The 139,114-nt window shown below is 52.6% G+C and overlaps 2 protein-coding genes and 1 pseudogene across 4 annotated transcripts; 1 reads left to right on the forward strand and 2 right to left on the reverse strand.

The window, feature by feature from the left end:
• Positions 1-3,078: 3,078 nt before the first annotated feature.
• KCNH2 (potassium voltage-gated channel subfamily H member 2) lies at positions 3,079-102,115 on the forward strand. Of its 2 annotated transcripts, none has more exons than XM_081834219.1 (15): positions 3,079-3,414; positions 11,882-12,112; positions 37,565-37,729; positions 41,370-41,807; positions 43,170-43,384; positions 73,675-74,100; positions 77,451-77,838; positions 78,640-78,839; positions 79,994-80,246; positions 85,516-85,709; positions 85,836-85,935; positions 86,252-86,527; positions 96,895-97,090; positions 97,947-98,142; positions 99,643-102,115. In XM_081834219.1, the coding sequence occupies exons 1-15, from the start codon at positions 3,339-3,341 to the stop codon at positions 99,832-99,834; spliced, it is 3,546 nt and encodes a 1,181-aa protein (XP_081690345.1). In that variant the 5' UTR covers positions 3,079-3,338; the 3' UTR covers positions 99,835-102,115. The 2 variants fall into 2 exon arrangements, with proteins under 2 accessions (XP_081690345.1, XP_081690344.1); XM_081834218.1 differs by having other exon boundaries at positions 3,084-3,414; positions 85,836-85,943; positions 86,257-86,527.
• Positions 95,574-96,369, reverse strand: LOC309326300 (synaptophysin-like protein 2 pseudogene; annotated as a pseudogene). The gene has a single exon. The product of its transcript is annotated as a synaptophysin-like protein 2 pseudogene (transcript).
• A 2,506-nt stretch (positions 102,116-104,621) lies between the features above and the next one.
• AOC1 (amine oxidase copper containing 1) lies at positions 104,622-112,313 on the reverse strand. Its single transcript, XM_081834922.1, has 5 exons — positions 112,234-112,313; positions 108,752-110,282; positions 107,147-107,435; positions 106,332-106,464; positions 104,622-105,790 (listed from the first exon to the last, which is right to left on the reverse strand). Exons 2-5 carry the CDS (start codon positions 110,274-110,276, stop codon positions 105,512-105,514), a joined length of 2,226 nt encoding a protein of 741 aa, XP_081691048.1. The 5' UTR covers positions 110,277-110,282; positions 112,234-112,313; the 3' UTR covers positions 104,622-105,511.
• Positions 112,314-139,114: the final 26,801 nt, after the last annotated feature.

Consider the following 139,114-nt stretch of genomic DNA (forward strand, 5'->3'; position numbering starts at 1 on the left):
ATCAGGGTCTTTTCCAGGGAGTCTTCTCTTCTCATGAGGTGGCCAAAGTATTGGAGCCTCAGCTTCACGATCTGTCCTTCCAGTGAGCACTCAGGGCTGATTTCCTTCAGAATGGATGCGTTTGATCTTCTTGCAGTCCATGGGACTCTCAAGAGTCTCCTCCAGCACCAGAATTCAAAAGCATCCATTCTTCAGTGATCAGCCTTCTTGATGGTCCAGCTCTCACTTCCATACATCACTACTGGGCAAACCATAGCTTTAACTAGACGTACCTTTGTTGGCAAGGTGATGTCTCTGCTTTATCACAAACCATTTATGGCAAAGTCAACCCATCATTTGAGTCAGTCTGCATCAATGGAGATGCATTCAGAAGCAGAAAGCCCAAGGTGTTGGTGCCCAGATGCTGCCCTGGGCAGAGTGGCAGGCTGGCACCCCCAGAGAAGACCAGAGATGGTGGCCCCAGAGGAGGCGGGGGGGAGCCTTCCAGGTCATCTGGAACTACAACTCCCATCATCCCTGGCAACTGGCCATGTTGCTGGGCTGCTGGGGTTTATAGTTCAGTCACTGAGATAATGCTGATAAAACTGTATAATGTTGTTATACAAATCTATGATGAAACTGCATTTGAATATTGTGTATAATTCTTGTTCACTCACCTAAAACAGGACATTGCGGTTAGAAAAGGTCAAGAAATGGACAACCAAAATGATCAAGGGGTTGAGCGACTCCCCTGTGAAGAAAAGTTGCAGCGTTGGGGACTTTTCAGCTTAGAGAAAGGGAAGGAAGAAGAGACATGACGGAGGTGGATAAAATCAGGCAACGCTCCCAGAAAGTGGCTGGAGAAACTTTTTTCTCCCTCTTTCATGAGACTGGAACTTCCAGTGATGCTTCCCTCCACAGGAGGCAGAGACATCACCTTGCTGACAAATGTCCATATAGTTAAAGCCACGGTTTTCCCAGGAGTGATGTATGGAAGTGAGAGCTGGACCATCAAGAAGGCTGACCACCGAAGAATTGATGCTTTTGAATTCTGGTGCTGGAGAAGACTCTTGAGAGTCCCATGGACTGCAAGAAGATCAAACCTCTCCATTCTGAAGGAAATCAGCCCTGAGTGCTCACTGGAAGGACAGATCCTGAAGCTGAGGCTCCAAGACTTTGGCCACCTCATGAGAAGAGAAGACTCCCTGGAAAAGACCCTGATGTTGGGAAAGATGGAGGACACAAGGAGAAGGGGACGACAGAGGATGAGATGGTGGGACAGTGTTCTGGATGCTACCAGCATGAGTTTGACCAAACTGTGGGAGGCAGTGGAAGACAGGAGTGCCTGGTGTGCTCTGGTCCAGGGGGTCATGAAGAGTCGGACACGACTAAACGACTAAACAACAACAAAAGAGGATTAGACAAATGAATGGAGCAGGAGAAGGCTGTCAACGGCTGCTAGCTATGCTCTGCCTCAACAGTAGGGGGCAGCAATGCTTCTGAGTACCAGTCGCTGGAAACCCCAGGAGGCGAGTTCGGATCCTGATGTGGGTCTTCCTTTAGGGTATCTGGCTGGTCCCTGTGAGGACAGGATGCTGGACTAGGTAGGACCTCTTTGGCCTGATCCAGTCACCCCTTCGATCAATTTTCTTAGCTAAAATGGGAGTGCTTTTTCCTACAATAAATATGTCTGCTGGCTGGTTTATGTGTGTTTGGGGGTTGGGATTCTTTTTCCTTTCTCCTCCTGTGATGAGGCTGCATTTTAATTGTTTTAATGTTTTAATGTTGTCTTTTAATCTTGTTTAAGTTGTACTCATTCAACTCGTTTTTATTATTGGTTGTTAGTCGCCCTGAGCCCGGCCTTGGCTGGGAAGGGCGGGGTATAAATAAAAAAAAATATTATTATTATTTGTTGATTAAAAGTTGTCAATCAGTTGACGGAACCTATTGGTTGATGCAACGGTGATTAGCTGTGACTTCCTGCCTGGCTAGCGGTTGGACTAGATGACCCCGGGGGTCCCTTCCAGCTCTGCAATGCTAGGATTCTGTCAAACACGGCAGCCCTGAAGGGAGCGCCCTTCCGAATGATGGAGGCTACCAAGTGGGGCGTGAATTCCCCCCGCCCCAAACACACCAACACCACCTGGCGAGGAGCAAAGAGCTGACCCGGCTCCCGAGGGGCCACGAGCCCCGGCCAGCCTCCCCCGACCTTGGCCGCTTCCTCGACTTGCTTCGGAGCCCGGACAGCGCCTCGTGGGGAGCCCGCCTTTCTCCCTGGCACCGCTCGGGCTGGGACTCGGTCGGGGGACCCCCACCCAGGGACTCAGGTGGGGGACGCCCCCTCTCAAGCGCAGAAGCGCCTCCTTGAAGGGGGGGGTCTCCGAGGGAGCGGCGCTCCCAGGACGCGCTGTCCGCTCCTCGCCGATCTCTGCGCCCTCGCCCGCCTGGCCGCGTCTCGACGCTCCCAATAGGATCCGGGGCTGCGCGCCCGCAGGAGCTTCTCCCGCGCAGCCCCGCTGCCCCCTCTCCCCCAGCCGCCTCTCTCGCTCGCTCTCTCCACCCTCCCCGGTCCGTCCGTCGCGGCGCTGGGCGCCTCCATTGGCTGCGCGGCGCGCTCTGGCTCCGCCTCGGCCGGGCTCTCCCTCCGCCGCCGCCGCCGCGCATCTCTCGCCCGGCCTCGCCGCCGACACCGCCGCGCTCGGAGCCTCGCCTGCGCGGAGCAGAAGGCGGAGACGCGCCCCCGGGGCCACGCAGCAAGCCGGCCGGAGAGACAAGCGGGCGCCCCGCCGCCTCCCCCCCCCCCGCCTCGCCTGCCGTCCCTCCTCCGGTCCCTCCCGCCGCTGCCTTCGCCTTTGCCTAAATAAGGGAGCTCTTGCTGCTGCCTCCGCCGCCGCCGCCGAGCCAAGCCGGGCCCGTCCCGTCGAGCAGGAGAGGCGCGCGGGGCGCCGGGCCGGACGGCGGCTTCCCTCGGCCCCCGCCAGCCGCCCGGCGGGGCTCCCGGGCCAGCCGCTGTCGGGGCGCCCCATGGGGCTGGGCGCCGCCCGGAGACGCCCCCTGCCCGCCGCCTAAGCCCCGACACCTGCGGGAGAGCAGCGCCCGGCCGCGCCGACGCCGCCCCGGAGCCGGAGCCGGAGCCGGACTGCGCGTCGGCAACGCGGAAGGGCCCACGTCGCCCCAGCGCGCCCCTTCGAGCCCCGGGCGCGGCTTGGGGGGCAGCAGAGGCCGGAGAGCACCCTCCCCTCCCCGCCGGGCGGCTGGCGGCTTGACGGGCCCCAGCGCTGGGCCGCCCCTCGCACTCCGCGGACGGCCCCGGCTGCGCGTGGGGCGGGGGAGGCCGGGCACCCCCATGGGCTGACAGCATGCCTGTCCGGCGCGGGCACGTGGCCCCCCAGAACACCTTCCTCGACACCATCATCCGCAAGTTCGAGGGGCAGAGTAAGTAGGGGTGGAGGGGGTCTTGTCCCGGAGCGGAACTGGGGGCTGCTCGGTTGGGGGTGGGGGTGAAGAGAGGCCTGGGGGTCAGTGCTCTGACATTATGGGGGTCATGTGGGGAGCTCCAGGCAGGTCTGTGGCGGCCCTGTGTGTTGAGTGCTCTGGAGTCAGAAGTGGGTCGTACATTTGTTTATTGTTGCATTTATTTATTTTACATGTCTGTCCCACTGTCCCCCCCCTTTTCTTCTCACAACAACCCCGCCAGGTGGGTCAGGCTGACAGGCTGGGGCTGGTGGGAGAGGGCTGGTGGTGTGCAACCCTGTGAAGGGGTGCTTGCAGGTGCGGGCTGGGCCCCGCTCCCTTGTGCTCCCAAACTGCCCAGGGAATGGGGGCCTTGCGACTGGGGGTGTCCACCTGCCCTGGGGACGTGGGCAGCTCCATATTTGCAGCAGGACGCTTGCCAGCTGGGTGACTGGGTTCCTGTGCTTGGCCACCTGGACTGGCGACGGACTGGCCGCCCCTCTTGGAGTGGGGCCTGCCTGCCTTGCAGTCACTCCTGGGCTCAGGCCTAGTGGTCTGCTCTCCTTCCCAGGACCCCCTCTCTCTGTTTCCGGTGTGGTTTGGGGTGGTGGGTGCATGTCCCTGGGCCCCAGGGCAGGAGGAGGAGGGAGAGGCAGCTTCTCACTGTGGGGTCCCTCTTCCTCCTTGCTGGGGGACCCACCAAGAGCACATCCTATTGGGGAGCAAGTGCCGGCATCCAGAGCGCCACTGCAGGAGCCCAGATTTCCATCTCTGGCCATGGGGATTTTGCACAGCAGCAGCGTGGAGCATATGGCGGAGTGTGGGCGTTTGTGTAGTGTTCGGGTGCCTGGATGCCTCATGGTGTTTGTGTATCTGGAAAGGGGTTGTGTGCACGTGCAGGCACACACACGCAGTTGTGCAGTGTTGATAACCTGGTGTGTGTCTTTGTGTCTGGTGGTGGGGAGTCGCTGGGCTGATGCCAAGGGAGTGGAAGGGGGCCACTGAGCGGCCAAACCCTTTCCCCCCCGCCTTCCCTCTGCTGGCTATCTTAAGGAGGACAGAGCTTGAGGACAGAGCTTGGGGGGGGGGCGGGAACCGGTAAAAGATGGAGGTGATCCTGTGACCTCTCAGAATGCGCTGTCTGTCTGTGTGTGGCTATTCTCATGGTGTTCTGAAACCTTGAGCCGTCTGGCTTGTGAAGAATCACCAACACTTTCTGGTCCTCCCCAGAGTTAAGGCAACTTGGAACATTTCAGGGTGAAGAAAACTATGTGAGACTCACCTCTACTTTTGCACCCATCATCCTGAGCCGAGCAGGGCGAAAGAGACCAGTGGCCTGGGCTGGAGGGGCAGTGTTGGGGGTAGGCTCAGAGGTGCTTTTTTCCTTGGGGGAGGAAGAAGAAGAAGTTGGATCCTACCCGCCCCTCCACATTTTGCTCGGTGCTTGTTTTTCTGTTTGTGCCCAACAATAAAATAACATCTAGATCTGCCATTCCCTTAAGAAATGAAAGAGACTCTCCTCCTGGGCCTAGGAGGGTCTTCCTCCCCTCCCCCCACCTGTGCTCAGGGCAGGACTTCCCCACATCTCAATCCTCCTGGCAGGTGCCTGGCTGCCTGCTCTTTGCAAACCTCCAGAGGAGGTTCTTTGGCTTCCCTGGACAGCCTTGCTTCCCTCCCTCTCCCCTGGTAATTTAACCCCGCTGCCTCTTGGCTCTCCGTGTGGCATCTCTGCAAAGGCTGCTGCAGTCTGTTTTCCTTCTTGGGGGCCAGCTGCCACCGCTGCCGCTGTTGCTGCCGTCCTCCTCGTAGCGAAGGGCGGCCTGCTCTGCTCCGCTTAGGCCTCAGCTGCCTTTCAAGGCCAAGGCAGACAAATTGGAGAGGATTCAGGGAGGGAGAGATAAGGCGCTGGAAAGCACGTTGCGTGAGGGAGGTTAAACAGTTGGGGCACTGGGGCTGCTTTGCCTTGAGCAACCAGGAGCCTGATAACCATCTCCAAATACTTTGGGTTGTGGAAAAGCTGGATAAACATCGCAGTGTGGAAGGAAGGCAAAAGCTGGCCTGGGACATCAAAGGGGGGATTTTGAGATTTGCAGGCGGGGGAGGCAGATTAACTTGGCTGCACTGAATGAAAATGGCAAAGGGCAGATGGAAATTAAAGCTAGCAAATTTTGGGGTTCAAGGGTTGCGGCTACTCCCTTCCCCAAGTCAGGCTGGAGGCCACGGGGTCTCATCTCAGGCATACAGCCTGTTTTCAGCCCTAGAGCATGTGAAGAAGAGGGATCTCTTCAACATTTGCAGAGTATCCTTCTGCAAGGAGCTTGCCCCTCTTTCTTGCAAAACCCTGGGCTGGAGAGGAATGTCATCCCAGCTGGAGCTGCTAAGCAGCCTGGGCTTTGGCTGAGCTCTGAGGCTTGATCCCTGGGTTCTGCGGAGAGAGAGACAGGGCCACAGCCAGCTTGCACAGGATCTAGGACCGAGCCACCAGGGCCACCTGGATCCTTTCGGAAAGGCTCAGCCTCGCAGCAGAAGGAGATGCTCAGGAAGCCTGTCTCTCCTGCCCAGTGGGCTCTGCTGGGTGGCAGATGGTCTGGGAGAGCCAGAATCGTGCTTCAGCTTGGAGGCTGTGGCAAATTTCCCACACCTGTTTCTCTGCAGACAAGATGGCTATGATTCTGGCCTGCCTCCGCTCTCTCCAGGGCAGCCACCTGCGCCTGGAGCGCTGCCCGTCCCGGCTGCCACTTGGGAGAGGCGGCTCCTTTGCTGGCGGAGCTGGGCTTGTTAATGCCCCATTTAGGGAGGGCTGGCTGCCAGGTGGCCTGCGATCTGTGGTCACTTGGCCTGCAGTCAAGCAGGCTAACCTGGAGCAGAGATGGATTTGCAGCTGGCCGGCTACCACCTGGCCCCTTTCGTCATTACTCAAGAAAATAATATGAGCTGCAAGAGTCTGGCTTCTTTGCAATGGTATATTTGAATTACGCAAACTGGATTTCCTGCGCTAACTTACTAACTTGGGGCCAGAAGCTTTGGTGTACCAGAGTGGGCTTCCCCTGGAACAAAGGTGCCGGGAGGCTGCCCCCAGGGAGGAGGAGGAGGAGAAGGAGAAGGAGACAAACCCTTGGAGAAACAAGACACAAAAAGCAGGACAGTCAGGAGCCATGCTGTAACTCTGCAGCTACAAAAACAATTCCACACCCTCACCTCAGACACTGTTTCTCAGCCAGAGGAGCAAGCACACTGGTTGCAGACTTCAGAACGTACAGAGGCGGCAGTGGAACGGACAGTGTACAGAACAATTCCTGCCGCTCCCCAGAGAAGGAGGAGACGTGTAGTGGTGATCGGTGACTCCTTACTGAGGGGGACAGAGGCAGCAGCGTGCAGAGGAATGACTCATGGTTTCAGTTGTCTCTACACGAATGCACAGAGTATAGGAAACAAGCAAGACGAACTGGAGCTTTTAGTATAGGATGGCACATATGACCTGTTAGGCATTACTGAAACCTGGTGGGATGAGACTCATGACTGGGATGTAGAAACTGAGGGGTGTGACCTGTGCAAAATGAATAGACCAAACAGGAAGGGGGGAGTAGCAGCATTATATGTAAAGGATGTATACATTGGTGAAGAAATCCATGACCTGGAGCATGGAAAGCAGAATGAGAGTATATGGGTAAAAACTGTAGGAGAGAGAAGCAACAGTGACCTTACTGTGGGGGTCTGCTATAGACCGCCAAGCCAGACTGAAGACTTGGATGACGCCTTCCGAGGGCAGATTAGCACACATTCAAAAAGGAGAGAGATAGTCGTCGTGGGAGACTTCAACTTCTCTGATATCTGTTGGAACTCAAACTCTGCCAAGAATGTAAGGTCTGACAAATTCCTCCATTGCCTCGCTGACAGTTTCATTTCCCAGAAGGTGGAAGGAGCCACAAGGGGGTCATCTGTCTTGGACCTGGTCCTCACCAACAGGGAGGAACTCTTAGATGAAGTGGAAGGACAGGGAAACTTGGGAGGAAGTGATCATGTCCTCCTGGGTTTCAGGATACAGAGGAAAGAAAGAAAGATCAAGTGGTAAGTCCTCTGGAGAAGATGGAGAAATGCTATTGGGTGACAGAAGGCAGAATTATTCAACCCCTACTTTGCCTCTTCACCCAAAAGGAAACCAATGCCCAACCTGGTGATAACGGAATAAACAATGCAAGGAGGGAACTGCAACCCAAGATAGGAAAAGAGGTGGTAAGGGAACAACTAGCTACTTTAAATGAATTCATATCTCCACGGCCTGATGAGTCAAGGGGACTAAAGGAGCTTGCAGGTGTAATCTCAGAGCCTTTGTCTATTATCTCTGAGAATTACTGGAGAACAGGTGAGGTCCCTACAGACTGGAGGCAGGCAAATTGGAGTGGGGAACCCTGGTGAACCCTGGCCAGTGAGCTTGACATTGATACCAGGAAAGATCCTAGAAGAGATAATTCAACAGTCAGTCTGTGAGTACTTAGAAAAGGATGCTGTGATTTCTAAGACCCAGCATGGGCTTCTCAAAAATAAGTCATGACAGACAAACCTCATTTTTTAATGGAGTTACAAGCTTGGTGGATCAGGGGAATGCTGTGGACAGAGTGTATCTTGATTTCAGTAAGGCTTTTGTCAAAGTCCCCCATGATATTCTCATGAGGAAGCTGGTAAAATGTGGGTTGAATGGTAAGGTAACTGTTAGGTGGATTTGTAGCAGGTTGACTGATTGAACCCAAAGAGGACTCATTAATGGTTCTTCGTCATCCTGGGAAAAAGTGACAAGGGGGGTGCCACAGGGTTCTGTCCTGGGCAAGTGGTTGTTTAACATTTTTAGAAACAACTTGGATGAAGGCATTGAGGGGATGTGCAGCAAATTTGCAGATGACACCAAACTGGCAGGAGTAGGTAATGCTGCAGAAGACAAAATCACAATTCAAAATGACCGCCACAGACTGGAGAACTGGGCACAAGCTAACAAAATGAATTTCAATAGGGACAAATGTAAGGAAGAACCACATGCAGAAATATAGGATGGGGGAAACCTGGCTGACTAGCAGTACATGTGAAAGTCCCCAGTGCCATGGGCATAGCGGGGGCGGGGGGGTAGCTGCCCCCCCCAGATCAAGTAAAACAATAGAAATACTTAATTATCTGACCAATCGCGTCGTTCTGTCCCCCCTAACAAAAATCCTGGCCAAGACCATGCAAATGCTTCACCCCTTCTTCATAAGGGAATCCCTCCCCCCCCCCCGGTCATTTCAGTGTCCTTTTCTGAAACTTTCCCAACTCTACAAACCTCCTTCTGGAGGTGAGGCTACCAGAACCGTCCACAGTATTTCAAATGTGGTTGCACTGTAGATTTTTTATAAGGGCATTATGATAGCGGCTGTTTTATTTTCTATTTATTTCCTAACATTCCCTAGCATGGAGTTTGCCCTTCTCGTGGCTGACATACGCTGGGTCCCTCTAAAAGGTGACAGGGAGAAAAATGACCTTTCTCTGCCTAGAGGGATCCTTTTGGGAGAGATCTGGGCTGGATTTCTTTTGGGATTGTTTTGCTGGTTTTGTCGTTTGCGAGTTTGCTTGTTTCCATGAGGATAGCTCTTAATTTGTGCAGGTGAGGTTGGGGGTGTCAGGGAGCAGGTGGAAGCAAACAGCGGGGGGGGGGCTTTTGTGGATGACTGCCAGTGATCTAAGAGGTGCCACATGGGAGGTGAAGCAAGCTTGTCTTCTGTTCCAAGGGGAGGACCCGAAAGAGCGGATTCGAGTTGCAAGAAAGGAGATTCCAATTAAACGTTAATTTAAGGTGGGGGAGTCTCCTCTGTTGGAGGTTTTTAAGAGGAGGTTGGATCTGTCAGGAATGCTTTAGCTGCAACTCCTGCAGGGGGTGGGACTAGATGGCACCTTGGGAAGAGCTTGGCACACAGTTGTGCCAATGGGGGAGGAGCAGCCTTGGCAGCATGCTTAAGAGGAGGCTGCAGTCTGTGGAAGGGACGACTTCCATTTCAGATAATAGCGGGCGCCTTAGGAGAAGGCGTCGTCGTGTGTGCAAAGAATACGGAGCATCGCTTGGCACAGATTAGTCATCCCTGAACTCATTTTTAATTGGCCTTTTCTTGAGTCAGGCAGCCTGGGTCACCAGCCTGCCAGCTAAGCGGATCTGGGGTGCTTTTTGTTGTATGTGCAGTGGGCCAAACACAGGAGATGAGAGCCAGTGTGAGAGCCAGGGAGTGCAGCATAGTGGTTACAGCACCAAGCTAGGACCTGGGAGACCAGGGTTCCAATCCCCTGCTCCCCTGTGGCCTTGGGTCCCTGCCTCTCAGCCTGACCTACCTTGCAGGGCTGTTGTTGTGGAGAGAAGAGGGAGAACCACGCGCACGACCCTGAGCTCCTTGGAGAAAAAAGGGAGGGGGTGTAAATAATAATAAAAAATTTTATTTATACCCCGCCCTCCCCAGTCAAGACCGGGCTCAGGGCAGCTAACACCAAATATAAAACAAATTGATTGAAACACAACTTAAAAACAAGATTAAAATACATTAAAACATTAAAATGCAGCCTTATTTCAGCTCATCACAGCTATCTGCCAATCACCCAATCCCACCACCCTTCTGAGTAATACCCCTCCCCACCTTCTCACTATATAGAAGGGTCTGGTGACTTCTGTTTCAGTGTATCTGAAGAAGTGTGCATGCACACGAAAGCTCATACCAAGAACTGACTTAGTTGGTCTTTAAGGTGCTACTGGAAGGAATTTTTTTATTTTGCCTTATTTCAGCAGAAACTCAAAAACGTGTTTGGGGATAAATGTAATAAACACATAAATAGCTTGTCGAGTGTGATTTGAAATAAGAAGCTATTCTCCTCTGTTTGGACCTTGAGTGTGAGTGGTGCCCAATGTGCCCCCCCCTGCGCCCCCCCCCCCGGCTACGCTGCTGCTGGGAGCCCTTGCTGCAAGTTGCTGTGTAGACCGTGGCTGAGCCAAGTGGGCCCAGGAGGGCTCTGGTGGAGGGGGGGCGGCTTCCTAGGAGTGCTTCATGCCCCCCCCAGTGGAGTCTGTTCCTCCTCTCCTTGTTGGCTTAGCAGGGGGGTCCTTCCTTCCCTCCCTCCGAAGCATTAGCTGCAGCAAAATGGGAAGCCCCATTCTGAAAAGGTTAGGGGGCTGTTCCAGGTGCAGTTTCTGCCATTAGAGATGATGGTCTCAGGGTCTGGGGCGCTTCATTTGGGAAAAGGCGGTCCTGAGCCACTTAAGGCTTTATAGCTCAAAACTGAATTAGGCCCAGAAACTAAGGGGCCCAGGCAGGATCAGTGTAATTGGTGCTGTTGGGCCAAGATCGGTGTAATATGTTCAAACTGTCTTGTCCCAACAAGCAAGCTGGCCGCTGAATTCTGCAACAGGTGAAGTTTCTGGACCGCCTTCAAAGGCAGCCCCACATATAATGTGTTGCAGTATTCTAACCTAGAAGTTACCAGAGTATAGACAACGGTAGGATGGATGGCGGCTAACAGATTGGGGTTGAATCCTGACAAGACAGAAGTACTGTTTTGGGGGGACAGGGGGCGGGCGGGTGTGGGGGACTCCCTGGTCCTGAATGGGGCAACTGTGCCCCTGAAGGACCAGGTGTGCAGCCTGGGAGTCGTTTTGGACTCATGGAGGCACAGGTCAATTCTGTGTCCAGGGTGGCTGTCTGCCAGCTCCACCTGGTGCACAGGATGAGACCCTGCCTGCCCACAGACTGTCTGGCCAGAGTGGTGCATGCTCTGGTTATCTCTCGCTTAGACTACTGCAATGTGCTCTGTGTGGGGCTACCTTTGAAGGTGACCCTGAAACTACAACTAATCCAGAATGCGGCAGCTTGACTGGTGACTGGGAGCAGCCACAGAGACCACATAACACCAGTCTTGAAAGACCTACATTGGCTCCCAGTATGTTTCCGAGCACAATTCAAAGCGTTGGTGTTGACCTTTAAAGACCTAAACAGCCTTGGTCCAGTATATCTGAAGGAGGGTCTCCACCCCCATTGTTCTGCCCAGGCACTGAGGTCCAGCTCCGAGGGCCTTCTGGTGGTTCCCTCCCTGCGAGAAGCCAAGTTACAGGGAACCAGGCAGAGGGCCTTCTCGGTGGTGGCGCCCACCCTGTGGAACGCCCTCCCACCAGATGTCAATGAGAACAACAACTACCAGACTTTTAGAAGACATCTGAAGGCAGCCCTGTTTAGGGAAGCTTTTAATGTTTGATGTGTTACTGTATTTTAATATATTTTTGGAAGCCGCCCAGAGCGGCTGAGGAAACCCAGCCAGATAGGCGGGGTATAAATAAATTAACAACATTATTATTATTATTATTATTATTATTAATCCATCGCTGTCCAGAGAGGGGCGCAGCTGGGCCACCAGCCGAAACTGATTCCTTGTCTCTCCCCCCCCCCCCTTGCAGGCCGCAAGTTCATCATTGCCAACGCCCGGGTGGAGAACTGCGCCATCATCTACTGCAACGATGGCTTCTGCGACCTTTGCGGCTACACTCGTGCCGAGGTCATGCAGAAGCCCTGCACCTGCGACTTCCTCTATGGGCCGCGCACACAGAAGACCTCGGTGGCACAGATTGCGCAGGCCCTCCTGGGCTCCGAAGAGCGCAAGGTGGAGATCTGCTTCTACCGGAAAGACGGTAGGGTCCCTGCTTGGGGGGGGGGGAGAAGGGTGAATCTGTTCCCCACAGCTCTCCGCTGCCACCTGTGCCTCCTTAACGTGCCCACTTCCTCTTGTCAAGGAACATTAGATTCTGCATTAATGTTTCCCCAGCGCAGAGGAGCCTTGCTTTGCAACCCTGATGAATTATGCAGAAGGACGCTGTGTTTGCTGATTTCTGCATAATGTATCCTGCCTTGGAAGCCGCGGCTGGGGCCACGTGGGCTGCATGGGGGCCACACAAGGTCCTTCTCTTGACCACAGGGCAGTCCTGCCCCGTCACTCTGATTTCAGAGATTCTCCCAAGTGCTTTGCAGCCTTGAAGTCCTCTTTGCAAATCAAGCAAGCTGCAGATCTGGAGAGGCTAATGTTGTGCGGCAGATGTGAATCCTCTGCTTGCTTGGCATCACAGCAGGTGCATTGAGGGTCCTTGGCTTGGTATATTTCGCAGCCTGTTCCTGACCATGTTTTAGGTGTGTGTGTGAAGTCTGTATGCAGTAAACTCGCAACCTATGTGCATCAACATGTGAGATTTTGGCTGGAAAAAGTAAGGGGGGGCAGGCATTCAGGGGCTCGGTCTGCAATCCCACCTGCCACTGCGCTCACCTTGGGAGAGCATTCCAAGGGGCAGGGAGAGTGTGTTTTGAATACACGTGATTTTGGCTTTACACACAACCCCCGGAACATAAGCTCTGCACAAGTTGAGAGTTGGCCATACATAAAAGCGTTTGTTTTTCTGCCAGTTGCCCTGCTCTGACTTGGCTAAAATAAAAAAGGGGCATTTTGAAAGGGTGGGGGCGATGGTGTTGCCTTTGGGACTTTGACACTCTTGCCCACCCCCTCTGCCCTGGGCCCTTTTCGTTCAGATTTTTGTTTATTTATTATTTATTAATTAAATGTGTATACTGCCCCATACCTGTAGATCTCAGGGCAATGTGACAGTATTAAGAAAGCACAATGCATAATAAAAATAAAAGCTAAGGCTAGCCACTGAGTTTGGGGGGGGGGGAGAGACGGGAGAGACGCTGCCTCTCGACTTCTTGGGCGATTTGTGTGCAGGGAGGCTGGTGGGGCTGCAGAGAGGATCTTGGGGCATCAGCAAAGCCTCAGCACCTTTCCAGAGTCTGCCCTCTGAGGAGTGACGGGGAAAACAGCCAGAGTCTCTGTTGCCCCGAAAATGTGCAAAGGCGTTTGCTCGGCAGAGATAGGAGATACAAAATTCCTGGGACTTGGCATGCGACCAGAACTCATCAAGGAGGGAGGCCCTGTCCCTGGTGCCCTGTCGGTCTCCTTCCCAGCTAGGAAAAAATATTTCAAATTCTTCTGTGTCGGCATTTGGGGCAGCTCAGAGCTCAGGCTCCGCATGCCTGGCTTCCTGGGCCGACTGTGGGGAGGCCGGCTGGGAAGGGCCCCTTCTTGCCTGCCTGCCTGCCTGCCAGGGACCTCGGAGGGGGTGCTCTTCCCTCTTGGAGCAGGCCTGGAGGGCCAGGTGGGCCAAGCGTCTGGCTTGGGACGTCCTGGGGGGAATTTAGCATTTGGGAAGCGGAATGGCCTGTTCAGCCTCCGCTCCTGTGGGAGGCTCAGAACATCTAGAAAGCAGAATAAATCACGTAGGAAGCCCAATGGCCTGGGATCTTTGTCCGGGTTAATACCAGCCGAGGTGGTAAATGGGTTTTCTCCATGTCAGACACCCAAATGACGCCTGTAGGCAGGGAGACGCTTGCAAGACAGAGCAGTCGGCTTTGGAGATAATAATAGAGGAATCACCTGCAGGATCAGGCCAACGGCCCATCCAGTTCAGCGTATTGTGCTCAGTGGCCAACCTAAAGTTATTAGGGGTGCAAAATTCCAGCGCCCAGTGCTGCCTCACGACAGCTGTGCCCGCCCATTAATGGGGAAACCCAGCCTGGAAAAGGGATCCCTCGTGTCAAAGCTCCCCCCCCCCCATCCTCTGGCTTAATGGAAGGGCTTGTTGAATGTTTTGGCAGTCCCCGTGGAGACGCCAGGGGCATCCGCGGCCCCCGCCTAGGCACCCACAGCCCTCCCAGGAAGCAGGCGGCCGCGAGGTTTATGTCTATTTGTGCCTGTGGGGACGGGGGCATCCATCACAGGCAAGCAGGCTCTTGAGTGGAGAGGCCTGGAGGCAGGGGGGGGGGCACGTCACTTGGGTAGATCCTGGCCCTCAGCTGGCAGATGGGCAGAAAACTGACTGGCTCCTGGAAGCTGCCTTGGCAGGGGTCTCATCCAGAGCAGGTGCTTATGTACCAGAGACGGCTGCCTGTTCTGCCGTTGACGCTGCTTGGTGGTGGCTCTCTGGGGTTTCAGCGGGGCTGGGGGGGGCTCTTTCCCACCTCCCCTGGAGATGGGAGCCTGGAGGTGCTCTGGCCCTTGGGGGCTGGTGGCCCTGCTGCCCTGAGGAGGGAGTTGCCCACAGGAGGGGTTTCCCATAATCAGCATCTGGTTGGCCATCAGGAGAGCAGGATCTTGGACTCGATGGGCCACTGGTCTGATTCAGCAGCCAGGCTCTTCAGATGCTCTTATGGAGCCTCCAAGCCCAGAGGCAGTCTATCTGTGTCCCTAGGTTGCTTGGGGTATTTGGCTGCCGCAAGAACAGGAGGCTGGACTAGATGGGCTCCCTTGGGCTGCATCCTGAGTACCAGTTGCTGGAAGCCACTGGAGGGGAGAGCTGCTCTCGTGTTCAGAGCTTGTGGTTTCCCACATGTGTCTGGCATTGTTAGAAACTCAGGTGTATAAGCCAGGGGCCAAGTGACTCCTTAAAGCAGGGTTACAGTCGCCAAAATGGAATGTCTACTTGCCATTTTGGGACAAGACGGCTCTGAAGTCTTACTTTTCAATCAATGGGCTGACTGTGATGGATTATCCATTGAACATCTGGCTAGATCAGAGGACCACCTTGAGCTCGGTTAAGAACTTTGAGAACTTAAAGAAGAAAAGTCCCTTGATCCAAGAACACTCCACATCTATATCAGCCTGTTCCGACTGTTTTCTGAATGGCGACACAGACCATTCATAGCGTAGGGATATTCTTCACAACTGTGAGCAGGGTGGAAGCAAAGACAACAGTTAACTATAACATTCTTCACTGCTCCTGCTGCACAGAAAAAACTTTTTGGTTCCTGAAATGCGATCTGATCGTGCAGATTAAATATAACGGATAGAATTCTACAGGATGTGGTCTTAGTGAGTGAAAACAGTCCAGATACAAGGGTCCTCAGGTGGCAAAGATGTCTGGCCCCATCCTGGCACATGGGCATCTTCACTTGGTCGCAAGTGGCCAATAAAGGTAAAGGGACCCCTGACCATTAGGTCCAGTCACGGACGACTCTGGGGTTGCGGCGCTCATCTCGCTTTACTGGCTGAGGGAGCCGGTGTACAGCTTCCGGGTCATGTGGCCAGCAGGACTAAGCCGCTTCTGGCAAACCAGAGCAGCGCACAGAAACACATTCCCGCCAGAGCAGTACCTATTTATCTACTTGCACTTTGACGTGTTTTCAAACTGCTAGGTTGGCAGGAGCAGGGACTGAGCAACAGGAGCTCACCTTGTCATGGGGATTCGAACTGCCAGCCTTCTGATCGGCAACTCATACCCACAGCGCCACCCACATCCTTAAGTGGCCAATAGCCAGGGGCAAAATGCGGCTTGTGAAACGTGAACACAGCTGGGGGGCCACTGTGAGAACAGGAGGCTGGGTGAGGTCAGACTCTTCTTGCATTCTGATGCTCTTCCAGCCTCCGTCCAGCCTGGCCCCTTCGTGGGGACAGCGGCCAGCCTGGCCCCCTGCCCTTCACACCGAGGTCTCCTGCACACTCTGCGTGTGGCTCCTGCTTCCTGCTTTTCTGCTGCTGCAGCAGTTTCTTCCCCCCCCCCCAAAAAAACCCCAGCCTGGCCCAACTGCTGCTTTTGTTTACATCATCCCCCAGGGGAGCCACATCTCATCCCAAGCTGCAGCTTCTGCAGCATGGAAGCCAGAGTCCCAGGCAGGCGGAGGGGGCTGGGCTGTGGATGTGTCCTCTGCATCTCAAACTCCCCAAGACAGATCCAGGCAGGCTCCTCTCCCTGCCTGCTCCCTTTTTCAGCTGAGAATCCCTCCCCCACATCCTGGCTTTACCTATGCCCCCCCCCTGCACACACACTTTGCTCCCCGTATTCAGGCTGTTGCAAAAGCTGTGCAGAAACCACGCAGCCTCCTCCCTCTCCGTCCCCTTGGCCCAAACCCTGGTCCTTGCCCTGGTGCCATTCCTTGCCAGGGCCACGCCCCAAATCATTTTGCTGCCAAAGGTGCCCCCTCTCCCCCCACCAGCCAAGCAGCACCTAATACTCCAAGGCTGGTAAAATTATTTTAACGGAAAACCCCCCAGTCAAAATGCAGCAGCGAAACATTTGATAGCCAGCCATGGGCATCCCTTTCATGACACCCCAAATCTGCCGCCTGAGGCAGCTGCCCCTCTCTGCCTGAGGTCAGGGCTGGCCCCATCTCTGGCCGGGACTGCAGCAGCCGGCTCCTGTCTGATCTTCTGGTTCCCCAAGGCCCACGTTCCAAATTCCCCAGGCGCAGTTTGCTGCTGGTGCCGGTCCAACTGTGGCAACATGCAGATTTCTGGACCCCAGGTTGGAGACGATAATTCAAAAACCTCTGCCTTAGTCCATAGTTCATTCCATATCCATTTCCACCTCATCTCTTTTTCCTTCTTGCATGCTGGGAGGTTGAGCAAGCGGCACTCAAGCAAAGAGAGTAGAATTGGAGCACTGGAAGGGACCTCGAGGGTCATCTAGTCCAACCCTCTGGCAAACAGATAATCCGTTGCAGCAACAGGGTTTGGAACAGAGCTTGGATGGCCACCCATTAGGGATCCTTCAGCTGCAATTCCTGCACTGGAGGGGGTTGGACTTGATGAGCCCTGGGGGTCCCTTCAGACCCTTCAGTTCTCTGCTTCTGTGTCCTAAAGGTTCTCCCTCCTTTTCTCAGCCCCTCCTGAGCCAAGTGCTGAACTCTGCAAGCCTCTCTGCTTCTGTTGCTGCTCCTCTTTACTAGAGTACCTTGTCTGGGGAGCGGCGGGGGGGGGGGGCAGCAGCTGTTTTATAGGACTCTAACCGTCATTCTGGTTGGGGACCTGCCTGGTTAATTATTTTGCAAATCGATAAGTGTATTTTTAGGCGTAATGGCAATAACAATTTTAGAAAGCGCTGTGCGGCAGAAAACGTCTCCAAAGCATTGTTCGCCTCAGCAGGCGGAGGATCCGCAGCTTCAGAGGGGAGGGGGTGCCCTTCAGGACCCACCCCAAGGTCACTCTTGCCACAGAAAATGAATTTGCCCTGGGGAGGGAGAGGGAAAGGTACTCTGCGTGTGCTCAGAGGCACTCTCCTTCTCTTTGCTGCTCCTCCATCAGGGATCCTTCCAGGCTGACCCCAGGCATTGATGGGGGGGGGGACAATGGAGCCTTGGGGAGCCAGTCAGTGGGGCATGGGGGGGGGTTGAAGAAAGGGGTCAACCATTTGGGATCCGGATGGGTGGGGTAATTAATAATAATAATAAGAATAATAATAATAATAATAATAGTATTCCAGGCAGGTTTGCCTTCTAAACCCTGCAGCTCCTTGGCAGTGCCAGCCGTGTGGGGCTGAGCAGGAGCGCCCAAGTTCCGCCTGGGCTCCCCCCCCCCGGCCCCTGCGCCAGGTGTCTCTTCTCTCCCGAGGCATCGGCCTCCGGCTCACGTCAGCCAGCCCAGTTCCGGCAAGGCGGGTAAACAAAGCCGGAGCCGCCAGCGCTGTCTCCCAGCTGCCTCTCCCTCCCTCCCCCCCCCCGCAAGATGGCCTGCGCTGGGGGGGGGGAGGAGATGCTCCCTCTTCCTTCCTCTCGGGCTTTATAAACGAACAGGATGGGGAGGCAGAGCAGAGTTATCCTGGCCAGGAAACTCTCCAAAGCCCTTTTCTCCTTCTCCATGAACGTCTCTCCTCCTCTCTTAAAGCCATCTAGCATGGTGGCCATCCCTGCCTCCTGAGGCAGTGAGTTCCACAGGTTAACTCTGTGCTGCGTGAAGAAGGACTATCTTCCCTCTGCCCTAAATTTTCCAACAAGAGGGAAAGGAAGGATGCCTTGCCTGCTCTGGGGAGAGTCCCCTTCTCTCTCAAGGGAAGGTCATGGCTGTGGGGAAGAGTCCCGGGAGGGGTGGGAGAATCTCCTCTGCCTGGAATCCTGGAGGGCCATTGCTGCCAGGAGACCAGGCTGAGCTGGAGGCACTCTCTGTAAGACAGCTTCCTAGGATCCTGCCCCCCCAGCCCCCCAGGAATCAGCGCGTCCCTTTACAGTCTGCCACAGCATGTCACAGTACTGAGCTGGGGAAGAATATCTGGGTTTGTTGGGTTCAGAGATGGGGTGCAGAAGGGGATTTGGGAAGAAGCATCTGGGTCCTGTTCTTTGAGGTTTGGGACCAGAGAGAAGGTCCAGCTGTTTGGGGGCAGGAGCAGCAAACTCCTCAAGGAGCCTCAGCGGGCAATGAACCCAGGCAGGGCGGAGGGGGGGCGGCTGGCTTGGAAGAGAGGCTGCCGGGGCCTCTTCTCCCCCCCCCCTCCTTCCTTGAGGGGGACAGAAGGCAGGAGCCCTTCCCTTCTCCCCCAGAAGACAGGGATGGAAGGAGGGGAGAGAAGGCAGGGATAAGGCTGGCAAGAGCTGCTAGTCAGGGTGGCTCTGCCCCACCCTCCGAAGTCTGGGAACTGCAGGAGGGGAGAGGACTCGGGTTCAAATCTTCTTGAGGCCTTCCCTTTGGGGCACCTGGGTGGCTGCTGTGAAAGCAGGAGGCTGGACCAGATGGGCCCCTATGGTAAGGTTGCCAGACGTCCCCGTTTCCTGGATTTACAAATCAGTCCCCTGACAAAATCCTATCATTCCTAATGAAGTTGAAAAATGTCCCTGGATTCTTTGGGAAATATCTGGTAACCTTACCCCATGGGCCTGATCCAGCAGGACTCGCCTTATGTTCTGTACTCCTCCCCACCCCGGCAGGTCCTTGCCCCCCTCTCCTCTCCCCAAAGATGCCAGCCTTTCGTTCTTCTTGATCTGGAGAGCCCTGCCAGGTCGGCCATCAGAAATGTCTACACAACTGGGGGCCGATTTGCACCAGGAGAGGACCCCATCCCTCTCCCACTTCCCCAGCTCTGCCCCCTTTGACCTGCCCTCCTTCCTGCTTATAGGGACACAGGTGGCGCTGCGGTCTAAATGGGGCTGGCAGATCAGAAGGTTGGCAGTTCAGATCCCCGTGACGGGTTGAGCTCCCGTTGCTCGCTCTCTGCACCTGCCCACCTGGCAGTTCGGAAGCACCTCAAAGTGCAAGTGGATAAATAGGTACCACTCTGGCGGGAAGGTAAATGGCGTTTCTGTGCATGGCTCTGGTTCTCCAGAAGCGGCTTAGTCCTGCTGGCCACATGACCCAGAAGCTGTACGCCGACTCCCTTGGCCAATAAAGCGAGATGAGCACCGCAACCCCAGAGTCATCTGCGACCGGACCTAATGGTCAGGGGTCCCTTTACCTTTTTACCTTCCTGCTTTGCTCCTGCTGTGAGTGTCAGAGTGTGTCCACCTCTCCATTGTCTGGCTGGAGCCAGCCTTGCTTATCTCTGCCCTTTTGGTTGGTTGTTTGTTTCTTTAATTCATTAATTTATTGAATTTATATACCGCCCTGTACCTGGAGGTCTCAGGGCGGTTCACAGAATAAAATCAAAATCTAAAACCACAAAATACGCAATCAAAATAAAAACAACAGCCCAATAGCCCCCCTCCAAACCCCCAAATTTTAAAGGGACAGAGGATGTTATCTCTCCCAATGCAATTTCCCCTGCTTGCAGGGTGCCAGACAGATGGATCCTGCGGCCCCAGAGGGAAAAGCACCTCCCTCCACTCATTAACTTTCTAAACATAATAAAAAAATTCCTTCCAGTAGCACCTTAAAGACCAACTGAGTTAGTTCTAGGTATGAGCTTTCGTGTGCATGCACACTTCTTCAGATACACTGAAACAGAAGTCACCGGACCTTTCTATATAGTGAGAAGGTGGGGAGGGGTATTACTCAGCTCCCAAGTTAAAACAGTACAACGCATCATCAGAGATCTACAACCTCTCCTGGACAATGACAGTTCTCTTTCTCAAGCTCTGGGAGGAAGACCTTTCATTGCCTACAGACAGCCACCCAGTCTTAAACAACTCCTAACCCACAATAATACTACAACCAGACCTAACACGGACACTGGCACCAGAGCCTGCAATAAACCCAGATGCCAACTTTGCTGCCACATACACCCGGACAACACCATTACTGGCCCCAACAACATCACACATACCATCTCGGGACTATTTAATTGCTCATCGTCTAACATTGTGTATGCCATAAAATGCCAACAGTGTCCTTCAGCTCTCTATATTGGACAAACAGGCCAGACCTTACGCCAAAGAATAAACGGACATAAATCCGACATCAGGAACCACAAGACAGAAAAACCAGTAGGAGAACACTTCAATCTCCCAGGACATTCTATACAAGATCTCAAAGTAGCTGTTCTATTACAAAGGAATTTCAGAAATAGACTGGAAAGAGAAGCTGCTGAATTGCAACTTATCACCAAACTTAAAACTATGGAGAGACCTGGTTTGAACAAAGACATTGGATTCTTATCTCATTATACATGACAAAGCCATTTTTCACCTTCTCACCCCTTGCTTTTTCCTGTTAGACCTATTGCAGTCGTTAAGAGTCGTCAACAGGCTCATCGCAGCTATCTGCCAATCACCCATTCCCACCACCCTTCTGAGTAATACCCCTCCCCACCTTCTCACTATATAGAAAGGTCCGGTGACTTCTGTTTCAGTGTATCTGAAGAAGTGTGCATGCACACGAAAGCTCATACCTAGAACTAACTCAGTTGGTCTTTAAGGTGCTACTGGAAGGAATTTTTTTATTTTGTTTTGACCATGGCAGACCAACACGGCTACCTATCTGTTTCTAAACATATTAACTGCATTCATGATTTTAAAGAAGAAAACTTTCCTTGGGAAACAGAAGCTCTCTGGCAACCCACCCAGAATCAAGAGAATTCCCAAACTGGTTCGTGTGCCTTGCAGGGGGTTGGAGCAGCGGAACCCTGGAAGTCCCCCCCAACTCCACAATTCTGTCATTCAATCTGCCCCCCCCAAAAAAAAAGATTGAGCACGGGGTGCCCTCACCCCCCCCCCCCATCTTCAGGCCTCTGTATAAACACGAACACCCCCCATGCTGGAATAAAGAAGGCAGAAGCAGTTTGCATTGATCCAGGAAACTTTGCAAAAGGCTGGCTGGGGGGCCTGTTCTCTTCTCTCCCCCCCCCCCATCAAGGAGCCTGGCTCTGCTCAGCCAAGTCTCAGCTGCTCATTTATTCATTAGAGGCTGCAAGTGCCAATCTCCGTGGCTGAACGTGCTGCTGCCCCAAAAGCATTCCGGTGCATTAAAGCATTACTTCGAAATCCATTACAACAGATTTTGATTTAAAATGAAAATGGAAGGAGACCTCTGGTCCCTTGGCTAAGAAAGGCGGGGGGGGGGGGGCAGACCCAGCCTCTCCCGTCTTCCGGAAAGTGAGTTTGAGGGGCTTGCGGTGCATTCAAATAGCACCCTCCTCCTCACATCATCTCCCGCTTCACTTGCTGGCAAAGGGGCTAATTAGGAGTTAATTGCGAGAGGGTGCCAAGCCCGAAATGTCTGACGGTGGCAGCTGTGGTGGTTGGGCTCCAGGAGGAGCAAGATCCTGCCTTGGGGGGGGAAGGGGCAGAGAATGGAAAATACTGCTGTCTCTCTTCTGGGGATGGGTGCTGTTCTTGGATGTGGGGGGGGCACTTTTGCCCTGGCCTTCTCAGCTAATACAACCGAGGCCCTCATTGTGCGAACAATTCTCTTGTGGGAGGGGAGAGCCCCCACCAGCCCAGGCACCCTTGCCACCCGTGGCATTTTGTAGCGCTGCGCTACTTTCAAGCTCTTTGAAAAGTGGGGGGGGGGGTGCCGGGAAGAGGGGAGGAGCATTTATCTCCAGGCTATTCCTGGCTGCTGATAGCAGGGGTCAAAGGGCAGCTGGTCAGGGCTCTGCCATGTGGGAGGGGGCAAGGAGGGCACAGGAGCCCCTCCCTCAGTACAGCTATTCTCTTGTGGTCCAGAGCCCCTTCCAGTCGCCTTCTCCAGGAGGAGACCAGCTCTTCCCCTCCGCAGAGGCCAGGACTTGAATTCGGCTCCCTCACATCCAGTTCAAGGTCTGCCGGGGGCATGGCTGGTGGATTGGCTGCTGCTGGGTGTTTGGGGCGGGAGGGGAGTGTTTGGTGCTTCCTTTGGGACTGCTTGTGAGCCCCCCAGCCCCGCTTGCCCCCGAGTTCCTTCCAGGCTTGTGCCGGAGCGGCCTTGGCTGAATGTTCCTCCTCCTCCTCCTCCTCCTTGAAGGGCTTTTGGCAGCCAGGCCACCCTGCTGACAGCTGTGTATGCTTTGTGTCTCCGGAGCAGCAGCGTCTGGGCTGCGTCAGGGCTGGGGAGGCCGGCAGGAGGAGGGAGGCGGCCTCGCCAGGGCGGGAGGGTGCTGGCAGCTGAGATTTAGCGGGGGCGGAGAGCCACTTTTTGGGGGGTGCCAACAGGCCCAGCTGTTGTGGAAGCACCATAGGTGGCGGCATCTTTGGGGTCTGTGTCTACAGCACAAGACTGCCTGCACGGGCTGGCAGCCAGGAGCCTCCAGGGCTCAGGAAGGGAGACATGGCCCAGCCATTGGAGACCGGAACTGAGACCTTCTGCATGCAGCGCAGGTGCTCTGGAGCTGAGCTGCCATGCACATGGATTCAGGGGTTGCCAGTTTCCAAAGGTGGGGAGCAGAGGCCTCCAGAGGGGTTCCCACCCGGGTTGAGAGGAGAGGGCTATGGATGGCTCCCAGCCAGGACCAACTCTGCTCTGCCCCCCCCCCCCCGAGGCAGAAATGCTTCTGAATCAGTGCTAGAAACTCAGAGAGATCAGCTCTGCCCCAAATGGCCCCTTCAGCCAAGGTTGCAGTCACCCAAAGAGAATGGAAAGTGGCCATTTGGGGGGCAAGAGGCCTCTGAAGTCTTATTTTTCAAACGATGGACTGACTGGCATTGATTCTCAGTTAAGCATCAAGGATCACCTTGAGCTCAGTTAAGAACGTTGAGAACTTCAAGAAGAAAAATTCCTTGATCAGGAATTAGATATGTTGGCCTCTTCCTGCCCTGCCTATTTTTCTGAATGGTGACACAGACCATTCATAACGTAGGAATATTCTCCACAGCTGTGAGCAGGGCAGGGCAGTGCGGGAGGCGAAGACGAGCGCCAGCAATTAACTACAGCATTGTTCCCGGCTCCTGCTCAGGCTGCGCAGAAAAAGCAATTTTGCTTCCAGAAATTCATTCCGATTGTGCAGATAACTGATCGAACTACAGAATGGAGCTTTGGTGAGTGATAACAGCCTAGATCCCGTGATCCTCAGACAGGCACCTCCAGGTGGTGGAGATGTCAGGCCCCATCCTGGCACCCGGACATCTTCTCTTGGTCGCAAGGGGCCACCAGCCACTAATTTCAAACACTGTTCCGAATCGCAGTTGCTGGAAGCCCTGGGAGGAGAGAGAGCTCAGGGGGTCAGATCCTGCTTGCAGGCTCCGCGTTGGGGCATCTGCTTGGCTGCTGTGAGAAGAGGAGGCTGGTCTAGAGGGGCCTCTGGCCTGATCCGGCCGGCTCTTCCTCTGCATAACCTGATAGCTGTGCTGTGCAACTGTTAATGGAGAAATCTGAGGGCTCCCTTGGACAAAAAACAAGGACACCAGCCCAGAATACCCGAGCAAAACAGCAGCCAGTAGGCTTGGTCTTGATTGAAGACTGGACAGGACTCCCACCTGCCACAAGATGAAGCAAGATGGAAGCCCCAAACAAAAGAGAACCCAAACTTTTATTAGCTGCTAATCACAGGTGCCGCTGTGGGTTAAACCACAGAGCCTAGGGCTTGCCGATCAGAAGGTCGGCGGTTCGAATCCCTGCGACGGGGTGAGCTCCCGTTGCTCGGTCCCTGCTCCTGCCAACCTAGCAGTTCGAAAGCACGTCAAAGTGCAAGTAGATAAATAGGTACCATTGGCGGGAAGGTAAACAGCATTTTCGTGTGCTGCTCTGGTTCGCCAGAAGCGGCTTAGTCCTGCTGGCCACATGACCCGGAAGCTATATGCCGGCTCTCTCGGCCAATAAAGCGAGATGAGCGCCGCAACCCCAGAGTCGGTCACGACTGGACCTAATGGTCAGGGGTCCCATTACCTTTACCTTTAATCCCCATGTTACACCCCCTCCCCCAAAACTACATCACTAATACATCACAGTTACATCATGAAAGGGGAGGTCTGGTGGCCGTAATCTGAGCATCCTGGACCCTGCCCCATGGTTCCCCTTGCCCTCCACCAAACACCCATCAAGTGGAACAAAAGAGATATTTACATTTCCCTGTTTCTCAGCCAAGTTCATCACACCCTTTTGTCTTCATCTGGGTTTGTTATTTCTGGAATGGCTACCTGTCTGGCACTCAGGTATCAGGATGCCAGGGATTATCCCTCAGGCAGAGGGGTGTCTGAGTAGCTGAGCTCAAGTGTCTATATGAATTTCTGAAGTTTTCCCAGTGAGCCAGTACATAGATAACATTTATCAGTGAATTCTTACATTTGGTACCATGCAGCAGAGGCCCTTTGCATAGATAGGAAGAAACTGTGATGAAGTGTTTTGTGGGGACAAGTCACAAAAGTCACAAAAGTGATTGTGCTGATTTTGGTAGTGGGCTGCATGTGCATGATATCTGCTGGAGGGGCAACACCCCCCCAACCTAGACATAAATCCCCACAACACCTCCACCGTCAGAGGCAGTAGGCCAGGAAGTGCAAGGTGGGACTGGGCTCTTGGGTTCCAGCTTGTGGTTACTCCTGATGGGCAGCTGGTTGGCCCCTGGGAGTGCAGGAGGCTGGGCTTGAAGAACCTGCTGGACCAGCCAATGGCCCATCTATGGGCCTGAGCCAGACACCTCCTCTTATGAGAGGTTTCCGGCCTGGCTCCTCCTTGGGACATTCTGCTGCCTTCTGCTTTGTTTCAGAGATTGCAGGGGGAATGGCACTCTGCATGCGCTCAGGGGCACTGCTGCCTGACTCCTGGCATTTGGGGAGGGACTGGCAAGCAACCAACAGGCGCTCCACATCTGCTAAATGCCCCCTCTTCCCCAATACTACCTTGGCCTCCTCCAGACAAGTGGATTCTGCAATGCATTTTTGACGCAACCACGGAGTGCAATGCGTTTTGCAATACATCGTCAGAGGCAGGAACAGAACAGGAAAGAGCATAGGTTTTGTGAAATAAATAAAAGCTGACACAAGTTTTAATCTTTTAAAATCTATTGCTGTTGAAACGCTCTTCCTACTCATAATCTTATAGTGTAATCTTTCTTTGCAAACGGCTTTGAGGCTTTTCTTAAACATTCAAGCAGTGTATAAATTTAATGAAGTGAAATAATGATTGGCGAAGATGGTGCTGGGAGGAGCCGTTTGTGCTGGGGACTCAGTTCTGGCACGGGAAACTTCCAGCCCTTAAAATGGACGAGGTCCCCTGTCTGCGAGGGGGGGCGCCCTTCAGTGTTGCCTCTTAGCTGAAGAGAGAGGGGCATCTGAGTGCTGGGGTGGGGCAAGGGGTGTGTGTGAAGGGGGTGCTGTGCCAGCGGCTTGTGACCCCCCCCCCAGCACAAGGAGGGCCTGGGTGAGGGAGGGGCTTTCTGCACTCAGCACCAGCCTGGAGGACCTGCATTTTGTCAGCCCCCGTCCCCTGCCTCATCTTCTGACCTCCCGCCCCCCCAGTCCTCCAGAGCAGCTGGCTCACTTCTCCAACAGGGATATTTATAGTGTCAAGAGGGCCTGTGATAGAGAGGGGGGCAGCACTCTTTTTCCGGCACCCGTGGGGGGGGGGAAGCAGCAGCGCTCTGGGGTGTGATGGAGAGGAGCAGGAGCTGGGGGTTGGCAGCTGGGAGGGGACACAGCCCCTGCCCCTCCCCTGCCCCATTTTGAGAGGCTCTCTTTGGTCCCCCTCCCCATGCTCTACTAGCTTTTAGACTTCATGGAATGATAAAAATGTAGAGTTGGAACCCCCAAGGGTCCTATAGTCCACCCCCTGAGATGCAGGAATCTCAGTCCAAGCATCCATGACAGATGGCCAGCCAACCTCTGCTTCAAAACCTCCAAGGATAGAGAGGCTACCACCTTAAGGAGTCCACTTCACCATGGAACGGCTCTTGCCATCAGAAAGTTCTTCCTGATGTTTGGTTGGAATCTCCTTCCTTTAACTTGAAGCCATTGGTTTGAGTCCTATTCTCTGGAGCAGGAGAAAACCAGCTTGCCCCATCTTCCATGTTCAGCCCTTCAGATATTTGAAGATGGCTATTGTGTCTTCTGAGGGACACAGGTGGCGCTGTGGGTTAAACCCCAGAGCCTAGGACTTGATGAACAGAAGGTCAGTGGTTCGAATCCCCGCAATGACCAGGTGAGCTCCCGTTGCTCAGTCCCTGCTCCTGCCAACCTAGCAGTTCGAAAGCTCGTCAAAGTGCAAGTAGATAAATAGGTACTGCTCCGTCGGGAAGGTAAACGGCATTTCCGTGCGCTGCTCTGGTTCACCAGAAGCGGCTTAGTCCTGCTGGCCACATGACCCGGAAGCTGTACACCGGCTCCCTGGGCCTATAGAGCAAGATGAGTGCCGCAACCCCAGAGTCGGCCACGACTGGACCTCATGGTCAGGGGTCCCTTTACCTTTATTGTGTCTTCTCTCCTTCTTCCTTTCTCCAAGTTAAACATCCCCAGCTCCGTCAACTGTTCCTCATCAGGCTTGGTTTCCAGACCCTTGGTCATCCTGGTCTCCCTCCTCTGCCCCCCTTCCAGCTGGTCAACATCCTTCTTCAATTGTGGCCCCCAGAGCTGGACCCAGGACTCCTGGTGTTTGTCTGACCAAGGCAGAAGAGAGCAGGACTATGACTTTCCTTGATCTGGACGCTACATTGCTCTTGATGCAGCCTAGAATAGTGTCTGCTTTTTTTGCTGCTGCATCAAACTATGGACTCCTGTTCCTCTTGGTCCACTGAGACCCCTAGACCCTCTTCACACACCCTCCTGGCAAAGCCTGTATGGCAAGACCACCCTGCCCTGGCCCACCCAGTCGAGCGCCCTCTTCCCCACAGGGACTGGGAGGGATGGCTTAGTTGGTAGATCCTGAGACCCTTCATCTCAAGGTCCTGAGCCCCACTGTCACCAAAAGGATTCCTGCCTTGCAGGGGTTTGGACTAGATCAGGCACCCCCAACCTTCGGCCTTCCAGGTGTTTTGGACTACAATTCCCATCATCCCTGACCCACTGGTCCTGTTAGCTAGGGATCATGGGAGTTGTAGGCCAAAACATCTGGAGGGCCGCAGGTTGGGGATGCCTGGACTAGATGACCCTCAGGGTCCCTTCCAACTCTACAGTTCTGTGAAGCCCCCTGAACAGGGCCAGAAGGGGCCAGCTCCCTCCCACTGTGGCTTCCGGGGCTCAGCGCCAAGAGTTGCCCAGCCTTCCTATCTTCCTTGTAGAAGGGAATGCAGGAACTTCATTAACTCCTCTCCTCCTCTAATTAAGTAGCATACGGTAATTGCTTTCTGGGAGATGAGCAAAAGACCACCCCCCCTGCAAGGAGCTGTGCTGTCTGCAACTGAGGCTCCTCAGAAGCCTGGTCACTTGGGCGCCCCCTAGTGGCACAGGCAGGACTCTTGCAGGGGGTGGCCTCTGTGTGTGTGTGTGTGTTTTGCGCCTCTTCCAGGGGCCTGGGACTCCTGGGTTCGACTTATCCACAGCTCACTTCAAAGGTCCACACTTATTGTCTCTCAGATAACAGAAGGCAGCGAGATAAGCTGATATGAGATGGGGGGGGGCAGAAGGACTTGCAGCCTGAATGGAGGCTTGGAGGTTGGAAGATCAGGGGAAGCTCAGAAATCAAGATGACAAGAAATTTTAAAAAGAATGGAAAATGTTTATTATGTATTTGCAAAGGTAAACAGGCTAATACAGTGGCAGGATTTTAAGAATACTTGTAATTTTAGAAATAGCACAGGTAAGTGGAAGTGAAATAATAATAATTTGGAGAAGAAATGATATGCAGTTGAAAAGAAAATTTAAGGAAGGTGGGGGGGGGAGTCACGGGATTTGGAGAATCTGATTTTATGGATTTGATATTGTTTTGTGCATTTTTTTCTTTTTTGTGGTTGTTGTTTGTGGTTTGTTTTTGTTGAAAATTTAATATATATTTGTCAGGGCTGCCCAAGGTCCCAGCTCACAAAGGACCAACGCCAGTTCGTTGTTATATACAAAAGTCTTTATTGAAGTTCAGTTTCTATTTCAAAGCCGCGGCGCGCAGCTCTATGTCTTAAACTCTAGACCGCTGAAGCTCCGTCTGAATCTCCTCCCCCCAGACACCAGTTTAAGACTCTAGCCTTGCTCCACCTCTTCCTTCGCTCCTTTCTCCTCTGGGTCCGCCTGTCCGCTGGGGTCTCGCCCTTTCTGGAATCTTCTGATGCTGAGTCCCCTGAGTCATCCCCCACCCTCCGGCGGGCTTTAGGACCTGGTTCCCCCTCCGGGCTACCTGCTGTGCCGCGCGTCTGTACATTTGAACTTGGCGCGCGCGCCCAGCCGGCAACCTTCCTCCTGACCGTTCCCTCGCTCTCCGATGGAGGCGTGGTCAGCCCTAACTCATCTTCTCTCCCTCCTGGAGGAGACGCTGGCCCTGACACCTGAGATTCTTCCCCCCCACTACGCTGGTCCTGATCGCCAGCCGCTGCTCTGGGAGTCCCCGCTGGCCCCTTGCTTCTGGTGCGTCCCCCCTGGGACCCCCCTTGCCCTGGCCCTCGGCGCCCCCCTCTGGGAATCTTCTGATTCGCTGGAAAGGCTCATGGAATCTCTCGGGCCACTGTCATCTTCTCCCATGCTGCCCTCAGATTCTTCCCCTTCGCTCTCCATTCCCTCTCCTCCCTGTGCCTCTGCTCCTGAGCCCCTGACAATATTTTTTTAAAAAAGAAGGTTGGAAGAATCAGGGCAGAATCTAAAGTCCTCCTTTATGCTGCACAGAGTAAAACTATGGATTCGACCGAGGGATGGAGGCGGGGGCTGTGAGGGGCTCCTCTCTGGCTGGAAGAAGCCTTGCTCACAAAGACCACTGGAAACCACTGGAGGGGGGGAGAGTTGGGGCTCCCCAAATGGGCATCTAGGTGGGCCCAGGCCGGATTCTGCAGGCTCTTCTGAGGTGCTTAATTTTTCACACCATTAATGCATGGTGAAATTGTGGATTCAAATGACAGGAGAGGAGATTTTGACGCAACATTAGGAAGAATTTTCGGAGAGCAAGAGCTGTTAGACGTGGAACAGATCCCCTTGGGAGGTGGCAGACTCTCCTCTACTGGAGGTTTTTAAGTGGAGGTGGGGGAATGGAGGCTGGGCGCTCACCTGCCCCTTCCGAGTAGACCTGGTGGCTCTGCTATGGGGGCAAGCAGTACTTCTGAATACCTGTTGGTGGCCGTCTCAGGAGGGGAGAGCTGATCTTGTGCTCGGATCCTGTTTGTTGGCGTCTGGTTGGCCCCTGCGAGAAGAGGGTGCTGGACCAGATGGGCCTGGGCCTGATCCAGCAGCCAGGCTCTTCTTACACTCAGGAAGGAAGGGAAGGTCAACTGAGACTGGCTGGATAACCTACTTGTTTTTCCCTCTTGAGATTGGCTCTAGATTTCTGGCTACAGCCAAAGCCTTGAGGTGATGGAGGGAGCTCCCCGTCAGCTACTGGTTCCCAGTGGCCACCAGATAAGCTGAGTCCTAGGGAGGTGGGAGAGTCACCCAGGGAGGCTGCCTGCCTGCCTGCCTGCCTGCTGCTCAGCTGTTGTTTCCACTGCTGGGCTGCACTTGCAGTTCTCATTCTGATTCTAGGCTGCCCGCTGCTGATGTTTGGAGCTGCTGCTGGGCTCCGTGGCAAGGCCAGGAGGGGCAGAAATGCTGGCAGGTGAGCAGGACCTTGGAGCGCCCCCCCCCAGACCCCCCTCACCTGGACTCCCTGCTGTGGCCAAGGCAGCGTCCTCCTGTTTTCTCCCTTCCTCTCTCCTCTGGCTTGTTTGTTGTGAGCACGTCTGACATTTTGCCCTGGGTGGCTCTCAGGGGACCCGGCGCTCCTTCCAAGTCCTAAAATACCACCAGCCTCTGCGCCCTTTGAGGTGGAGCAGAGGGACAGAGGGCGGCTTGGAGAGAGAAGCCAGGAGCCCCTGGGCCCAGAGGGGAAGAAGAAGAAAGAGGGAGCCCAGAACCCGGCAGGTTCCAGGTCCTTCCCTGGATGTGAGCCAAGAGGAGACCTGGCAGCAGAGAAAGGCTCCCAGGTGGGAGAGGGATGCAAGCAAGTGTCTCTTCCCCCCACCCAGATAGGGGTGAGAAGGGGGGGGGGCAGGAAGGAACGCTGCTCCATCAGCAGATCCACAATTCAGTGAACATAGAGTGGATTCAATATCGCAAAGGGACAGTTTAGACTTAATGCCTATGAACTGAGTGCATGTAAAGGTATATGTTGTTTAGTCGTTTAGTTGTGTCTGACTCTTCATGACCCCCTGGACCAGAGCACGCCAGACACTCCTGTCTTCCACTGCCTCCACAGTTTGGTCAAACTCATGCTGGTAGCTTTGAGAACACTGTCCCACCATCTCCTCCTCTGTCGCCCCCTTCTCCTTGTGCCCGCCATCTTCCCCAACATCAGGGTCTTTTCCAGGGAGTCTTCTCTTCTCATGAGGTGGCCAAAGTCTTGGAGCCTCAGCTTCACGATCTGTCCTTCCAGTGAGCACTCAGGGCTGATTTCCTTAAGAATGGATGCGTTTGATCTTCTTGCAGTCCATGGGACTCTGAAGAGTCTCCTCCAGCACCAGAATTCAAAAGCACCCGTTCTTTGGCGATCAGCCTTCTTTATGGTCCAGCTCTCACTTACATACATCACTATTGGGAAAACCATAGCTTGAACTATACGGACCTTTGTTGGCAAGGTGTCTGCTTTATCACAAAGCATTTATTGCAAAGTCAACTCATCATTTGAGTCAATCTGCATCAATGTAGATGCATTCAGAAGCAGAAAGCCCAAGGTGTTGGTGCCCAGATGATGCCCTGGGCAGAGTGGCAGGCTGGCACCCCCAGAGAAGACCAGAGATGGTGGCCCCAGAGGAGGCGGGGGGAGCCTTCCAGGTCATCTGGAACTACAACTCCCATCATCCCTGGCAAGTGCCCCCCCCATTCAACTCTGTGACTGTTGCTGCCCTTGGCAAAGTAGACAAATTCATGGGGGGGGGGGGCAGCCTTGTAGGCTGTTGGAAGAGCAGGCCAAGACTGCCTGTGTTGAGCGAGCGCCGAAGAAGGCTGAGAATGGCTCCTGGCCAGCATGGCTGTGCTCTGCCTGCACCCTCTGAGGCAGCACTGCTGCTGAATCCCAGTTTCTGGAAACTTCAGAAGAGGAGAGTTGCTCTGGGGCTCCGATCCTGCTTCTGAGTTTCCCATTTGGGCATCTGGTTGGACCTTGTGAAAACAGGGGGCTGAATTTGGTGGGGGCCACTTTAGCCTCATCCCTCTTAAGCATCTGGCAGACCAAACGTTCCCCATGCCCTGCTCTCTGGGGTACTTTTTGTAAACTCTGTAGGGTTGCCTTTTCCTAAAATAAACATTTCTTAAATCTGCTGCATGGTTAATGGTGCTGCGGGGAAGGAACATTTTTTCTGATGTTTCAGATTTCAACCAGTTGACCAAACCAACTGTGATTAGCTGTGATTTTCTGGACTAGATGACCCTTGAAGTCCCCCTCTGACTCCAAAATTCAAGGATGCAACAATTCTGCATTTCTCTGCCCTGAGCTTTCAGGGCTGCCAATGGCAGCACTAAGGCAGGGGCGCCACCTTGTGGCCATAGTGCAGAACTGCACCACTGCAGTGCAGGACAGGTCTTCTGCTATCCGTGGCTAATAGTCGGCTCACTCGCGGGATCATCACTACCTAGATTGAGGTTGAATCCTGGCAAGGCAGAAGTACTGTTTTGGGTGGACAGGAGGCAGGCAGGTGTGGGGGACTCCCTGGTCCTGAATGGGGTAACTGTGCCCCTGAAGGACCAGGTGCGCAGCCTGGGAGACATTTTGGACTCACAGCTGACCATGGAGGCGCAGGTCAATTCTGTGTCCAGGGCGACTGTCTGCCAGCTCCATCTGGTACACAGGATGAGACCCTCCCTGTCCATGGACTGTCTCACCAGAGTGGTGCATGCTCTGGTTATCTCCCGCTTGGACTACTGCAATGCGCTCTACGTGGGGCTACCTTTGAAGGTGACTCGGAAACTGCAATTACTCCAGAATGTGGCAGCCAGACTGGTGACTGGGAGCGGCCACCAAGACCATAGAACAACGGTCTTGAAAGACCTACATTGGCTCCCAGTACATTTCCGAGCACAATTCAAAGTGTTGGTACTGAAATTTAAAGCCCTAAACAGCGAGATGGTGGGACAGTGTTCTCGAAGCTACAAACATGAGTCTGACCAAACTGCGGGAGACAGTGGAAGACAGAAGTGCCTGGTGTGCTCTGGTCCATGGGGTCACAAAGAGTCAGACACGACTAAACGACTAAGTAACAACAACAACAACAACAACAACAGCCTTGGCCCAGTATACCTGAAGGAGCGTCTCCAACCCCCATTGTTCAGCCTGGACACGGAGGTCCAGTTCTGAGGGCTTTGTTGTGGTTCCTTCACTGCAAGAAGCGAAGTTACAGGGAACCAGGAAGAGGGCTTTCTCGGTAGTGGCGCCCACCCTGTGGAATGCCCTCCCACCAGATGTCAAGGAAATAAATAACTGGCGGAAATGACTGGCAGAATCCGAGACCAGGGAGAAGAGTCAGTGGAGGAAGATTGGAAGAAATTTAAAGACTATTTACAGAAACATTGTAAAATTAATGAATGTTAGAAGGATGTTGGAATGAAGTTATGTGGTTTTAGCAGAAATGTTATAAGGGTTTAGGAAAAAATAGACTGTTAATTGGTGAAAGGAGGGAAAGTAAAGTTACATCATACTGAGATAAATTACAGAACAAAAATTGGAAAAGATGGAAAGGATTTGATGAAATAGTTAACCGAATTAGAATACAAAAAAGGGAGGTGTGAGAAGGCCAAGGAAACTAGCAAATGAAAGATAAGTTATGGGAAGATTAGTTGTGGGTTTTTTTTCTTTTTTCTTTTCTTCTTTTTTCCTTATTGTGATGTGTTGTTTTGTTTTTGTTTAATACGGTGTTTTTACTTTTGCTTTTTGTAACCCTTAAATTTTTTAATAAATATTATTTTTTTTAAAAGGAAATAAATAACTGTCTGACTTTTAGAAGACATCTGAAGGCAGCCCTGTTTAGGGAAGTTTTTAATGCCTGATGTTTTATTGTATTTTTAATATTTTGTTGGAAGCCACCCAGAGTGGCTGGGGAAACCCAGCCAGATAGGCGGGGTATAAATAATAAATGATGATGATGATTGTGATGATTGGGCTTGCATGTTCCTATGACCCTTGTGAGCAAAGCTGTGGGGAGTCTCCTACTCCCAGCAGGGTCACCCAAGGCGTAAGGTCAAAGGGGAGATCAAAGACAAAGAATGACCCAAGAAGTCCTCAGTGGCAGAACAGGCGGATGATAAGAAGCGGTATGTTACAACAGCTGTGAAGGTCGTTGCACATGCCATCAGAACAGAGCCTTACTGCGAAGACTGCATGGGTCAGCGTGCCCTGATCTCCAGACATAAAGCAAATTCACGCACAGGCATCTTCCAGAAACCCATCCAAAAATCTATTTACTACTTTCAGCGCCACAATCCTACACATTGTTGAAGGGAAACTCTCCGCCGAGGTAGAAATCTTAGACTTCAAACGCCGCTGTGGACTTTTCATGTGAACAGTTACTTTTTAAATATACCAGGAAAGGTTCCCAATTCTCCTTGACAGAGTCTTGATTTGTGTTTCTTTTTGGTGCCCTCAGTTTTGCCCTCTCTGTCTTCCGTGATTTCCACCAGCCCTTCTCCCTCTGAGGGGATTCTCTCATCTCTTCCCCTTCTGCGGAAATTCCTTGCTGCTGTGGCTACATGCATAAACAGAGTCGGCGCTTTCTTTGGGGTTTCACTGCCCAGTATCCCCAGCAGGAAGACTTCCGACCTCTTGGGAAAAGCCACTTAATTTCATTTCATTATATATCATGTCCGAATAGGCCATAAGGGATGGCCACCAACTCTGATGCTTTTAAAAGAGCATTGGGCAAACCCATGGAAAAGACAGCTGCACCACGTTTTTAATATTCTGTTGGGAGATAATAATATTATTATATTGCCAGGGTCATTGGTTTGGATGACCCTTGGGTCCCTTCCAGCTCTGCAGTTCTGACTCTGGGGCTGAGCTGCTCTGCCTGGCCTCCTCCGCTCCGCCATCTCCTTGGGCGGGGAGGGGGGTTGGGCTCGGAGTGTCTTTAAGCAGATTCCCAGAAGATTGCAAGATTCCAAATCCCTTGAAAATGAGGTCAGTACAACTGTCCTCCCCTCCCCCCTGCCTGCCATGCCTGTGGAGGCCTCTGCCCTCCCCTGGAGGGGGGCAGGATTGAGCCCTGCATTCTCCCACCCCAACAGAAGGAGAACCCCACCTTTCCTCTCTGCTTGGGACCACATTTTGCGGCAGGAACATCGCAAGTCTGCTGCCACCTAAGGGGCAGGGGAGGGTATCTGGGCAGCGAGACCTGGGCCTTGAAGAGGGCCTGGCACCCCCTCTGCCCGCTTCCCCCAGCCGCTGGGTGATGCGAGTGTGAGATAATCCCCCTGCAGCCAGCGGAGGAGTGGGGAGGGGGCTCCCTGCGCCCAGAACCTTACGCCTGCCTGAGGGATTAGTGCTGCAGCTGTTAAGAGCTGTGCCTGGATTAGGGCTTGCCCTACCCACTCGCTGGGTTCCTGGCGCTGCCACCCTGCGGGCACATTCCTTGCCTCTGATGCTGCCAAGTCTGCCAAGTCGGTGGTGGCCCCCCTTACTCCCGTAGCGAGGTTTGGTGCCAGGAGCGGGTGGCCTTCCATAGGATTTGTGGGCATCCGCTTGGAATCATAGAATTGCAGACAGGCAGGCCATCATCCGACCTCTGCTAAAGGACCTCCAGCGAATCACAGAATCACTGACTTGTAGGGTTGGAAGGGGCCTTCAGGGGTGATCTAGCCCAACCCCCTGAAATGCAGAAATCACAGCAAAAGCTCTCCTTTCTGGTCCCTTGGGTCCTCCCCTCCAGAGCAATGCAAAGCAAGTTTTCTCCATCTTCCTCTGCACAAGACATGAGAAGCTGCCTGTCAGGCTGGACCAGGATGCCAGCATCCGTCAGCCGGATCCGGAAAGAAGGATCATCAGTCAGTTATTTCCCCTTAGAAGGAAAACTAAAGAAAATGGACAGACTCCCCTCCCCAAACAGCTCCCTCTTAAACTGGAGATTTAATAATATTCTCTGCAATTATTTTCCAATGTGTTCAATATATTTCTTTGTTTTCTGTATTTCCTCTCCCTTATCCACTAGTAGCTGGCTGCTTTTATTGCTCCTTTTTTATAAAATAATAAAAAAATGGTTTCATTACATTTCAAGCAATTACTATAAATATTTAAATTTTAATCTTTTTTTTTTTTAAAGACACATATCTATTTGGGAGGGTGTTTGGATTGTGGCAATTGATTCTTGTTGTTTTAATGGATTTTGTGGGTTTTTGTGGATTCTTAATCACTTTAATCACATAGAGGAGGGAGAAAGATTGTTTTCTGCTGCTCCAGAGAAGCGGACACGGAGCAATGGTTCCAAACTACAAGAAAGAAGATTCCACCTAAACATTAGGAGGAACTTCCTGACAGTAAGAGCTGTTCGACAGTGGAATTTGCTGCCAAGGAGTGTGGTGGAGTCTCCTTCTTTGGAGGTCTTTAAGCAGAGGCTTGACAACCATATGTCAGGAGTGCTCTGATGGTGTTTCCTGCTTGGCAGGGGGTTGGACTCGATGGCCCTTGTGGTCTCTTCCAACTCTATGATTCTATGATTCTATGACTTGTCAAGCACCCTGTGACAAAGGGCTGATTGCAGATGAATAATCTGTATAAATAGGTAAATTGGAAGAAGGGGGAAAGTTGCATTTAAAGCACACCCACCCCAGAATCTTCGGACCCTGAATTTGTCTAATCCCCTTTTCAAGCCTTCCAGGTTGGTGACCATTAGGGCTGGGCAATATATTGATATATCGTGTAAAACCGGCTTGAAGTCCATATCATGATATCAGTCTCTTAATGGCCTCTCGAAGGCAGTGCTAGAAGCTGAGCTAGAAAAGCTAGGAGCCAAATGACGCCTTAAAGGTGGGTTTCGGCTGCTACAACTGAATGCCCAGGCACCCTGCCAATCAGTTGATTCACCAAGCAGTGCAGCACCCTTGGAGGCGTTTCTTTGGGTGCCATGCTGCCCCGCAAGCCAGCTGCCTGGCACAGCGGCATCGCCAGCCAGTCAGATGGAGATGGTAGTCGCCAAACCTGGCAAGCAGACATCACGGCTTCCTCGCAAAAGGCTGCTTGCCTGTTGCAAAATCAATGTGACTGGCGCCCAGTTACCGTATTTTTCACTCCATAAGACGCACTTTTTTCTTCCTAAAAAGTAATGGGAAATGTCTGTGCATCTTATGGAACGAATGTGTGGTCCCTGGAGCTGAATTGCCCAGGGGCAAAAAGCAGATCATGCTCTTTTTTTAAAAAAAGAGGGAAGGGGGTGTTGAAACAAAGCCGCTGATCGTTTGCTGATCGGGAGAGAGATAAGGGACGCTAGAGATAAAGGAGGCTGCCTGGGAGGGGGCCTCAGTGGCGCAAAAACGTGGTTACAAAGCATGGATCTACATGGATCCTCAGGATTTTTGCATTGGGTCACCCCAAATTCACCATCCGATCACATGTCTGTGGCCACAGCAGGAGCCACAAAAATCATACATCCACTGTTTCGTTCAGAGTATTTTTTTTCTTGTTTTCCTCCTCTAAAAACTAGGTACGTCTTATGGTCAGGTGCGTCTTATGGAGCGAAAAATATGAGTTCTGAATGTTGCTCCAGGGACATGAGGGACCGGGGGCGGGATGCCAAGAATGCCAGGGGGCCCTAGGTCTGCCTCTGCTTCTCGTCTCCAGAGAGAGGGAGAAGAGCTGCTCCCTCTTCTTTCTCGGTGCTGCACGGCATTTTACAAACTTCCCTCCTCTTGTCTCTTCCTTTCTGAAACCTAACCCCCCCTTTCTCTTCTGCTCCTTTGCCCCCCCCCCCCAGGGAGCTGCTTCCTGTGCCTGGTGGACGTAGTGCCCGTCAAGAACGAGGATGGCTCCGTCATCATGTTCATCCTCAACTTTGAGGTGGTGATGGAGAGGGACCTTCTGACCAGCCCCGTCAAGAACACCAACCACTGGGTCTCCCCAGCCGCCTGGCTGCCCACAGGTAGGGGGGGCCCTATGTGTGGGCGGGGGGTGTCACCCTCCTGCAACCCCCTCTCCCCTCCCACCCCAGAAGGCTCTAAGGCAACCCATACACAGGTGGAACATGGGGTGGTCTCAGGGCCAGACGGAGGTGTGAGGAGGCCCTCAGCTCCTGAAGGGAATGGGGCCCTTTCGATGTCCACCTGTCCTTTGTCAACAACAAATTGCCACTATTTTTTGTGTTGAATAAATGCTATATGGCAGGGGTAGGCTACCGGATCTGGCCCAATCGCCTTCTAAATCCGGTCCACGGACGGTCCGGGAATCAGCATGTTTTTACATAAGTAGAATGTGTGCTTTTATTTAAAATGCATCTCTGGGTTATTTGTGGGGCATAGGAATTTGTTCATTCCCCCCCAAAATATATATATATATATATAGTCCTGCCCACCACATGGTCTGAGGTATGGTGGACCAGCCCCCTGCTGAAAAAGGTTGCTGACCCCTGCTATGTGGTAATTTATGAACCTAATAGGTATCTAAAGCCATTTGCACATCACAAAATACGTATTTTATCAAAGCAATTGTTGGACTGAGATACAATTAAGAAGAAGTATATTAATAGTGAAATACAGTTAAGAAGAAGTATATTAATAATGAAATAATTGCCAGTGATATTTTAGGGAGCAGGCTAGCAGGTGGGGCCCATGACTTACATCATAGGAGTCTACACAACACAAAACACTGTTGCTGTATGCAGGTTTTATTTATCTTATATTTTGGAAATGTACATCCAGTGTTTCCCTTTAAATTTGGGGGGGGGGCTGCCAAGAGAGTGGGGCCCTAAACTAGAGCTTGTTTAGCTTATACGTCAATCCAGCCCTGGGTGGTTTGGAGGAGCCCCCCCCCCACTGCACCCTCCCACTGGGGCTCTTGCCCACCCTGGGCTGCCCAATTCCTCCAGGGATGCTATCTCAACCTGCCTGCCCCCTTCCTTGCCCTCGGCTGCAGAGGGGCTGCTCACCCTTCATGGCTTCGCTGCCGGAAAGTGACATTTATTTGGTCAGGTGAAAAAAAAGCAGAGGTGGAGCTCTGGGGAGGGGAAGGGTTAGTGACTTCACAGGACCGGCCAATCCGTCCTGTGCCCAGCCGTTTCCTCCTGCAAATGGGCAGAGCTGGTGTCAGGGGCTCAGGAGCAGAAGCACAGGGAAGGGAGGAAAGGGAGAGCGAAGGGGAAGAATCGGAGGGCAGCGTAGGAGAAGATGACAGTGGCCCGAGAGATTCCATGAGCCTCTCCAGCGAATCGAAAGATTCACAGAAGGGGGCGCCGGTGGCCAGGGCAAGGGGGGTCCCAAGGGGGACACTCCAGAAGCAAGGGGCCAGCGGGGACTCTCAGAGCAGCAGTTGGAAATCAGGACTAGCTTCCCCACCAGAGCATAGTGGGGGGGAAGAGTCCCAGGTATCGGGGCCAGCGTCTCCCCCAGCAGATGAGTCAGGGCTGACCACGCCTCCATCGGACAGTCAGGCAACGGAGGGGAGGTCAGGTCCAGCTAGCATCCCGGAAGAGGGAAGCAGTGACAGAAGCAGTGTAACGGTCAGGAGGAAGGTCACTGGGTTGGCGCGAGAGCCAAGTTCAAATGTACAGGCGCGCGGGACAGCAGAGAACCAGGATTGGGAACCAGGTCCTAAAGCCCGCCGGAGGCAGGGGGAGGAGTCAGGGGACTCAGCGTCAGAAGAGTCCAGAAAGGGGAATGCCCCAGCGGACAGGAGGACCCCGAGGAGGAGAGAGCAGAGGAAGAGGTGGAGCAGGGCTAGAGTCTTAAACTGGTGTCAGAGGGGAGGAGATTCAGACAGAGCTTCGGCGGTCTAGAGTTTAAGACATAGAGCTGCGCACTACGGCTTTGAAATGGAAACTGAACTTCAATAAAGACTTTTGTATATAACGACGACCTGGCGTTGGTCCTCTGTGAGCTGGGACCTTGGGCAGCTCTGACAGCTGGTTTCTCTGGAGTTTGGCCCTGGGGAGGCGGCAGCGAGGGGGCTAAGCTCTGAAAAGCGGCCCTGAGAGCTAGAACTGCCCACAAAGGTTCACAAAGAGCAAATTTCTCTTTCCTTCTTTTTGAAATATTTTTATTCGTTTTTATCATTACACATTTGCATTCAAACAATTTATATAATCATTTCATGAGATTCTCTGAATCTCATGACTCCCCCCCCCCATCCCCTACATGGGTCCTTGTAACAGAAATCTACATATCTGTACGTTCTCCACAATTTTCATTTTTCAAATTATTCATAATCTTCGTCACTTTACAAGTGCTTCTTAGAGCCCAACTAAACTTTTGATTTGCTTACAATGGTCTCCTAAATAAATTACATTTTTCCCCCATTCTTTTTCAAAGTCCTCCTTGATTCCTGCTTCTCTCGGTTAGTTTTTCCATTTTGGCAAAGTCCAGCCGTTCGGCTTGCAATTCTTCCTTAGTTGGGATTATTTCTGACTTCCATCTCTGAGCTAGTAGCATCCATGCAGCTGTTGTCGCAGACGTAAACAGTCTTTTCTGGTCTTTTGGAATCTCTGTACCTATAATTCCTAATAGGAAAGCTTCTGGTTTTTAAACAAATTTTACCTTTTTTTTACTTTTTTAATATAATTTTTTATTAGTTTTTTAACATATAATTTTCAACAGTAATTAAACATACTTTTACATCTTATTCAATTTTTTTGACTTCCATCAATCCTGTCTGAAAATTTTCCAATCTAGTCTCTTAGTATGCATTTCTTATCTTCCCTATTACATTTCAAACTCATAACCGATATCTCTATCTTTTCCTACTTTGAAACGCTTCGTGTATTTCTCCTTCCAAAACTTCTTGTAGTCCTACTAGCGTAATTTGTGGATTACAGTTGCTCTTCAAATAATTCCTATACTTCTTCCAATCTTCTGTAAATCTCTGGTCCCGCAGGTTTCAAATCCTTCCTGTCATTTTGTCCAATTCTGCATAGTCCATTAATTTCGTCTGCCATTCTTCTTTCATCAGAATTTCTTCTTGTTTCCATTTCTGGGCTAGCAATACTCTTGCCGCAGTTGTTGCATATAAAAACAAATTAACATCTTGCCTATTAATGTCCTGACCTATAATACCAAGTAAAAATGCTTCTGGTTTTTTAAAAAATGTATATTTCAACATCTTTTTCATCTCATTATATATCATTTCCCAGAAGTTCTTTACTTTTTTACATTCCCACCACATATGATAAAATGTTCCTTTTTTTCTTTACATTTCCAACATTTATTATTTGTCTTATATAATGTTAACTTTCTTTTTTCATTTTATTATATATCATTTCCCAAAATGATTTTACCTTACACGTCCACCACAAGTGATAGAAATCTCAGAACCCTACAGAGGACAAAGAGCGTTCAGCGGAAAGGACTAGAATCTAGAATGGTTGAGTCAAAGGGACCCCCAGAGAACATCTAGTCCAACCCAGGGCAAGACCTGAATCCCAGCCGAAGGATCTCTTGATGGGGAATTTCTCAGGCGCCCTCTGGGAAGGGTTGCAATGGGGCCTCATCCAGGGTGAGTTGGGAGGGGGCCTCCCTTTCTCCCTGGGAGGGGGCAGCCCCTAACACCTTCCTCCAACTTTTAACCCTTTCCAGGTCGGGGCAAGTCCTTCCGCCTGAAGCTCCCGGCGCTGCTGGCGCTGGCGGGCAGCAAACAGTCTCTCCCGCAGGATGACCCGGACGAGGCGGTGGTGGTGGTGGACTTCTGCAAGCAGAGCAGCGAGTCAGTGGCGCTGGACGAGGTCACCTCCTCGCTGGACAACAACTGCCTGGGGTGCAGGGAGCCCGAGGACCGGCAGGCGCTGATGGAGCGCCAGGGGGGTGGGGCCTCAGAGCCGCCCGTCACCCACTCCTCCCCCTGGGCCGAGAAGACCCGCCTCAACCTGGATGCCTCCTTCTCCAACTGCAGCCTGACTCGCACCCGCTCCCGGGAGAGCTTCTACAGCGTGCGCAGAGCCTCCTCCGTGGACGACATCGAGGCCATGAAGGGCGAGGGGGAGAAGGGCCGTGGGCACAGCCGCCACGCCAGCACAGGTAGGGAGAAGAGGGGCTGGGGGGCTCAGGGTCTTGCCTGCCCCTCGGTCCCACGGCAGGGTCAGGGGGCTCCAGTCTCTCCGACTATGTGGGTCCTTAGGCACACTCGGCGTGGAATCTCTCTAGTGCAAATTAAAGCGCTCACAATAGGTCCCACATACACAATCCACCAGTGCCAACTCCAGGCGTCCCTGGGGCCCCCCAAAAAACCCCTCGGGGGGCCTTGGAAACAGCGCCTGAGGCCTTGCAGGGCCCCCAGTTCCAGGGGCCATGAGGTCACGTGACGTCAGCATCACTGGGCACCCATGATCTGGGGCCCAAGTTGGCGCCCCAACACAATCAATAGTTTTAATTAAATATATATACTTAAATGGACAAGTAGTAGAATCCTAGAGCTGTAGCGTTGGAAGGGACCCAAAGGGTCATCTAATCCACCCCCCTGCAAGGCAGGAATTTAGATTGATAATAATAATAATAATTTTATTATTTATATCGCACCCATCTGGCTGGGTTTCCCCAGCCACTCTGGGTGGCTCCCAAGAAAACACTAAAAACAGAATACAACTTCAAACATTAAAAACTTCCCTAAACAGGGCTGCTTTCCGATGTCTCCTAAAAGTTTGGTGGTTATTTTTCTCTTTGACATCTGATGGGAGGGCGTTCCACAGGGCAGGTTGCCACCACCGAGAAGGCCCTTTGCCTGGTTCCCTGGAACCTCACTTCTCGCAGGGAGGGAACCACCAGAAGGCCCTCAGTGCTGGACCTCAGTGTCCGGGCAGAACGATGGGGGTGGAGACGCTCCTTCAGATTTAATGCACAAACAGTTGTTTGTGCTTTCTCTAGCAATGCATGGCACAAAAAGTAAATTGCAAAGAGATGAAGATGTTTTTCTCAAATGTTGCCAAGGGCCAAGAAAGGCATTGTGGGCCAAGGGTTGGAGCACCCCGGCACAGTTAACCTCTGGAACTCCCTGCCACAGGAGCTGGGATGGCTCTGAAGGAGGGTTGGGCAGAGGAGGAGAGGGCTGCTGGCGGCTCCTGTCCAGGATTGTTAGACCCTGAATGGCAGTTTCTGGAAACTGCAGGAGAGTGTCGCTCTTGTGCTCAAATCCGGCTTGTGGGTTTCCCATGGGGGCAACTGAGTGACCCCTTTGAGAGCAGGAGGCTGCACTCAGTGGGTCCCCTTGGGCCTGATCCAGCCCCTTCTAGTCTGTCTCCCTGGAGGCTCAGCTGAGCCTGGGCCCCGGACCTGAGGCTCCACTGTGTGTTGGGGGGCAGAGAGGGGTCCCGAGGGAGAGGGGTCCCGAGAAGGAGGCCAGCAGTCTCTCTGGGGTTTCCCACCTGGCCTCTGTGTCCCCGGCAGGCGCCATGAACAACGTCCGCAGCCACCTGCTGAACTCCACCTCCGACTCGGACCTGATCCGCTACCGGGCCATTAGCAAGATCCCCCAGATCACCCTCAACTTTGTGGACTTCAAGGCAGAGGCCTTCCTGACGTCGCCCTCCAACGAGAAGGAGATCATTGCCTCCAGCAAGCTCAAGGATCGCACCCACAACGTCACCGAGAAGGTCACCCAGGTAGGTTGGCCGAGCGGGACCTGGAGGTGGTGGTCAGGTGTGGGCAGAGACACCCAGGGGTGGGCTGGCATGGGCTGGCAGATGTGCCCAGAGGCCCCAGCCGCTGTCTCTGAGAATAGCTTCCAGCTATTTATTCCATTTAATTTTGATTTAATAGTTCTGCATTGCAGGCAGTTGGACTTGAAGACCCTTTGGGGGGGTCTCTCTCTGATTTTTGATTCTGTAGCTAAGTTAGGGCCCCATAGAGGCTGCGGAGGAAGAGATGAAGGCACCGTTAGTCTTTATTACGTTTTATCTTGATTTAATATTGCTGCACTCCTGGGGGCTTCCCTAGATGACGCTTGGGATCCCTTCCGACTCTGCTATTCGACGATTCTAGGATTTGTATTCTGCTTTTCCAGCAACAAATGTCGAGCTCGCAGTGATCACAACAGCAAAGGGGGGGGGGTGTAAGCATCGTAATGTCAAAGGCAGTAAAACAAAGCAGACAGCTGCAACATATTATTAATCAAAACAATGCGAATAAGTAAAATCATAATTCAAAATGAATGCGGGCCCTGCCTACGCTGAGGTCTCCATGGCACCTCAGTGGACCGGGCCCCTGCGCCCAAGCGTTGACATTTTCCTATGGCTCAAAGTAATCCTTGGGGGTCTGGAAGGGAGATGGGATGCCCTCTGCATATGTTTGTGTATCCTCTATGAGAAAAGGCGTTCCAAGCATTGGAGGGTTTCTCTCCCAGGTTCTGCTCTTCCTTTCTGCATCTAAGTGTTAAACTGTGGGACTCCCTGCCACATGAGGCAGTGATGGCCACCAACTGGATGACTTGGGAAAGAGTATTAGATAAATCCAAGGAGGGGGAGGGGGCTATGGGGGGCTCCTATCCAGGATGGCTCTACTCCAGGAGGGAAAGGTTGCTCTTGTGCTTGAATCCTGCTGGGGGTTTCCAGCAGGAACATCTGGTGGGCCCCTGTGAAAACAGGACTAGATGGACCCCCTTTGCCTTCAGCCAGGCTCATTTGATGTTCTTGTGGAACCTCCAGACCCAGAGGCAGTCTATCTCTAGACCATGGGTAGGCAAACTAAGGCCCAGGGGCCGGATCCAGCCCAATCACCTTCTAAATCTGGCCCACATATGGTCCAGGAATCAGCATGTTTTTACATGAGTAGAATGTGTGCTTTTATTGAAAATGCATCTCTGGGTTATTTGTGGGGCATAGGAATTCATTTATTTTTTTCCCAAAATATAGTCCGCCCCCCCCCCATGGTCTGAGGGACGGTGGACCGGCCCCCGGCTGAAAAAGTTTGCTGACCCCTGATCTAGACTGAGGTTCTTAGGAGTATTTGACCACAGTGAGAACAGGATCCTGGACTGGGTGAGCCACTGGCCTGATCTGGCAGACTCTTCTTAGGTACTTAGTAGCTGGGAAATAGGAGGGGGGGACAAAATGCCCCTCTGCTTCTCCCCCCCCCATTTTTCCTGACTTCTGCAAGCCCACCTGCGCCTACCTCTCCATCCCTGCATCCCTCTCTTCTGCTGCCTCTCATTGAGGGCCATATTGGGGTGTCAGAGTTGGCTTGGCTACAGGCAGGGGTGTTGTGTGTGTGTGTGATTTGGGGCTCCTCCCCCCTTCCTGCAGCGGAGGTCTCTGCTCCCCCCTCCGAAATCTCTGGGTGCCTCCTCTGCCTTGTGGCTCACGCTCTGCCAGACTGGATCAGGGACGATGTGGAGAGCAGCTGGGAAGAAGAAGAAGAAGCCTGGCCAACAGAGGATTTGGCGACGTTGAGTCTGGAGAAGAGGAGACATGAGAGCCACCTTCAAATATCTGAAGGGTGGAGCTCGCTTCTTTTCTGCTGCCCTTTCCAGAGGGCAGGATCTGAACCCCATGGCTCCAAGGTGCAAGAAAAGAGATTCCGACTAAACATCAGGAAGGACTTTCTGACAGCAAGGGCCATTCAACAGGGGAGCAGACTCCCTCACAAGGGGGCAGACTCTCCTCCATTTGAGATGGCCAGGCAAAGGTCCGGTGGCTAATAATAATAATAATAATAATAATAATAATAATAATAATAATAATTTATTTATACCCCCCCACTGTGGACAGCTCCCAACAGATTGAAAACAGAATAAAAGATCAAACATTTAAAACTTCCCTAAACAGGGCTGCTTTCAGATGTCTTCTAAAAGTCAGATAGTTGTTTATTTCCTTGACATCTGATGGGAGGGCGTTCCACAGGGAGGGCGCCACCATCGAGAAGGCCCTCTGCCTGGTTCCCTGTAACTTGGCTTCTCGCAGGGAGGGGACCGCAAGAAGGCCCTCAGAGCTGGACCTCAGTTTCCGGGCAGAACGATGAGGGGGGAGATGCTCCTTCAGGTCCACTGGGCCGATCTCTCTCTTTTTAAAAAAAATAATATTTATTAAAATTTTAAAGGTTACAGAATGAAAAAATAAAAATACCACATTAAACAAAAACAAAACAGCACATCACAATATGAAAAAAACAGAGGAAAAAAACCATTAAACAAAAACAAAAACGCAAAGAAAAATACGTCAGATCTCCTCATTACTAATCTTTCATTAGCTTATTTCCTTGACCTCCTCACACCTCCCTTTTTTGTATTCTAGGTCAATTATCCATTTCAGCAAATCCTTTCCCTCTTTTAAATTTTTTGTCCTGTAAATTGTATTAATATAATGTAACTTTACTTTTCCTCCTTTCACCAATTAACAGTCAGTTATTCCCAAATCCTTTATATCATTCCTGCTAAAATCATATAATATTATTCCAACATCCTTCTAACAGTTATTAATTTTACAATGTTTCTGTAAATAGTCTTTAAATTTCCTCCAATCTTCCTCCACCAACTCTTCTCCCTGGTCTCGGATTCTGCCAGTCATTTCCGCCAATTCCATGTAGTCCATCAACTTCAACTGCCACTCTTCCCGGGTGGGTAGATCTTGAGTCTTCCAATACTTTGCGATGAGTATTCTTGCTGCTGTTGTCGCATACATAAAGAAAGTTCTATCCTTCTTTGACACCAATTGGCTGACCATGCCCAGGAGAAAGGCCTCTGGTTTCTTCAGAAAAGTATATTTAAATACCTTTTTTATTTCATTGTAGATCATTTCCCAGAAAGTCTTAATCCTTGGGCATGTCCACCAAAGGTGAAAGAATGTGCCTTCAGTCTCTTTACATTTCCAACATTTATTATCGGGCAAATGGTAAATTTTTGCAAGCTTGACTGGTGTCATGTACCACCTGTAAATCATTTTCATTATATTCTCTCTTAAGGCATTACATGCCGTAAATTTCATACCTGTGGCACTGGGCCGATCTCTCACGGATGCTGTAGTTTGGATTCCTGCCTTGCAGAGGGTTGGACTAGATGACCCTGGGGTTCCCTTCCAACTCTACAGTTCTGTGATTTCCTTCCTGCCTCTCTCTGGTTAAGGGAGCTGGGTGTGGCGGAATTGGGGAGAGCCCGGTGGAGCCCCCACGCCTGCCTCTTCCTTGCACCACTGCCTTCCCTGCCCCTCCGGCATGAGTTTTTGCAGACCTTCTGCCAGGGGTGAGGTCATCGCACGCTCCTTTGGCCCAGGGGTGAGATGTCTCCTGTCCCAGGTTCAAAGCCAGGGCTTAGCCTGGGCGTCTGCTTCCCGGGCCGAGAATGCAGGGGTGTCTCTGGGCCACGTGCAGAGTGCCTCTCTTGCCGCTGCTTTTCCGTGGGATGAGGGAAATTAGAGTGTCCTTCAGAGAAAGTGCACATCTCTCCTTCCAGGAAATTGATGGAGGGAAGATCCGCGGCCAGAGAGGGGGAACCATATTAAAATGCTTGGCGGGATTTATAGATGTTTTCTCCCTCTGTCTCGCTTGCAAGAACGTTCCCCGTAAAATATGACCCTCCCTCTCCCCGCACGCACGTCCTTCGTGTGGCTGCCAGGCTCCTCGTGAGAATCTCCCGACTGTGAGGAGGGCGGAGGGAGGGAGGGCAGGTCTCGCTGCTCTTCTGCCATCTGAGTGGAGAGACAGGGAGCTCAATCTGAAATACAAGGAATCCGCTTGAAGCAAGGGACCCAGAGAGCCGGACGGACGGAGCTTGGCTCAAGCTTCTCTGCAGAAGGGGCTCCTCCTCCTCTGGGCTGTGAATCGGCGCATGGATCCGATCCAAGGTGCTAGGAAGCAGCTGGGGGCAGTTTCTGTGCTGGGGGGTGGGGTGGGGAATTTAGTCCCATTCAGACTCAAGGTTTCATTGTTATTTAGTCATTTAGTCGTGTCCGCCTCTTCGTGACCCCCTGGACCAGAGCACGCCAGGCCCTCCTGTCTTCCACTGCCGCCCTCATGTTCGTAGCTTCGAGAACACTGTCCCACCATCCCGTCCTCTGTCGTCCCCTTCTCCTTGCGCCCTCCATCTTTCCCAGCATCAGGGTCTTTTCCAGGGAGTCTTCTCTTCTCATGAGGTGGCCAAAGTATTGGAGCCTCAGCTTCAGGATCTGTCCTTCCAGGGAGCACTCAGGGCTGATTTCCTTCAGAACTGATAGGTTTGATCACGGGGACTCGCCGAGCAGTGCCGAAAATCGCGTCTGCGCACACACAGATACCAGAAATCACTTCTGTGCATGCTCAGATGCCGAAAATCGCTTCTGCACAGGTGTGACTTTCAGCATCTGGGCATGCACAGAAGTGATTTCTGGTGCCGTGGACATACGCAGACACGATTTCCAGTGTTGTGCTGTGCCAGTGTGGCCCACGGACGATCTCTGTGGGAGTGATCCAGCCCATGGCCGGTAAGCCTTGCCGACCCCTGCCCTAAGATATAAGGAGTCAAACCCAAGATCTTGCATGCAAAGGAGACACTCTAACCACTGATCTACAGGCCCCTACAGCTCGTGTTGCCCTAATTCTGCCTGCCATTTGAAACCCTTTTTAATGCTGGAACCTGGCCTGGGACCTGGGGCAGGTAATGAATAAATACAATAATAGTTGTAACTAATAAACAATGAAAACACTTAGGGGAAAGTTGCCCACCTCACACTATTATTATTATTATTATTATTATTATTATTATTATTTACCCCACCCATCTGGCTGGATTGCCCCAACCATTTCCACACTGATAAGGGCAAAAAGGAGGAGGAAGCTGCCCCCCCCATAAGAGGGCTGTGAGTGAGAGGGTGCAAAATCCCATCAGAAGCTCAATGACCATCTCTCTTCCTCGCCCCCCCCAGCCGCCCCCCAGCACCCTTCCTCTGGCCCCTCCCAGGGTCCTGGCTCTCCCGCCCCCCCTGCAGAACTTGTCCAGACAGAATGAGGCCACTTCCTTGCGCCCCATGGTGGGGAGGGGCTGTGGTGCGCTTGCCAAAGTTTGCATCCGCCGCCCCCCCTCGCGGCAGCCAGCGATGGGTCCATCAAGAGCTGTGTGCACATTGGCCTGATGAGGCTGGCATCCTGCCAGGGCCTGGCGGGCTCAGCTCCCCTGAGTACCTGCACTCAGGATGGGCAGAGAGAGAGGAACAGGCTGGTAATTAAAGCATCTCCCCTCCGAAGAAAGGTTGGCACATTTGGGAAAAGGTGATTAAGGGGGATTTGATGGAGGGGTTTTCAGATTAGGCCTGGCGTGGAGGAAGCAGAGGGAGAAGCGTTTCCCTCCCTCTCTCCAAAGTCCTGAACAGCCTGGGAAGCTGAATGCTAGGAGATCCAGGACAGAGGAAAGGAAGACGTACTGTATTTTCTGCTCTGTAAGACGCACCAGACCACAAGACGCACCTAGTTTTTGGAGGAGGAAAACCAGGAAAAAAATATTCTGAATCCCAGAAGCCAGAACACGAAGGCAGGCCTGGGCCTCGAGGCTCTTCCCTGATTCTGAAGGGTCTCCGGCCTGGTTCCAGGTGGGGGGCGGCTGAGATGGGAAAGGCACCATGTCATTCCTTGTGGCTGCAATGCCTGTGTTGCAGGGGGTTGGACTAGATGGCCTTTGGGGTGTCCCTTCTAAGTCCACGGTTCTACGGCTAGAAGGTTCACTGGAGGTTTTTAAGGAGAGGTTGGGTGGCCAGAGCTTTGTCAGGAATTATTCAGCCTTGGCCAGTCACTCCTGCATTGCAGGCAGTGGCATAGCGTGGGTTGTCAGCACCCGGGGCAAGGCAAGTGATTTGCGCCCCCTAACCCGTGGATTTGCGCCCCCTAACCCTAACCCCCAGATGTTGTGCCGGGTGCGGCCGGCCCCCCTGCACCCCCCCACACTACACCACTGATTGCAGGGGGTGGTCTAGATGGCCTTTGGGGTGTCCTATGATTTTGTGCCACTTCAGTGTGGAGCAGTAGCAATGAGGACAGCAAGTTGGAGGGGAGAGGGGCTTAACAAGCCCCCTCCTCGCCTCCCCAGCCCCAGGGCATCTCTCCAGGCTCCTAATCCCCTCCAGACAGCCTTTGCCTCCCTCTGTCCTTGCTTAATCGAAGTGCATATAGTGGGTGGGTGGGAGCGGGGGGGGGGCATCCCGGGGCCTGACATGCAGAAGGTCCCCCCCCCCGAGCCCCCACTGGCATCTCCAGACTCCAGGGAAGGCTGGGAAAGTCCAGTTTCTGACTCCCCTAAGAGCCCCTGAACACCGGCTGAGTTGTTTGAAAGAGGAACAAGGAGGGCTGGAGCCTTCCTTTATTTCTCCGCGGGACGAAGGGGGCAGCTTCAGCCCCCCCCCCCCCCGCGTCTCCGGAGAGGGTTGAGGCAGAGCGACGCCCGACCCAGGGGAGAACGGCGGGCTGCTGCCGGCCCGTGTACGGACAATGCAGAGCAACTTGGTGCTCTGAGGCTGCGCTATGATCCAGCCGGGGCTGAGGCGAGCCTGGCCCCAGATGTGGGGCTGCTGGGGCGCGCCCCCTAGGGATGTGGCGAGGCCGCACGGATGATGGATGGATGGTCTTCTTCCTGCCTCCCTTTGTCAGGAGAAGACCCCGAAGGGCTGGAGCGAAGCCCCTCTTCCGTGGGGCGGGGGCTGCTTGCGCACGCGCCCTCTCCGACTTTATGGCCCCATAAGTCCCGGCTGGAGGGAGGGAGGGAGAGTTGGGGGCTGGGGATGTCTCCGCCAAGCAGCCGCATCGGAAGCCCGCAGCGGCTCTGTCTCCCGGCGCGCTCCAAGGTGACCCCCGTGCCGCAGAGGGGGGCCCGGCCGAGGTGCGCCCCCCCGGCCGGGGACTGGACCGCGCAACGGGAGCGGGGAAGGATCTCGAGGGCCGGAGGTGCCTCTGGAGAATAGGGGAGAGCTGCCCACAGCGGGGAGGGCGGGGTGCTCCTGCCTTGTGCCTCAGTTTCCCCGACCGCACTCGGGGGAGGAGGAGAATCCCGGGAGCCAGTCAGGGCTGCGGAGCGGACTGATTCAGGAGCCGGGGAATCAAGAGGAGGGATGGGGAGGGTATGCCTTAAGGAGCCCCCTCCCCAGCACAGATCTCCCCGTTTGGGGCTGGGGAGTGGGGCTGGGTGCGCGCTCTCGCTCCCTCTCCCTCTCCAAATGCTCATTGCCGGAGCAGATGGACTCTCCCCTCCTTGGAGCAGAGCTGGGTGTGAGGATGCTCTGAGAGCAAGGAGGAGCCCGGGGGGGGGGGACGGGGGGAGGCTGGCAGCGAGTGGGCGGAGGCCAGCCGGGGCCTCCCCGTGGGTGGGCCAAGGAGGGAGGGAGGGAGAGAGAGAGACCCTGGCATCTGTTCCCATCTGCCCAGCCTCGGCTGGTGAGGTGCCTGGCTGCCTCCCCCTCGCCCTCCTCGCCACCCCCCACGACAGCGGAGGGGCGCGGCGGCCAGACCCCCCCCCCGAGCCCCCTCCCCCTGAGCCCCATGCCCTGAGCCAGGATCGTAGCTGCAGCGGACATGTCTCAGGGCAGGAAGGACAGCGGCGTCGGGCAGCCGGAGGGCAAGAACGCCCGAGTCCGCCGGGCGGTGCGCATCTCCAGCCTGGTGGCGCAGGAGGTAGGGGGCTGTGGGGGCGGGACGGGCAGCCCGCCAGGGGGCTTTCCAGAGGGGAGGGGCTCTGGTTCTCCCGAGGATAGGAGTAGGGCGGGGAGAGCACTCTGCACGCGCTCAGAGGCTCCGGGGGGAGGTGGTGTGGGGCTCATGAAGTTCTGGCGAGTTCTGGGTTGGGAGGGAGGGGAGTTCTTTGTCCGAACCCCTGCACTTTGGGGGGGGGGACACCCAGAAGGAGGGTCTTCAGGGCACCAGAAGCGAATTCTGCCGGGTCTTCTGCAGACACCCTGGCCCTGGCCTGCCCTTTCCTGCCCTTGTTTCCTGATCTGTATCCAACTGTTGCTCCCAAATATTTCTGTGACACCAGCTGGACACTCAGTGATGCGAGACCCAGCCAGCTGATGCCACAGGGAGCCATAGATCCCTATGTGCGTGGAGGGGGCTGGCTGAGGGGACCCCTGCTGCCCCCCTCCCCAGGCAGAAGAACTGCTTTGGGGTTGCAGAGGAAAGCGGGAGTGAAGAGTTTGGGGGTTCAGGATAAAGGCTTTTGGGGAGGGCCGCTGGGCAGGTCATTCTCTGGAGCAGAAAGTCTTATTACTACCTCATCATTACTGATTGGTATTATTTATTACTGCCTTGTTATTATTAGTGTCTTATTAGTGGACATGCCATGAGGGTGGGGAGGGGGCTTCAAATACCGCCCCCCCCTCGCCATGAAAAACAGAGGAGGGACGTTGGCGCTGTTTTGTTGCAGAAGTGAGGCATGTATTCCGAGACCATCCCTGACTCTTTGGGTGCTGTTCAGCTACATCCTACTCAGTGTAGGTGCATTGAAACCAATGGACCTCTCTTCATTATGGTCATTAATTTAAATGGGTCTACTCTGAGCAGAGATTTGCTGAATGTTGCCTTTAGTGTCAGTGCGTGCAAACTGGAAGGGGAAGCAGAGAGACTGTGCATTAAAGTTCCTTTTAGCCCCCCATGGCTGGCGATGAATCCCACACACACATCACCATGCAGTCCAAATGTGTTGCTAAACCTTTTTTTGGGGGGGGTCTTGGTTCCCCAAATAATATTTATTAAAGTTTTAAATGTTACAAAAGGAGAAAGAGATAATTCCAAAGTAAACAAAAACTTAACAACACATCACAATAAAGAAAGAAGAGAATAGAGAAAAACAATTATAAAAAACAAAAAAAAACAGAAAAAGAAACAATTAAAAAACACAACGAACCTTCCCATAACTTATCTTTCATTTACTTTTTTCCTTGACCTCCTCGCACCTCCCTTTTTTTGTATTCTAGTTCGATTAGCTATTTCAGCAAATCCTTTCCATCTTTCCCAATTTTTGTCCTTTAATTTATCTTAATATAATGTAACTTTACCTTTCCTCCTTTCATCCATTAACAATCTATTTTTACTTAATCCTTTATAATATTTCTGCTAAAGCCACATAACTTCATTCCAGCCTCCTTCTAACATTCCTTAATTTTACAATGTTTCTGTAAATAAACTTTAAATTTCTTCCAATCTTCTTCCACCGACTCTTCTCCCTGGTCTCGGATTCTGCCAGTCATTTCCGCCAGTTCCATGTATTCCGTCACCTTCATCTGCCATTCTTCTTGGGTGGGTAGATCTTGTGTCTTCCAGTACTTTGCAATGAGTATTCTTGCTGCTGTTGTCGCATACATAAAGAAAGTTCTATCCTTCTTTGGCACCAATTGGCCGACCATGCCCAGGAGAAAGGCCTCTGGTTTCTTCAGAAAAGTATATTTAAATACCTTTTTCATTTCATTGTAGATCATTTCCCAGAAAGTCTTAATCCTTGGGCATGTCCACCAAAGGTGAAAGAATGTGCCTTCAGTCTCTTTACATTTCCAATAGCTCTGTTAAGCTTTAGATCACAGGGGGTTGGACTAGATGGCCCTTGGGGGTCCTTTGCAAACCTACAATTCTAAGATTTTTTTAAATAAAAAAAATATGTATTTAATTTGTGTGCTGCCAGTAGGCTAGGCATTTTGCTGTGGGGGTTTGATGGTAGCCGCCCCCCACCTGGTGGCTTCCAGATGCTTTGGGCAACAGTTTCCGCCCGTCCCGGCCAGGTCCACATCTGGAGCACAGCTGTTGCAAGTGGCGGCCCCAGACGTCTGGAGAGGCAGGACACTTGTCCTTGCGGTTTGGGGACCCTTTGACTGGGAGCCACTTCGGAACTAACTTTGGTTTGGGAACATCGTAATAGCAAAAAATAACCGTAAAAAATGTCTGCTCAGAATTGGGGGCGCAGGAAGCTGCCTTCTTTCGAGTCCGGCTCTGGGGCCAGGCCAGTCCAGCATCGCCTACGCTGACCGGCAGCAATGGCTCTCCTGGGTTTTGGACAGGGGTCTCTCTCCCAGCCCTACCTGGGGTTGAACCAGGGCCCTTCTGCATGCCAAGCAGGTGTTCTGCCACAGAACTCTGGCCCTTGAGATCTTTCCAGAGATTTCTTTGCTTGCTTGCTTGTGACCCGGAAACTACAACTAATCCAGAATGAGGCAGTGACTGGGAGCGGCCGCCGAGACCATATAACACTGGTCTTGAAAGACCTACATTGGCTCCCAGGATGTTTCCGAGTATAATTCAAAGTGTTGGTGCTGACCTTGAAAGCCCTAAATGGCCTCGGCCCTGTACACCTGAAGGAGCGGCTCCGTCCCCATTGTTCTGCCCGGACACTGAGGTCCAGCTGCGAGGGCCTTCTGGCGGTTCCCTCACTGCGAGAAGTCAAGTTACAGGGAACCAGGCAGAGGGCCTTCTCGGTAGTGGCACCCGCCCTGTGGAACTCCCTCCCACCAGATGTCAAAGAGATAAACAACTACCAAACTTTTAGAAGACATCTGAAGGCAGCACTGTTTAGGGAAGCTTTTAATGTTTGATGTATTACTGTACAGTGGTACCTCAGGTTACATAGGCTTCAGGTTACATACGCTTCAGGTTAAAGACTCCACTAACCCAGAAATAGTACCTCGGGTTAAGAACTTTGCTTCAGGATGAGAACAGAAATTGTGCTCTGGCGGCACAACGGCAGCAGGAGGCCCCATTAGCTAAAGTGGTGCTTCAGGTCAAGAACAGTTTCAGGTTAAGAACGGACCTCCGGAACGAATTAAGTACTTAACCTGAGCTATCACTGTATTTTAATACTTTGTTGGAAGCCACCCAGAGTGGCTGGGGAAGCCCAGCCAGATGGGCGGGGTATAAATAATAAATTATTATTATTATTATTATTATTATTATTAGTTGTTGGGGTCCCAGCTGGACCCCCTGCTCTTATGGTCAGCTCTCCTCCCTTGGAGGTTTCCAAGCAGAGCCTGGGATGCTTTCGTTGCAATTCCTGCCTTGTGGGGGCTCGGACTCGGTGTCCCTTGGCATCCCTTCCGGTTCCAGGGGTCTCTCAGTGGAGTCTCCTTTGTGGGAGAGCTTTAAACAGAGGTCCATTGGCCAGCGGTCAGGGATTTGCCAACTGGCCTTCCTGCCTTGCTGGGTCTAGATGGCCGCTTGGGGTCCCTCCCAAGTCTATGGTTCTTTCTTTCTGCAAGAGGCGGGGTGTGGGGAGGGTCTGGGTCTGGTCTGCTCCCATGTGGACTCTGCCCCCTAGGCCAGGAGCAGGACAGAGGGGCTGGTGAGAAGAGAGGGTGTTGCCCCCAGCCCCCCATCTCCCACCTTGAAGTTGGAACCAGTTCAAGCTCTGTGAGGTTTGCATGTGTCCAGGCAAACCTCTTCAAGATGCCCCCCACTTGGGATTTGGCACATTGCACAAGGCAAAGACCCCCCCCCCCGGTCCGAAAAGTGCTCCTGGAGAAGCAATTTCATTTCATATATATATATATATATATATATATTTGCTTTCGTAGATTTTCACGGGTACAGGAATGCAGGTTTTGGTGTCCTCGGGTGTCTTCCCGTGTAAAAGTTGGGGTGTCTAGGCGACGTTTTGACGAGGTCTCACTCGTCATCTTCAGGCTGGTGCTTTCGGCTTCTTGTTCTAGTAACAAGAAGCCGAAAGCACCAGCCTGAAGATGACGAGTGAGACCTCGTCGAAACGTCGCCTAGACACCCCAACTTTTACACGGGAAGACACCCGAGGACACCAAAACCTGCATATATATATATATATATATATATATATATATATATATATATATATATGTCCAGTTCCTGTGTCTCCCGCTTTGTTCTGCAAGGAGGTCTCCCCCCCCCCATTTAAATCCCCACAATTTATTATGGGTGTTATTTATTAAATTTTCACCCGGAGTTTTCAGGGTGCTCCACAGCACAAAAACACAGAATGAAACCCCAAAGGACACGATAAAAACAAGAACAAAACAAACCCGTAACTTCCCCCTCTTACAAAGACATTGAAAAGGACATAGGCTGTTGCTCAGCCAAAGGTCTGGCTGAAGAGGAATGTTTTCGCACAGAAACCCTGTGGGGTAGGCTAATATAATAATAATAATAATAATAATAATAATAATAATAATAATAATGGTCTGAGAGGCAGTGACTGGTCCCAGGTCACACCCAGGGATCTTCATGGCTGAGAGGCGGAATTCGAACCCTGGTCTCCCAGGACCTAGTCCATGACTCTATTTTATTTTTTTTAAAATATTTTTTATTCAGATATTTTTTTTAAACACATAAACAAAAAGCCAAACACAACACATAATACAAACAAACCAAATCAAAAACAAACACATATAATTTCACAATCTTATTTTCATATACCTTCTTTTCTCCGACTTCCCCATACCTCCCTTTCGCTGCATCCTTATTTTACAATTATTTTTTTTAGCAACCCTTTAATCCATTAATCCCTTTAGTTCCCTTTCATTAACTTTTCTTTAATTTTTTAGTTACAGCTGTAATTCTCTCTCTTTTTTTTTTTTTTTTTAAATAATTTTTATTGATTTTACAACATAAACAAAAAACAAATAAACATAACACGACTTCCCCAAACCTCCCCTTCCCTGCATCCATATTTTAAAATTTTTAGCAATTCTTCATCCCATTTTTATATTTAGTTCTCTTTAAAAAAAAAAAAATTCTATTTTATAAATTTCAATTTATAGCTATAATTCTTTGTATCCAATCCCTTGACATCTTAACATTCCGAAATTTTACAACAATTTTTAAGATAGATTTTAAATTTTTTCCAGTCCTCCTCCACTGTCTCTTTCCTCTGGTCACGGATTCTGCCGGTCATCTCTGCCAGTCCCATAAATTCAATCACCTTGGTCTGCCATTCTTCCAGAGTAGGTAATTCTTTAGTCTTCCAATACTTCGCCAAAAGGATTCTTGCTGCTGTTGTTGCATACATAAAAAAGGTCCTATCTTTCTTTGGTACCAATTGGCCGACCATGCCCAGGAGAAAAGCCTCCGGTTTCTTTACAAATGTCCACTTGAGGATTTTCTTAATTTCATTATAGATCATTTCCCAGTAGGCCTTAATCTTTGGGCAGGTCCACCAAAGGTGATAAAAAGTTCCTTCACATTCATTGCACTTCCAACAATTGTTATTGGGCAAATGATATATCTTTGCAAGCTTGACTGGAGTCATGTACCACCTATAGATCATTTTCATTATGTTCTCTTTCAGGGCACTGCATGCCGTAAATTTAATACCTGTGGTCCATAACTGCTCCCAGTCAGCAAACATAATATCATGACCAATATCCTGTGCCCACTTAATCATAGCTGATTTAACCGTTTCATCCTGTGTATTCCATTTTAGCAGCAGATTATACATTCTAGACAAATTCTTAGTATTGGGTTCTAGCAATTCTGTTTCTAATTTTGACCTCTCCTTCTGAAATCCTAGTTTTCTGTCCTGCTTAAAAGTTTCATTGATCTGGAAATAATGTAACCAATCTCGGACTTTAGGTTTCAATTTCTCAAAACTCTGTAGTTTCAACTTTTCACCATCATATTCTATAATTTCACAATATTTTGGCCAATCTGTATCCATGTTCAGTCTTTTTACCGCCTTGGCTTCCATTGGTGACAACCACCTGGGGGTTTTACTTTCAAGCAAATCTTTATATCGATTCCATACATTATACAATGCTTTCCTAACAATATGGTTTTTAAAATTTCTATGTACCTTTACCTTATCATACCATAAATATGCATGCCAACCAAAACTATTATCATAACCTTCCAGGTCCAGAATGTCTGTATTCTCAAGAAGTAGCCATGGTTTCAGCCAGCAAAAAGCTGCTGCTTCATAATAAAGTTTTAAGTCCGGCAGGGCAAAGCCCCCTCTATCCTTTGCATCAGTCAAAATCTTAAATTTTATTCTGGGTTTTTTGCCCTGCCAGACAAATTTAGATATGTCTTTCTGCCACTTCTTGAAACAGTCCATCTTATCTAGAATTTGCAATGTCTGGAACAGAAACAAGAATCTCGGCAATACATTCATCTTAATAACAGCAATTCGGCCTAACAAGGAAAGTCTCAATCTTGACCATATGTCGAAATCTTTCTTCACTTCGGCCCAGCATTTCTCATAATTGTCTTTAAATAGGTTCACATTCTTAGATGTTAAATTCACCCCCAGATATTTTACCTTTTTAGTAATTTCCAAACCAGTTTCTCTTTGAAAACTATCTTTTTCCCCCACCGTAAGATTTTTTTCCAACACCTTTGTCTTATGTTTATTTAGTTTAAAACCTGCTACCTGACCAAATATTTCAATAAGTTCCAGAACTCTTTTTGTACTGGTTTCTGGCTGTTGTAATGTCAAGACTAGATCATCTGCAAATGCTCTTAACTTATAATGTTTAGTTCCGACCTGTATACCTTTAACCAGCTGGTCTCTTCTAATCATATTTAGGAAAACCTCCAGTACCGATATAAACAATAGAGGGGAAATTGGGCATCCCTGTCGTGTCCCTTTCTCTATTGGAATTTCGTCCATAACCATACCATTTACAATTAGTTTGGCCTTTTGCTCAGAGTAAATTGCACTTATACCATTTTCAAAGTTCTTGCCTACCCCCATCCCTTGGAGATTCCTCTTCATAAAGCTCCAACAAATATTGTCGAAGGCTTTCTCTGCATCCACAAAAATCAAAACAGCTTTTCTATTTATGTCAGTTTCCAGAAGTTCTAAAATGTCTATAATATTCCTCACATTGTCTGACAATTGCCTGCCTGGTAGAAAGCCAGTTTGGTCCCTGTGAATCTCCTCTAACAAAACTTTTTTGAATCTTTTTGCTAAAATGTCTGCAAAAATTTTATAATCCACATTCAAGAGTGATATAGGGCGGTAATTCTTAACTTGATGTTTCTCAGTTTCTGTCTTCGGTATAAGTGAGATGAATGCTTCCTTCCACGATTCGGGGGCCTTTTTCCCTTCCAAAATTTGATTGCAAACTTCTTTCAATGGTTGTATTAACCAATCCTTCAGTACTTTATAGTATCTCGCGGTTAGTCCATCTGGTCCTGGTGATTTTCCCAGCTGCATATCCTGAATGGCGCTCTCTATTTCTTGATCTGTAATTTTCTCATTCAAACTCCTTCTATTATTTTCAGAGATTTTTGGTAAGCCGTATTTTCCAATGAATTCTTCTATCTCCTGTTCGTTTTTTGGCCCTTGTTTGTATAATTTCTTGAAGAAACTTTGAAAACAGTTACTTATCTCATTTGGTTTATTAATAGACTTCCCATCTACTTCGAGTGATGTCACTGTATTCAATTTTTGCCTCTTTTTCAATTGCCAAGACAGTAGCTTCCCACATTTATCTGCGGACTCAAAAGTCTTTTGTCTCATTTGTTTAATTTTCCATTCTATTTCCTGATTCATCAATTCCATATATTGTGTTTGATAGAATTTTATTTCTCTTAATATCTCTTGAGATTTAGGCTTAGATCTCAATTTCTTCTCCCCTTCTTTTATTAGATTCCAAATTTTCTCTTTCTTCTCATTCTGTTTTTTCCTCTTTATTGAATTCTGTTGTATTAGGAAGCCACGCATCACGGCTTTACTTGCATCCCAAATAACTCTTTTTTCAGTGTCTGATCTCAGGTTAATCTCGAAGTAGTCTTTAAGTGTCTTTTGGGCCTTTTTACAAATTTCTTCATCTCCAAAAAGAGTGTCATTCATTCTCCATCTAAAGGTTCCAGCTGTTGTCAGTTTCATTTCCATCTTGACAGCATTGTGGTCAGAACAGGTCTTTGGGCAGATTTCTACTTTTTTAACTTTTGATGCCAGATTACTAGAAGTCCATATTTGATCAATTCTAGTCCATGTCATTTTTGCTTCAGAGAAGAAGGTCCCCTCCCTTTCCAGAGGGTTCCTAGTTCTCCAAATGTCAATCAGGTCCATAGTGTCAGTCAGTTCGAAGAATGTCTTTGGTAGTCTTCCATCATTAGATATTGTTTGTCTTTGGGCCTTGTCCATGTTTGTGGAGACGACTCCATTCATATCACCCATCATTATAATTTTAAAATCCAAAAAGTCCATTAAAGTCTCGTGCAACTTCTTGAAGAATTCAGCCTTCCCCTCATTTGGTGCATAAACTCCAACAATCAAAATCTTTTCTCCATGAATTTGAATTTCCACTGCCAGGTATCTTCCTTGGTCATCCTTAAAGATCAGTTTTGGTTCAAATTTTTCCTTGACATAGATCACAACTCCTCTTTTCTTAACTCTATCTGATGAAATAAATTCTTGTCCTAATCTCTTATTTGTTAAAAGTTTTCTATGTATCCTGGCAATGTGAGTTTCTTGTAGACAGATTACATCTAGATGTTCCTTCTTTAATAGATGGAATACTTGACCCCTTTTTCGAGGGTGGTTCAAACCATTACAATTCCAGCTGAAGAGTTGCAGAGACATTTTTGTTACTGGGTAGCTCTTCCACCGACTGCACCAAGTTGTTGTTCCTCCTCGGTCGGTGCTCGGTTCAGTCCAAATGATAGATTTGAAATGTCCGGTACTTCCCCCTCACTAACAGTTCCTTTCTGAAGATCCTCTTGATTTCTTTCCAAAAAGAGTTCTTTATCCTGGTTTGTTTTTATTTTAATTTTCTTCCCTTTAAAGTTAAAGGACAGCCCTTGTGGAAATTCCCACCTGAATGGGATATTATTCTGTTTAAGTAGATCAACTAATTCTTTAAATTGAGATCTAACCTCCAAAAAGTATTTAGGAATATCCTTGAAAATCTGGATCTGAGAATTTTTAATGACCAAGGCCTTCTGGAAATGTAGGTTCAGTATTTTGTCTCTTTGTTCCTTTGATCCCAAGGTAATTAAACAGTCTCTTGGCTTCTTCCCTTGCTTCCTGCCAATCCGAAAGGCTGAGGTTATCACAAATTCATCTTCTTCTCCATCTAACTCATCATTCCAAAAGTCTTGAAATTTATCTGTGAGGAATTCCCCAAGCTTGTCCTCTTCCTCTTCTGGAACCAGTCTTAATTTCAGGTTCTTGCTTTTCCTTTCCAGTTCTAGTAGGGCTAATGCTGTATCATGTTCATGTACTTTTTTTGCAATAGGCGCAAACTTTCCTTTGGTTTCTTCGGCAGTAGACCTAGCACTCTCAGCTATTCTCCTTGTTTCCGTAGACTCTTGAACCAAACGGTTTATAGAATCTGTATTAGATGAGATTGTTGTTGTGTTCAGGTCTAGTCTTGTTGTCAGCTCCGTCAGTTTCTTAGAGTTCTCTGTAGACTGTTTAGTAAGTTCTGCAGATTGCTTGGTGAGTACTTCTAATGACTGATTTATTTTGAGCAGAGCCTGTGTCATTGACTCCATTGATGCTGCTGTTATTTTTTCTTGTGCAGCTGCTGCTCCTGATAAAGAGCCTCTTTTTTGAGCTTGTTTTTGAGCCTGCTTTGTTTTACTTCTTGTTGAAATCTCTTCTGGCGGGTTGCTCATAACTCAAGGTCATTCACACAGGAAAGTTGCAAGTGGAAAATCCCGCTGGATACACCGTAATACAACTAAAGCCCTCTAGAGGAGGAAATTGTAACCATCCAAAGGCACCCACAACAAAGAACAGAAAGTCCAAAGGCAAAAGTCCCACTAAGAGTCTTTAATTTGTAGCACTTTACTGTTAAAATTGTAATCCACCAAAGTCCCGTTAATATGTTTCAAATAAGTCTTATTTTGTAGCCACTGTCTTTTGACAGCTCACTTGACAGTTCCTTTTTCAGGCGATCGCTGCTCCGGCAGCCTGACCAGAAGTGTCAGCAGCAGAGGTTTTTTATTCCTTATCCCTTTCTTTTGCAGGTTAAATTAATTCTGTTTCCTCCCCCCCTTCTCCTGCACTACAGGGGGGAGATCCTTTCGATGTCTGGTTTAATAAGAGTTAAAAGGAAAGTCCGTTTAAACACAGCTCAGTCTTTTCATTGCTCCGTTAATCATGCAGATCCGGGAGGCTGACTTCCTTAATTTTTGCCTTCCCGTTTTCAGCCAAATCTTCTAGATTTTTAAGTCCCGTTTTAATTTTGCGTTCTTACTCACGGGTATTGTTGTTGCCAATCTTTAGTTTCAGAAAGGAATCGGCGCTCTCCGTTAATGGCGACGCGGCTTCACTCCGTAAGCTGGGTAGCGATCCTCAGCACCGCGCTCACCCCGATGCCGCTCCGGAGCCTTTAAAAAGGCTCTTTCACGATGCCGGGGGGGCGCAAAGGTGCCCACCGAATCTCCTTGCTCACAGGCTTCAGCGCCTGTGATTTTAGGGGTCCCCCGCTTGCCGTAGCGGGTAAGACCCGAACTTACGGAGCAGTCCTGCCTCGGAGCTCGAGGCTAGGACCGCCATCAAACGCTGGCGCCGACCGGAAGTCTACAGCTGTAATTCTCTGTTTCTTACCCCTTGACATCTTAACACTCCTCAATTTTACAACAGTTTTTAAGATACATTTTAAATTTCTTCCAGTCTTCTTCTACTGTCTCTTTCCCCTGGTCGCGGATTCTGCCGGTCATCTCTGCCAGTCCCATGAAGTCAATCACCTTTGTCTGCCATTCTTCCAGAGTAGGTAGTTCTTGCATCTTCCAATACTTTGCCAGTAGAATTCTTGCTGCAGTAGTAGCATACATAAAAAAGGTCCTATCCTTTAGTCCATGACTCTAACCCCTACACCACACTGTCTCTCTCACTGATTTCCTCAGAGCTCAGTCCTTGGCCTTCCATCTCTTCTCCCCTGGGGAGCCCTGCGGCCAAAGCCCTCCTTGGGGGGCGCTGGGAGTGTGGGGTGCTGCCCCCCAGCCTAGCCAGGTAGCCCTCCAGCCCCTTAGGAAACCCCCCTTCTGTCACCCGCAGGCTCTGGGTTCGAGAAAGGCTCCAGCACGCCCCCTGCTGCTGCTTTGCCTGAACTGTGAATCCTGGAATGAAAGTTACAGATAGGTAGCCGTGTTGGTCTGCCATAGTCAAAACAAAACAAATTCCTTCCAGTAGCACCTTAAAGACCAACTAAGTCAGTTCTTGGTATGAGCTTTCGTGTGCATGCACACTGTGTATCTGAAGAAGTGTGCATGCACACGAAAGCTCATACCAAGAACTGACTTAGTTGGTCTTTAAGGTGCTACTGGAAGGAATTTGTTTTGTCCTGGAATGAAAGGCGCAAGCAGAAGGAAGCACTTTGCACAGCCGGCCCCTCTTCCAGGATTTAGCCCAATCCTCTTTTAAAGCCAGCTGGCTTGGTCGCCATCACTGCCTCCTGTAGCAGGGAGTTCCGTAGTTGAACTCTGTGCCCTGGGATGGGCAGGCAGAGGCAGTCCTCTGTTCCCTTTCTCCCTGATGCTCCACCAACCATTGCAGCTGAATTCAAGAGGCCTCACGGGGGTGCAGCTCTAGGCTTTCTCAGCGTTGCCATAAATCCACTCTGCTCGCACTCAGAGGCACTCTCTTCTTCCCGAGTCAAGCCCTTGCATGGAAAGCGGGTTCCGGAGCTGAGCTCTGTGCCACCCCCAACGTTACGAAGAGGGCAAAGGCCCCACTTGACCAGCCCTGTGAGGCCAGGGGCACAGGATGGGGGGCAAGAAATGGGGGGCAGCTTGCTTGGGGGTGGGAGGGGACTCCGGGAAAGACCATGCTGTGCCCCTGCACTTGCCCTGCCCCCTCATCTTCCCCCCTTCCTTCCTATGTTCAGCTGTGGGGCAATTCAACAGAGAGGCAGTGTTGCCTAGTGGTTAGAGCACTAGGCTCAAGTCCCCACTCAGCCATGGGTGGCCTTGGCAGGGGCAGTCGCTGCCTCACCGCCTAACCTACCTCACAGGGTTGTTGTAAGGATAAGGGAGGAAGCAGGAACACACTGGCCACCTTGAGCTCCCTGCAGGGACCCCCAGGGGCTATCTAGTCCAACCCCTTTGTGAAATGTAAGAAATAAATAAAGTTTTGCTGTACCCACAGCAGACAAGGAGCAACAGAAGCAGGCAGAAAGAGGGCAGAGGACACCAGGGGGCTTGTTCAAAGGAGCCCCCCCAAGTGTGGGTCATTTTGACTGCCCTCAGTTTCCAAACCAGGCCAAGTGAATCGGGTGGGTCGGGTGGGTCGGGTGGGTCCCCCCCCCCTCTCTATATATATATATTTCAATTTCAGGTGCTAAATGTCAGGTACGGACTGTGGTTTTTTCCTGGGGGGACGCTGGGGTACTCATACCCCTAAACGTTTTATGAATCTAAGTTTGGCCTCACTGAGGGGCAGTATTTCAATATGAGTAGGAAAATGAGAGCACCTCTCAACATTTTTTTAGGGGGGGAAAGCACTGGGTTTGGAGGAGCCTCTTCAGCACGGAGGAAGCAATGCAGTGGAAGTGAACGATGCCCTGGGGGGGGGGATCCCACGGAGAATGGCCCCTCCCAGGCCACCACCCAGGGGTCAGTGGAACCCCCAAGAAGGACCCAGCCCCACTGATCAAGAGGGTCCGTCACAAAGGCTTTAGCACAGCCAGCTGGTCTGTTTCAGTTCCTCTGGTGAGCTGGCCATAGGCCTGCATGTTCAGGAAGCAGGCGAATGAGCTCCTTGGAAGTCTGTTCCCCTGGTGCAAGCCGTGCCAAGGACCCCCCCCCCGAACCCCCCTGGGCAAGGCAGCCGCCCTCAGTCTCCACTTCTGTAAAATGGGAAGAGGAGCCCCGTGTCGCCAGGGGGGGCCTGACCAAGGCTGCAGGTTCAAAGGGTTCAAGAGGATGGATGCCGTTCCAATCCTCATATTCTCAGGGAGGGCTAGATCGGGTTAGTGCCAATTTTGCGCCACCCACTCCTGCATTCCTCCGTCTTCCTGCCATCTCCCTGGCTCAGGCACTCAGGAAATCAGCCGTAGAGTTGTAGAGGGGCTGGCAAGGGTCATCTAGCCCAGCCCCCCAGATAGAGAGACGGCCTTCCCAGGGCGCCCCTTCGGCTGTCCAAAGGCTCCCCGCCCCCCCCCCCATCAAGATATTCCTAATTAATTGATCAGGAATTCTGCAGCAAGAATGCCCAACGGTGCCTTGGGGTCTGGAAAAGTGCATTTTTAATCAAATACAGCGGGCGCTTTTTTCCAGGCTGCTGAATCCTGTCCAATGGCAGATCCCCCTGTCAGGGATTCTTCAGCTGCAGTTCCTGCGCTGCACGGGGTTGGGATGGATGAGCCCTGGGGGGCCCTTCCAACTCGACAAACCTGTGCTTCTTTGATTGTATTGGGGGGGGAGACTCTGGAGTGGGCAACCTGAGTCTGCGGGGGGGGGGGTTGTTTGGGGGGGGGTAAGGGGGGTGTCCTGCAAACCTTCCATGAGTGAGTTTGATTCAGAGAACCTTCTTTCAAGGAACATGCCCCTCCCAAAAAATACATCCAGCCATAGCCAAGCAGAGCCCCCTGCTAAGACGCCTGGAGGTGCTGACCCCTCTCTGAGCTGCCTTCCGGTCTGGAGGGGGCTCTGGAGGGACCCCCCTCCCCAAAAAAGGCCATTTCAAAAAATGAGTTAGGTGGAAGACCTGGGGAAAGAGATGCAACACACACACACACAGTCATGGCTCCCCCCTCTCCCTTTGTCTCTCTTGTGGGGAGGAGAGATTGCTCCTTCCTCCACCCTCACCCCCCCCCCACATCCCCCCTGTTCAGCTTTGCCTTGCTTTCCCAGCAAAGGCCAATATTTTGTCCCAATTTGGTGCCCAAAGGAGGCCAGTTAATTTTAGCGCATCTCTCCTCAGCCTGGGTGGCCCCCTCCCCCTTGGACCTCTGCCCCCCTCCCTCGCTAAAAATGGAACTGGAGCAGACAGGGAACATTTTGGCAGCCCTTGAAGAGGCAGCTCAGCCCAGGAAAGGAACCCCCCCCCACCAAGAGGGGCCACCAGCTTCATCCTACAAGTTGGCCCCACACCCCTGAGAAAAGATCTGGGTGTGTAGGGGCCTCTCATGACCCCCCCCTGCCTGAAACCCTGGAGAACCAAGGGGGCCTCGCTCCACACCCCCATGCCTGCCCCCCTTGTTCCTGCATCCTTTTAGACCAGCGGTTCTCCACCTGTGGGTCAACAGATGTTGTTGGACTACAACTCCCATCGTCCCTGAGCTCTGGCCTTGCTAGCTAGGGGTGATGGGAGTTGTAGTCCAACAACATCTGGGGACCCACAGGTGGAGAAAGGCTGTTTTACACTGACTGGAGGGGGTGAGGGGGGGACCATATCACTGAATGTGCCAAGCCCACCCCCTCCCTCATCAGACCACATTTTGTGGACACTCCATGAAACTGAACGTGAGAAAATCCACCACCAATAAAAGAAAGCCCTCCTTCCCTCTGAGTTTAACTATGGAACTCCCTGCCACAGGAGGCAGTGAGGGCCAGCAACCTGGATGGATTGGAAAGAGGGTTCAAGAAGATTCCTGCATTGCAGGGTTGGGCTGGATGACCTTTGGGGTCCTTCCCAACGCTACAATTCCATGATTTTAAGTTCATGGATGAGGAGGCGGCTCTCAAGGCCTGCTAGCCAGGATGGCTCTACTCTGCTTCTGGATGGTGGTGGCTGGAAACCGCAGGCGGGGAGACCGTGGCTCTCATGCTTTGATCCTGTTTGGAGGCTTCTCAAAAGGATCCGCTTGGCACTGTGAGAACAGAATGCCGGACTAAAAGGACCCACTGCTGACCCCATCCTGCCGGTTCTTCAGGGGGTCCTGTCATACCTCGGGTTACAGACGTTTCAGGTTGTGTTTTTTGGGGTTGCGGACTGCCGAATCCCCGAAGTACTGGAACAGGTTACTTCCGGGTTTCAGCGATCACACTTTGCGCATGCGCAGAAGCGGCGAATTGCAACCCGAGCGTCCACTGTACTTAGGCTCTTCTGGAAACCGCAGGAGGGGAGCGTTGTTCCTGTGGCTGCTTCCCGGACGGGGCCTCTGGTTGGCCTCTGCGAGAACAGGATGGTGGGCTTGGGGAGCCATTAAGAACCTCAGAAGAACCACTGGCAAGCCATTAAGAACATCGGGAAGAAGCTTCAGGCCGCAAGAGCTGTTCCGGTGCAGGATGGACGGGGTGGACGCTCCTTCCTTGCGGGTTTTGAGCAGAGGCTGGATGGCCATCGGCCCTGGATGCCTTTCAGGGGGTTGGTCTGGATGACCCCTGGGGTCCCTTCCAACACTATGGTTCTGTAAGAGTCTGCTGCGTTGAGCCAGCTGTGAGCCTGAGCCAGCAAGGCTCTCCTTAGTCTTCCCCCTCAGTGGCTCTCAGCCAGCCGGGATAAGGGGAGGGTGGCTCTGGGGGTCGGATCCTGCCTGTGGGTTTCTTCGTAATGGGCCAGCCCAGATGAGAAGAGGAGGCAGGGCCAGATGGGCCATTTTCACCATTTCTCTGCCAGCCTTTCCTCGCACACTCAGGAACAGTTATTTATTCATGGGAGGCTTTCGAAAGTGCCCTCTTGGAAAAGTATCGCGTCCACATCAGACTATTTGAACGCAATCCCATTGGATTTGGAATATAAGCCGTGGGTTTTCGAAAGAACTAATGACAGCAAAGTTCAGATAAGAAAAGCATATGTGCTGTAAGGCAGCTCATAAAAAGAAGTTTAAAATAAACATCAGGAAAGGAGGTCTGGGAAGTCAAGAAGAAGGAAAATTGTACACAACAATGTTTTGGAATCTTTTTGGAGTTTTGATAAAAATGATAGGTCTAGAAGGCAACCCACGGGGTCCGCAGCATGGCAGGGGGGCTGAGACCCACAGGACCCCCCCCCCGGCCAAGCCCACAGGCCAGTCTCCCCCAACCAGGCACTGCCAGGGGGGCCTAATGGTTAGAGTGCTGGGCTGGGACCTGGGAGAGGAGGGTTTGAATCCCCAGGGGGTGACCTTGGAGTCAGTTGCCATCACTTAGGGTTGTTGTGAGGGTGGAATGGGGAGGAGGGCAGCCATGTGACCCCCTGGAGATCCTTTGAAAATTAAGGTAGTATATAAAGATAAATAATAATAATAATAACAACAACAACAAGGCACCCTTCCACATCCTCCTCCTTGGCACCTGCCGCCCCTCCTGCCTCAGTTTCCCTACTGCTGAAAGCAGACCTGAGCATGCAGAAGCAGGAACCACGATGTTCCACCTATCCGTTCCTCTATTTGTTGTAGTTGTTTAGTCGTGTCCGCTTCTTCGTGACCCCCTGGACCAGAGCACGCCAGGCCCTCCTGTCTTCCACTGCCTCCCACAGTTTGGTCAAACTCATGCTGGTAGCTTCGAGAACACTGTCCAACCACCTCGTCCTCTGTCGCCCCCTTCTCCTTGTGCCCTCCATCTTTCCCAGCATCAGGGTCTTTTCCAGGGAGTCTTCTCTTCTCATGAGGTGGCCAAAGTCTTGGAGCCTCAGCTTCAGGATCTGTCCTTCCAGTGAGCACTCAGGGCTGATTTCCTTCAGAATGGAGAGTTTGGATCTTCTTGCAGTCCATGGGACTCTCAAGAGTCTCCTCCAGCACCAGAATTCAAAAATAAAGGTGGTATATAAAGATAAATAATAAGAAGAAGAACAAGGCACCCTTCCACATCCTCCTCCTTGGCACCTGCCGCCCCTCCTGCCTCAGTTTCCCTGCTGCTGAAAGCAGACCTGAGCATGCAGAAGCAGGAACCACGATGTTCCACCCATCCGTTCCTCTATTTATTATTTGCTTATTAAATCCATTTAGGGGTCACTTTCTGTCCAAGGATTCCAAAGTGTCTTGCAGAATAAAGTAACAACACTAAACTGTTAACTACCTATAAACTCAAGTGTTAAAATATCAGGGGCAGATGGGAAGGGAGCCCATGAGAAGGAAAACTCTGATCCTGAAGCTCCACTGTCCTGGGGGGAGAAGAGAAGGCTCACCAGAAAGCCCTACAGAAATCCAGAGTCCCACGCCTGGCTCGCCTTTCCTTTGGGCCACACCAGCCAGGCTGAGAAAGGGGGCCTGGTCATCTGGGCAGCCCGGGACCCCCCCCCCACGCACACGGCCCAGCCTTGCGCCCAGGAAGGTCACTCTGGGCTGCTCACACAGCGGTTTGGCTTCACCCCTGGAAGCGCACTCCATTGTCTCTGGAGGCAGATGGGTCGTAGAATCGTAGAGTTGGATGGGACCCCTGGTGGCCATCCAGTCCAACCCTCTCAGTGCAGGAATCTCATTGAAAGCCTCCATGACAGGCTGCCATCCAACCTCCAGCCTTCCATCCCACCGTTGAGCAGCAATTCCTGCCAGCAAGTCCTTCCTGAGGTTGAGTCAGAATGCCAACAACAACAACAACAGCAACAACAACCTTATTAAAATATACAGTGGTACCTCGGGTTAAGTACTTAATTCGTTCCGGAGGTCCGTTCTTAACCTGAAACTGTTCTTAACCTGAAGCACCACTTTAGCTAATGGGGCCTCCTGCTGCCGCGCAATTTCTGTTCTCATCCTGAAGCAAAGTTCTTAACCAGAGGTACTATTTCTGGGTTAGCGGAGTCTGTAACCTGAAGCGTCTGTAACCCGAGGTACCACTGTGCATGAAAGCTAAAGAAGAAGCAACAAGCATCCTCAGAGCACTTTGGATGTGCAAAGTACCTTTGGGGTGGAGAGCTTCCTTTGTACATCCAGCCTGTGTGTGTGTGATCGTTTAGCTGCAGTTCCTGCAATTGGGGGGGGCACGACTAGATGGCCCTTGGGGGAACTTTCCCAGTCAACAGTTATATCATTTGATGAGTCTCTCATTTCAGAAGGCGGCGGAGTCTCCTTCATTAGGTCAGTTGGGGTTCTTCGGCTGCGATTCCTGCCCTTCAGGGGGTTGGGCTAGATGACCCCCAGGTCCCCTTCCCACAACTCTTATGATTCTATAGTTAGGAGGGACTTTTCCCCCAGGAGGTGGGGAGGCAAATTCCTTCCCCTACAGGATATACCTTGACTCGCTTGCTTGAGCAATCAAACGACATCACATTTCTGCAGGGGGGGGGGCTCTTTGTGGCCTGCTCAGCTCCTGAAAGCCCTGCTGAAAAATCTTTTTTGTGTTTCTCTCCCCCCCCCCTTAGCATTAGAACTCTTTCACACACACGCCAGCCTGTCTGGTACCAAAATAACTGTGCGCAAACACACGCAAGGTGGGTGGGGAGCGAGGCTTGGCATGTCTTGCCTGGCGGGGAGGGCTTTCTCCTGCCCCGCCAAGGGGGCCTGTTTTGGGGAGGGGAGAGAGGATACCCACGCAGCTGCCAGGGCTGCCACCCTCCTCCTCTCCCCCCCGGGGGCCAGGCTTCTCCGGAGCCTTGGCAGTGCCAGGGGGGCATCTACCAACCCGTCCGCCCTGGCGAAGGGTTAACGGCTGGGGAGGCTGACCAGCCTGGCTCCTTCTGGCGCTGGGAGACAGAGAGCAGGGCAGGCTGGGTAAAATTTCCGCCCCAATAATTTTCCAGCCTGCCTGCCTGCCTCTCTCTCGCACTGCCGCCTTGCTCGCCTCCCCAACATCCGAGCCTGGCAGCCGCTCTGGGTGGCTGCTTTGCCCGCTCCCTGCGCCCCCTCCGCAAGGGGCTCCTCCTCAGGCCGGCAGCATGCCCAGCGCACCAGGCACCAGAGGGTCGCCCGCCCCCTGCCCTCTGGGTGTCCCCCACCGGGCACGCAGCTGGGGCTGAGCACCATGCAGGCGGCAGTGCCTTCGCGAGAGGATGCTGGCTTCCCTCCTGCAGCTGCTCCAGGATTTCTCGGGCCCCCCTGCCGCCGCCACCGCTGCCCCCCAGCCCGGAGCGCCCCCCATGCCTGGGGCTTCCCTGTGTGGCACCTGCCTGTGCCTGGACAGCGGCAGCGGCGCCCACGCCAGAGCCAGGGCCCAGGATGGGGAGCAGGGTGACAAGGTAGGCGCTTTCCCCTGGGGGGGTGGGAGGAGGGGAGGGTCTCCATTTGTCCTCCGTGGGGCAGAAGCAGGAGGGTGGGGTCCCCTCTCTGGTTTATTTATGGAAGGAATAGGTGCTGGGGGGCTGAGTTATCACTAAACTGGGATGCATGGGGCAGGACTTCTTCAGGCAGCAAATAGTTAAACGGTGGAACTCCCTCCCACAAGAGGGGTGGGCGGCTTTGGAGCCATAGAGTTGGAAGGGACCCCTGAGGGTCCTCTAGTCCACCCCCTGCAAGGCAGGAATCTCAAGTAAAGCATACAGATTAGAGGGTTGGACGGATCCAGCCAGGATGGCGTCTGCATCCCAGCTGCTGGAAGGGGAGAGGGCTCTGGGCTTGGATCCTGCTTGCTGTTTTCCCATAGGGGCATCTGGTGGGCCCCTGGGAGGGCAGGAGGCTGGGCTGAATGGTCCCCCACTGGCCTGATCCAGCAGGCTCATAGCTGTCATCTTTTCCCTTTTCTTGTGAGGAATCCTATTCGGAATAAGGGAATTTCACTTTGAAATAGGGAAACTGTTTGAAATAGCTATGAGCAGGCTCTTTTGTAGTTCATACGGCTGCATAGAGGGATGCTCACTCTTTATATGCTCAGAGGCACTCTTGGCTGCGGTGTGGACTCAGCTTTGGGGCTGAGCTAGGGGAGAGTGAGGTGGCCAGACCCCAAGGGATCCGAGTTCAAAAGCCGCTTGGAGCTGCTGTTCAGGAAGGTGGATTTGCGAGGGTCCCCCAGCATCCCACTGCGCTTTGCTGGGGAGAGGGGCTTGGGTGTGGGGCTGAGGATGAAAGGGAGCAGAGTGACCCCCCCATCCGCCTTCAGCCCTTCTTCGTTCCTGGGGGGGGGGCAGAAGGGGGCGGGGGGGCACCCGCTCTGGCGCTTTGTGGAGCAGAGGGTCAGGTGGGGCAAAGCTGTTTGGTTGCACATCCTTCCTCCGGGGAGCTTTGAGCTTACGTAAGTCTTCTGAGGTTACACCGTCACGTGGGAAAGGTACTCTGTGTGTGCTCAGAGGCACTTGCTTGATGTTTTTTGTCATTTTTAAAACATTGCTGTGGTTTAGGACTCTGAGGACATCTCTGGGCTGGGATCCCATTCCGATGGGGGTGCAGGTGCTGCCTTGTGGGTGGGGAGGGGGCTTCAGGTGGGGGGGGGAGTCAATGGAGAACAGACCAGCACCCAGCAGCACGGAGGTCCCCAGCTGATGGGCTGGAGAGACACTGGGGTCTTAGCAGTTCCCCACCAGAGGTTAGGGGGCTTCTGGGCTGCTTTGATGTCTCCCTGAACAAGGGCTTCTCCCTGCTCTTAGCAGAGTGGGGGGCGCTGTTGTGTGTGGTGGGTTGCACTGCAGAGAGGAAGACACTCTGCCTGTGCTCAGAGGCACTCTTGCTGTGTCCCATGTTCCAGCTCTGACTGGGAGCGTTGCAAGGAGGGTGTCTTTGGGGTGTCTTGGGCTCACCTGAAGTGACAGAACAACGCAGGGAAAGGGTCTCCCCAGAGCAGAAATTGTGGAGGGGCTCCTTGCGGGCAAGAACTCAGCCAGTCTCCACGTGCCAGTGACCCAATTTGAAATGGGTGGCCAGTGGTTTGCCCATTTCATGAGCCAAAGCCAGGCCAGAGTTCAAGGGAGTGGGGGGGGTGCAGCAGCAGCACCCATTTTTGAATTTTGGGCAGCGACCCCAAAGGCTCCTGCTCATGATTTCCAGTGGGTCTACTCTGAGTAAGACAACCACCCAAGTCAAGGCAGCCATACTGAATTTGTAGGTTCCCCTGAGGATGTGCAGAGTGCTTTGTTGTCACCATGTCGTGACCAGAGCCAAATTCAACCTTGCCCCCCCCCCAAGATCACAAGGGTGGTGCTCAGCACCCTTTAGCTAAGCAGCATGATCTGGAGCCTTTTAGGGGGAGTCTGCCAGGGTCAGGGGAGGTGCCCCTGGGGGGGGTGGCAGCATGAGGGGTGGGGGCAAGAGGCCCATTTTCAGGACGCTCCATTCCTGGGACTTTTGGCAGAGGGGCCAGAGGTGGCTGTGCAGCTGCTGCCCCCCCTCCAGCTGCTGACACCCCCCCCCCCCCGCTTCAGAGCCAGGAGGAATTAGGTGCCCTGCCCATCTGGAGGGCACCCTGGCATGGGATGGCCAGGAAGGTTATAAATAGAAGGTGCTCCTGGGGCAGCCGGCTGGGGAATCGGAGGCAGCAGGGAAGGGGGGGGGCGCAGCAAAGCATGCTGGGAACAAATAGCTCAGGGTCTCCCTGGGTGGGGGGGCAAGCAGCTGGCTTTCTCCCCTCCCCCCCATTTGTGGTGTGTGTCTCCCCACCTTAGCCTGAGACAGATGGCAGGAGGAGGAGGAAAGAAGCGCTGAATGTGCCAGCGATGCTTCAGCTCCCGGTTTGGACTAGATGGCCCTTAGGGGTCCCTTGCAAAGCCTGCAGCTCCTTGAAGGGGGACTGAGGCCCACGGCTGCATCGCCCATGGAGACTAGGTGTGGGGACCCCTCTCCTTTTTCCACAGAGGCCATCCTGGGGTGAGGAGAAGGAGGCAGAAGGGATGGCAGAATTGCAGAGCTTTGAGGGAACCCCAGGGGCCATCCAGCCCAACCCCCAGGCAGAGCAGGAATCTCAGCTCAAGGATCCTTGGCATGAGGCTGCCCAACCAGCCAAGTCATGGTCTCTTTACTGAGCTGGTGACTTTTCTCCTTCAGCTTCTCAGTGTGTGTGGCCGGGGGGTGCTGTTCCGGCCTCCCGGGGCCTGGATCCATCACTACTGCGGTCCCTCCCTGCAGCCAGGCCACGGCCTCTGTCACATCTTATCAGGAGAGCAGGGCCTGGTGGGAGAATCACAGAACTGTCGGGTTGGAAGGGTCCCCCAAAGGTCATCCAGTGCAACCCCCTGCCTGCGGCGCATGAATGGCAACCGAAGCGTTCCTGACGGATGGGCATGGAAGCTGACTCTGTTGGGGTCACTGGGGGGCACCTTTCCGGGGGGGGGTGTGATTCTGCCTCTCTCTCTGATGGCCCCCGTGTCCCTTCCCTCCGTCCCCAGGTCCTGTCTCTGGGCGCTGACGTCCTCCCGGAGTACAAGCTGCAGGCGCCCCGCATCCACAAGTGGACGATCCTGCACTACAGCCCCTTCAAGGCGGTCTGGGATTGGCTGATCCTGCTGCTGGTCATCTACACGGCCATCTTCACGCCCTACTCGGCCGCCTTCCTGCTGCACGACCGGGAGGAACAGGCCCGCCGCTTCTGCGGCTACTCCTGCAGCCCCCTCAACGTGGTCGACCTCATCGTGGACATCATGTTCATCATCGACATCCTCATCAACTTCCGCACCACCTACGTCAACTGCAACGAGGAGGTGGTCAGCCACCCGGCCAAGATCGCCATCCACTACTTCAAGGGCTGGTTCCTCATCGACATGGTGGCCGCCATCCCCTTCGACCTGCTCATCTTTGGCTCCGGCTCTGAGGAGGTACAGTCCCAAAAAGCCCGGCGTTTCAGCGCTGCTCCCCTTTGCAAGGGCTCTTTGAGTGGCCACCAGGTTACAGAATGTCCCCAAACACTCTTCCTGCTCCGGGGGAAGGCGAGGGCAATAGAAAGCGGAGGGTTTGGTTTCTGTGAAAAGAATGGGCAGTGCCTTTAGTGGGTGCAGGACAGACAGGAATTCAACAGATGCAGACTTTCCCTAGACATCCTAGGAGAAGGAAGCGTCCAGCTGTCAGATCTCTGTCTGTCATGGAAAGGGCCTGAACTCTTATCTACATAGAAAGTTTGGAAGTGGGGGCTGCAGAGGGTGGGGGGCAGATGGCAGGTAGCCCCTCCAGGTAGCTGTGGATGGAGAAGGAGAGAAGGACAAGTCCCAGGCTCAACCCTCAATGGCCTCAGGATTCATGGCAGATGAAAGAAAGTCCTTCATGCAGTGTAAACTATGGAACTCTCTGCCACTGGAGGCAGGGATGGCCACCAATGTGGATGGCTTTAAAAGAGGATTGGACAAATTCATGGAGAAGGAGAGGGTCGTCAATGGCTACCAGCCATCATGGCTGGAGGCCCCAATGCTTCTGAATCCGAGTTGCTGGAAACCACTGGCGGGAAGAAGGCTCTGGGGCTCAGATCCCGCTTGTGGGTTTCTGGCTGACCACTGTGAGAACAGGGTGCTGGACCTGATGGGCAGTTGGCCGGATCCAGCAGGCTCTTCTCAGGTTCTTATTATCCCCTGCTGGCAGTCAGTGCAGGCGACCCTGAGCGGCCGGATGGGCTGTGTGGTAGGAGGCAGTTTTGAGACACGTCCTTCTGTCCTGGTGTTCCGCCTTTGAAACTGAATGGGCGCCAGTTGCATTTTGCGACAGGGAACCGGCCTTTTGCGAGAGATGTCTGGCCACCGGGTTTGGCCACTAACATCTCCACCTGGCCGGCAGGTGCTGCTGCTGTGGCGTGGCCGTCAGCTGGCTTGTGGGGTCTCAGGGCACCAAAGGCCTCTTTTGCTGCTGCGCTGCCCCGTGATCAGCTAATCCGTGGGGCGCCTAGGCATTCATTTGTGGGGAACAAAAAGGGTTATGGTGCCGTTTGGCCATTCGGTTTCCTATCTCAGTTTCCCTGCCCAGGAGACAGGGAAGTGGCGGCCACAGGAGCCTAAGGAAGGGGTGGCTGGAGGGGGGTGTCTGTCCTTTTCACCCCCTGCCCTCTCAGCTCAACCCGTCTCCCCCGTCCCCGTCTGTGTGGGGAGTTCATGGCCTCCATCGGCCAGGACCGGGAGGGATTTTGCTTCGGATGCGAGGCTGCAATCTTGGCACCCCAAAGAACGTCTCTTGCCCCCTCCCCACGGTTCCTGCACATGCTCACAGGGCAGCTGGAGAGGCAGGAGCCGGCGAGGAAACTGGGTCTGGCCCCCAGGGAGGCCCCCCATCCTGTGCTCCAGGTGCATGGGGGGGGAGGCGGAGGAGAATTTGTCAGGCTCAGGTGCGCCAGCTGAGATGGCGGTTGCCTCAGAGGAGCAGCTGGGGGGGCACCCGTCTGCTCCTGGCTGCGGAGAGCAGGCTGGGAGGTGGGGGGGTGTCTCTGGACCCAGGGAGAAGCGCACCTGGGGGGTCCGCTCTTTCCGCTCCTGGGGGGGGGGGAGACTCATAGCAGCCGGGGCTGTGAGTCCTCCGAACGGGGCTGGATCACATTTGGACCCAGGGTGGGTCACCATACAGGATTCCCCGTGGAGCATCCCATTGGCCACAGAGAGAACAGGACCCTGGACTAGGTGGGCCATTAAAGGGTAAAGGTAAAGGGACCCCTGACCATTAGTTCCAGTCGTGGCCGACTCTGGGGTTGCGGTGCTCATCTCGCTTTACTGGCTGAGGGAGCCAGCGTACAGCTTCCGGGTCATGTGGCCAGCATGACTAAGCCACTTCTGGCGAACCACAGCAGTGCACGGAAACACCGTTTACCTTCCCGCCAGAGCAGTACCTGTTTATCTACTTGCACTTTGAAATGCTTTTGAACTGCTAGGTTGGCAGGAGCAGGGACGGCAATGGGAGCTCACCCCTCGAACCGCCGACCTTCTGATCGGCAAGTCCTAGGCTATGTGGTTTAACCCACAGCGCCACCCGCGTCCCTAGGTGGGCCATTGCAGTAGGCTAAATGGAGCCTCCATGGACAGAGTCAGTCTACCTGAGGATAGTAGCCACCAAGAGTGGGAGACGGCTGTTGCTCTGCCATCCCGCTTGGGCTTCCCCTTGGCTGGCCACTGTGGGGGGCAGGAGGCTGGACCGGGCGGGCCTCCTTGGGCCTGATCCTGCTGCTGCTCTTCTGAGGTTCTTATGGGAGCTCCTGACTCTGAAGGAGCAACTGAAGAGGAAGAAATGGGCGGGTGGGAGATGGGGAGCCCCTTTTGTCCCGAAGTCCCCTAAGGGAAGTTTGCAATCCAGTTTGCAAGATCCCTTGGGCATCTTGGAATAACAAGAGGGATGGGGGTGGCGGTTATTTATACAGTCAAACCTCGGTTTTCACACGTCTCAGCTGCCGAACGTTTTGGAAGCTGAATGCTGAAAAACCGGAAGTGAATGCTTCTGTTTTTGAACGTGCCTCAAAAGTCGAACGGCTGCCTAGGCGTGTTTCTTATTTTTCCCCATTGAACTTGCTGACAGCCCTTTGAACCCTGGTTTTCAAACGTTTCGGAAGTCAAACAAACCTCCGGAACAGATGATCTTTGAAAACTGAGGTTCCACTGTATATTGCTTTCTGGACCCCCAAGAAACCAGCATACGAAAGCAACCCAATTTGCAACAGAGTACAGTACAGTGGTACCTTGGGTTAAGTACTGCCGCTGCATGATTTCTGTTCTCATCCTGAAGCAAAGTTCTTAATCTGAAGCACTATTTCTGGGTTAGCGGAGTGTGTAACCTGAAGCGTATGTAACCTGAAGCGTCTGTAACCTGAAGTGTCTGTAACCTGAAGTGTCTGTAACCCGAGGTACCACTGTATTAAGGAATCAGCAAACCAAAATTTCTAAGGCAGTGGAATCCAAGCCCATGTGTGTGGGGGGGGGGTTGCAGGGGAGGGGGGTCCAAAGGGGCATTTTGCCCCACAGGATCTGTATCCTGCATTCGGTCAGGCAGAGAGCTTAATGCAGATTGTCCCCCTTGTGTCTCTTCTCACTCACATAACTGTCGGGTTGGAAGGGTCCCCCAAAGGCCATCTATTCCAACCCCCTGCAACGCAGGGATCGCAGTGACCGTTTGATGGTTCTGTGACACGTAACCCAATTTGGAGTGGCGGCGGGGGGGGGTTGTTGTTGCTCCTGCCCTCACAGCCCCTCTCCTCCCCCCCCTGCAGACCACCACCCTGATTGGGCTGCTGAAGACGGCGCGGCTGCTGCGCCTGGTGCGAGTGGCGCGCAAGCTGGACCGCTACTCGGAGTACGGGGCGGCCGTCCTCTTCCTGCTGATGTGCACCTTTGCCCTCATTGCGCACTGGCTGGCCTGCATCTGGTACGCCATTGGCAACATGGAGGACAAGACCATCGGCTGGCTGCACTCGCTGGGCAGCCAGATCGGCAAGCCCTACAACGAGAGCACCCCCCACATGGGACCCACCATCAAGGACAAGTACATCACGGCCCTCTACTTCACCTTCAGCAGCCTCACCAGCGTGGGCTTCGGGAACGTCTCCCCCAACACCAACCCCGAGAAGATCTTCTCCATCTGTGTCATGCTCATCGGATGTGAGTGTGGGGCGCGAGGGCCGGGGGGCAGGGCGGGGGGCAGGCAACGCAGGCCAGGCGCAGTTTGGCTCGGCCGTTCTCCACCCCCCAAACACACTCTCAACTCAAGCATCCATCCCCTTCGGAGGGATCCTGTTCCACCATCAAATGGCTCTTCCCAATGGACCCCTGCGGCACTCACCAAAAGACGCCCAGTCATTGGGATTGTCAAGTGGCAGAGAGTTCCAGAGGTTCCCTGCCATTCTGGGCCAGAAAGCACCTCTGCAAGCAGCCTCTGCTCAGATGCACAAGGCTGGTGGACTGAGAGAAGCTCTTTGAGGGAGGAGATTGAAATTATTATTATTATTATTATTATTATTATTATTATTAATAATTTGACTTCTACACCACCCTATACCTGGAGGTCTCAGGGCGGGTCACAACAAGACCACAACATATAAAATCAACTCAAGAGCAATAACCCAATAACACTCCCCCCCCAAAAAGCCACATTTTTAAAGGGTATGGGATCAACCAAAGGCCTGGTTAAAAAGGACGACTTTTGCCTGGCACCTAAAGGTGTGTGATGAAGGCGCCAGGCGAACTTCCCTGGGGATAGCATTCCACAGACAGGGAGCCACTGCAGAGAAGGCCCCGTTCTTGTGTTCTTGTGTTGCCACCCTCCTGACCTGGTCCTTGAGGTATTGAGGGAGGGGCAGATGATGTTTTGGGAGAGGCCTTGATGGGCAGGTATTTCCACCTTGCATGTGGGAAGAGTTGGGGTGGAGACAGACCCTCACACAGCCCCCCCCCTCTCCACAGCCCTGATGTACGCCAGCATCTTTGGGAACGTGTCGGCCATCATCCAGCGCCTCTACTCGGGAACGGCCCGCTACCACACCCAGATGCTCCGGGTGCGAGAGTTCATCCGCTTCCACCAGATCCCCAACCCGCTTCGCCAGCGCCTGGAGGAGTACTTCCAGCATGCCTGGTCCTACACCAACGGCATCGACATGAACGCGGTGAGTGGGCCGGGCCTCTCCATGCGCAGCGCCAGCTGGGGGGCGGGGAGAGGATTGGGATCGCGAGAGCAGCCAAGTTTCCTTGCTCCCTACGACCTGCGAGATCACCTTGCCCCACATGCGGCCCCTTGAACGCTTCGGTCAGTGGAGTGGGCACGCTGTGAGTGCCACAAAACACCGGTTTTCCGCATTTGTAAGCTTTCAGTCGTTTAGTGTGGCAGCACCTGTCCTTGGGAACTCCCTGCCTCTTGACCCCAAGCAGGTGCCTTCCCTGTGTTCTTTTTGGCACTTGCTAAAAACATTCTTGCTTCAACAAACCTGTAGGGATGCTTAGACAGGTGGTGGGAGTTTTAACCTGTCTTAGTATTTTAACTTTTTGTATGTTTTAAACTATGGCTGTCCGCTTTCTTGATTTTATAATCTTTTTTTTTTGCAAGCCACCTTGTGGGGTTTTTTATTTTATTTTTACAATCAAGAGGTGTATTTACTAAATAAGTAAAACAATAAATATTTGGGGCTAGCACTTATTTATTTCTAAAAATGTTTGTACACCTCTGTGTCAATGAAATTATATCAAAATGGTTTGCAATGAAATGTTTTTTTAAACCATACAATAAAAAGTTATAAAGAGGCACTGGTCAGCTGTTGTGGAAGAATGCCTTCTTAACTGTCTGCATAGGTCTGGCAGAATAGAAGAAGTTTCAGCAGGAGTTTATAAATTGGCACAGAAGGCGCCTGCTGGATCTCCAGTGGCAGGGAGTTCCGCAGGACTGAAGGCTCCATTTCAAATGAGCCGCACCGACTTGGGGAATGCCCAGCAATGCTCTTGTGGATGATCTCAGTGATATTAGAAGGGTCCAGGCAGTTCTTGAGGTTCCCTGGACCCACGTTGGAACAGAACAGTGGATATTTGGCCTGGCTGGGCCGGGCCTGGACATATGTGTGTTTGTCTTTTGCCTGGTACAGAGGTCCAATAGACCCCATTTTTTTTGCCTCTAGCCCCACCCACCACAGTCACACAGCTCCACGAGCAAATGCGGACCTCAGCTGGCAAAGGTCCCTCCCTCTCCACCACCGTCCTGGAGCACAGGGCTGTTTTTGCGGAGAGGCTCCTTCCTCTGCTGATTCGAACCCGCCTCTCTCTCCCCCCGCAGGTGCTGAAAGGATTCCCCGAGTGCCTGCAGGCGGACATCTGCCTGCACCTGAACCGCAGCCTCCTGCAGAACTGCCGCCCCTTCAAGGGAGCCACCAAGGGGTGCTTGCGGGCGCTGGCCATGAAGTTCAAGACCACCCACGCCCCCCCGGGAGACACGCTGGTCCACGCCGGAGACGTCCTCACCGCCCTCTACTTCATCTCCCGAGGCTCCATTGAGATCCTGCGGGGAGACGTGGTCGTGGCCATTCTAGGTGAGGGGGCGCAGAGGGGGTCCTAGGGCAGATATTAATATCACGCAGCAATCGGATGAAGGGAAACCGACTCCACTTGGAATAAAAATTGTCCAGGCCAAAATATGGTCCCAAAGCTTTGCTTACGGAACTTTCTTCAAACAGACACAGAAACAAAGGATGCTACAAGCAAATCGTTGCATAAAAGCCCGTGCTTCTCCAGGCATAGGCTCAACTTACAAATATAAAACTACTTCAAACACACCAGGAATCGCAGGTCTGTCTCACCCCTGGAGCTGCTTTCTCTTCAGGCGGGGGGGGGGGGGGGGTTGGACTAGATGACCCTTGGGGTCCCTTCCAACTCTACAATTCTATGACTCTGTGCAAGACTCATTTGCTTGCCTTTTTTCTATGGTGGCTTGAGAACTAAGACAACTCCCTCAAAATGGAGATTTGTAACTGAATAACCCTCCCAGGTGATCTGAGGTTAATCACCTGCAAGGGCTAGCAGAGATACATCAACAATTGATTATCAACTTGTTAGGCACCATGCAAGCTCCAATGGAAATTTCCATGTTCCCTTCAGCAATACACATACAAAGCTATTTTCCATTTCAATGTTCAATTAAACAGTTATACTTAACATGACAGGAGAGATTGGAAGGCTCCAGGAGCAGAAGACCCACTGAATTTTGCTGTGTTTTATTTGGCTTTAGTCAGAATGCCCCCACCTCATGTTTCCAGCATGATTTTTCAGGCCCTCATTGAGTCAGAATGTGAGGGGCTCATAGAATCAGAGGGGAGGAAGGGACCCCCAAAGGTCATCTGGTCCACCCTCTGCAATGCAGGAATGAGAGCTAAGGAACCCCAGGACCCCAGCTTGGAACCTCCAAGGAAGGAGTCTTCTGAGGTCGCCTGTTCCACTGTCAAACGACTCTCCCCATGCGAAAGATCTTTCCAATGAAGAATTCTTTACAATTCTGTGATTTGCCAATTCTATGGGTCTCCAGGCAGGGCTCAGAGAGACAGCTGTCTCTGAATCCCTGGAGAGCAATGGCTGCCGGTCAGTGCAGACCGCACTGAGTGAAACTGACCAGGGGTCTGCCTTGGGGCCAGAGAGCAGCTTCTGACTCCCCGGTGGTGATGATGATGGTGGTGGTGATAAGGATGATTTTATTATTTTATTTTTATTATTTATACCCCACCCATCTGGCTGGGTTTCCCCAGCTACTCCGGGCAGCTCCCAACAGAATTAATGATGATAATAATAATAATAATAATAAAAAGCGAGAAAACATTGGGCATTAAAAACTTCCCTAAATAGGGTTGCCTTCAGATGTCTTCTAAAAGTCAGATACAGTGGACGCTCGGGTCACGATTCAGCGCTTCTGCGCATGCGCAACCGCCCAAAACCCGCAAGTAACCCATTCTGGTACTTCCGGGTTCGGTGCGGTGCGCAACCTGAAATCATTCAACCCAAAGCGTCTTTAACCTGAGGTATGACTGTAGTTGTTTCTTTCCTTGGCATCTGATGAGAGGGCGTTGCACAGGGTGGGTGCCACCACTGAGAAGGCCCTCTGCCTGAAGAAAGGTTGCAATGATAGAAGTTTAAGGCAGGATGCCTGGCGTGGGGAAGGCGGACAGAGAGACGGTTTTCTGCCCCTCTTCAACTGTGGAACTCCCTCCCACAGGAGGCACAGGGAGGGCCACCCACTTGGGTGGCTTCAAAAGGAGATAAGACAAATTCATGGAGGAGGAGAGGGCTCTCGGTGGCTGGGATCTGGGCAGATTGAGGACCAGGCCGTGTGTCTGGCGATCTCCCCCAGGCAGCAGGGACCTCCCCCCTTGCCAGCCAAGTTATTCGTGGCAGCCTAGATGCTGAGGGCTCTGCCTGCAGTTGGAGGCACCAAATACTGGAAACGGCAGGAGGGCAGAGATCCTGCTTGCTGCTTTCCCGCAGGCATTTGGGTGGCTCCTGTGAGAACAGGATGCTGGACTCGATGGGACACTGGCCTGATCCAGCAGCCTCTTCTGATGCCCTGCTGCTGGAGGACGGGCACCTGAGCAGAGCTTGCCTCCGTGAGAAGCCCTGGCAGGAGACTCTCCTGGCGGGTCTCTCTGCCCGGTTTCCTCCAGGGGAAACCAGGCCTCCCAGCAACCTCTCCTTCCTCCGGCTCCAGCGTCCAAGGTGGCCGGAGCCCAGGAGGAAGAAGCCGCCCTCAAATGAATCTGGGCCTCCTGTTTGCCCTGCAGAGACAAAATCCGGCTTAATGAGTCTCTGCTCTTCCTTCTGAGACGCAGCTGCCTCACCTGGGACCGAAGCAGAGCATCCCAGGATATTTATAGGCAGCTCTTCTCGGCTCCCTGAACCCGCCTTGCTCTCAGCTGCCCATTTCTCCCCACCTCGTTCCTGCCCCCTGCGACCTGCCTGAGACTCAGCACCACCCAGGACTGCCTGCCGCCCTCAGCATCTAGGCTGCCACAAATAGCTTTGCTGGCAAGGAGGGAGGTCCCTGCTGCCTGGTGGAGATCGCCAGACACACGCCCCGGTCCTCAGTCTGCTGTCACTTTGCAGAGGGTTGGACTGGGTGACCCCTGGGGTCCCTTCCAACTGTACAGTCCTAGGATTTTGTGACTTGCTGGGCCAACTCCCCGACCCCAAACAGCTCCTTTCCTGCACGAGCCATGTGGTCGCCAGGGCACAGGAAGGTTGGGACTGTGGCCCCAGCCAGGAACAGCAGCAAGAAAGCTTGCCAGGAGCAGTGATGGGCAGAGAAGAGGACCAAACGCAGCCGCCCCAGCAGTGTAGAGTTGGCAGGGACCCCCAGGGGGTTCTCCAGACCAACTCCCTCCAACGCTCGGTGACTCTCAGGGTCCCTTCCAGCCCCACAAGAAGCCTCTGCAATGCTGGAATCACAAGCAAAGCTGCCACAACCAATGACCACCTGACCTCTGCTTAAAAACCTCCAATGGATCATATAATTATAGGAGGGGACCCTCAGGGGCCATCTAGCCCAACCCCCTGCAATGCAGGAATCTCAGCTCAAGCACCCCCAGGAGATTGCAAAGCCTCCAACTAAGGAGAGGAACGTTTTCGCCTGGAGCCTAAAGATTTATAATGAAGGCACCAGGCGAGCCTCCTCCCTGGGGAGAGCATTCCACAGACGGGGAGCCACTGCAGAGAAGGCCCCGCTCTCGTCTTGCCACCCTGCGGACTTCACAAGGAGGAGACACACAAAGAAGGGCCTCAGAAGGTGATCTCAGGGTCTGGGTACGTTCATATGGGAAGACGCGGTTCTTGAAGTATTGGGGTCCCGAGCCGTTTAAGGCTTTATACAGGGGTTAGCAAGGTTTATCTTGCCTAGGCCAGATTGTTCCCATGGAGATCCCATGGCACAATTTTTGGCGTCTGCGCAGACACAATTTTCAGCGCCGCGGAAGCGAGTCGCCGCACTGCGCTGGTTTAGCGCAGCACACAAGTGGGCAGCTTGGTTCGGGGGCGGCTTGTGGGCCGGTCAAACGACCTCCGCAGGCCGCTTCCGGCCCATGGGCCTTAGGTTGCTGACCCCTGGCTTTATAGGTCAAAATTAGCACTTTGAATTGGGCCTGGAAACCAGTTGGTAGCCAGTGCAGTTGGACCAGGATTGGTGTAAGCCTCTCACACACACACACATATATATATATATATATATATATATATATATATATATATATATGCAGGTTTTGGTGTCCTCGGGTGTCTTCCCGTGTAAAAGTTGGGGTGTCTAGGCGACGTTCCAGTAACAAGAAGCCGAAAGCACCAGCCTGAAGATGACGAGTGAGACCTCGTCGAAACGTCGCCTAGACACCCCAACTTTTACACGGGAAGACACCCGAGGACACCAAAACCTGCATTCCTGTACCCGTGAAAATCTACGAAAGCATATATATATATATATATATATATATATATATATATATATATATATATATTAGAGTTTTCAAGATTAATACATTGTAACAGAGAAAAAAAACAGAAATACAAAAATGCAAAAATTAAAAACAATTTAAAAATAAGGAAAAACAAAAAGAACACGTATAAATTCCATTTATATATTTTCTTTTACCTTACTTTCCAGACCTCCTCATACCACCCTTTCTTATATTCCAATTCAAATTGTTTGTTCAGCAAATCCTCACCATTAAGTCTTTTACTTATTTCAGATTCTTATTTTCTATCTCTTAAGCATTACAGCTGAAAACCACTTAGTTACTATCCAACATCACTCTAGCATTCCTTAATTTTACAGTGTTTCTGCAAATAGTCTTTAAACTTCTTCCAGTCTTCTTCCACCGACTCTTTTCCCTGGTCTCGGATTCTGCCGGTCATTTCTGCCAATCCCATGTAATCAATCATCTTCATCTGCCATTCTTCCAGAGTGGGTAGATCTTGTGTCTTCCAGTATTTTGCGATGAGTATTCTTGCTGCTGTTGTCGCATACAGAAAGAAAGTTCTATCCTTCTTTGGCACCAATTGGCCGACCATGCCCAGGAGAAAGGCCTCTGGTTTCTTCAAGAAGGTATACTTAAATACCTTTTTCATTTCATTATAAATCATTTCCCAGAAAGCCTTAATCCTTGGGCACGTCCACCAAAGGTGAAAGAATGTACCTTCAGTCTCTTTACATTTCCAACATTTATTGTCAGGCAAATGATAGATTTTTGCAAGCTTGACTGGGGTCATGTACCACCTATAAATCATTTTCATAATATTCTCTCTTAAGGCATTACATGCCGTAAATTTCAAACCGGTGGTCCACAACTGTTCCCAGTCAGCAAACATAATATTGTGTCCAACATCCTGTGCCCATATAATCATGTAAGCCTCTCAAACCGACTTGCTCCGCTGAGCAACCTGGCTGCTGAATTCTGCACCAGCTGAAGTTTCCGAACCATCTTCAGAGGCAGTTCTATGTATAACGCATGGCAGTAATCTAACCTTGAGGTTGCCAGAGCATAGACAACAGTAGTCAGGCTCTCCCTGTCCAGAGAGGGGCGTAGCTGGGCCACCATCCGAAGCTGATGGAAGGCACTCCGGACCACTGAGGAGCCACTGAAGCTGAGCCTGGGATCGTGGCCACGGAGGGAGAAGCGGGTGGAGGAGGGGTAGAGGGGGGTTTCTGGAGGAACATCAGAGCCAGCTCTGGGTGCGAGAGGATGCTAAGGAGGGAAATCTCCTGTGTGGCCTTCTATGCGCCTCTCCTGGCTGCGCAAGGGCTCAGTTCCTCCCCCTTCTCTCCCTCCCTCCCAGGGAAGAACGACATCTTTGGGGAGCCCCTCAACCTGTACGCCCGGCCCGGCAAGTCCAACGCAGACGTGCGCGCCCTGACCTACTGCGACCTGCACAAGATTCACCGCGAGGACCTCCTGGAGGTGCTGGACATGTACCCCGAGTTCTCTGACCACTTCTGGTCCAACCTGGAGATCACCTTCAACCTGCGTGACGTGAGTTGTCACCCTGGGAGACCCGAGGGGGGTGGGCTTCTGTGGCCGGCCAGCTCAGGGTCAGGAAGGTGGGGGTCCTGGGAGACCCCCCCGGCACGCTTCTCACGGCCACCCCTTCTCTTCCAGACCAACATGATCCCGGGGTCGCCCAGCAGCGACGAGATGAACGGCGGCTTCAACCGCCTGCGGCGCCGCAAGCTCTCCTTCCGCCGCCGCACCGAGAAAGGTGAGGAGGTGGGGGTTGGATTGGATGACCTCAAGGGGTCTCCCAACACCCACTGTGCTCCCTTTCCCATGGGTGCTCCTGCAGCTGCTACTTCTGGGTTTCTCAGCTGGGAGGAGCTTTCTCCCCCTCCTCATTTAACTCCCACAATGACCCTGCGAGGTAGGCGAGGCTGAGAGGAGGCTGTGACTGGCCCCCAGGTAGGTGGATCTGAACCCTGGCCTTCCCCAGGTCCTGGTGCCTAACACTCTAACCACTGCACTGCACTGCCACTCACTGGATCTGGCCGGCCAATAACCTTTTCTCCTTCTCCGCACAGATGAGATTCCGGGGGAAGGCAAAGCCCAGCCCAAAGTGCTGCACGTCGGCCAGAACTGCCAAGCTCCGGGGGCTCCCCGCGGACCCCCCAAATGGGACCCCTGCCTCAGCAGCTCGTTGGCATCCAGCCCGCCCTCCAGTGACGAGGAGGAGACACCCGTCCCCATCTCCAGCGCCCCAGAGCTGTCGCCTTTCCACCCCACGGACCCCGCCGGCCAGCCCCCCTCCCCTGCAGCCGCAGACCCCAAACGCAGCGACGTCTGCAACCCACTCTCAGGTAGGACAGGATCAGAGTCGTAGCCGCGTGATCTTGCGCCCCTGGCAGAACGGTCCTGGCCTCGCCGTCGAGAAGCTCACCTCGACCTGCAGCAAGCTCATGAGCCTCCGCCAGAACCGGGAAGTAAATTGTTTTCCGCGATCTGAGATTACCCTCAGTGGGGTGCCATGCGGCCTAAAAATGTGGTCCACAAACAGCCTGGCTGTCTCCTCTGCCAACACTGCATGCAAACACGCTACAAAATGGCACATTTTAGTCAGCAGATCGACCACTACCATGACCGCTGTCTTTCCCCTTGACTTGGGCAGATCTGTCATAAAATCAATGGACACCACCTCCCAGGGCCTTTCTGGTGTTGGTAAGGGTTCCAGTAACCCTGCGGGGGCAGTCCTTTCCCCGTTTGCCCTCTGGCACTGGTTGCACCCTCGTACATATTCTCGTACGTCCTTCCTTACCTTTGGCCACCAGAACTGCCTGGTGACTAGTAGCATGGTCTTGTGCTGTCCAAAGTGCCCAGCTGTTGGGTTGTCATGGAGCTGCCTAAGTATCTTGCCCCTCAATGTCTCTCCCGGTACATACAGCGCCCCCTTGTAGTACAGTAGCCCTTCCTTTTCCTCAAACCCCCCATTGTCTTCCTTTCTACCTCTGAGCTCCCTGATTTTAGTCTGAGCAAACTCATTGTCTCTGGTGAGCCCTGCTAGCTCTCGTTTACCTACCAATGCTCCCCCCCCACACACACTGGTCCTCGGGGAACACGTGCCTGGCCTCCGGAGGCCCTTCCCCCTCCATGTATTCCAGTTTCCTGGAGAGTGCATCCGCCCTAACATTTTCCCCTCCCGGCACGTATTGTATCTCGAAGAAAAACTTGGCGAACTCCTGGAACCATCTGATCTGTCTCTGGTTAAGCACTCGTGCAGTCCACCAGTATTCCAGGTTCTTGTGGTCAGTTTGGACCTGGATCTTGTGTTGCGCCCCTATCAAAAGGTGTCTCCATTGATGAAATGCCGCGTAAATCGCAAGCAGTTCTTCGTCATACACCGTGTAGTTTTGCTCTGACTTGCTCAGCTTCCTAGAGAAAAAGGCACACGGCCTCCAGTCCTCCTTGGACCCGGGTTGCAACAAAACTGCTCCAATCGTGCGGTCGGACGCGTCCATCTCCAGTCTCATGGGCTTCTCTGGATCCACATGCAGGAGCTGCTCTTCCGAGGCGAACGCCTTCTTCAATTTCTCAAAGGATTGCTGCGCATCCTCTGTCCATGCGAACTTCTTTTTGCTACTAAGACAATCCGTAATGAGTGCTGTCAAGTGGGCGAAGTTCTTTATGAACTTCCTGTAGAAGTTGCTGAAGCCTAGGAACCTCTGCACATCCTTTCGGTTTTTGGGGGCCTTCCATTCCAGCACTGCCTCCACCTTGCCTGGGTCCATGGCCAGTCCCTTGTCTGACAACCTGTATCCCAGGAACTCGACCTCCCGGGCGTGGAATTAGAAATTTTCCAGCTTGACCCACAACTGATGCTTCTGCAATCTCTGTAGGACCTCCCTGATGTCTTTGACGTGTTGCGCTTCATTCTCCAAATAGATTAAGACGTCATCCAAAAAGGCCACGCAATTCTTGTACAGCAGGGGCCCCAACACATGGTGCATGAAGGATTGAAAGCAGGCGGATCCCGATTGTAATCCAAATGGCATAACTACATACTCAAAAGCCCCCAGGTGGGTGAACATGGTCGTTTTCCATTCGTCCCCCTCCCGTATTCTAATCAGATTGTATGCCCCCCTTAGGTCCAGCTTGGTAAAAATATTTCCCTGCCTCACACGTGTCAGAATATCGTCGATTCTGGGCATTGGGAAAGTCACGGGTTCTGACACCAAATTCAAACGGCGGTAATCCACCACCAATCTGAGCTGATTGGTTGATTTTTTGTCCACACAGAACACTGGACTCCCCCCCATACACACCGCCTTCGATTCCCTTATGAAGCCCCTCTTCAAGTTCTTGTTAATAAACTGCCTCAACTCCTTCATCTCCCGGTCGGACATGGCGTATAGCTTACCCACCGGTAACTGGGCCCCCGAAAGCAGGTTGATTTGGCAGTCATATGGTCTGTGGGGGGGCAGTCTATCCGCCTCTCTCTCGCTGAAGACCTCCTTCAAATCTGCATATTGCGGTGGCACCCGTCCCTTTTCCTCCAGAGCCACCCCAGCCACCCTGGCCACAGTCCTTCTTGGTTCCTTTCCTCCCAGGCAGTGTTCTAAGCAGTAAGCTGACCCAAAGGTGAGCGACCGCTGATGCCATGACACCACTGGGTCATGTAGTGCCAGCCAGCTCATTCCTAGTATTATTGGGGGTCCCGCCAGCGTGGCCACGTGAAAGGCCATGGTTTCCGTGTGCCTGGAAACACTCATCCGCATTGGCAGTGTCTGGTGTGTCACTTCCCCTCCCAGTAGTTCCCTGCCATCAATGGTGGTCACCTGCAAAGGGAAATCTAGTGGCAACAGGTGGAGCTGGTGCTCCAGGGCGAAGTCTCTACTGAAGAAATTACATGAGGAGCCAGAATCCAGCAGTCCCTTAACTTTGACTGGGTGCCCATTTGGGAGTTCTAGCACTACTTCAATGGCTATAGCTGCCTTGGGAGGGTCAGGCCGGGGCACTTCTACTGGTCGCTGGCCTGGCTGCTGCCCCTGCTGGTCGGCAGCCAGGCTTTCTCGTTTCCCTGCACCGGCCCCTCCTACACCTTCTCGGCGTGGCCTGCTCTCCCCATCATGCCTTGCCAGGCCTTTCATTGGGGACAGACCTTCGCAAAATGTCCTGGCCGCTGACAGAGGAAACACTTCTTGGTAGTTTTCCACTCCTTCAACTCCTTTTTCCAGACTTCACTAGCGTTTGAAACTTCGTGCGCGCGTGCTCCATCAATTTCCATTGGCTCTGCCGCCTGGGAAGGCTCCCTCAGCATCTCAGGAATCCGGTTGCCAAAGGAAACACTCCCCTCATATCTCCCGCTTTTCCTGAGCCCGCGCTTCCTGGCATACACCAATCGCAAGCACAGTATTTGTGAGCTCATCCATCAACCGCGGGCAGGGCGGAAAAGGCGTGGCTAATTGGTTTACGAAAAGGCGTGGCTAATTGGTTTACGACCCCAATTAGGCGCAGCTTACAGCGATCTCCGGGTCCGGCACGTTTCCCTCAAGCTGCGCCGATCCTTCGCTCAGCCACGACATGCAGAGTAAACACAGCGGAAAGCTGTCGCTTCTCGGTGTATAAGATCCAAACACACATAGGCGTCTGTGTGTTTACATAACAGTCTTTATTACAGCAGTAAAATACAAAACAGCACTTCTCAGATTTCTCCTGGGCTGCTATCAGTCATGGCTGCTACCGTCTCCCTCGGAAGCAGAGACGGAACAGTGAGGAACAACTCCTCCCTCCTTCTGAGTCACGCGACGGGAATTGAGGGACGTCACACAGAACTCTTTAACCCTGTGAGTTCTGAAAACACTAACACCCCCTCTTCCCTCCATTCCTGAGGTGACTTGGGTGTTTACCTTTACAGACCTCTGTGAGATCAATCCCTTCCCCAATGCCTTGCGCCTTCTCTTGGCATTCCTGTCAGGCACCTGTGGAACATCCTCACAACTCTCAGGTTCGCACTGTGCGAAACCAACCCACACACCTGTGGCCTGATACCTCTCAGGTGGAATGCCCTTCGTTGTGCAACTGGACCGCCTGGGCACAAACTCAGGTATTTCTTCTGACTCACTGTTGTCAGCAGGTGTGTCCTCTGCATCACGGGATTCCCCCTCTGACTTAAAGCGTCTTCGAATTCTCTGCATTACGCTAACAGGAGACGCAGGCTCACTCTTGGGCTCTCTTTTGACAACTTGTGGAGACGCCCCACCCTGTTCTTGACCCTGGTCATCATCAACAGGTTCAGCCTCTGGCTCTCCCTCATCCTCATCAGAATCGGACAGGCATTCTGAGAGAACATCACGCCTTGCAGGAGTCTTTGACCAACTATCCTGCTCATAGAACTCAGCGTGTTTACTGATCAGAAGCTTACTCTGATCACCTTCTGGATATGCAAACCGCCATGCTTTAGAAGCTGGTTCATACCCACAGAAGATCATTTTCTGGAACTTGGGTCCACCTGGCTTTTGCAAAGCCTTTGGCACTGGCACCGAGGCCGGCGACCCAAACGAATGGAGGAAATGAATCTGAGGTTTCCTTCCGTGAAGCATGAAGAACGGGGTGTCACCTACCACTGAATTGTAGGACCGATTCCAGGTGAAATTCACAGTCTTGATTGCCTCCATCCAAAAGCTTGGAGGTAACCCAGAGTCTGACAGCAACACCTGTGTAGCCTTAACCAGAGCTTCACTCCTGAGCTCTGCCACCCCCCTCTCTTGAGGAGAAGTCACCTTGTGATGTATCCCTTTCTGGTGAAAGTACTTCTGCAGAGCAGACCCAGTAAACTCTGCACAACGGTCACTTCGAACTCCCTGTACCTTGGTGGAGAACCTTAGTTCCACCTCCTCAATCCAATTTTTAATCAGTTGTGCTGCATCTTCTTTGCATTTCAGAGCATGTGTCCAGGAATTCTGCGTATGATCATCCTGCATCGTTAGCAGAAACCTGGCTCCTCCCAGACTTGGCTCTGCCATGGGACCCAACAGATCTATGTGCACAAGCTCAAAAGGTTTTGTGGTCACCCTGTCCACCCTGGGGTAACTGCACCCTTTTACCTTTGCCTTTCTGCAAGCCTTACAATTTATGGACCTTCCACATTCCTGAATTTTACAGCCTTTAGTGCACTCAGGTAACATCTGAAGTTCTTCAAGAGAACTATGGGCTGTCTTCTTGTGCCATGCACATGCACATAAAACATGAGTGGGAACTGTAGCACGCATAGCTTGTGTCCTCTCAACTTCCTTCTCACACCTCAAAGGCGTTTTAAGAACAAAGAGATCATTCTGCCCCTTTCCAACTCTGACCAGCTGCTTCCTTCCCTTGGAGATTGCACAAGCATCATTTTCAAAGTACACCTTAAACCCCTTTTTCAACAAATAAGGGACAGATAAAATACAGTGATGCATCCCAGGTACAACACAAACTTCCATCTGCTCCTGCAAAACAGAAAGATAGACATTTGCAACGTTAGTCACATTTTTCTTTTCTCCATTTGCAAACTGAACAGTTTTTCCAGCCGGAAATGCCTTGCAATTCCACATCTCGACAGCAGGGGTCTCAGGAATCAGGTTGCGGTTAGCTCCTGAGTCGATGACAAAGCATAGGTCATTGTCTCTCTCAGAGCTGTCCTTCAACATCGCCATAGCAACAAACGTCTCGCTGCCCCCTCCCTTTGGGCTTCTGCAGCTGTTCTCTCTGGTTGTCACGGCAACCAACTCCCCCTTGCAGGGAGATTTGCTCAGGACCTTGGCAGCTTCCGTAGAAGCAACTTCCCCCGTTGCCTTGGAGACCGGACTGGCCTCTGCGTTCCCACGCAACTCCACAGCTCTTATCTCTACTTGCTGCAGGTGGCCGGCCTTGAAGCCTCCAGCACGGCTAGGCTTCAGCTCTTGGCGTAAACAACTCTTGCCAGCTTTTGGAGAAAGAGGCATCTCTGAGCTTTCACTGCTCACTGCCCCCCCCCACTGCTCACAGGGCCCCCAGGACGTTTTCCTGCACCCCCTCTGGTGGGTAAAGGGCTCCCAACGCTTGGCCTCTGTCCTGGCTCCTCACACAGGTACGGTGCAGCATCCATACAGCTGCCAGCAATAGTCCCGTCGTCCCCCCATGGGGGCTCACAGCTTCCCTCAGCTGTGTGTTGGCTCTCAAGAATGTGCCCAGCGCCATCTTGCCTCTCCCCTTCGGATGCAGCCACATCTTGGCTCTTGCTTTTCACTCCTGCTTCACAAGCCTCACAGAGTGCCAGCCAAGCAGCCTCAGGCCTTTCAGCATCCAGGATAACTGGCTTCAGAGCAGCACTCACATTTTCTGCCAGAAAAGCAAGCACACGCTTTTCAGCTTCACTTAGCCCTGCAGCCTTTATAGCTGCCCCAGCCGCTATCTGTGCCGGCTGGACTGCTTCCCAAAGGTTTTCTCCGACCAGGAAAAGTTCTACGTGAAAGCTCCACTCCCACCAGCTTTGGCACGTCAGCTTCTCACATGGCAGCTTAAGCTCAAAGCCATGCTTTTGGGACTGCGTCATTTTTCTTCCCGGGGCCCCAGCTGTACTCACGTAACCAGTCAGCTCTTCCAGCACCCGGTTCTCAGCTGCTCTCAGCTCTCAGCTCTCAGCTCCTGTTCAGCTGCTTCCAGCCAGCTGCTTTGCCTCAGAACGCAGACAGGACCTCAGCTATCAGCTTTCAGCTTTCAGCAGCATCTTGGCCTCCTGGCGTTAAACACACACCGGCACACTTCGCAACAGCTTTATAGCAGTAATTAGTCCCATAACCTGTCAGAAAAGGCATGGCTAATTGGTTTACGACCCCAATTAGGCGCAGCTTACAGCGATCTCCGGGTCCGGCACGTTTCCCTCAAGCTGCGCCGATCCTTCGCTCAGCCACGACATGCAGAGTAAACACAGCGGAAAGCTGTTGCTTCTCAGTGTATAAGATCCAAACACACCTAGGTGTCTGTGTGTTTACATAACAGTCTTTATTACAGCAGTAAAATACAAAACAGCACTTCTCAGATTTCTCCTGGGCTGCTATCAGTCATGGCTGCTACCGTCTCCCTCGGAAACAGAGACGGAACAGTGAGGAACAACTCCTCCCTCCTTCTGAGTCACGCGACGGGAATTGAGGGACGTCACACAGAACTCTTTAACCCTGTGAGTTCTGAAAACACTAACACTCTGGACAACTCGTCTTTCACTTCGGAAGCCAAACCTGCCTCAAACAGCGTTTGTACTGGTTCAGAGTCCAGGTCCTACCCGAGCTTGTGCACTAACATCGCAAAACGCGACCAGTAGCTTCTGACGGACAGGCTCCCCTGCTTGCACCCAGCGGCTCCCTCCGTGTCACACTTTGCTCCACCTCGCTGGAGAACATTGCGTCCATTGCCTGGTAAAAAATTTTAAGATCTTTTAATGCATCATTCCCCGTCGCCCTGTGCCCCATCCTGCAGAGGTCCAATAATGTACGCCACCCTCTCCCTGTCATCAGCAAAGTCATTTTTCTGCAATTCCAAAGCGTATTGAATTTCCGTTCGGAAAGCATTGTAGTCTTGGGGCTTTCCTCCAAACTTATTTACCAGCCTGGGGACCTTCCTCCCTATCGGGGTGGCTCTGACCTGTGCATCCTGAGCCCACCTCTCCTCCAGCCGCGCCGACAGGGTAGCGGCATGTGCCTCCAGGTCTCGGTTCCTCTTGACCAGACCTCGCACCATGGCTTCTTGCTCTGTCTCTCTGGCTGGTCCTGTCTGGCTCATTGTGCTGCCTCCCCCGGGCTGCGCACAAGCAACGTCAGCGACTCACGGATTGCTGTAATGGTTCCCAAGGGGTTGCTCATGCGTAAGCAGGTATCTATCTCTGCAAACACCTGGCTGGGTTGCCTAAGTGAACCTCATCTGTCCGGACCGCCACTCGCCCGTGGCTGTCTCAATCGCTGGCAGAATCTGTCAGTGGGCGTTTCTTAAACTTCTTCCAGCAAAGAAGCTCTTTGACGCCTAGTCTCCTCCTACTCTCTCTGCGCGAAAGCCTTCTGCGCAGGGAGGGCGTGGGCAACGGAGGACCCCTACTCTCCCCGCTGATCCCAGGCAAGGAGTCATGGGACCGCCTTGCCGCTTCCCCCATCTGCCCCCCTTCTCCGCTGGTGCTACGCTGATTCTCTTCCCCAGAAGATGGGCTGCTTCTCCCAATCCCAGGACGCTCTCTGGAATCCCTCTGGCTTTTGCTCTCTCCCTCCAGTACTGATGGCAGTTCCCTGACACATCCCAAAAGCCTTCATGCCACTTTCTGCAGCGTTTTGTTTTAAAAAAAGATACGTTATATCTCAACATCTCCACGATCTCTTTTTGGGGGGTGGGGTTGGCTCTAACTCCCAGTGACACACTTCCAAATGAAACAACCAGCCCCCACCCCCACTTTACTCCTTTCAAGCCGCACACAGCTTTACATCTTATTTTAAATATCTCTGCTACATCGCACATCAAACCATCCTTAGTTGTATATCATAAAATCCAATATTAGGAGAGGGTTGCCGAATCAAAAATGTAAAAACTTCCATAAAATGTAGCAGAGAGCCCCCTCCAGCACAAGAATCTTCTCCCAATTTCAAACCTCCGTTTCACACAGTTATAATGTCCATCTCCTTCGTTGTGTGCGCCTGTTCTTAATGCCAATTACAATTCTAAGGAGAACTTCTGCATCCAAAAGCAATTTGGGGGGTTTCGCATCCTTTATTTTGCTGCTAAGCCAGGTGGCATATTACTGCTTCTGCTTCTATTATGGCTGCTGAATCAAATGTGTACTTACTCTCAAAGGTGCTTAGATGTCCCAGGTTCTGTAGCACTAATGCCTTGGTTATCTCTATGCTGTTATCCAAATCTACCTGCATTTCTCATTATAAAGTGGTCAAAAGCAGATGTGAAGGAACAATGCCACACACCCTAGGATTGGTAGTAGCCAGTGTTACAATGCACAATAATATATGTTTATTTTTTAAAAAATCTGAAGGCAGAAGAGTTTTCTCATAACCATGTACAGTCTGTGTATCTAGGACCACAAGAGGACCCCTGATTTCAGCCAGAGGAAGGCATTCCAGAATAGTCAAGAGAGAGAGATGCCATTACAGTGGTACCTCGGGTTACGTACTTAATTCGTTCTGGAGGTCCGTTCTTAACCTGAAACTGTTCTTAACCTGAAGCACCACTTTAGCTAATGGGGCCTCCTGCTGCCGCCGCTGCATGATTTCTGTTCTCATCCTGAAGCAAAGTTCTTAACCCAAGGTACTATTTCTGGGTTAGCAGAGTCTGTAACCTGAAGCGCATGGAACCCAAGGTACCACTGTATGACTACTGGACAGAGAAGGTGTATTTCCTGCCCTGCTGTGAAATGGGAGGAGCATGTATTGTGAGACAAGGCACTGTTCCTCCTGGCGGAAGAGGAGGCTTCAGGAGTGAAGGAGGAGAGGTTCCTTCTTGCTTATCAACAGCTCCTTATTCAGCAGAGCTTTTCTTGGTCTGAGCATGCCAAGGGGTCTTTTTGAAAACAAACCGGCAGTTTCCAGCCCACACTATAATGCTGACAAAGCCAAACAGCACAGAGATGTGGGCCGGCCCCCGAGAAGGTGTGGCCCCCAGCACTGCATGCAGCAGTTTTGCGTTGACACACTGACATGGCAGCAATGAGACTGGAAGGCCGCGGAGCTCCTTTCACGTCTGACAGACCTTTGCCCCAAGCTGAAAATGCCACTAGCCAGAAAAAGGTAAACGAGACGGTCACACAGAAGTTAGCAAAAGGAAGCTTCTTCTTTTCTTTGTAGAGTGTGTGAAACTGTAGATAGACTGCAAGAGTTGCCATGGTATATAGGAAAGAAAAAAGACCCAAGGTCACAAAGAACTCAGCAGGTGCTGAAAAGTCTCCCGAGAGATGCAGCGTCCTTTTAGCAGTAGATCCTTCAATACTGTCTGGCACATCAAATGGAACCCTGTGCAACCTGAAAGGATATCCAAACTGCACAGTAACAGCAGTTGTCTCTTTAGGACTCTCATTGCATTTCACAGTAGCCCCCGTTTCTGCAATGAAAGAACCACAGGCTACCAAGGCAAATATGGCAAACAGCACTGGGCTCTGGGGTTCCTTGTCCGCTGCCGCTGCCCTCTGGGCTCTGGGCTCTGACATTCTCAGTAAGGAGTGGGGTTTTGAGGAGTGGGATTTCGCATCAGGTGAAGTGTGTGGCACCCAGCGCCTCCGCCTAACCCCCGCTGACCTGTGATTTAACTGAGGGGTTTATAGGGGGTGCTTGAACCCCTTCCATCTCCAATGTTGAGAGAGCCATCGCCATAAGGCAGGACAGGAACCGGAAGCCAGCAAACACAATTGCCATTTTGACTGCAGAGTTTTCCGCACTTAGGTGCTCAAGTAGGAGAGTTCATTCAGAATAAAATACAGAGGAAAAGCAGGAAGAAGGTCAAAGCAGAACACAAAATAAACCAGAGCACTGCAGTTCTAAAACCAAACTGTAAAATTTCTGGCTGGAGATGTTGATCGCCACTTCCTTGCAAACAGCCGGTTGCCTGGCGCCAAATGCGCCCGGCTAGTTTCGAACACTGTGTGTGGCCCCCTGCCAGGGATTCTTCCGATGACTCTTTGCGGTCCCTTCCAGCTCCCCCACTCTCCAGCTTCTCTCCCTCCTCCTCTCCGCAGGGGCCTTTTCAGGCGTGTCCAATATCTTCAGCTTCTGGGGGGAGAGCCGGGAGCACCAGTACCAAGAGCTGCCCCGCTGCCCCGCCCCTGCCCACACCGCCCTCAACATCCCGCTGGGCAGCAGCGCCCCCCTCGGCCGGAGGCAGCGCTGCGAGCTGGAGGCTCGCCTGGACCTGCTCCAGAAGCAGCTCAACAGGTATTGGAAGGGGGGGGGAGCTCCCGTCAGGGCTCCCTCGGGAGGGGGGGGCAGAGATTTCCCCCCAGGCACGCTAGGCAGCTCAAAACAGATTAAAAACAGAAGAAAACACCAAACATTAAAATCTTCCCTAAACAGGGCTGCCTTCAGATGTCTTCTAAAAGTCAGGTAGTTGTTTATTTCCTTTGACACCTGATTGGAGGGTGTTCCACAGGGCGGGTGCCACCACCGAGAAGGCCCTCTGCCTTGTTCCTTGTAACCTCACTTCTCGCAGGGAGGGAACCGCCAGAAGGCCCTCGGAGCTGGACCTCAGCGTCCGGGCAGAATGATGGGGGTGGAGACGCTCCTTCAGGTCTACTGGGCCTTTGAGGCCGTTTAGGGCTTTCAAGGTCAGCACCAACACTTTGAATTGTGCTCGGAAACGTACTGGGAGCCAATGTAGGTCTTTCAGGACCAGTGTTATGTGGTCTCAGCAGCCGCTCCCAGTCACCAGAACCCGGCAGGCCTTAAAAATAGGAGAGCAAAGAGCTCGAAGACAGAGGGCACGTAGCAGCACCCGTAGAGGAGACAATGAGAATGATAAATGAGGAAGTGGGAGAGATTGGGGAGGTGGAGATTCACTCGGGACAACACCATTAGCCAAGAGGCTGGGTTCTATAGCCTCTCTCTGTAAAGTTTGAAATAAAAAAGGACGGTAAGAAACTTTTCCTTGTCTTTATACTTTCCTGGGCAACCAGCTGGGAGCCGCTGACAGCACCCTGACAGCTGTGGTTCCAGCCCTGCAAAGGGGTTAGACTAGATGTCCCTTGGGGGTCCCTTCCAACTCTACAGTTCTGTGTTTCTCTTCTCCCTCCAGGCTGGAGAGCCGCCTCACCGCGGACGTGTCGGCCATCCTGCAGCTTCTCCAGCGCCAGGCCGTGCTGGTGCCTCCTGCCTACAGCGCCGTCTCCTCTCCACTGCCTCCAGTGGCCCCGGGCCCCGGGCCGGCCCCAGGGGAGCCCCCCCTGCCCATCAGCCCCACCCGGCCTCAGGCCCTCCACACCCCAGCTCAGGTGAGGGGAGGGAGGCAGCCAGGCAGGCAGGCAAAAGAGTGGTCTTTGCAGCCTGACCAGCTTCAGGGATTTGGGCAAGGCTGGAGGAAGCAGAGGCGTGTCTGCCTCCAACGCTGCTCAGAGAGGAGGGGAAATGATGTCACGCAAAGCCCTCTCTGCCAGTTGCCTTTCTATGGTATCAGGCTCTGCCTAGGCAATGCAGCTCAAATGACTTAGGACTCAGCTACATTAGTCAAAAAACAGCCTTTTTAATGCATTATAGACATGCAACACCAGATGGCGCTGTAGAGCACAAAACTTTTCTATGCAATTTCACATAGCGGGTTTTTTTCTTTTGTTATAACTGTAGCCTTATTAGACTTTACCGATTGGTGGGCTCTGCGTTGCTCCCGGACGGGAGGAAGGATGTCAAATGACACCGAGGGTTGGTTCAGAGAAAGAGTTCTTTATTTCTGCGCTCTGGAGCAACAGAAAGGCACTTGTGTGGTCAGTCCACAGCAAGTCCAAAGAAATGAGAGATTACATGCAGTATATATATCCTCCAGGCACCCTCTCCCCCAGGAATCCATCCACGTCAGCTTATACACGCAGGTTGACATCACAGATGCTCCTGCTCCGGTACTTTTAACCATAAAAGGGTGTTCCTTCCTGTATTCTTGACCATATATGGGTATTCCTGTTCCTATGCTCTTATCTTGGAGCAAGAGGTCACCAACTCCAAGAACACACTCTGGCGCTGTTCCCGGACTAGGTCTGTGCGTCAGAGTGTGGTAAGGTAAGACTCAGACATGTCATCCCTATTCTACTGGAACAGCCAAGGTCATCCTTTGCCGTGACTGATAAAAGAGAGAGCTTTGTTTATACAGCTGTGTTCTTGTTATGCATTTGCTCAACAGCTCGAGTTAATGCATTTTAGAAATGCTCTCTTGGAGAAAGAAGAAAAGGGGGGGGGTGAGTCAGTTTCAAACTGACTGCACAGAAACCTATTCCTTCATAATAATTAGTTATTTATAGTGGGGGTTTTCCTGTGTGTAGATCCACCCTTAGCCGCTTCTCGTGGTAACTAGCAAGAATATGCAGTTGTTAGGTAAGGCTGCTAATCTCCCACAGGGGAACAAGATGCTGGACTAGGCGGGAGGCTGGCCGGATCCAGCAGGCTCTCCCGACATTCTGAAGTGGATTCCCCACTTCCCAGGAATTTGCAGTGCAGCTCTTGGCTCTGAAAAGACACCAAAATGTGTTGGGGGGGGGGAGAATTTTAGGACAAACTATGGTTAGAAATAAGTGAATGGAGATAAAAATGGAATTAAGGGCAGGACGATCACATCTTACATGGGACTTTGGTTCCAGGGGTCTCATGTGTGTGCCCCCAACCCCTTGGAGCCCCCCTGACAGCAATTGGGTGAGGAAGAGAGAGGATCCTCGTACCCCTGGGGGTCCCTCCTCCTCCTCCTCCTCCTGGACTGACTCTGTCTCCTCTTTTTCTCCCCCCCCCTTCAGGTTTCCCATTTCCCGGGACCCTGCATGGACTCAGCCCAGCCCCGGGACGTGGTGCTGCTGGTGGACCCGCTGCCCCCCGCCCCCCCTCGGCGCCTTTCGCTCCCAGGGCAGCTGCCCGCCCCCCCTCAGCCGCCGGCCCCTCCGGACCTCTCCGCGGACTTGCACAGACACTGCTCGGACCCTGGCAGTTAATGGACTTTGCAGAGGCGGCCCCAGCGGAGGGCCTTTTTGGGAGTTGGAAGCGGCCCCCCACCCACCCGTTGCAGTCGGAGAGGGGGGTGCACCATGAGCCTCAAGGATGGTGGTGATTGGCTGCCCAGGGGGCGTGGCCAGAGGAGGGGCAGCCCCCCCACCCACTGTGATGTTAGCTGGCCTAACAGGGGTGGGCCAGTTGCCGTGGTGACCACCAGGCGATTGGCTGGTGCGGATGGCGGCGAGCGGACTGGTTGCTTGCAGGAGTAGCGGTTGTAATAATGACTCATAACAACTATTATTAATAATAATACTGATAAGGGTTAGAATCCCCTCCCTTGTGATCCCCAAACATATCAGACCAGCAGGACATGCAGAGCCACCCGTGGGTCCAAGGAGGGGCCGGGGGGAGGGAGGAAGCTGGGGGGCATCCAAGGGGTCCGGGGAGAAGGCGGGGCTGCATTGGGGTGCCAGGCGAGGGAGGCTCCCCCTGTTTGGCCCTGGTGGGTCCTTCTGGGGTCTCTCCTAGCTTAGAAGCACAGAATGGTAGAGTCAGGAGGGATCCCCCAGGGTCATCTAATAATAATAATAATAAATTATTTATATCCATCCCTCCCCAGCCGAAGCCGGGCTCAGAGCGGCTAACAACAGTAAAATAATACAGCATTCTAAAATCAATTCATTATAAAATCAGTTCAAATCAAATTAATGGCAACCATTGGGCTAGAGTTCTGTGAGAATTGCCAGAGTTGGTGGTCAGGCTGGGCCTTGGCCAAAGGTCTGGTGGAACAGCTCCGTCTTGCAGGCCCTGCGGAAAGATGTCAAGTCCCGCAGGGCCCTGGTCTCTTGGGACAGAGCGTTCCACCAGATCGGGGCCACAGCCGAAAAAGCCCTGGCTCTGGTTGAGGCCAGTCTAAGCTCCCTGTGGCCTGGGACCTCCAAGATGTTTTTGTTTGAAGACCGCAAGGTCCGCTGTGGGACATACCAGGAGTGGCAGTACGAGGGTCCTAGGCCGTATAGGACTTTAAAGGTGAAAAACAGTACCTTGAACCTGATCCTGTACTCCACCGGGAGCCAGTGCAGCTGGTAGAGCACCGGGTGAATGTGATCCCGCAGTGAGGACCCCGTAAGGAGTCTCGCCGCAGCATTCTGCACCTGCTGGAGTTTCTGGGTCAGTCTCAAGGGCAGCCCCACGTAGAGCGAGTTACAATAATCCAGTCTGGAGGTGAGCATCGCGCGGATCACAGTGGCCAGATCAGGGTGAGAGAGGTAAGGAGCCAACTGCTAGTCCAACCCCTTGCAATAATGGGGAGGGGGTCTGCCCCACTCCCAGCCCCCATCTGCCTCTGTGGGTGCCCACTCATAGCCATTGACCCTTGGTGGGGGGGACACCTAGAGCCAGCCCTCTGGAGTCAGGGTGGGGGGCCCCATGAAGCCCCACTTCAAATGCCAGCCCTTCCCATTGACCCCAGTCTCACCAGTCATCCCAGTGGGTCCATCTTCCATGGGGGGCGATGGGGAAGAGGGCCACAGCAGGCAGGTTTTGGGCTGTGGGCTCTCACCAGCCCCTCTCCCAGTGCAGTGTGGGGCTGCAGGGGGGCCCACAGAGCTAGGAAGGAGATGGGGGGCAGGAGAGAGGGAGAAACTGAGCAGGGGGAGGACCTGGAAGAGAAAGTGACCCCCCATAGGCTCCCCACCAGAGGTAAGATCCCCACAGGAGAAGCTTAAGCTGTGGGGCAGCCCCTCTCTAACGGCAAGTGGGGGCTTGTGCACAGTTCCCAGGTTTGGTTGTCTGAAAGGGCTTCTCCCTGCCCCCGCCCCCCGCCCCGCTGATTTCCTCTCCCTCCCCTCTGTGCGAAAACTTCCTGATCTTCCTGTCCTTTCATTTCACTGCATATAGGGAGCAGGGCTGACCCCTCATCTGAGTGACCCCTACTTTTCTCTCTGCCCCCCCCTAAGATCCACAGCCCCCGGAAATAGGAGTTAGGGCCAGGAGGTTGTGCTGGCTGCATCTCCCGCTGGACTCTGACGAGAGGTGGAAGCATGGGTTAAACTCTTCCCCACAAACAAGACACTTTCTTCCAAAGTGGGGGCAAAGGCGTTTCTTTTTCCATCAGTGGGGGGCCCATTTCCTTGAACGCCACGGGTGCTCCCAAGGGCCCTGCGCCCTCCTGGACCCTCCTGTCTATATGCACGTGACACCCCCATCTCCCCCCCCCACCTGCATGCTGTACTCAGCATTAGGAACCGATGCCCAATAAACTTCGAGTTGGATGCCTGCCCTGCCACGCTTTCTGTGTGTTTGATCCACCTGCATAGGGAGGGGGCGGGGGGGGCTTGGGATTTGGCAGCCTCAAAGAGGAGGCAACCCTTGAGTTCTGCAAATGGCACTGGGATTGGGGGGGGGGGGTAGGACCAGCCATGCAATGCAAACTCCGAGTGGTTCCTTTGAGACCAGATTTGTTTCATGCTAAGTAGGAACACAAGGGACGCGGGTGGCGCTGTGGGCTAAAACACAGAGCCTAGGACTTGCTGATCAGAAGGTTGGCGGTTTGAATCCCCGCGACAGGGTGAGCTCCCATTGCTTGGTCCCTGCTCCTGCCAACTTAGCAGTTCAAAAGCACGTCAAAGTGCAAGTAGATAAATAGGCACCGCTCTGGCGGGAAGGTAAACGGCGTTTCCATGCACTGCTCTGGTTCACCAGAAGCGGCTTAGTCATGCTGGCCACATGACCTGGAAGCTGGACGCCGGCTCCCTCGGCCAATAAAGCGAGATGAGCGCCACAACCCCAGAGTCGGCCACAACTGGACCTAATGGTCAGGGGTCCCTTTACCTTTAAGCAGGAACCCTAGGAAAGGGTTAAAAGAGAATTTGTGGAGGAAGGGGCTAGGGAGGGCTAACAGCCCAATGCTCTGCCCTCCATCCTGGAAAAAGTGACAAATTGGGGTATGTGTGAAAGTTCTGTCCTGGGTCCATTGTTGTTCAACGTCTTTATAAATGATTTGGATGAAGGAATTGAGGAGATGCTCATCAAATTTGCCAAAAAAAGGTGAATGCTTTTCTCTGCTGCATCAACAGAGGTCTTGTGTCTGGGTCAAGCGAGGTCATAGTCCGTCCCTGCCTCTTCTGCCTTGCTCACACCACACCTGGAGTCCTGGGTCCAGTTCTGGGCTCAGAATTGAAGAAGGATGTTGACAAGCTGGAAGGTGGGTGAGGGAGGGCAACCAAGATGATCCAGGGTCTGGAAACTAAGCCTGATGAGGAACGGTTGAAGGAGGTGGGTATGTTTAGCTTGGAAAAGAGGAGACTGAGGGGAGACAGGAGAGTCACCTACCCATATCTCAAGGGCTGCCACATGGCAGATGGAGCAAGCTTGTTTTCTGCTCCAGAGGGTAGGACTCGAACCCATGGCCTCAAGTTACAAGAAAGGAGATTCTGACTCAACACCAGTAAGAATGGTCTCCCTTGGCAGGGGGTGGGCTCTCCTTCCTCGAGGGTTTTTAAGCAGATGTTGGATTCATTTCACGCAGATTCCTGCTTTCCAGGGAGTTGGGACAGCAATAAGTAACCAAACAAACCAACCCCTGTGTTGCAAAGAGAACGCCAGGAATGTCCAGGCAACACGATGACCGTGTACATACACAATAGACAATCTTTATAGACAATCCTTCAAACCAATAAATTCCTTCAAACGGGGGGTTGGGCCAGATGATCCTTGGGGTCCCTTCCAGCTCTACAATTCCACTCCCACAAAAGGTGTGACAGACGCCCCTTCAGAAGGCTTCGCCTGAAGGGGCCAAGGGTTTTGCGGCCAAAGTGTGTCACTTGTCACGTATTTGATTTGCATTTGCATTTATATCTCTCTTTTCCTCCAAGGAGCATAACTAGCTTTCCTCCTCCCCATCTTATCCCACAACCACCCCATGAAATAGGCCAGGCTGAGGCCTTACTGGCCCCCAAGGCCACTCACTTGAACCTTGCCCTCCCAGGTCCTGGCCTGACTCTCTAACCACTACACCCCATAAAATGGCATTTGCCCTTTGGTGACCATTCGCTCGGTTTGGAGAAGTCCCCACAGACCCTCTTAGTTTTGCACCCCACTCCGAATAGTTTGGCATTGTCAGGAAACCCCCGCCTTAAAAGGGGATCCCCATATCAGGGGTGAATCCACTCTGAAATAAATGGACCTTCAGCTTCAGGGCTCCAGAAGTGACTGCAGTTCACGTTTCTTAACAATTTGGGGTCAGGAAGACCCAGTTGGAGTCACACAACTCAATCTGAGAGTTTGAGAGTCAGTTCAAGCTTCAGGGGCCCCCTACTTACTCTCCTGGTCTGTCCCACAGAGGACCTTAAGGTCCACAAATGACAGTACTTTGGCGGTCCCAGGTCACAAGGAGGTTAGATTGGTCTCAACCAGGGCCAGGGCCTTTTCAGTACTGGCCCCGACTTGGTGGAACGCTCTGTCACAAGAGACCGGGGCCCTGCAGGACTTGACATCTTTCCGCAGGGCCTGCAAGACGGAGCTGTTCCGCCTGGCCTTTGGTTTGGATTCAGTCTGACCCTTATGTTTCCCTCCCCTTACGGTTTTGATCTATGGGCCACTTTTAAAATGAGGCTGAATTTTAAACTGCATTTTAACTTGTATTTTAAAATGGTCCCCCCCCCCAATTATGATTTTACTGTAATTTTATTGGTGTTAGCTGCCCTGAGCCCAGCTCTGGCCAGGGAGGACGGGGTATAATTATTATTATTATTATTATTATTATTATTATTATTATTATTTATTAAATGTAGGTCAGCCACTGCCCCATAGGGATTCTTCTGGGAGATTATTGTCCGCCCCCTGGTGTCTGATGTAGGGACTGCCCAGATGGATTGCAAGACTCTCTTCTGAGAGTTAAAATCCATCGTCTGCTTGGGAAAGACTCTGAGGTGGACTCTTCTGCGAACTTGGCAAACAGGAGAAGGAGAAGACAGGAAAGGGATTTCGCTCCCCCCTTCCAGATGTGTGAAGCTGGTGAAGAAAACCACTGGAGTCACCGTAAGACTTTTAATTAAATAGTTATCAGGATGGATCCAAGAAGGTAAACCGTGGGACTCCCTCCGGCAGGAGACTGTGGGGGCTGGATGGCTTTAAAAGGGGTCAGAGAAATTCATGGAGGGCTCTGCTCTGCCCTCCACACTCAGAGGCAGCAACGCTTCTGAACAGCAGTCGCCGGAAGCCACAAGAGGGGAGAGGGTCTTGAGTTCGAAACCTGCTAGTGGGCTTCCCTTTGGGGGCACCTGGTTGGCCACTGGGAGAACAGGGTGCAGGACCAGATGGTCCACGGGCCTCATCCAGCACATGCTCTTCTCGTGCTCTTAGTCAACTAGTTATTTTATGACCTTTACATATGACTAAGTGGACATTTGGAGCAGGAAAACTCACTTGAGTCCAGCGTCCAGTACTTTGGGGAGTCTCACAAGCTGGGCCTGTGGGCATCAGGCCCTCCTCCCTGCTGTGTCCCCAGAGGACAGTGCTCAGTGGTAGACCCTCTCAGCACATGGAGGTTCTACTTAGCTCCTGTGAGTAATAATTGCTGGCACACCTGCTGCCGAGGAGGAGAGGTCAATGTCTGGGGTTGGGGTTTGAGGGGTGGAGAGGAAGAAGATGGGGCCAATCCTGCCTGGGGCTGGGCTACACCTGCCAGTAGGTGCCATTGTAGCTGAAGGGCTCCTGGGAGACGCAGGGCATGGGGTCAGCCGGGGTCCAGCGCTGGACATGCACCCCAGACCTGCCCCCAGGCTCAGAGGGGCGCACGATGACGGTGCGTCGCGAGGCCACAGAGGGGTCTTCGTCAAAGAAGTTGAAGGGTCGCAGGTAGAAGCCCACCACGTTGCCCGGCGTGGACGTGTTGGGGATGTCCTCCGAGTGGGGGATGTGGAGGAAGCCCACCGTCACCCAGGCCACCAGGTCCTGCCGGAGGGAGAATAAGAATAGTAATAATTTATTATTTATACCCTGCCCATCTGGCTGGGCTTCCCCAGACACTCTGGGCGACTTCCAACAGAATATTAGAATACAGTAATGCATCAAACATTAAAAACTTCAGGGCTGCCTTCAGATGTCTTCTAAAAGTTTGGTGGTTATTTTTCTCTTTGACATCTGACGGGAGGGCGTTCCACAGGGCGGGCGCCACCACCGAGAAGGCCCTCTGCCTGGTTCCCTGTAACGTTGCCTCTCGCAGGGAGGGAACCGCCAGAAGGCCCTCGGCGCTGGACCTCAGTGTCTGGGCAGAACGATGGGGGTGGAGACGCTTCTTCAGGTATACAGGACCGAGGCCGTTGAGGGCTTTCAAGGTCAGCACCAACACTTTGAATTGTGCTCGGAAATGTCCTGGGAGCATCACGGAGCATGAATCTGCCTGGCCTGGATCTCTGTGTGTGCTCCCCCCAAAACCCCAAGTGAGCCGCCCTGCTGCTCCTCTTCCTGCCCCCCACCCCCAGGCCGCCCTCACCTGGTTTTCCAGGGTCTCGTCATTCTGGAGGAACTTCTCAAAGCTGACCGTGGGGCTCCAGGGGTCGTTCTGGATGTAGAGGCTGCTGCTGGTGTCCTCATTGTCGTGATGCTGGGTCACTGCTAAGGGGTACCTGCCGGAGGGACACGAACCCACAGGCAAGCAGCAAGCTTCAATAAAATGTAATTTGGGGGGGGGGATCAGACCATGCTTGATTTTGGGATGTTAACCTGGAACCCCGTTTGCTATGTTAATTACTCAGTTTTTTTGGGGGGGGGGAGTACAAAATGCAGAATTTCTGCTCCAAATGGGCACAAAACGAATACATACCTTTGGCACCAGTTTGGAGGAGATCCTAAATTTTGGGGTTACAGGCTAATGAAGCTCAATCCTAAATAGCTCCCTTGGTTAGAGAGAGGGGCTGAGAATTCCAAGGTTGCAGGTTCCATCCTGATGTGGGGCAGCTGCATATTCCTGCCTTGCTGGGGGTTGGACTAGTTGACCCTCGGGGTCCCTTCCAACGCTAGAATCCCATGCTTCTCTGAAGCAGGAGCCCAGCGCCAGAGCAGTACCGTCCCCACGGGGCTGTCCAGCAGCGGCTCCTCGGGAGCAATTCCTGCCTGCCACCCGTTTCCAGCCTTCTTTCTGGCCAGATCCCGACGGCCGGGAGTGAAACCGTCCCGTCCACTCCCGAGAATCTCCAGGCGTGGGCGACCCGCTGCTCCCTTGGGCTGGGAAGTGGGGTGGGGGCTGCCCCCCCGCTCGGCGTCCCAGCTCACCTGCCTGCCCCGCCCGCCCCACCTGCCGGGCCTCACCTGCTCCAGGTGATGCCGCGCTCCTCCTGCCACCCGCGGGGCAGGACGCGGTCGGCGTGCGAGCTGAGCTGCAGGCGGTAGCTGCGCCGGTGGCCCCAGCGGTTGGGCTTCGCCGGGTTGCCGAAGAGCAGGTAGCGGGGCAGCGGCTTGCCGAAGGGGAAGGCGGCCTGGCGCTCGCGGAGCCGCGGCTGAGGATCCAGGCGCGGCTGCACCAGCGGCTGGCTGGGCTCCCAGGGCAGAGAGATGTTCTCGAGAGCCACGTCCAGCGTCTGGAAGCTGTTCTCCAGGCCTGCAGGGGGGAGAGCAGGGGGGACGGGGGTCAGGAGAACCGGCAGGGGAGGGGGCCCTGAGGCTGCGGGGGGGGGGGCTCGCTAAGGCCAAGGAGGGCGCCTGGCACGGCAAAAGGGGGCAGCCCCAGGGTTCCTCCTCTGCCCCGAGCCAGGAGAGCCGGCGGGGGCAGCTCCAGCAGCAGGAGGGAGGAAAAGCTTCCCCTCTCACAACAAGGGTTCCCCAAGGGGGGAGCGGGAATCCTTGGGGGCGCTATGGGGCAGGGGGCGCTGCAGGTGCAAATCACCAGGCTTGGAAAAGAAGCTGCGGTCTCTGAATGAAGCGCACCAATTTTGTTGAATTAGTTAAACTAATCAGTTTTTATCGGAGTTTGCGTAAACGTGCAATGAATTGTCCCTGTTTGAATTTTATTACGTTGTGCCTTGCAGGGGGTTGGACTAGATGACCGTCGGGGTCCCTTCCAACTCTATCATTCTCTGATTCTATGCTTATCTTCCTGAGATGGTTGCGCAGGCCAATATTCTGAGTATAATGCTTTTTGTAGGGTAGAGGGCACGGGGAGTAAGTTGATGGCACCAAGCGCCCCCCCCCAAAAAAATTGGTAACTGCTGCCCTACAAATTCAAGAAGCAGAGTTGGGGGGCGGGGAGACCCCTCTGCTCTGTTCTGCAGACCTTGCGATGGAGCCTCCAGAGTGACTAGGAGGCGGGGGGGGGGCAGCTCGCTCTGGCGCTTGGAGGCAGAGGCTGGGACCTCCCCCTTGCCTGCCTGCCTTCGAGCTCCTCTGCCGGGGGTCAAGGACGGGGCTTGGCCGCAGGAGCCCCCTCCCCTCCCCGCTTGGCCTTCGAGAGCCCAGCGTTATCTTCCGGGGTTGCCTGAGGACAGAACGAGGCGCCTCTTGCCCCCTGAGACTCTGGACCTGGGCGAGGGGCGAGGAGAGCGGCTTAGGAGAACATCACAGCCGCCCCCTCCCTTTCACCGACCGGGGGGGGGGGCGCCTGGCTCTTCTTCAGACGTGACCCTCATGGCAAGGGATGCTCGACAGCAGAGCGGACATCCTTGGGAGGCGGCGGGCTCTCCTTCGTGGGAGACGACCTGCGGAGGGTTCTGTGATCGGACTACATGACCCTGGGGGGCGCCCTTCCGCCTCTACGATGCTATAAAAGCAGCCACAGCTGCGAACAGGCGCAATTCCTCGGAGCTCGGCCGGTTCCGTAACTGGAAAGGGGGAAGGGGGACTCTTGCGACTGAGGATGGACTGGGCTTAGGGCCCCCCGACTCCCCCGCGCCCCTGTCCGGGAGCGAGCGAGGGCCCCACCTGCGACGTCCAGGTCGACCTTGTAGTGCACCAGGTGCGTGTGGATGTTGCCCAGCAGGTGTTCGTGCAGGCGGTTCCCGTAGCGGAGCCCCTCGGGCGTGTAGAAGGAGGCGTGCACGTAGCCCGTGGCGTGCACCTTGGTCTCCAGCACCCCGTTGGGGTAGAGCAGGAAGTCCCAGATGTAGTCGTAGTTGTAGACGGTGGAGGTGGTGCGCAGGACCAGCGCGGCGCCCTCGAGGCCCGCGTAGAAGTGGGAACCGCCGCGGAAGTCGCTGTCGAAGTGGCGGCGCAGAGGGACCCCCGTGGGCAGCTCGAAGACGCAGAGGGCGCGCGGGAAGCGCACGGGGCCCGGGGCGTCATACAGGTGGTGGGCGTCCAGGAAGGTGGCCCCCTCGGGGCAGTCGACGCCGGGCGCCAGCTCGTGCGTCACGGAGCCCATGCCCCAGCCCACGTCGATGTACTTGGTCTGCATGGCGGCCGGCGTGTTCCCCCCGTAGATGGCGATGGCTTCCTGCACGCTCACCTCGTAAGCTACGCGCTCCCCGTTGAAGCGCACGTCGAAGAGCTGCAGCCCCGTGGACGTGCGCAGGCGGAAGGCCAGGCTCCAGCCGCTGTACTCCACCAGGTTGTCGCTCACCGAGTAGCGGCGGCCCTGTGGCTCGCACACCTTGGCGCCGTGCGCGTCCGTCGGGGGCCCCGCCGAGAAGCTCCCCCGCGGCACGAAGGTGGAGAAGAGGCTCTCGTCCGGCTGCGGCGGCAGAGGCACGACGGGCACGGCGCCCGAGGCGTGGAGCTGGGCCAGCTCCTCCACGCTGCTGAAGTAGCGCCCGTTGTACCACAGCTTCTGCACCTGCCAGAGGCTCGGGTCGAGCTCCCGGTGGTCGAGGAGGACCTCCAGCCCCACCGGGTGCAGGAAGAAGCCCTCCACGAAGCGCTGGAGCATCAGCCAGGTGCGGCGCTCGCCCGAGGCCAGGCCCCGCGGGGCCACCTCCGTCAGGGTCAGGCACCGGTCGCCGCAGTTCCCGAAGCCGAAGCCCGAGGCGTCCAGCAGGAACTGCTGCAGCGGAGCCAGGCTCTCCGCCAGCCGCTGCGAGAGCAGCCCGAACTCCAGCTGCGACATCGGCCGCGCCGCGAAGGGCGCCGGCTTCCCCCAGGGCCGGTAGGAGGTGGGCGCGGGCAGGGGCCACACCACGTACTCGGTGACATTGGGCTGCGCCTCGGCCCCGAAGAAGACCACGGCTCTGGCCTTGCGTCGAGGGCGGCGCCCCCCGGACTCCAGGTACTGCAAGGCGCGCCCTTTCTTCGGGGCCAAGAGCTCCACCAGGAAGAGGCTGTTCTTGGCCAGGGAGGGCTCTGCATCCGCCTGGAGGCCCAGCTCGGGCCGGCCCAGCAGAAAGTCGCGGACGGCCCGCAGCTCCGCCGGAGTCAAGTCGGAGAAGATGGAGACCCCCTCGTGGCGCTCCGGGGGTTGGCCGGAGGCGGCCGCGGCCAGGAAGCCGAAGATGGCCAAAGCAGAGGACCACATCTCGCCCTGCGGGAGAAAGAGGGAGGTGTCAGAAAGGGGGGAGGCGTCAGGAAGTGGGGTCGGGGCAGGATCCGGGCCCCATTCTTTCTCCAGAGTCTGACCCCGGAGTGTGGTGTAGTGGTTCAGAGAGGTGGACTCGTAATCTGGGGAACCGGGTTCGCGTCTCCGCTCCTCCACATTCAGCTGCTTGGTGACCTTGGGCCAGTCACACTTCTCTGAAGTCTCTCAGCCCCACTCACCTCACAGAGTGTTTGTTGTGGGGGAGGAAGGGAGAGGAGAATGTGAGCCGCTTTGAGACTCCTGAAGGGGAGTGATAAAGCGGGATATCAAATCCAAACTCTTCTTCTTCGTCTTGGCTACACTGAGTAGCAGCCGCAGGTCTCGGGGTCTCAAGTGTGGGAGATGGCAGTCCAGCAAGGATGTTCTTGCTACTTAGCAGAGACTCAGACCACAGAAAATGTAATCGGTAGAGTCGGGTAGACGAAAAGGGAGAGCCATCTCGCATCCTGGCCGGCTAAATAGACGGCTGTACAACCTTCTTCAACTCTGCTGCTAAGGGTGGGATGTTTACCGCTACTCAGCCCACAAATGTGGGTGCCTGGAGGGATAAATCGAATTAGTATATCGTCTCCTACCTGTTAAAACCTGCCCCGCATCAAGCAAGGGTCTTGCTCATCCCAAGTTGGAGACGCCCTTGCCGAGTGAACCCGGGATATTCTTTCCGCGTGGAAGGCAGGGCCCTGTCCCACTCGAAGTCGTCAAGAGCCAGCAGAAAACTCTGGTTTTAATCCGATCCAGTTTGGACATGGAAACCTCCGTACAAGTAGCTATCGTACGAATGGGTTTTTTTGGGCGGGGGGGGGAAGCAGCGCCCACGAAGGGAGGGCTAGAGAATCTTTAACCCTTCCCTGCCTTGCATGCTGCCATCCCAAGTCTGGATCAGCCCCATCCCCGCTACTTGCGGTGGGAGAAATTCTCCCACTGGTGGCACCGTGGAGCACAGCTGAGCAGTTCGGCCAGGCGCTTTGCTCGACAGGGAAGCTCAGCTTTGGGGCCGCCCCTTTCAGCAACCACAACCCACCCCGACGGAGCCGAGCGCAAGGCTTTGCAAAACCTCCTCTCCCGCTTTGCTGAATGTCAACTGCCTGGCAGCGCCGCCTGATCGCAGCTGAGCCGCTGCGGCCGGAATCTCCCGGGGTAAAAGTCTGTGGACTTCAATCTGCTGTAAAGCGCAGAACGAGGATTTTGTTATCATATTTTAGACAACTTATCTGAATTCAGATATTGCAACATCTCCCTTGTTTTCTTGCTTTACTTTAATAGTGGATGAAACGGAGTTCTTGGGGAGGGTCGTAATGGGAAGAGGAGGCCTGGAGGGTCTCAGGGAATCATAGAGTCGGAAGGGACCCCAAGGGCCATCTCGCTCACCCCCGGCCACGCAATGCCTCGCCCCTCCCTCTTCCAGCCTCGTAGAGCAGCTGCCAAGAATCCGCTCTGACGGCAGGGTCGCCACTTTGCAACGGGCCACGAGATATTTTTGGAGGGCCTGCCTGACTCTTCGCTTTTTGCGGAACTCTCTAAAGTGCTATAGAAATAACAAATATATCCAGGAAGGGGTCCCCCCCCCCGAGCACGTGCAGAGTGCATTTTCCTCAGCACTGAGTAATAGCTGGAAGTCTTTGAACCAGAAAACCCGTCTGCTTGCATCTCAGGAATGAGCCCCCTCTGCGACAGAAAACCACAAACTCCCGTGCCATGTGGGGCATCGCGGGCTTGGCAGTAGCGAAGGTGCCCTCGTTCCCTGGCCTCCTTCCTGAGGAAACCAGGCAAATGCCCTCCCTGGAGCTTTGACCCCCCTTGCCCCTCTGTGCTGCCCGGGGGGGCACCTCTGGAGCTGGGGTGCAGCCCTGGCTCTGAGTTGGATCCCTGGCGCCCCCTCCCTAGAGGTGCCCCTTACCTGTCCAGCTCCTGGGCTCTGCTCCCCTCTCAGGGCTCCTTAGGCTGGGTGCTCCTGCGGGCAGCCCTGAGCTATCATACCTGGGAGAAGGAGGGAGGGGCGGGGAAGGCTGGCCGAGAGAGGCAGCGATTGGCTGCTGCTGGGCAGTGGGTGGGGCTGAGTAGCAGGTGCCTGGAGGCGGGGGGGGCTGCTCCCAGAGCTCCTGGGAGCTGGCAGGGTGCAGGGTGGGCACCCAGGCCTTCCAAAAAGGCTGCTCAAAAGTTCTTTTCAATGCCTCCTGTGATCCAGGGCTCAGGGTCCACCCTGGAAAAATGTTTTGGACCTGAAAGGGGGGCGAGGAGAAAAAGGTGAGTCCCCCCCCCCGCGAGGGTGGGTCAGCAGCAGCAGCAGCAGCAGCAGCAAGACTGTTGCCTCCCAGGGCAGCTGGGTCTCCTCTCTCCCATGGTTTGGATCTTGCCCAGGCCGGTGGAGGGTCCCCTTCCCCAGGGGGCTCCTAGGAAAGGGCAGAGCCCAGGGAATAAGAGCATCCTAGGGTCATAGAACCAAAGGGTCATCTACCCCTGCAGTGCAGGAATCGCAACTCCAGAATCCCTGGCAGGGACGTCACTTCTTCCTTCGGGGTCGGAGGAGGAGAAGGCAAGTCGATCCCGCCGGTGGAGGTTTCCCCGCTGATCAAGTTTGGCAGGTATTCAGCACTGACAGTCTGTGGAAAGAAAAGATAGGTCTCTTTGAAGCCTCTTGCTGAGGAGGAAAGGAGAACAGAAGCAGAGGAGAAGGAGAAGCGTCAGGAAAAGGAAGGAACTGCAAAAGCTCTGGCAGAAGCTGACGATGATTCAGCGCTGAACTAAAGCTGCTGATCTTCATCTTCACCTTTTAATACCCAATGTATGAAGTGTATGAAGTAGTTGATCTCAAGTGTCAAATACAAACTTATTTACATCAATAAACAGTTGCTGGAGCGGGGGAGAATCCCTGGCAGAGGCCCACTCAACCTGTGCTTTAAAATCTCCAGGGAAGGAGAGCCCACAATCTCCCGAGAGAATCTGTTCCACTGCCCAACAGCTCCGACTGTCAGAAAGCTCTTCCTGATGTTTAGTCACAATCTCCTTTCCTGCAACTTGAAGCCGTGGGTTCGTGTTCCTCCCTCCTCCATGTAATATCCCTTAAGATATTGGAAGGTGGCTCCCGTATCTCCTCACAGCCTCCTCTTTTCCAGGCTAGACATCCCCAGCTCCTTCAACTGCTCCTCATAAGGCTTGGCTTCCAGACCCCTGATCATCTTGGTCTCCCTCCTCTGCCCCCCTTCCAGCTGGTCAACATCCTCCTTCAATTGTGGCTCCCAGAACTGGACCCAGGACTCCAGGTGGGGTCTGACCAAGGCAGAAGAGAGCGCGACTATGACTTCCCCTGATCCAAACACAAGACTTCTGTTGAGGCAGCCTAGAATAACATTCACCTTTTTTGCTGCTGCATCACAAAGTGGACTCATGTGAAGCTTGTGGTCCACCAAGACCCCTAAGTCCTTCCCCCACGCAGACTGAGTGCAGTGGCAGACTGAGGTGGCAGAGGGGGCCCACAAAAGCCCCCTGACCAACACACGGAAGAAGTCAACGCAGCAGCTCTGCATCCCCCCCCCTTTTTGCCTGGACTGCCACTTTTGGAGGCTGAACTTCCACAGGGATACAACCTCACTCCTGCCACCAACTTGACCCCAGTACCAGATCCAAAAAAGAAAAAACTAGCACTTTTGCAGACACCACATTATACCCCTTCCACATTGGTAAGAAACTGATGTTTCAGGGAGGCAGCAGCTACACTTTGGAACTGCCTGCCACTTGACATCAGGCAGCGGTCTTCGCTGGACTCTTTTTGCCACATGCGAAATTTCAATGCAAAAGAAACACAAGGCAAATTGTGGGAATCATCAGTGGAAGAGATTCCCTGAGAAGGAGGTGGCTTCTCCTTCCTTGGAGGTTTTTAAGCAGAGGTTGGCTGGCCACCCGTCATGGATGCTTGGGCTGAGATGCCTGCGCTGCAAGCGGGTGGCCTAGAGGACTCCACAGTCTGCGATTCTGTTAACAGTGACATGTCATTTGCAGACCACAAACAGCAGGGAAGACCGGTTGTGTTTGATGGTGTGGTGTTTATTCTGCACAAATAGTATTGCCAAGGGACGCAGGTGGCGCTGTGGGTTAAACCACATAGCCTAGGACTTGCTGATCAGAAGGTCGGTGGTTCGAATCCCCGTGTCGGGGTGAGCTCCCATTGCTCAGTCCCTGCTCCTGCCAACCTAGCAGTTCGAAAGCATGTCAAGCAGCAAGTAGATCAATAGGTACCGCTCTGGCGGGAAGGTAAACAGTGTTTCCGTGCGCTGCTCTGGTTCGCCATGCTGGCCACGTGACCCGGAAGCTGTATGCCGGCTCCATCGGCCAATAAAGCCAGATGAGTGCCACAACCCCAGAGTCGGCCACAACTGGACCTAACGGTCAGGGGTCCCTTGACCTAGTATTGCCACTGTGATGGCCTGGGATTCCGATTCAGAGGCTGAACCAGAGGAATCCCAGCCTGCACAGGAGTCCTCCAGGGCCGGCTGAACTGGGGCAAGGCCTAGATTCTGAGGAGCCTGCACCTGTGTCAGATCCTCAGGAGCAGGCACCAGGTGAAACCCTTCTGGCCCCAGAGGTGCTTGAGGACTCAGTGGCTACAGGTGAGCCTCCTCCGGGGCCCAGTAACCCTTCGGCCTCTCCTGAACTACAGAGGTGTGCTGGACCCGGGGGAAAGGTACCGTGAGCGTAGTCTGAGTCCACACGAAGAGGGGCGAAGTCCGAGGCAGAGAGCCGGGCGGGGAACAGGAACACTGGAACAGGAGGCCGAGCAGGGAACAGGAACACCGGATGGTCAGGAACAGGAGGCCGAGCAGGGAACAGGAGCACCGGATGGTCAGGAACAGGAGGCCAAGCAGGGATCAGGAACACAGGAAGGTCCAAAGCCAACAACGACGTTGCTCCCGCAACCTGGGGCCAGGCTGACTGGGCTTTTATCCTCTTCTAAGGCCGGGGGCGGTCCCGACCCCCAGGAGCCCTGCCTCCTCTGGCCTTAAGGCGAGCACTCCTCCTGGGGGCAACCAGTTCCCTTCGCCTCTCTGCCCTAAGCCTCTGCAGATCAGGAGAGGCCGAAGGGTTACTGGGCTCTGGAGGAGGCTCACCTGTGGCCACTGAGTCGTCAAGCCCCTCTGGGGCCAGAAGGGCTTCACCTGGGGCCAGCTCCTGATGCTCTGTCACAGGTGCAGGCTCTTCAGCATCTAGGCCTTGCCCCAGTTCAGCCGGCCCTGGAGGCGGGGACTCCTGTGCAGGCTGGGATTCCTCTGGTTCATCCTCTGATTCGGAATCCCAGGCCATCACACCATCCCCCCTCCCAGGCCCCCCCCTCAACCGAGGGTCCGGACCCGGCTTGCCGGGGTACGTCGCATGGAACTCTCGGAGGCAGGCAGGTGCGTGGACGTTGGCCGCTGGTTCCCAGGAACGGTCCTCCGGTCCATACCCCTTCCAGTCAATGAGATACTGCAGCTTTCCCCTGCGGTATCGGGAGTCCAGGATGCGTTCCACCTCGTACTCAGGCTCTCCCTGAACCAACACTGGCTGCGGACGGGGACGGTTCGGGTGGAACTCGTCGGGTGGGGCCACCGGACTCAGCAGGGACCTGTGGAAGACCGGGTGAACCTTCAGGGTTGCGGGTAACCGGAGACGGAATGCTACAGGAGAGACTTGGTCCACGATAGGGAACGGGCCGGTGAAGCGGGCGTCCAACTTCCGCGAAGGTCGAGAGGGGTGGAGGTGGCGAGTGGAGAGCCAAACCAGGTCACCGACGCGAAGTTCCGGCCCCACCTGGCGGTGGCGGTCGGCCTGGGCTTTGTACGCTTCCTTGGCCTGGTGCAGTTGCTCCACCAAAAGCTGTTGCTGGGACTGGAGCTCTTGAAGCCACTCCGTCACCGCCGGGACCGCGGATGCCGGCAGCACATCTGGAAACAGCCGTGGATGATAACCGTAACTGGCCTGGAACGGGGTCTGCTGGGTGGATGCATTCACCGCGTTGTTGTAGGCGAACTCCGCCAATGCCAGGTGGTCGACCCAGTCATCCTGCTGGTAGCTGCAGTAACACCGGAGGTACTGCTCCAGCACCGCGTTCGCCCGTTCCGTCTGGCCATCGGTCTGTGGGTGGTAGGCTGACGAGAGGCAGACCTCTGTCCCGAGGGTCTGGTGTAATGCTCGCCAGAACCGGGATGTGAACTGAACGCCCCGGTCGGACACCACGCGCTCTGGTAGGCCATGCAGGCGGAAGACATGCCGAAGGTACAGCTGAGCGGTTTCCTTGGCTGTGGGTACAGATGGGCAGGGGGTGCAGTGCACCATCTTGGTGAAATGGTCGGAGAACACTAGAAGGCAGGTACAGCCACGAGACGGGGGTAAGTCCACTACAAAGTCCAACGAAACCGTGTGCCAAGGGCGCGGTGGAACTGGCAATGGCTGAAGTAGGCCGGGGGGTCGCCCGGTAGGACCCTTGGCGCGCCGGCAGACATCACAACCAGCAACGTAGCGAGCCACGTCGGCCTTCAGGCGGGGCCACCAAAACTCACGACTGACCAGATGGGTGGTCCGATACCGTCCAAAGTGCCCCGCTGCTGGGGCATCATGGGCCATCCGGAGAACCTCCAGCCGTAGTGGCCCTGGCGGGATGTACAGACGGCCGTGGTGCAGCAGAAGGCCCTGATGCAGGACCAGCCCCGGATACTGTGGGCTGGACCCTTCAGCCAGCTCCCGGAGTCGTTCCTGGGCCCAAGCGTCGACCCGCTGCTGTTCCCGCACCCGAGCCTGCAGTGGTTCCGCCTCCTGGGTGGCCAGGAACGCAGCTGGAGGTAGGATCGTGGTGGGTTCTGCTTGCTGTACCGTGTCTGCGTTGTCTTCAGGTTTCCGGGACAGGGCATCTGCCTTCTGGTTCTGAGAGCTAGGGATATAGCGGATCCGGAACTGGAACCGGGAAAAGAACAACGCCCACCGGATCTGTCTTTGGTTCAGCTTGCGGGTGGTCTGGAGGTACTCCAGATTCCGGTGGTCGGTTCTCACCTCCACCGGATGTCGTGCCCCCTCAAGATGGTGGCGCCAGACCTCAAAGGCCACCTTGATGGCCAGTAGTTCCCGCTCCCACACAGTATAGTTACGCTCCGCTGGTAGGAGCTGGCGGGAATAGAAGGCACAGGGCAAGAGTGGCGCTTCAGGTCCATTCTGTTGAGACAAGACGGCACCGAGAGCCGTACTGGAGGCGTCGGTCTCCACCACAAAGGGTCGAGAGGGGTCAGGATGTTGTAAGATCGGCGCCCTCTGGAAACAGGCCTTCAACCCCTGGAACGCCTCCTCTGCCTCCTCGTCCCAGGAAAACGGCGTCTTTGGGCGCAGTAGCCGGGTCAACGGGGTGGTGCGATGAGCATAATCTGCGATGAAGGTCCGGTAGTAGTTGGCGAACCCCAGGAAACGCTGTAGGTCCTTGCGGTTCCGGGGTGCCGCCCATTCTCGAACCGCTGCCACCTTCCCAGGGTCCATCTGCACCCCATCTGGAGAGAGCCGGTGACCAAGGAAGTCCACAGTCCGCTGATGGAACTCGCACTTGCTGAGCTTTGCGTACAAACGGTGCTCACGCAAGCGCTGCAGCACGGTCCGGACATGTCCCTCATGGCGAGCCAGGTCACGGGAGTAAACCAGTATGTCATCCAAGTACACCACCACGTACTTGTCTAACAAATCCTGGAACACGTGGTTGATGTAGCGTTGGAACACAGCAGGCGCGTTGCATAAACCAAAAGGCATAACCAAGTATTCGAACTGCCCGTACCGGGTCCCAAACGCTGTCTTCCACTCATCCCCGGCTCGGATCCGAATCAAGTTGTAGGCCCCCCGGAGGTCCAGCTTGGTGAACACCTGTGCCCCTTGCACCCGCTCCAGCAACTCCGAAATAAGGGGCAAGGGGTACCGGTCTGGGATGGTGATTTTGTTCAGGGCTCGGTAATCATGGCAAGGACGGAGTTCCCCACATTTCTTCTTAACAAAGAGCACTGGTGCCGCAGTAGGCGAGGTGGAAGGCCTAATGAACCCACGCTCCAGGTTCTTGTGCAAGAAGTCCCGCAAAGCCTCGCGCTCTGGCTCTGTTAGAGAGTATAAGCGACTCACCGGTAGGGGCGCTCCGGGCTGGAGGTCTATGCCGCAGTCAAAAGACCGATGCGGCGGCAGCTGGTCTGCCCCCCGTTCCTCGAACACGTCTTGGTAGTCCCGGTACACGGCTGGGAGCGTGGGTGCTGCCTCCTCCGTGGGTGCGGCCGCTAGCATCTGCGACTGAGCATGGGAACATGGATCTGGGAAGTGTACGGTCCGTTTGACCCAGTCAATCTGAACGTTGTGAGCCTCTAGCCAGTCCATTCCGAGCACCAGGGGGAACCGGGGCATGGAGGCAATGTCCAAGGTTCGCACCTCCCGGTGCTGCTGGAGACACAGGACCAAGGGCTGGGTCTCCCGAGTGACGGCACCCGAACGCAGGAGCCGTCCGTCAATTGCCTCCACCTGTACCGGTTCTGGTTTGTTCTGAAGTGGCACCTGATGATGCGCGGCAAAGGCAGCGTCCATATAGGAGCGGGTTGCCCCCGAATCTACCAAAGCGTGGGTAAGAATCCAGGGCCCACCTGGAGGGTAGAGACGCACCGGTACCATGAGATGTCGCAATTCTACTGGTGAGGGCCCTTCTTGCATGGTTTGGGACCCCACGTTGCTAGGGCCTTCGGCTACCGAGGTTGGCGGTTTCCCTGCGACTGGTAGCTTCTCGGGACAGGAACGGGCGTAATGTCCACCCCCACCGCAGTAAAGGCACAGGTTCCCCTCCCGACGCCGCGACTTCTCCGAGGGGGAGAGCCGAGGTCGCGCAGCCCCGAGCGGCGTTGGCTCGACTGGCAACTCGGCTGTGGGCGTGGACCTGCTGGGAAGGACTGGCGCCAGGAGTCGGGAGTGCTGGCGGTCCCGGGTCTGGCGACGGTCCTCCAACCGATCGTCTATCTGCAGGCTCCGCTGAATGAGGGTATCTAGTGTGGTGGGACGATCCATCATGGCCAACTGGTCCAGTATCTCGTCCGACAGTCCCTCAAGATACTGGTCCCGTAGTGCAGAGTCATTCCAAGACAAGTCTTGTGCCAACAGCCGAAATTCTGTGGCGTAGGCGGCGGCTGTGGACTTGTCCTGTCTCAACCGACGAATCGCCCGATTGGCTTGGCTCTCCTTCAGTGGGTTACCAAACGCAGTCTCTAAGTGGTTACAAAACCCCACATAGTCCGTTAGCAAAGGAGAGTCTTGCCGGAGCAGTGGCAAAGCCCACTTGGCCGCCTGGTCCTTTAACAAACTGATTAAAAAATGCACCTTGGTGCGGTCGTCAGGGAAGTTCCGGGCTCGCCCCTGAATGTACAACTTGGCCTGGGCGAGGAACATGGGAAAACTGGCCTGGGTCCCATCAAATTTCTCTGGCAAGGCCACTGGGTACTTGCCTGGAGCTAGGGCGTCGGCCCCAGGATCTGGAAAGGCTTCCAACCGCTGCTGAAGCGCCGCAACCACATCGCTTAGCTGCTGAACGGTGTGGGTCAAGGCCTGGTTTTCCTGGGCCAATGCCACCAGCGCAGCCGCCTGGTCAGCCATGGCCTCTGGCTCTTCCCGAACGCACCCCAACGAAGGGGGAGTGCGGGTGTGGCGGGAGCAAACTGTGCTGGACCCGGGGGAAAGGTACCGTGAGCGTAGTCTGAGTCCACACGAAGAGGGGCGAAGTCCGAGGCAGAGAGCCGGGCGGGGAACAGGAACACTGGAACAGGAGGCCGAGCAGGGAACAGGAACACCGGATGGTCAGGAACAGGAGGCCGAGCAGGGAACAGGAGCACCGGATGGTCAGGAACAGGAGGCCAAGCAGGGATCAGGAACACAGGAAGGTCCAAAGCCAACAACGACGTTGCTCCCGCAACCTGGGGCCAGGCTGACTGGGCTTTTATCCTCTTCTAAGGCCGGGGGCGGTCCCGACCCCCAGGAGCCCTGCCTCCTCTGGCCTTAAGGCGAGCACTCCTCCTGGGGGCAACCAGTTCCCTTCGCCTCTCTGCCCTAAGCCTCTGCAGATCAGGAGAGGCCGAAGGGTTACTGGGCTCTGGAGGAGGCTCACCTGTGGCCACTGAGTCGTCAAGCCCCTCTGGGGCCAGAAGGGCTTCACCTGGGGCCAGCTCCTGATGCTCTGTCACAGGTGCAGGCTCTTCAGCATCTAGGCCTTGCCCCAGTTCAGCCGGCCCTGGAGGCGGGGACTCCTGTGCAGGCTGGGATTCCTCTGGTTCATCCTCTGATTCGGAATCCCAGGCCATCACAAGAGGCTTAGGGCAGAGAGGCGAAGGGAACTGGTTGCTCCCAGGAGGAGTGCTCGTCGTTGTTAGCTTCAGACCTTCCAGTGTTCCTGTTCCCTGCTCGGCCTCCTGTTCCTGACCTTCCAGCGTTCCTGTTCCCCGCCCGGCTTCCTGTTTCGGACCTCGCTTCTCATCTCGTGAACTCTGACTACGATCACGGTACCTTTCCCCCGGGACCAGCACAGCCACATACAGTCTTCAATGCATAGCAAGGGTCTCTGAGACCCTGGGCAGGGAGCGGGTGTGACTTGGAAGACAGTTGGTCTTTTCATCACTCCTTCCTGTCGAAGAGAGAGGAAAATACTTGAGGTAAAACACTGGATGCGCCGGTAAGCACCGTCAGGAAGGATTTGTGCTTCTCGGATCCTGGTCTCCGCTTCCTTGAGGAAAGAGTTCTGGCACCTCACAGCAGCTGGCAAGAAGGTGTTTGCCCAGAATCTCAAAAATCTGATCAGGAGAGCTTTCAACTAAAACTTGAGCTTACAGAGAGAGGGAACTTAGATTGAAACCAGTGGAAAAAGTAAGGAGCCCAGTTACAGATTGGTTACAGTACCATCAAATATATGATACGTTTAAATTAGGTTTTAAAAATGGGTTTCTGGATCAAAGCTCACAGTTTTAAAGAGAAATATTATGGAACAAGGATAAACTGTTGTCAAAAATGTATAACTTATTATTACAATGGGAAATGAAAGACGAGTTAAAGTTTCAATAGCCCACTGGGCAATGGACATAGGACATAACATAGACCTAAATCTCCAGGGGAAATTCTGGAAGAATGATTTGAAATTTACTGAATGTTATAGTTTGAAAGAGAATTATATGCAAATGATGCCTAGATGGTATTTAACTCTGAGTAGGTTGGTAAAGATGTAGCAAGTAGGATCAGATCTGTGTTGGAAATGCAGAGAAACAGAAGGAACATTTCTTCACATGTGGTGGACACGTAAAAAGGTTAAAGACTATTGGGAAATCTACAATGAGTTAAAAATAATTAAAACATTCCCCCCCCCAAAACCCTGAGGCCTTTTTGTTAGGAATAGTACAGTCTGAAGTTACCAGTTGTCAGAAAAAAATATTTATGTACGCAACCATGGCAGCTCAAATTTTGCTAGCCCAAAGATGGAAAATGAGTGAGAACCCTAGTAAGGAAGATTGATAGAATTTGTGGAAGCAGCAGGTTTTACTTATAGAATAAGAGAGCAAGAAGAATCTTTATTTGAAGAGGAGTGAGGGTTTTTTGGCTGAATATTTAGAAAACAACTGTGTACAATTGAAAACGCTGGCAGCATTTAGATAAATTCAGCAGTTTGGTAATTATTTGAAGGATGAAAAATGGAGAAACAATTAGATTGAGTATAGCAAAATATGCAGGAATGATAAGTAAAATGAACTGTGAAAGAGGAAGGAGGGATGTCAATTGTTACATAGTATTATGTTTTTTAAAAATAATAATTTTTTTGAGACCGGAAAATCAATAAAAAAAAATTAAAATAAGCTAGAACTTGGGGGGGGGGGAGGCAACATTACAAATGACAGAAGAATACCAGGCACTGGAGATAATGGCTTCACTGATGCACAGGAAACTGAAGTGCTGCTCCAGAAACCCCCTAAAGGGCAGGAAACTACTGGAAGGAAGCAGCTGGAGGGAACGACTCATGGATTCAGTTGTCTCTACACGAATGCACAGAGTATGGGAAACAAGCAAGATGAATTGGGGCTTTTAATACAAGATGGCAAATACTGGTAGGCATTACTGAAACCTGGTGGGATGAGGCTCATGACTGGAATGTAGGAATTGAGGGGTATGACTTGTTCAAAAGGAATAGACCAAACAGGAAGGGGGGAGGAGCAGCATTACACGTAAAGGATGTGTATACTTGTGAAGAAACCCATGACCTGGAGGATGGAAAGCAGATGGAGAGTATATGGTTAAACTTGTAGGAGAGAGATACAACAAGCCAGACTGAAGACTTGGAGGACGCCTTCCAATAGAAGATTACCACACATTAGAAAAAGATACTGTAGTCATGGGAGACTTCAACAACCCCAATATCTGTTGGGACTCAAACTCTGCCACGAGTGTAAGGTCTGACAAATTCCTCCATTGCCTCACTGAACATTTCATTTCCCAGAAGGTGGAAGAGCCCACAAGGGGGTCATCTGTCTTGGACCTTGTCCTCACCAACAGGGAGGAAATGATCGACAAAGTGGAAGTACTGGGAAACTTGGGAGGAAGTGATCCTGTTCTCCTGGGTGTCAGGATACAAAGAGGAGGAGGAGGAGGAGGAGGAGGAGGAGGAGGAGGAGGAGGAGGAGGAAGAAGAAGAAGAAGAAGAAGAAGAAGAAGAAGAAGAAGAAGAAGAAGAAGAAGAAGAGTAATAGTTTGGATTTGATATCCCGCCTTTCACTCCCCTTCAGGAGTCTCAAAGCGGCTAACATTCTCCTTTCCCTTCCTGCCCCACAATAAACACTCTGTGAGGTGAGTGGGGCTGAGAGACTTCAGAGAAGTGTGACTGGCCCAAGGTCACCCAGCAGCTGCATGTGGAAGAGCGGGGAAGCAAACCCGGTTCCCCAGATTATGAGTCCACCGCTCTTAACCAATACACCACACTGGCACTCCAAGGGGAAACTGAGTGTAGTCAGACACACACTGTGGACTTTTAAGAAGGCCAGTTTCATAAAACTTAAGGAGCTACTGGGTGAGATCTCATGGTCAGAAATACTCAAAAGAGAAGGGAGTCCAAGATGGATGGGAGTTCATAAATGATAGATGTTAATAAGCTGGATGGAACTTAATGAATTATGGAGGGAGGGAGGAAGGAAGCTAGGAAATTATGGAGGGAGGGAGGAAGGAAGCTAGGAAGATAGGAAAATAAGTTAATTCAAATCTCCAGGGCCTGGTGAGCTGCATGTGAAAAGGATCTACATGTGAAAAGGATCTAGGAGTCTTGGTTGACCACAAACTTGACATGAGCCAACAGTGTGACGCGGCAGCTAAAAAAGCCAATGCAATTCTGGGCTGCATCAATAGGAGTATAGCATCTAGATCAAGGGAAGTAATAGTGCCACTGTATTCTGCTCTGGTCAGACCTCACCTGGAGTACTGTGTCCAGTTCTGGGCACCACAGTTCAAGAAGGACACTGACAAACTGGAACGTGTCCAGAGGAGGGCAACCAAAATGGTCAAAGGCCTGGAAACGATGACTTATGAGGAACGGCTAAGGGAGCTGGGCGTGTTTAGCCTGGAGAAGAAGAGGTTAAGGGGTGATATGATAGCCATGTTCAAATATATAAAAGGATGTCACATAGAGGAGGGAGAAAGGTTGTTTTCTGCTGCTCCAGAGAAGCGGACACGGAGCAATGGCTCCAAACTACAAGAAAGAAGATTCCACCTAAACATTAGGAAGAACTGTTGTTGATATGCAGCGTTGCGTGCACAGCGGAAGGATGAGGAGTACGTGCCACATACTCTATATTGCTTTATTTACACTTCAAAGCTGGTATGTTACAGAAAAACATCTTGCCTCTGCCGGAGCAGAGAAAAGCATCCTCTCTCCTCTAAAGCACGGAGAGAAGAAAAAACACACACTGAACTGCAAAGAACAGTGAAAAACAGGAAACCAGTGTACGTCACATCCAGTCTCCCTTTCCCGTGGGAAAACCCAACAGCACAGACTGTGGAATGTAAACATTGTCTTGTGACAAGCACTTTGCTGCACAGTGAAGAGAGCAGAAACCAACATCCTCCCCCTTTCTGTGAACATCACTGGGCAGCGTGTTCATACAATATCAGTACAAACCCAACTTCTGCACATAGGTACAGTGTTGATCCCTTGATACAATCTTGGACAATACATCAGCAGGAATTTCATTACCTGGCATATAGGACACCGTTACGAGTCCCTTCTGAATACGTTCCCTAGCATGTTGCAACTTCAATTGCAAGTGCTTCGTGCTTTGCTTACAACCTTCAGAATTCAGCAAAGCCAAACATGCTTTGTTGTCCTGGTAAACCTGGATTGGACATTTGACAGGAATTTTCATGTCTTTGCACAATTGTAACAACCATTCACAATCTTTAAGTGAATAAGACAGTGCGTTCAGTTCAGCTTCACAAGTACTTAAGCTAACTGTTGTTTGCTTCTTGCATGACCAATCAAATAGACTCTGATTGTACATATAGCAAACTCCAGACGTACTTTTCCTGTCTGTAGTGTCACTTCCAAAACTTGCATCTGCAAATATTTCAAGACCACCAGACTTCTGATTGTTAAATCTCAGTCTGTAATGCATAGTGCCTTTCAAATACCGCGCTATGCGTTTCAGAGCTTTCCAATCCTTAACAGTAGGATTGTTGACTTGTCTGCTTAGCAAATTACAGCTAACAGCAATGTCTGGTCTTGAACATCTGGCAATGAAGTTTAGCTTGCCTAGCACACTTCTGTACAGTGTAGTGTCAGAAAATGCTTCTTCAGTGTCATCTACCTGATAACCTGTTATCATCGGTGTGTCTACAGGGTTAGCATCCATCAGGTTCAGTTTGCTTAACACATCAGCAATTTTCCGTGATTGGTGTACTAGAATGTTACCATCTTGATCTCTCTCTATTTCCAGAGATAGGTAGTTGTTTACCTCACCAAGATATTTCATGTCAAAATGCTCTTTCAGTTGAGCTAGGGCGTTATTGTACATTGTGACATCCTTCCAAAAGAATAAAAGATCATCAACATAAAACAAGCAATACAGTTTCTTTTGCCCCTCCTCTTTGACAAATACACATGGATCAGCTTTCCCTTGCTGAAAACCTAGAGAAAACAATACTTCAGTGAGTTTTGTGTGCCAACACCGTGCACTTTGTTTGAGACCATAAAGGGATTTCTTCAGAGCACAAACAAATCCCTGTTTTACCTGTACGCCATCAGGTGGAAGCATATAAAGTGATTCATCTAGAGATCCGTACAGAAAAGCTGTATTTACATCATGGTGACTAATGTGTAGATTTTCCTCTGCAGCTAGCTTGAGCATAAGCCTAATGCTCTCATACCTCACTGTGGGTGAGTAGGTCTCGTGATAGTCTTCATCTGGTACCTGTGCAAAACCTCTGGCTACCAATCTGGCTTTGTGTCTGACTATCTTGCCATTTTGATCAGTCTTCGCTTTGAAGACCCATTTGCTTCCAAGCAGTTTCATTCCTGGAACTACTGGAACTAGGTCCCATGTTTTGTTCCTTTCCAAGGAATCAAGCTCAGCCTTCATTGCATTTAACCATGGCTCAGCTTCCTTTGAATCCAAATCCTGGATTTCTTGGAAACTTGAAGGTTCAAATACCTTCTTGGAGCTTTTAACAGCTGTTACTGCTATCTTAGCAAATTCATCAGCAAATCTCTTTGGAGGTCTGCCTTTTGTGGCTCTTTGTGACCTGCGAATTAGCCGTAGGTCTTCAACACTCTCCTCTTCCTTCTTGGGAGAATAGTGACCTATTGTGAACAATGGTTCTTCCAATTCCTGATCAGAGCTTTCAGAGGGTCGCATAGAGGCTTTCGCACTCTTGAAATCCTCTGAATCACCCGATTCAGTTTCAGACTCAGAATCAGAACCTTCATCAGTGGGTGTGGGTTGCTGTGGTTGCTTTTGACTATCCTCAGTCTCATCACTGTCATCAGGATAACATTGGAAAATTCCCACATTCTCCCCCCACTTGGCATTGTACTCAACACTTCTTGTGAGCTTAATTGCCTTTGAGTCAGTCATCATTATTCTGTAAGAACCTTTCTGATAACCTAGAAAGATACCATGCAATCCACGCTTGTCTAACTTTGAGTTTTGTGGTGAGTGAACCCACATGTCAGAACCAAAAATTTTCATGTGTTTGATGTATGGCTTCTTGCCAAACATCTTATCATAGGGGGTACAACCAATCGCTGAAGATAACCTGCGATTATAACTGTAAGTGAAACATGAGAGAGCTTCGGCCCAATAACTGTCTGGAAGATTAGCATCATGCAGCAAGGTTTTTAACCCTTGAAGCAATGTCTGATTTGCTCGTTCCGCAAGTCCATTCTGCCATGGCGAGCGAGGACTAGACAAATCGTGTTGAATTCCTTTCTCAGTCAGAAAAGCTTCAAACTGCTGAGAAGTGAATTCTCCCCCACGATCACTGAAAAGAGTCTTTACCTTCTTACCATGCACATTTTCCAACCAAGCACAGAATTCCTTGAACCTTGGAAAAGCCTCTGATTTCTGCTTGAGATTGTACACATAAATATACCTGGAAAAGGCATCAATGAGAACCATGAAGTACCTGTTTCCACCCAAAGAGGGCGCTAGTGGACCAACCAAATCAGCATGAACAATTTGGTATGGTTCTGTAGCTTGCCTACTAGACACCTTACCTTTCGCAGCCATTTTCACCTTGTTTGCTGCGCATGCCTTGCACTTCATGTGGTACCTGCAGGGTTTAATAGTCATACCTTCAACCAAGGCAGGCATTTTAGATACTGCCTCAAAATGCAAATGACCAAATTTCCTGTGAAAATCATGAATACATTCTGCATGCAAACTTTTGTTAGTACCTGCAATGCAACAAGTGTCATCCTGCACAATATCATCATAATACAAAACATATAAACGTTCAACATATTCAGCATACAATACATAATCATTTTTCTTTGTGATGATGCACCTTTTGTTCTTAAAGGAAACGTCAATATTCCGCTCATTCAGCTGTCCAACGCTGAGCAGATTATGTTTGGCATCCGGCACATAAAGCACATTCTGTATTGATAAGTCCAAACTGTGAAGAACAACAGTTCCGTAGCCTTTACTGGGGATTGTGTGGTCATCCGCCTGGTGAATCGCACCTTCCTGCGGTGTAAAAGACATGAACAGTCGCTTATCGTTGCACATGTGGTGCGTTGCCGCTGAATCAACAACGAAGAAAGATCTAGACGTCTTCTGGACCTCTGCAACCTTTGGAGTGAAGCGTGAGACCATTGCCTTGTGCTGCGTTGTCCTGGACACTGGACCTTTGCCTTTGCCTCGGCCTTTTCCACGCGATGAGCTTTCGCTGCGCTGCTCTGTCTTGGCCCTGGGATATTTGCATTCCCTCTTCATATGGCCTAGACGTCCACACGAGTAGCATTTCACTGCCTCCAAAGCTTTGGCGCCATCTGGTGGTTCCACTGCACTATGGGATGACGACTGTGAAGTCTCTCCCTTACCCATGCAGCCAGCACCCCGGCGGTCTGCTTCATTCTGAATCATGGCAGTATCACTGGCTACTGTGAGTTGAGCATTTGGCTGATCAGTGGTATCAAATTCCCCACTTGCCTCAGCCAGCCTTCTGCAGCTAGCCATCATGACTCTGGCATTAGCCTTCTGCGTCATCTCTGCTGCTTTAAATCATGCTGCTTTATACAAGCTGCGTCTGTGCTGCTTCATTCCAAAGGCAAGTTCAAAACAGCCTCTGCCTGTGAGCCTGTACCACTCTGCTTAACTGCAGCTGCTTCAAACCTTATTCCAAAGGCAAGTTCAAAAGGAAAGCTCTAAAGTGCTTTCTCTATGCTGCCTTAAATCCATGCTGCGTCACTATTGCAGCTGCTTTACTCCAAGAGCACTTTTAAAAGTTACTTTCGATTTCCCCGCATAGTAACTTTGCCCGGCAAACGGCTTTAAAAGTTCAAAGTCCAGCCATAAAGCCATTAATTAGAAGCTGGCAGGCTGCCCGGAGCAGTAGCACATACCTCATCAATCATCTTGACGCGCAGAGATATCGTCCGATCCGTCCCTCTGCCGCTGTTCCGATATCTGGAGCCCATTCTTAAGATGACTGTGTTTTTCTGGGCCCATAACCAAATGTTGTTGATATGCAGCGTTGCGTGCACAGCGGAAGGATGAGGAGTACGTGCCACATACTCTATATTGCTTTATTTACACTTCAAAGCTGGTATGTTACAGAAAAACATCTTGCCTCTGCCGGAGCAGAGAAAAGCATCCTCTCTCCTCTAAAGCACGGAGAGAAGAAAAAACACACACTGAACTGCAAAGAACAGTGAAAAACAGGAAACCAGTGTACGTCACATCCAGTCTCCCTTTCCCGTGGGAAAACCCAACAGCACAGACTGTGGAATGTAAACATTGTCTTGTGACAAGCATTTCGCTGCACAGTGAAGAGAGCAGAAACCAACAAGAACTTCCTGACAGTAAGAGCTGTTTGACAGTGGAATTTGCTGCCAAGGAGTGTGGTGGAGTCTCCTTCTTTGGAGGTCTTTAAGCAGAGGCTTGACAACCTCTATGTGACATCCTTTTATATATTTGAACATGGCTATCATATCACCCCTTAACCTCCTCTTCTCCAGGCTAAACATGCCCAGCTCCCTTAGCCGTTCCTCATAAGGCATCGTTTCCAGGCCTTTGACCATTTTGGTTGCCCTCCTCTGGACACGTTCCAGTTTGTCAGTGTCCTTCTTGAACTGTGGTGCCCAGAACTGGACACAGTACTCCAGGTGAGGTCTGACCAGAGCAGAATACAGTGGCACTATTACTTCCCTTGATCTAGATGCAATACTCCTATTGATGCAGCCCAGAATTGCATTGGCTTTTTTAGCTGCTGCGTCACACTGTTGGCTCATGTCAAGTTTGTGGTCAATCAAGACTCCTAGATCCTTTTCACATGTACTGCTCTCAAGCCAGGTGTCACCCATCTTGTATTTGTGCCTCTCATTCTTTTTGCCCAAGTGCAATACTTTACATTTCTCCCTGTTAAAATTCATCTTGTTTGTTTTGGCCCAGTTCTCTAATCTGTCAAGGTCGTTTTGAAGTGTGATCCTGTCCTCTGGGGTGTTAGCCACCCCTCCCAGTTTGGTGTCATCTGCAAATTTGATCAGGATGCCCTTGAGTCCATCATCCAAGTCGTTGATAAAGATGTTGAATAAGACCGGGCCCAAGAGAGAACCCTGTGGCACCCCACTAGTCACTCTTCTCCAGGATGAAGAGGAACCATTGATGAGCACCCTTTGGGTTCGGTCAGTCAGCCAGTTACAAATCCACTGAGTGGTAGCATAGTCAAGTCCGCATTTTACCAGCTTCTTTACGAGAATATCATGGGGCACCTTGTCAAATGCCTTGCTGAAATCAAGGTAGGCTACATCCACTGCGTTCCCTTCATCTACCAGGCTTGTAATTCTGTCAAAAAACGAGATCAGGTTCGTCTGACGTGACTTATTTTTCAGAAATCCATGCTGACTATTGGTGATCACGGTATTCCTTTCTAGGTGCTCACAGACTGTTTGCTTAATGATCTGCTCCAGAATCTTCCCTGGTATTGATGTCAGACTGACTGGGCGGTAATTATTTGGGTCCTCTCTTTTCCCCTTTTTGAAAATAGGGACAACATTTGCCCTCCTCCAGTCTGCCGGGACTTCGCCTGTTCTCCAGGAATTCTCGAAGATGACTGCCAGTGGTTCTGAGATCACATCTGCCAGTTCTTTTAATACTCTTGGATGCAGTTCATCTGGCCCTGGAGACTTGAATACATCTAAACTAGCCAAGTATTCTTGTACTATCTCCTTAGTTATTCTGGGCTGAGTTTCCTCTGCTGAATCATTTGCTCCAAATTCTTCAGGTCGGGCATTGTTTTCTTTATCGGAGAAGACTGAGGCAAAGAAGGCATTGAGGAGTTCAGCCCTTTCTGTATCCTCTGTTTGCATTTCACCATCTTCTCCTCTGAGTGACCCCACTGTTTCTTTGTTCTTCCTTTTGCTACGAACATACCCATAAAAGCCTTTTTTGTTGCTTTTAACCTCTCTAGCAAGCCTGAGTTCATTCTGTGCTTTAGCTTTTCTGACTTTGTGTCTACACGTGCTGGCTATTTGTTTGAATTCCTCTTTGGTGGTTTCCCCCCTTTTCCATTTTTTGTACACATCCTTTTTTAATCTTAACTCAGTTAAAAGTTCTTTAGATAGCCACCCTGGCTTCTTTAGGCACCTTCCATGTTTCTGTCTCATTGGTATTGCCTGAAGTTGTGCTTTTACTATCTCCCTCTTAACAAACTCCCAGCCATCATGAACTCCCTTTCCTTTTAGTATTACTGTCCATGGGATCTCACCCAGCACTTCCCTAAGTTTTATGAAGTTGGCTTTCTTAAAGTCAAGAAATTGAGTCCTAGTATGCTTGGCTGCTCCTTTCTGCTGTATAGTAAACTTCAGAAGAGCATGATCACTCGCGCCTAATGATCCTTCCACTTCTACCCCACTAACCAGGTCATCAACATTGGTTAGGACCAGATCTAAAATGGCTGTTCTTCTTGTTGCTTCTCCCACTTTCTGGACAATGAAGTTGTCTGCAAGGCCAGTGAGGAATCTGTTTGACCTTATGCTCTTGGCTGAGTTTGACATCCAGCAAATATCCGGGTAATTGAAGTCCCCCATTACTACTATCTCCCTTCCTTTTGCATGCTTGGCCATCTGTTCCAGGAAGGCATCATCTATGTCCTCCGTTTGGCTTGGGGATCTATAGTAAACTCCCACAATGAGGTCCCTGTTATTCTTCTCTCCCTTAATTTTGACCCAAATGCTCTCACTTTGGCTTTGAGGTTCTAAATCTTGGATCTCTTCACAGGTATACACATCCCTGACATATAACGCCACTCCTCCTCCTTTCTTGTCTGGTCTGTTTCTCTGAAATAGATTGTATCCCTCCATTATTACATTCCAGTCGTGGGACTTATCCCACCAGGTTTCAGTGATGCCTATTATGTCATATTTAGTTTGCTGTACCAAGAGCTCAAGCTCATCTTGTTTATTACCCATGCTTTGCGCATTAATGTACAGACATTGTAGTCCATTAATCATTCCCCCGTGTCTCTTCTTTAAGGATTTTTTCCTCCCATCACTAGGTCTGCGTGCTGTTTGCTCCATTCGGTCTATGACATTTGGACTCCTACCTTCAGGAGCACTGTCTCCCTCCCCCACATTAGTCAGTTTAAAGCCCTCCTGATGAGGTTTCTGAGATTTTTGGCAAAAACATTCCTCCCAACCGTTGTGAGGTGCAGCCCATCGCTTGCCAGAAGTCCATCTTCAAGAAACTGCTGTCCGTGATCTAAGAATCCAAACCGTTCCTGTTTACACCATTTGCGAAGCCAGCTGTTCACTTCCACTATTTTTCTCTCTCTCCCTGGGCCACGTCGTTCAACTGGGAGGACAGATGAGATGACAATTTGTGCATTTAATTGCTTCAATTTCCTGCCCAGAGCCTCATAGTCTCTTTTGATCTTCTGGAGGCTATTGCTTGCAGTGTCATTGGTTCCCACATGAACCAAGAGGAAGGGGTATTTGTCAGTGGGTTTTATGATTCCTTGCAGTCGTTCAGTTACATCTTGGATCTTAGCCCCGGGGAGACAGCACACTTCCCGAGACATCTTGTCAGGCCCACAGATCACTGCTTCTGTTCCCCTCAGTAGGGAATCCCCTATCACCACTACACGCCTCCTCTTAGGTTTGGTCGGGGTTCTTCCGTGAGCTGTCTGTTCCAAGGTCGCCTGCACGTTCCCTGAGGACTGACTTTGCTGCTCGTCTTCATATACCTGATCGACTGTAACGAGGGAGAGATCCTCAAACGGAGTCTGCTCTTCGTCTTCCATGCTAGGGGAGAGGACCTCAAAGCGATCCTCAGCTTGTCTCAGTGTGTACCAGTCGGGGCTGCACTCTCCTCAATATCGTGGCAGGGCTGATGCCGTGAGCCCCTCTGTGTCCTATGAACAGCTTGCATTGCGACGGACAAGGTGGGGGGGCTACCTAGCCAACACCTCGGAAGCGCTGGCCTCCTGAGCTTGCGTGTTGCGCTGCCGCTGAAAGGACTTGACAACAGCATTCCTCCAGAGCAAAGGAGCTTGCGCCACTCACTGCGCATTGCATGCACACACCGCCACGGATTTCTATGCAGTGGTACCTCTGTTTTCAAACAGCTTAGTTCCCGAACAACTCGGAACCTGAATGCTGCAAACCCAGAAATAGGTGCTCCAGTTTTTGAACTTTGACTCGTGCTCCTGAGCTTCCATTTTCACTGTTGCACAGTTAATTTGAGTCCCCCGCATAGCAATTAAGGTTTTTCTCCTCCCGTTTAACACTTAAGTAGCAAATTTAAGCCACATTGTAATTAAAGCCTTCCATTTCTGATTGCAGTGTTCTGAGGTGATATTTGGTGCTTTTGTTTTTGCTATTTTTTGTGGTTTTGTTTGTGTGGCTTCTTCATTTTTGTGTCTGTGGCTTGTTTTTTGTTTTATGATTGATTGATTGATTGATTGATTGATTGTGTGACTGCGGAAATGGTTTTAGAATGCTTTGGTTTTAGAACAGATTTCCAAAATGGATTAAGTTTGAGAACCAAGGTGCCACTGTACATTTCTCTCCATTAGACAACCTATACTGGACTCCCAATGTCATAATAAGGCAAGGAAACCCCACTTTCTGAAACACAGATGTCAGAGCTGCCTCTAGGTCCCAGCTCACAGAGGACCAACGCCAGGCTGATATTATGTACAAAAGTCTTTATTGAAGTTTAATTTCCATTTCAAAGCCAGGGCGTGCAGCCCTACGTCTAGACTCTAGATCGGCGAAGTCCCGTCTGAGTCTCCGCCCCTTCCACACCAGTTTAAGATCCTAGCCCTGCTCCACCTCCTGCGCTGCACTCTTCTCCTCTGGGTCCTCCTGCCCGCTGGGGCATTGCCCTTTCTGGACTCTTCCGACGCTGAGTCGCTTAGCTCCTCCCCCTGCCTCCGGCGTGCTTTAGGACCCGGTTCCCAATCCTCACTCTCTGCTGTCCCGCACGCCTGTACATTTGAACTTGCCTCTCGCGCCAACCCAGTGACCTTTCTCCTAACCGTTACACTACTTCTGTCACTGCTTCCCTCTTCCGGGACACTAGCCGGATCTGACCTCCCCTCCGTTGTACGACTCTCCGAGGGAGGTGTGGTCAGCTCTGCCTCGTCTTCTCTCCCTGGTGGGGGAAGTACTGGTCCCGATGCCTGGGACCCTTCCCCCCCACTCTGCTCTGGTGGGGAAGCTGGTCCTGATCTCCAACTACTACTCTGGGAGTCCCTGCTCCCCCTTGCTCCTGGGGCGTTCCCCTTGGGACCCCCCTGCCCCTGGCCACTGGCGCTCCCTTCTGTGAATCTTCCGATTCGCTGGAGAGGCTTATGGAATCCCTCGGACCACTGTCTCCTCCTACACTGCCCTCTGATTCCTCGCCCTCGCTCTCCATCTCCCATCTTCCCTGTGCCTCTGCTCCTGAGCCCCTGACATCCATCCCCCCCTCAAAGCCCCCCCTTCCCCCCTCCCCTTCTTCCGGTGTGGGTTCTGGGTGCTCCAGTGTTGTGGGGGTGAGTGCGGGGTACAGTTCTTCCCCCGTGGCGTGCCGCCAGCCGGATAAGTCCGGGAAGTCCTCCATGGTCTCGTCAACGGCGATCTCCTCTGCTTCCATCTCTTGGGAGGTGTGCTCGAAACCTGGATCTACCCCCAACTCGCCCGTGACCCCCTCTTCCCCTGTCGCTTGGGGTGACACTGCGTGCCATGGTCCTCTCAGCAGATCTCTGCGCCAGCCCACCTCAGGCTGATCCTCCCACCAATAAGATCGACCTGTGCCAAACCCTGAGAGGGACCCCTCTGGGGAGCTGGTCTCCGGTGACGCCTCTTCAGCTGAAGAGAAACCCTGGAACGTGCTGGTGGAGAGTGTGGGTGTGAAAAGATATTCGTCGAAATAATCTGCCGGCATGGGTCTGTGCGGGAAAAGTGTATGGAATTCGTCCTTGAGCCATTGCTCCTCCACTGCATAGTCCGGTACCCACCTGTTGGCGCTGGCTGGGGTGTCTTCCCTGGCGAGGAGATATTCAATCCCTTCCTCCCCCCATCTCGAGTCTAAAATCTCTGTGGCCTCGTTGATCGGCTCCGCCCTCGGCGGCCCCCCCTGTGTGGGTGCGTCTCTGAGCGGGCTGGGGGCAGTCCCTGGTGCCTGGAACCTGTGAGGTGCCTTGTAGGGCGTGAGCACCAATCTATGAAAGACCGGATGCATTCTGGATCCCTCCGGGAGTGTCAACCGGAAGGCCACTGGGTTGATCTGTGCCTCGACTTGGTAAGGGCCTAGCTGCTTGTGTCCGAGCTTCTTTTTAGCTAACGATCTGGCCGGCACTGCCTGGGCTGCTAACCAGACCCAGTCCCCCACCCAGATGTCCTCCCCAACTCTCCTGTGTCGGTCTGCCTGCATTTTGTAAGCGTGTTTAGCTAGCTCCAACTGCCTTCGGAGCTGTTCGTGGACCTCCTGTAACTCCGCTGCCAAGTTCTCAGCTCCCTGCGGTTCCCCCTCCCCCACTTTCTCTAAACCCGGGAAGGTCCTGGGATGCCGCCCATTGTTGGCAAAAAACGGTGTCACCCCCGTGGACACGTGTTTCGTGTTGTTGTAGGCAAACTCGGCCAGCGGCAGGTAGTCCACCCAGGTCGAGGGCTGCTGGTTCGCGTAGCATCTCAGGTACTGCTGCATGATGGCGTTGACCCTCTCCGCTTGTCCGTTGGTCTGTGGGTGTCTTGCCGACGATAGGTTGACCTTGACGTTCAGGATGCCCATCAGCTTCTGCCAGAAACTCGAGATGAACTGGCACCCCCGGTCGGACAGGATAGACCGTGGTAGGCCGTGCACCTTGAACACGTGGTCTATGAACATCTTGGCTGTCTGTTCCGCTGTGGCCACCTTCGCGCAAGGAATGAAGTGGGCCATCTTGGTGAACAAGTATACTACTACGAGTACCGCTGTCTTGCCTCGCGAGCTGGGCAGATCTGTGACAAAGTCCAGGGCCACTTTCTCCCACGGCTCGAGGGGCGTCTGTAGCGGTTCCAGCAATCCCGCCGGCGGCTTGTGCACCGGTTTGGCCCTTTGGCATGTGTCGCACCTTGTGACGTAATCCGCGACTTCCCCCCTCATCTTGGGCCACCAAAAGTCTCTGGCTACTAGTTCCACCGTCTTCTCTTTGCCGAAGTGCCCAGCGCTGGGTGCGTCGTGTAACTGCTGCAGTACCTTCGCGCGGAGGTCGTCTCCCGGCACGTAGAGGGCCCCTTTGCGGATGAGCAGTCCGTCGCGTATCTGAAACTCGTTGTCCTTCGCCTTGCCGCTTCGCACCTCCTCCATCTTGGATCGTGCAAAGGAGTCTGTCTGCAGCGCGTGACGTACTGCGTCCAGGTCCACCGTGGCTGAGGCGCATGCCCACGCTTCCGGTGCAAAAATGTGCTTGGCGCTCCCTTCTGTGAATCTTCCGATTCACTGGAGAGGCTCATGGAATCCCTCGGACCACTGTCTCCTCCTACACTGCCCTCGTATTCCTCCCCCTCGCTCTCCATCTCCCATCTTCCTGAGCCCCTGACAACAGAAATTCACAAAAAATAGTCAAATGGTACCAAAAGGTCATGGAAATGTAGACTCAGGGCATGAATAGGAACAATAGGATGTACAACCACATACTGGGGATCCCCGAACCCCAATTGCCCAAGCAGCAGGTGTTACCATCAGACAGAAAACTCATCCTCAGAGGGGAAGGAGATCCAGGAAGAGCAAATCAATAATAATAATAATAATAATAATAATAATAATAATAATAATGATAATGATAATAACAACAATAATTTATTATTTATACCCCGCCCAACTGGCTGGGTTTCCCCAGCCACTCTGGGCAGCTTCCAACAAAATATTAAAATACCGTAATACATCAAACATTAAAAGCTTCCCTAAACAGGGCTGCCTTCAGATGTCTTCTAAAAGTCTGGTAGTTGTTGTTCTCTTTGATATCTGGTGGGAGGGCATTCCACAGGGAGGGCGCCACTACTGAGAAGGCCCTCTGCCTGGTTCCTTGTAATTTGGCTTCTCGCAGTGAGGGAACCGCCAGAAGGCCCTCGGAGCTGGACTTCAGTGTCCAGGCCGAACAATGGAGGTGGAGATGCTCCTTCAGGTCTACTGGGCCTTTGAGGCCCTTTAGGTTTTTAAAGGTCAACACCAGCACTCTGAGTTGTACTCGGAAACGTACTGGGGAGCCAATGTAGGTCTTTCAGGACTGGAGTTATGTGGTCTCGGCGGCTGCTCCCAGTCACCAGTCTGGCTGCTGCATTCTGGATTAGTTGTAGTTTCCGGGTCACCTTCAAAGGTAGCCCCACGTAGAGTGCATTGCAGTAGTCTAAGCGAGAGATAACCAGAGCATGCACCACTCTGTGGGCAGGGAGGGTCTCATCCTGCGTACCAGATGGAGCTGGTAAACAGCTGCCCTGGACACAGAATTGACCTGAGCCTCCATGGACAGCTGTGAGTCCAAAATGACTCCCAGGCTGCGCACCTGGTCCTTCAGGGGCACAGTTACCCCATTCAGGACCAGGGAGTCCTCCACACCAGCCCGCCCCCTGTCCCCCAAAAACAGTACTTCTGTCTTGTCAGGATTCATCCTCAATCAACTGTGTTAACCAAGTTTTGAGGACAAAAGGACATGCAAATCCTTTCTTCTGCCAGGGTGAGACAGATGTTGTAACAAACAGGGCCATGTCAGGATCTCAGATTTCTGCCAGACACCTCACCTTTTCTGTGACATACCTATGATGTTTTGATGACACTGTGTGAAATATATTATGGGAAAGTGTGGGAACTTTAAAAAAACATGTAAACTTTTGTTCGGAGTTCTTCTTCCTTGTTCTTGCTTACGAGTTGGAACTGTTGTTCGGCTTCTTCAACCTGGCCGAGGTCTCTTGCTTGAACCCGACCGATTCTGAACCCGCAGGGCTAGACCCTGACAAAGTTGGGAGATGGTTTAAGTAGCAGACCCCAAGATTTTGTCCTTAACAGCATACATGTAAAACCGTAAGCCGAGGTCTTGGCTTTGGAAAAATAAAAGGGGTGAGTGTCTCTGAGGTAAATACACACACCTTGACCTCCTCGTCTGTGGAGCCAGTTGTGGAAAGCGCTCTGCGCATGCTCAAAGTTCCCCCCCTCTCTCATTATCACTGCCCAACATCCTAGGCTGAGCCCTGCCATGAAAAACAGGTTCTTGGGCTGACAAGCAGAAGAACATGAGAAGAGCCTGCAGGATCAGGACCGTGGTCTATCCAGTCCAGCATCCTGTTCTCACGGGGGCCCACCAGGTGCCCCAACAAGACTCGAACTCAAGACCCTCTCACCTCTTGTGGCTTCCAGCGACTGCCATTCAGAAGACCAATCCTCTTTTAAAGCCATCGAGATTGGTAGTCGTCCCTGCTTCCTGTGGCAGGGAGTTCCAAGGAACTCATTCCAAGGAAACCAAACTCTGGGCAAGACTTGGAGCTTCTCATTACTTGGAGAGTCCTGCTGCCCCCCGCTCCTCAGATCTTAAGCTGCTATGATGAAGCTGGGTGCACATCGCACGTGTGTGTGTGTGTGTGTGTGTGTGTGTTGCGGGAGAGCCTTTTGTCAAAACAGCATCAATAAAACACGCCCGCCACTTATACGGTCTCCGCATTACAACCTCCTTATCTCCTCTTTCCAGCATCCAAAGAATGCCCTTTAATCATTCTGTGAACGTCCCCGGTGATAAATTAATAAAGCCCATTCGGAGATGAATGGATCTGAACTTGGATTATCAGAGCAGATTGGAGCAGGATGGGGCTGAAGGAGAAAAAGTGCGCCTGGTTTTGGGAGTTCGTCTGACTCAGCTGAGATCTCTGGGTTGACAGAATGCCATTACAGTGGTGCCCCGCAAGACGAACGCCTAGCAAGACGGAAAATCCGCTAGACGAAAGGGTTTTCCGTTTTGCAGGTGCTTCGCAAAACGAATTTCCTATGGGCTTGCTTTGCAAGACGAAAATGTCTTGCGAGTTCCTGCGGTGTTTTCCCCCTCCCCCCTTTTTCTAAGCCGCTTATCTGCTTATCCGCTAAGCCGATAAGCCGCTAAAAGCCACTAATAGCGCTAATCCACTAAGCCATCAATGGGCTTGCTTCGCAAGACGAAAAAACCGCAAGACGAAGAGACTCGCGGAACGGATTCTTTTCGTCTTGCGAGGCACCACTGTATTGCCGGCTCATGAAGTCGGGAGGGGGCCTCTAAAGGTGACCCACAGCCACTGAAGCATCCTTGAGAGGTGGGCGCGCGCGCACACACACCAGGAATTGAAGGAAGGTTCAAGGAGAACCTTTGCTAGATGGGCAGGATAAATGAGGTGACTACAAGGACTCTACACAACGTTACATATTTCTTTCTAGCCAAGCACATATAAACTGATTTAATGCATGATTGCAAAGTAATAAACTTTATCTCTGTACCTTTTTAAAAAAGCAATGTTCTAACCCTGCACTGAACAAAGAAGGGCTGGATGTTCCAAACGCAATTGCCACACTTCCAGGTTAATTGCCGTGTCAACGATC

This window comes from Podarcis erhardii (genome assembly GCF_964252035.2).
Source record: "Podarcis erhardii genome assembly, chromosome: 12".
In the NCBI taxonomy this organism is placed as follows: Eukaryota; Metazoa; Chordata; class Lepidosauria; order Squamata; family Lacertidae; genus Podarcis; species Podarcis erhardii.

Excerpts from the sequence above, each read along its gene's own strand:
- KCNH2 (XM_081834218.1), top strand. The coding sequence starts at position 3,339 with ATGCCTGTCCGGCGCGGGCACGTGGCCCCCCAGAACACCTTCCTCGAC. Across the intron at positions 41,808-43,169 it reads CAGCCGCCACGCCAGCACAG|GCGCCATGAACAACGTCCGC; the intron begins GTAGGGAGAAGA and ends TGTCCCCGGCAG. Across the intron at positions 80,247-85,515 it reads CGTGGTCGTGGCCATTCTAG|GGAAGAACGACATCTTTGGG; the intron begins GTGAGGGGGCGC and ends CCTCCCTCCCAG.
- AOC1 (XM_081834922.1), bottom strand. The coding sequence starts at position 110,276 with ATGTGGTCCTCTGCTTTGGCCATCTTCGGCTTCCTGGCCGCGGCCGCC. Across the intron at positions 106,465-107,146 it reads CGCGGCATCACCTGGAGCAG|GTACCCCTTAGCAGTGACCC; the intron begins GTGAGGCCCGGC and ends TCCCTCCGGCAG. Across the intron at positions 105,791-106,331 it reads ACGAGACCCTGGAAAACCAG|GACCTGGTGGCCTGGGTGAC; the intron begins GTGAGGGCGGCC and ends TCCCTCCGGCAG.